This window comes from Mustela lutreola, chromosome 7 (genome assembly GCF_030435805.1).
Source record: "Mustela lutreola isolate mMusLut2 chromosome 7, mMusLut2.pri, whole genome shotgun sequence".
Lineage (NCBI taxonomy): Eukaryota > Metazoa > Chordata > Mammalia > Carnivora > Mustelidae > Mustela > Mustela lutreola.
Window position 1 is genome coordinate 56,064,026 of NC_081296.1, and position 144,179 is coordinate 56,208,204.

The window sequence follows — 144,179 nt, forward strand, 5'->3', positions numbered from 1 at the left end:
AAGAGAAAGGACCCAAATAAATAAAATCATGAATGAAAGAGGAGAGATCACAACTAACACCAAAGAAATACAAACTATTATAAGAACATACTATGAGCAACTCTATGGCAATAAATTTGACAATCTAGAAGAAATGGATGCATTCCTAGAAACATATAAACTACCACAACTGAACCAGGAAGAAATAGAAAGCCTGAACAGACCCATAACCAGTAAGGAGATTGAAACAGTCATTAAAAATCTCCAAACAAACAAAAGCCCAGGGCCAGACGGCTTCCCGGGGGAATTCTACCAAACATTTAAAGAAGAACTAATTCCTATTCTCCTGAAACTGTTCCAAAAAATAGAAATGGAAGGAAAACTTCCAAACTCATTTTATGAAGCCAGCATCACCTTGATCCCAAAACCAGACAAGGATCCCACCAAAAAAGAGAGCTATAGACCGATATCCTTGATGAACACAGATGCGAAAATACTCAACAAAATACTAGCCAATAGGATTCAACAGTACATTAAAAAGATTATTCACCACAACCAAGTGGGATTTATTCCAGGGCTGCAAGGTTGGTTCAACATCCGCAAATCAGTCAATGTGATACAACACATCAATAAAAGAAAGAACAAGAACCATATGATACTCTCAATAGATGCTGAAAAAGCATTTGACAAAGTACAACATCCCTTCCTGATCAAAACTCTTCAAAGTGTAGGGATAGAGGGCACATACCTCAATATCATCAAAGCCATCTATGAAAAAACCACCGCAAATATCATTCTCAATGGAGAAAAACTGAAAGCTTTTCCGCTAAGGTCAGGAACACGGCAGGGATGTCCATTATCACCACTGCTATTCAACATCGTACTAGAGGTCCTAGCCTCAGCAATCAGACAACAAAAGGAAATTAAAGGCATCCAAATCGGCAAAGAAGAAGTCAAATTATCACTCTTCGCAGATGATATGATACTATATGTGGAAAACCCAAAAGACTCCACTCCAAAACTGCTAGAACTTATACAGGAATTCAGTAAAGTGTCAGGATATAAAATCAATGCACAGAAATCAGTTGCATTTCTCTACACCAACAGCAAGACAGAAGAAAGAGATATTAAGGAGTCAATCCCATTTACAATTGCATCCAAAACCATAAGATACCTAGGAATAAACCTAACCAAAGAGACACAGAATCTATACTCAGAAAACTATAAAGTACTCATGAAAGAAATTGAGGAAGACACAAAGAAATGGAAAAATGTTCCATGCTCCTGGATTGGAAGAATAAATATTGTGAAAATGTCTATGCTACCTAAAGCAATCTACACATTTAATGCAATTCCTATCAAAGTACCATCCATCTTTTTCAAAGAAATGGAACAAATAATGCTAAAATTTATATGGAACCAGAAAAGACCTCGAATAGCCAAAGGGATATTGAAAAAGAAAGCCAACGTTGGTGGCATCACAATTCCGGACTTCAAGCTCTATTACAAAGCTGTCATCATCAAGACAGCATGGTACTGGCACAAAAACAGACACATAGATCAATGGAACAGAATAGAGAGCCCAGAAATAGACCCTCAAATCTATGGTCAACTAATCTTCGACAAAGCAGGAAAGAATGTCCAATGGAAAAAAGACAGCCTTTTCAATAAATGGTGCTGGGAAAATTGGACAGCCACATGCAGAAAAATGAAATTGGACCATTTCCTTACACCACACACAAAAATAGACTCAAAATGGATGAAGGACCTCAATGTACGAAAGGAATCCATCAAAATCCTTGAGGAGAACACGGGCAGCAACCTCTTCGACCTCTGCCGCAGCAACATCTTCCTAGGAACAACGCAAAAGGCAAGGGAAGCAAGGGAAAAAATGAACTATTGGGATTTCATCAAGATCAAAAGCTTTTGCACAGCAAAGGAAACAGTTAACAAAATCAAAAGACAACTGACAGAATGGGAGAAGATATTTGCAAACGACATATCAGATAAAGGACTAGTGTCCAGAATCTATAAAGAACTTAGCAAACTCAACACCCAAAGAACAAATAATCCAATCAAGAAATGGGCAGAGGACATGAACAGACATTTCTGCAAAGAAGACATCCAGATGGCCAACAGACACATGAAAAAGTGCTCCATATCACTCAGCATCAGGGAAATACAAATCAAAACCACAATGAGATCTCACCTCACACCAGTCAGAATGGCTAAAATCAACAAGTCAGGAAATGACAGATGCTGGCGAGGATGCGGAGAAAGGGGAACCCTCCTACACTGTTGGTGGGAATGCAAGCTGGTGCAGCCACTCTGGAAAACGGCATGGAGGTTCCTCAAAATGTTGAAAATAGAACTGCCCTATGACCCAGCAATTGCACTATTGGGTATTTACCCTAAAGATACAAATGTAGTGATCCAAAGGGGCACATGCACCCGAATGTTTATAGCAGCAATGTCCACAATAGCCAAACTATGGAAAGAACCTAGATGTCCATCAACAGATGAATGGATCAAGAAGATGTGGTATATATACACAATGGAATACTATGCAGCCATCAAAAGAAATGAAATCTTGCCATTTGCAACAACATGGATGGAACTAGAGCGTATCATGCTTAGCGAAATAAGTCAAGCAGAGAAAGACAACTATCATATGATCTCCCTGATATGAGGAAGTGGTGATGCAACATGGAGGCTTAAGTGGGTAGAAGAAGAATAAATGAAACAAGATGGGATTGGGAGGGAGACAAACCATAAGTGACTCTTAATCTCACAAAACAAACTGAGGGTTGCCGGGGGGAGGGGGTTTGGGAGAAGGGGTTGGGATTATGGACATTGGGGAGGGCATGTGATTTGGTGAGTGCTGTGAAGTGTGTAAACCTGGTGATTCACAGACCTGTACCCCTGGGGATAAAAATATATGTTTATAAAAAATAAAAAAATTAAAATTTAAAAAAAAATGTTTTATACATGAAAAACATAATAATGGGAACAGAATTTCATATTTGCATGATGAAATATTCTCAAGACATGTTTCACAGCAGTGTGAATATTTAACACTACCGGACTTTATACTGAAAATGTTTAAAATGCCAAAATCAATGTTGGGATTTTTTTCAATTTTTTAAAAGTACATTCTGTATTATTCCATTTTTATAAATATTTTATTAATTCATTTTAGAGAGAGTACGGCAAAAGAGGGGTGGGAGAGGCAAGAGGTGGAGGAGAGAATCGTGAGTCCACACTGCACTTAACACAGAGTGGGAGTGGGACTCGACCCCACACCATGTGATAACATCCTGAGCCAAAATCAAGAGTCGGCAGTTTAAACAACTGAGTCACAATCCATCTCCTTGTGCACTAGTATTGGTGCATTCCCTGCTCTCTTCACCACTCCTGAAAATACATCTATGAAAAATCATCAGGGTTTCCTGGGATGAGTCTGAGTACGAGCACTGCTAGGTGATGGGTTCACCTGCGGTCTGGGATGGGTGTTGCTCACTGTTTTCTCAGATAGGTGTGCCTGTCACCCTTCTCTCCAGGAGACCCCTATGTTCTCCAGGCATCCGAGGACCACCCAGCCCAGGAATTCACCTTCTCTATTAGAGGGCAGATGGGACTTCTTTCTCTTACCAGGACTATGAACCCTGATCCTGGGAAAGGAGAGCTCTCCTGGGACTCCTGGCCCAGCCAGGCAGCTGTGGCCACTGTGTCTGTGACAGAGCCAGAGTGGCTGAGCCTTGGAGGCAATGAGTGCCTTAAGCAAGCCTTGCATGGGGTATGTAGGAGCAGCAGTCCCGGCTTCTTGGGGAGCAGTGATGTGTGCAGAAGGAGGGAGACAGGGGTGGAGCCCTCTAAGTCATACCACAGACTCTCCCTTGGTCCTAAAACCAGCAGGAAGGAAGCTCTGAGGACAGACTCCAGAAGGATTCCCATCCAGGAAAGGGGGGCCTGCTGGAGGGCACTAAAGCTGCCAGCCCCCACTGGACACAGGCCATTTGCACAGGATCACCTCTGGCACTTCTTTAGCATGTTGTCTGTGTTTGTGTGTGGACAGTGATTGGCCCACTCAGTGCTGGTGCAGTTCCAGGAGCAGACTAGTACTCTTCCAGGGTCTGCTCATGGGTCAGAGGACCCCCGCCCAGAGAAGCAGAGGATATCCCTCTTCCTCTGGAGCGGGGGAAGGCAGCCACCATCCTGGGGCAGGATGTGGGACAGGCATGTGTTCTTTCTGAAGCCCCCATGTTCAGTGGGCATTGCTCTGTCTGAGAAAGGTCCCCTCAGCCCCAGAGTCGGGAGCCATGGGGGGCTGTCTCCCATCCTGGCCCAGGATCATGCCCTGAAATGATCCTATCTTTAAGAGGACAGGTCTCCTTCATGATCCAGAGAAGAGACAGGCCCCTCTCCCCTCCCCAGTCCAGATCACCCAGGACCCTACAAGAGCTCTTCATTTGAGGAGGAGTCATGGAGAATGTGTGTGTCTCATCCACCCAGCAAGTGAAAGAACCAAAGCCCAATGCTCAGGTTCTAACAGAAGCAGAATTTCAATGTCCTGTTTGGGGGCAGATACCTCCCCTCTTACATGGCCTTTGGGGACTCCAGGAAAAATCTTCCTTGTTCTTGTGCCCTCAGAGAGAGGAGCTGGCCCCATGTTCTAGGGTCCCTACCCTGTCCCACTGCTGAGGAAGAGCCACACACAGGAACCTGATGTCAGGAGTGTGGTCTCCCAGGGGCCTGGAAGCTGCATGGAAGGGCTGGATTGCTTTTGGGGGGAGGGGAGCTCAATTGTGACACTGCTCACCATCCTCCACTGCACTCTGCAGTCCAGGCTCTGTGCCCAGCTTAGGTAAATCACAAATACCCCACATGCTCCTGCCATGGAAGCAATCATTCAGCATCACCGCATTGCACAGAAGTGGAGAGCGAGGACCATAGAGGGGAGGCAAATGGCTCTAGTCCCAGGACCGGTCAGCAGAGGGGCTGGAAGGCCAGCCCTCCTGAGCCCCCATTAGCCCAGCCAGAGACTCCCTGAACCCAGAGCAAGCCCTCCCCTGCCTGTCCAGCCACACACTGGCCCCTGAGATGGATGACAAACTGTTCTTCTTGGCCCTGAGGGTGTTACCGGCTGACTAGGAGGAGGAGTGCAGCTGGAGGGATAGGCTATAGCTACAGGACAGAGTGACACGTCTGAGCTAGCTGGAGCCACACTCTGGTCTCCATCCCGGAGCCTGCCTGGGAGCTGGAGTCTGGGTGCCCTAGGGGCCAGCACACAACAGGGTCTGTGGTGACCAGGGAGCCACGGCCTCCATGGAGAGTCCACTCTGCCCTCTCCCAGCTCCTGCGCCGCATCACTTCTCCTCACTGTGGGGTTCCAGGCCCCAGAATCAGGCCCCATAGGGTTGACTTGGCTCCAGCTTGTAATGAGTTTGCAGCCCCTGGAGCAGCTGGATTTCCTGGGGCTGGTGGGAGGACTGGCTGCAGACAAGGACTGGGCTAGGGGAGATGTGAGGCCCCATGGAGGGTGAAGGATGGGGCAGGGGCCGAGTCCTGGGGCCACTGTTCATGTCAAAAAAGGGCTGAAATCCCTGAGGGCCCATAGGGTCCCTCATTACAGTAAAAATACCCTCACACTTGGGCATCCTGGTGGTGGGCCCCTCCACCCCGGCCTCCTTCCCACACCTCTGACTATAGCCAGGGCTGCTGCCAAGGACAGGCTGGACCTCTGTCCCAGGGTCCTACCAGGAAGACAAAGAAGGAGGAGGAGAAGAGAAGGGGAATGGGGGACTGCTCTTCTCTCTGCCCTGAGTCAGCCTCCACTGCTGCCTCCAGGTCCTCTGGCCCAGCCCTATACTTAGCTGGACCCTGAGAGGCAGTCTGCATTCCCAGCCAGCTGGGTGGGGGGGGGGGTATTCAGTGACCTTTGTGTCCCCAGATGTCCAACCCACCTGGCCTTGCACCCTGAGGCTTGCTGCCCAGGATGAGCACAGTTCAGGACTAAGCAGACTTTGGGGCCACAGAGCCCTTGGCAGTGTTGAGGAAACATGGGAGACAGGTCAGATGCAGAGCCATGGGTGTCATGCACGTCTGCTACGGGACTGGGTCATGGTACAGGTGCTGTGTACAGGTCCCCTATGCACACCGGGCCCTCTCATGAGGGAGGCCTGTGGCCTGGTGCACCTGTCCTCCACCTATCCCTGGAGGACTGGACAAGTTCAAGCATTTTCATGTCCAACCCTTAGGGACAATTGGGAACCTGGAGTAAAGAGGTAGGGACTCACCCAGGACAAATGAGGGGTACAGAGCCCAAGGAACGGGGCTGCTCTCCAGTCCCAGTCCAGTCCAAACCCTCCCATGGGGCTCGCTTTGGGGATGAGAGCCCCTCAGATTCTCAGGAATGAAGCCTCAGGGGTTCAAGGCATGCATCTCGTCCCTTGTGGGGACATGACCCTGGGCATCCCCAGACAAGTAGAGGCATGTGTGCCTACACACACACACCACTATGACTGCCCAGCTTGGGGTCAGAAGGGGCAGACACACTGGGAGCGAGGTGACAAGGGGGGAAGAAGAAAGAGGTCAGAGACAGTTGGGCCATGGCGCAGGGGTGTCAGGACCCCTGGCAAGAACCCAGATCCATAGCATGGGGTCGGGAGACAGGCCAGGCTGATGGTCAGGGGTTCCCCAAGGGGCCCAGGGGGGTTGCCAGGGAACTGGGAGAGGACAGGGTCTGGGGTCTGGGGTCCATCACCACCCTGGGCTACTGAAAGTAGGAAGAGATTATGCCCCCAAATCCAGATGGGGCTAAAGCACAAAATGCCTCAGCTTACTCTTCTGTCCATTGGGCTATAGAGATAGGGTGTCCCTAGGGTCCCAAAGACTTGCAGAAACGTCTGTTGGTCTTGGATCTTCATCCCTGACTACTGTGCTCCCAGCCCTGGGAAATGCTTTGTAATCCCTCGAGGTCCTTCTGAGCAGAGGACAGCCTAGGGGCTTGGGGGGCTGAAGACCTGGGTTTGCAGAACGTGGCAGAGCATTGGACCACTGGTCTGGGGACCAAGGTCAGGACCCTCCTTGTTGCAGCTTCAGTGTCCCCATTTGGAAGAGGTTCCATAGTCAGCGCTCTGGTCAGGGTGAGGCGGCCTTAGGAAGGAACCAAGCTCCAGGACAGGAGAGGGAAATGGGGAGAAGGTAGGCTTCTGAGGTTTCTCACATCCCCAGAGCCCCCAGGTCCTGCTCCTGGGAGAGACACAGAGACACACAGAGAAGACAGAGACAAAGAATGAACACATGAGAGAGAACCAGGAGAAGTCACAGACTTTCTTCAATCAGGCTGGAAACAACATCCCTTCATTTTACTCCATTCTATTCCTTAGAGCACAGTCACACAGGCCATCCACTCTGGAGGGGAGAGAATTCCCCTGGGATGTGTGACCAGGATTTGGGAATTCCAGAAACCACTGTGGGGATTGCCCACCACATGGGTGCAGACGAGGCCCTGGGACTGGGCCTAAACCTAATGGGAGCCCCCGGAAGTCTGTGTCATGAGAGGACAAGGTCGGAATCAGTTCACTGCAACCTTCCCATGAGAGCTTGGAGACAGACAGGAGGAGGGTGGTTTTGCCTGGACCCCTTCTGAGCTGTGTTCTATGACTGCCCAGCCCCCCACTCATTCTTGTATTGCCACGTGCATGTCCCAGCCTCCTGTGATAGCAGGAACGTAAGTAGAGGTCCTACCCCTGATGGCGTCCCTAGAAGCCAGAAGACCCCACTGTGCAGATGGGGAGCCTGGAAAGGCTGTCCAGAATCACAGTCCTGAGCATGAGCAGGGGCCTCATCTGAACCCAGCTCTGTGTCCTCACAGCAGGGACATCATCTGCACCCAGGCCTCACTGAGGCAATAGGTAGGTTCTGTGGGTGTCACTGTATGGACGGCATGAGGTAGAGGGTGAGCATTGAGCAGCTGGGGGAGGGGGCCCTCAGGGGGCTCTGAGGAGGAAGTCAGGTAAGGGGTCCCCAGGAAGTGGTGATCTCACTTCCCTAACAGAGCCCAACAGAATTTGGAACCCAGTAACCAGGCACTCACATTCCAGAGACAGCCCCTGTCCAGCTCATTTTGTTGGAGATCCTCAAAAGAAGAACATGTTTACCTGTTGCATCTCAAAGTCTGGAGGCTGCAGAAAGAGGAAAGCACACCCTGCAAACAATTTACCTCGCTGGGGATGTCATATCAGGGCTTCGCAACATCTCTGGCCATTTGGCCGGAAGTACAGAAAGGTGACACCATGAGGCCCAGAGCCAGCCCCAAGCCCCATATGCTCTGATCTGACCTGTGTAGGCCCAGGTCTCCTCCCCATGTGTACATGCGTGCATGCGTGTGTGTGTGTGTGTGTGTGTGTGTGTGTGTGTGTGTGTGTTTGTAAAGAAGGCTCATGTGGGGTGCACCCATTACATTCAAAAGCAGGTTGACAAGGGCTCAGATGCCCGGTGGGCAGGTCATGTACACACCATAGGTCAAGGCTGACTGGGTGCGACAGGGTGTGGGAGGCTGTGAGCTTCTCCCAGGGGTTTATCCTATAGGACTATAGGTAGGGGTCCCTGTCCCAGGTGTGGGGCTGTGCACACATAGGTCTGTGTCTGATCTGGGAGCAGCAGGGGGACTGGGCACGAGGAGAGTGAGGACAGCCATGAAAGGCTCTGATGTATTTGGACCAGCTACTGGTCACTGTCTTTGCAGAACACCAGGGAGAATGAAGCAGGGAGGAGGCTGGCAAACACCTGCTCCATCTCCCTCACACAGGGAGTGACCACAGGGGGCTCTCCAGGAGCAGGGACTGGGGACTGACTGAAGGCCTCTGACACTGCCCAGGCCACTGTCCCTGCTGGTACCACACCAGACTGTGGTCCAGGACCTGGAACCCATGGAGGCCGAGCCCAAGGGTGAGAAGGCCTGGGCTAGGTGTATGTGGGTGTCTAGGGATGGGACAGTCCTAGGTCCCACAGGCAAGAGATCCCAGAAGCTGGTGTGAGGCCAGGAGCAAGGACTGGGCTCAGAGCACCGAGCCAGTGGACTGCAGCTGGGGAGATGTCCCGGTGAGGGTTCCTTCCTGGCTGTAGCTTCTCTGGGACGCCCCGGGCTGAGCACTATCTCTGCAAAGGCATGTAAACATGTTCTTAGTTCCGGGATCTCCAACAAAATGAACTGGGCAGGGGGTTGTCTGGAATGTGGGGGCCTAGATACCTGGGTCTAACTCTATCTCTGAAGAGCTAGAGCTGGCCCCAACTTCATCCACAGCTCCGGGGGTTGGAGGGGTGGTGCCTGGAGAGATTTCAGCAGGAGACCAGGAGCCAGCAGGTGACCAGGCACCTGGCCACAGAGAGCCTGACGCTGTCCCAGAAGAGCTAGCACCTGCCCTTGCCCCTGCCAGAGCCGCTCCCTCTTCCCCTACCTGGCCTGTGCTCCTGCTCTTGCATCTGTCCCTGCTCCTGTCCCTGCACCGTCTCAACCCCTGCCCCTACTCCTGCTCCTGTGGGGCTCCCAGAGCCACATCCAGATCCTGCAGCCCTGTTCCTCATACAGTTACCCCTTGTTCTATCCCCTGAACCTGACGGCCTGCAGGAATGTTTCATCCCCTACCTGTATATTCTTTCTCTATGGTACATACTGTTATTTTATCTTTCCATGTTTTGCATATTGTTTATTGTTTTAAGTAGAATTACTTGTTTTCACTTAAACACATCACAAGCATTAAGTACATGCCCAACACCGTGCCACCACACCACAGAACATCGCTGCAGGATATCTCCTTCCCCAAAGGAGACCCTGAACCCAAAGCCCTCCCTGCCCATTTCTCCTCCAGCCCGGCCTCTTGCAACACCTAAGCTGCTTTCTCTCTCTGTTCGTTTACCTGTTCTGGATGTTTCTGTATGCGGAATCACACAATATGTGTTTTTGTGTCTGCCCACCTATTTTCAAAGGGGACTCATTTTTTTCTGAGTTTATGTGACATAGAATTTCCCTTATTTGATACTGAAACCCCTGAAGGATTACAGATGAGATGTAATCATAGAGGCCCCTTTAGGAATTATGGGCACAATCTCGGGGTCAAGTTCCCTGTTCCTGCTGGGTCACCACAGCCTGACCCCAGACAGGACACGGCTGGTTCCTCCTGTGGCCCACACAGAAACCAGAGAAATGCAGAAAGCTGAAAGATACACTACAGAGGGCAAACACATTGCTTACAACCCAAGGCCAGAGAAAAGTTTCACTTGACTCTGCTCCAAACCAGGCTCTAAGTCACAGGGTTCCACAGGGACAGAGACCAAACGCATGCAAGTCCAGGTGGGGGGATAGGCACATGGGGAGTATGTGTCAGAGATGCAGGAGCTCCTGGGGAAGGGCATTGACAAGGGAAACCCTATGGAAGTGGTTCTGGTCACCCTCAGAGTGGCAAGTGTCTGGTCTGGGGACTGGCAGCCCGGGGGAAAATGTGAAGAACCAGAGGTCCAATGCAGTCCCCCTGGAGAGAAGGGTACCCCTATCCAGGAGAACAGTGAGCAGCACTCATCCCAGGCCACAGGTGCACCCATCACCTAGCAGTGCTCGGCCTCAGACTCAGCCCCAGAAACTCCAGCATGATTTTTCACAGATGTATTGTCAGGAGTGTTCAGCACAGCAGCATTGGAGAGAGCAGGGAATGAAACAATGCTAATGTTCAAGATGGATAGGATCCACAGTCCCAGTCCTCATGACAGAATGTCCTGTAGCTACTGTCCCAGTGTCATTCGGGCACAGGATCCGGGAAGCCCCTCCTGAGACCACCCCCTCCTGCCACCCTGCTCTTGGAAACATTAGGAATTGTTTGAGGAGGTGGAGAGGATCCAGGGTGACAGCAGGGCCAAGGAGAAGGAAGCTCAGCACTGGGAGGGCAGATGGATGTGCCCTGAGCCACCATCCAGGGCCCAGGCTGTGATGCCCTGAAATCTCACCCCACTAATGGCTCCTGATGTATGGACCAGACTTCTGCTCTTTCACTCCCTCCTTCCCTACCTCATTTATTCACGGTCTCATTCATTACCCCCTCTCTCCTCCCCTCCACCACTCCCTTCCCACCCCAACTCCATCACCCTCCCTCCCTCCTCCCCCTCCCTTCCTCCTTTCCTTCCTTCCCTCCTTTTCCTCTTTACCTTCCCTCCCTCATGCCCTCCTTCATTCAGCGGAATATCTGGGGTCCCTGCTCTGTACTGAGCACTGGGGCTTCATCAGTGAGCACCCCCCCCAAAACCACATGGTCATGTCCACTGTGGGAGGTGACAGGGGCAGTCCCTGTGGGTAGCAGTGGTGATGAGCACCAGGAATCTCCTCCTGAAAACAGAGGCTGGTTGCACAAAGAATGGGGACACCCATGCTTCGCACTTCATCTAGAAAAATCTAGTCCTAAAAAGTGATGAAAAGTAAATATATCCTAGACTTCCTGCAATGTAAGTGCTAATGGCCCATAGGCCCTGATTTCTAGAAGCAACAAAAAGTAAGTCACCAGTGTGGACTGGGGTTTGTGACACAACTTTTCTGATCAAATGACAGCGTTTCAGCCAATATCTCCAGGGCCTCCAAGTTTTCCCAAGGGTCTCTGTGATCCTCTGACTCTTCCATCGACCTCCTTGGAAAGCCCTGTCCTGTCGTCTTCCTTGTCTCTGCCTTTTCTGTGGCCCTTCTGTGGTCTCCCCTCCCCCCACCAGGGCCACCCTCACCAGGATTCCCCATGCCCCATGGTTTGCTGCCCACATCCCACACAAGGCTCCATAAGCTCTGTGTTTTGTGCAAGGCCTGGGTTCTCCCTCTGGGGTCACCTGACATCTCCCTTGAAGCGGCCTGCTTCTTACTGCACTGGGTCTCCTCTGATGAGTCTGTGAGGCCAGCCTATGCCCATGTCATGGGCATGGAAGCAGGAGTCCAGAAGATCCGGATGACCTGCTCCCAGTCACAGTGTGTGGAGCCTGGGCCATGCGTGGTTCCTGAGCAGAGGAGGAGTTGGGCCCAGAGAGCCTGAGGGAGGACATGGCACAGTGAGCCCCCAGGAGACCAGTGAGCACCTTGGGGGCCTGGTGCTCAGGTCTGCTGGGAGACCACATCCCACCCGCACTGGATCTGTCCCCAGGGCTGGAGGTCATCAGGGAATCCATCCTCCCAGGCTGCAGGCTGGCAGTGACTGGCATGGGAGGAGCACGGCTGGTGCAGGAGAGAGCCCTTAGGTAGAGAGGACAGGCAGGTGCTCTCCCAGCAGCAGGTACTCTGGGGTGGACTAAGGGGACATCAGCAGATAGCAGTGTCTACAGCTGGGGTCTCCACACAGGCCACCTCCTGAGGCTCAGCACAAGCTTGTCTGGATGGTCTGTGTCCCCAAACACAATGTCTGGCCCAGGACCTCCCCTCAAGCTCCTACTCCCAATCCTTTGTACTCAGCTCAAGGGCAAGAAATGCCAATAGTTTAGGTGGTGTTGGGCGCACAGAGACATGTGATTTTCTGGTCCATGCTGTAACATTTCTGGCAATTTAAAGATCACAGGGCTTTGATTCAAAAATGGTAAAATGCCAGGGACCCCAGATAGCTTTCTGGAAACCTGCCTCTGTGCCTTGGAGCCCTCCCGTTCCACCAGCTCTGCTTAGGACCCCTCCAGACATGGTCTTGGGTCCTCAGACAGCCCAAACAATGTGGCCTTCAAAAAATGATCCAGATGGGGCAGCAGGACACACCGCAGATTCCAGTAAATCCCCCTCCCAGAAAGTGAGGGTACTGCTGGATGAGCTGTCCAAAAACAGCCAGGTCAGGGATCCAGAAAGACAGCAGAGGCACAGAAGTAACTGAGAAGCATGTGAAGGTTGGGTAGGGACAGTGGAAATCTCAGGTGGTTTTGCCTAGGGGCAGCTCCCATCACCTAAACCCTCAGTGTGATGGCTCCAATTGGGGATGGGGGAGGGAACATGCCTGGAGGACCCGTGGCTTCACTGTCAGAGGTTGCCAACTTGATCTGTGAACAGGTCAGGAAACCCGGCCACAGTCCAAAGAATTTCTAGAAATAGTAGTCATGTCAGTGGCAGCCAACCTGGGAGGTCAACCTTCCAGCTGCCTGAGGTGGGATCAAGCCACAGACCAGTACACTAGCCAGGAATGTAAGAAGGAGAACTAGTTCTTCATTTCAATAATTTCTGAGTTACTGGGTTGTTTCTATGATTAGTATACTTTGCAAGGCCTTGAAAATGTTCTCATGTTCTCTGCAGGAGAGGATCTTGAAAAATCTCTGGTTTATCGGTAAAATCATCTGGAATTGACCTTGGTTGGCATAGCCATGCTTGGAAAAGTATGGAGTTTCCCCCAAATACTAAAAACAGAACTCCTATATGATCCCAGTACTGGGTAGACATTTGCAGGAAATTAAGTCAGTTTCTCTAAGTAAGATCTGCACACTCTCACCCAATCTCCCCAAGGAGGAGTGGCCACCCTTAGCAATAGGGAACCCATGTGGGAAGTCATAGGGAACCCTTCCTTGGAGGCAGGTGCCTCTCTGGACAAGGGGCTGCTCCAGGGCTGGGAGGTCTCCACAGCAGTGCATTCAATGTCCTGGATACTAGGAGGAGATGGAGTATACCACCAGACCAGTAAGGGTCAGGACACACTACCCCAAATATTGGCACCTTGACAAGTTAAATATAGAAACTGAAAGAATTTTCCATAGAGCAGAAGCAGGAAGTTCCCTCTGATCCCCAGCAATCAGCCCTTCATCCCTGAAGCAGGTCAGAATACTCCCATGGGGCACTTTCTCTCCCCAGACTGCAGGGAGGACATGCTTATCACCAGAGTCAAGGGATTTAGGGCCACAAAGGCTATAGGAACAAACCTGGTTAAACTAGCCTCTATCTTCCTAGTTACTTTTTTTACCATTTACCAGCCCTAGCTCAAACCCGTGTCTCTCAATTCTTTATATGTTGCTTCTTTGCCTAAAACATAGAACTGTCTACTCTAGTTGCCCCTGCTGGCCTCCTTGTTCTTGTAAGGCTACCACCAAAAAAATCAATACACTTGATCAGCTTTTTTCCTGTTCATCTGTCTTCATCAATTTCTAAACCAGCCAGGGACCTTAAGAGGAGTTGAAGAAAACTTTCCTCTCTTGCAGCCCTGGAAAATCCATCTTGTCCTCCCCACCTTGGTTAAAACCACCCTCTGCTGGGAAGCAGCACAGGGCTGTGCATGGCTGGAGAAGCCAGGGAGAGGCAGATGGAACATGTAGGCAGCTACCTAACCCCCAGCCAGGGGACTTGGCTCCACTGACAGATGCAGGGTGTGATGATGAATATTATAATGGAAGCATCCTGAATATCAGACCTCCCCCTGTCCCAGGCTTCCTTATTCCTGCTTATCGTGGTTGCTACTGTTGGCTTAGTGACTTTTCTCAACGAACTTTGTCAAGTCTGTGTTCTTTGCTGTGTGTGGCCACTGAATTCCTGTGCTGTTAACTGAGTGGTCAGCCAGTGGCTGGGCAGAGAGTTCACCCGTGAGCTATGGCTACAGATTGGAGGGCCCCACAACCTCCTCCTCAGGTTTGAATAGTTTGCTCATGTGGCTCATGAAACTCAGAGAAACATGTTACTTACTAGATGACCAGATCAGTAAAAGGACAGAACTCAGGACCAGGCAGCTGGAAGTGATGAGCAGGGCAAGGTGTGGGGCAGAGTCTCAGAGCTCCCCACTCTTGGAGTGAAAGAGGCCTTTACCCACCTCCACTCTGACCTTCATCTGTACTTCCTGATGACATCCCTCCTTCAGGATTGTCTGTTAAGTCAAAGACCCAGTGGGCATGAAAACCACCCCTCAAGCAATAACCACTGCCCAACACCAGCAAGACCCTGCATGATGGACCCCAAGACAATGATTGGAACTTTGCTGACCCCCTGCACCTGCCCACCAACCCCTATCCTAGATTTTCCTCATATAAAAGCCCAGGAGTGTTCTCAACACCTTGAGACCATACCAGTCCTCAGTCTTCTGGTGTCAGCTGCACTGAAATACAGTCCTTTCCCGTGTCACCACCACTCATCTCTCTGCCTTTGGATCAGGGACACTGTGAATAGTGCAATGTAGCAAGACAAATACTAGTTCTTCCCCTCCACAGGGTTCACTGCTGCTGCTCCTCTCCCTGCAGTTCTGCTGTTGGCACAGACATTTCTGAACTGATTTTGTCAAATCTGTATCCCTTTTCATGTGTGGCCACAGAAATGTCTTGTCTATGAATGTAGTGGTAACTGTTGACTGGGTGAGATTTCCTTAAACATCTGGAAACTGCCCTCCTTCTGGAGAAAAAAAAAAAAAAAACCCTCCAGTCTTTACAGATGGGAAGGAGGGCTCTGGGTGTGTGGGTGTCGAGAGACACCTTCAGCACCAGCCACGCCTCTTAGCACTCTGCCTTGGCCTTCACTTCCCACTTTCCAAGTCTGAAAACCACCAGAGGGCAGAACCTCGGGCTTTCTCAAGTCAGCCCTGAGTAGGCACCCAGCGCATGCATGCAGTATCCCAGGGGCTTGGGACTAGATCAGAGCTTCCAGGCCCTTCTTCCCTAAAGCTCCTCCTCACTCAGCCTTTCTTCCAGTGATTCTGCTTGGTTTCTATTTGCCCCAACTCTTTATCCATTGCCCTAGGCAGCAGAGATTCACATATGCCTTTAAATGGTTTGGACATCAAATGTCCTCCAGCAGCCACTCACTACTGGGAGAGTCACAGAGGAATCCAAGGGTCTGGACTTGGTGTTTCCCTCTCCTGATATGGGGACATCTGTGAGAGGAGCAGGTGGCCTGCTGGTTGGGGGGTGGGTACAGGCACCTGATGTGGACAGGACAGATGGGGTAGGTGAGGCTGAGCCCCCGGGGTATGTTCCTGGCATCTGGACTGAACTGGTTGTCAAAGCTGCAGATTAGTTGGGACCATCTTCAGGCTGAGGAGCAAAATGAGGCGAGAAGAGGAGACCGAGGAGGCTCGTAACAGACACATAAAAAATTGCTCAACAAAACAAAAAACAAACAAAAAAAATTGCTCAACATCCCTTGACATGAGGGAAATACAAATCAAAACTATAATAAGATACCACTTTACACCGGTTAGAATGGCTAAAATTAACAAGACAGGAAACAACAAGTGTTGGCGAGGTTGTGGAGAAAAGAAACCTTTTTACACTGTTGGTGGGAATGCAAACTGGTGCAGTCACTCTGGAAAACAGCATGGAGGTTCCTCAAGAAGTTGAAAATAGAATGACCCTACAACCCAGCAACTGAACTCCTGAGTATTTACCCCAATGATACAGATGTAGTGGGAAAAAAAGGGCCACCTGCACCCCAATATTCATAGCAGCAATGTTCACAATAGCCAAATAGCCTAGATTTCCTTTGACAGATGAATGGATAAAGAAGATGTGGTCCACATGTACAGAATGGAATATTACTCAGCTGTCAGAAAGGATAAATACTCACCATTTGCATCAACATGGATGGAACTGGAGGGGATTATGCTGAGTGAAATAAGTCAAGTAGAGAAAGACAGTTATCACATGATTTCACTCATACATGGAACATAAGGAATAGAGCTGAGGACCACAGGGGAAGGGAGGGAAAACTGAATGGGAAGCAATCAGAGAGGGAGACAAACCATGAAGAGACTCTGGACGCTGGGAACCAAACTGAGGGTAACAGAAGGGAGGGGGGTGGGGGGATGGGGTAGCTGGGTGACAGGTATTTGGTTTTGTTTTGTTTTTTAAATAGCTTTATTGATGTGATGATAAACTGCACATATTTAAAGAGTAAAACTTGATGTTTTGACACATGTAAACACCAGTGAAATCATTACTACAATCAAGGTAATAAACATATGCATCAGCTCCAAAAGTTTCTTCCCACACCTTAATCCTTCCCTTTCATTCCTCCTCACTCCCATCCCCAAGAAACCACTGATTTGCTTTTTGCCATTGTAAATAATTTGCATTGGGTGACAGGTATTAAGGAGCGCACATGTTGTGATGAGCACCAATTAATGAATCACTGAACGCTATATTAAAATCTACTGATGTACTATATGTTGGCTAATGAATTTAAATTTTAAAAATTAAAGAAATAAAAAATAAAACCAAGGCAGAAACCGTACATAACTCAGAGGGCTCCATGCTCCTGGAGGCTGAGCTAGCAGCCACAGCCAAGGCCTCTGGCAGTCAGGGGACTGAAGGTCTGAGAGGTGGCTTGGTGCAGCCCTGCCCCTGAAGCCCCATGGCCATGGCAAAGTGCAGGGACTGGGAGGGAAGACCCGACCAGAGGCCATTCTGGCTCCACAGCTGTTGCAGGACCACTCCCAGCCCCATTGGCTGGTGTCTGTCTAGAACCAGGAAGAAAACCTTTTTCTTTGATTGTTCTTTTTCACATGGTTGCTCAGCATTGACACAGAAAAACATCCGACATAAAACTGGAGCCATTCACAGCTGCAAATGAGTCAGAAATTATCAAACTGTTAGTTACCACAAAGAGAGGACTTTGTGTTTCCAGGTAGGACTCCTGTGTGCGGGTGCAGCTGGGGACCCTGGACATGCCAGTGTAGGCAGGGCTGGGCTCCAGGTTCTCCTCAGGGGGACAGAAGTAGGATCCTCTGACATCTCTGCTCAGGACAGCACCCCCCGGATGGAGATGGGGACAGCCCCTTATGAGTCCCGGATGTCCTGGTGATTCTTGGGCATGGCCTGAATCTCACCTTCTTCCTGAAGGCCAGAGAGGGCAGCCCAGCCACCATGGGCCCCACAGGTCCTTCAGGGGACAGCCCACATGCCGCAGCTCCCACAGATCCTCTGGGGATAACACCTTGGTGGGCTTGTGGTCCAGCAGGTACCTGTTTAAGTGGCTCTTGTCAGGCCACACAACCTCAATCCCATTGGCCAGGTCGACCTGCATCACCTGGTGACAGGCCAAGGTCAGTCAGTGAACCTCCACCACCAAACCCCCACAAAAAGGCCCCCATGTAGTAAACATCACCCTGGTCCCTGGGGATGTGGGCCTGGGACTGTGTCTGGCGCTAGTACCTGAAGTCTTCATGGGACACCTGGTAGAAAATGGGGTGCAGGGTGCCAAAGTGTGGGGACAGGATCTCCATGCCCACATGGCCGCAGAACTTCATGTCCACATCCACACACACCAGGTCATCCTCCTCACGGAGAAAGTGCTGCTCACAGAAGCAGCAGATTATTGCCATGTGCTGCATGAACATATCCTGCCACTGTGGGGCACTGGGGACCTGGAGGATCACCACCCTCCAGCCCTCCCAGGGGGTCACACAGGCCCAGCAGCCTGCTGGTCGGTGACAACCTAGTAGGTGACCCTGTGTCCCACCATGTTGGGGCTCTCTGCCCTCTGCAGGGACAGCTCCAGGAAGACCACATGTCTACAGGGACGAGGGACAAGGCAGGAGGAGGGTTACTGTCAGAGCCTGGCGGCAGGATCCCAGAGCTGGAGGCCATGGACGTGTGCACCTTCTTCAAGGGGGCAGGCCCTGAGCTGCTTTAAGCTACAGCCACTCTCCCATCCTGTCCCAAGCAAGTCTGCTTGTGGGGCCTCCCTACCTTCCGCTTCCAGAGATGGGGGCTATCAGCAACCCATCATACAAAGGGGAGCCTGAGGCTTCAGAGGTAGGAAACCAACCCCACCGTCAGCATGCTAGAGCCGGGAACACTTTCCCTGTGCTGAGCTCCCAGGCAAACCCTGCATGTGCCCTCCCCTGGCCGACCCGCTGCAAGGTCCTGTCCCCACCTGCCAGGAATGGAGCACCTTTGGGCACAGCCCTCCTTTCTATGGCCTACAGACTGGCTAGAATTAGCAGGGCTGGCCTTTTGCCCCACTTTGCTTTGAGGGGGCTGTCACTGGCCCCCACAGAGCTGTCTCCACTCCCATAGGATCCTCCCTTGAAGACTTCTGGGCTTCTTGCTGACAAGGTCCATCAGTCAACCACTGCTATTCCTAGGAGCGGTCACCCTCAAACTCCCCCAGATCAGGAATCAGGTCCAGCCCGTGGGCAGGGAAGGGGAAAGAGGACCGCTAGTAGAGGGGGCTTGCTTAGACCACAGCCGTGAGTCCAAGAGTGGAAGCTTCCAGGTCTAGGTCTACATCTCCTAAGCTCCAAGAAGTCGGAAGTCCCCTCTCTCTGAGGGGACTACCTGTGGGGACAGCAGCTCCCCCATTGTCAGCAAGGGTGGTGAGACCCTCTGAGATTGATTTTTCTTAAGGTTTTATTTATTTATTTGACAGAGAGAGAGAGACAGCTAGAGAGGGAACACAAGCAGGGGGAGTGGGAGAGGGAGAAGCATGTTATCTGCTGAGCAGGGAGCTCAAGATGGCAGGTTTCAATCCCAGGACCCCGGGATCATGACCTGAGCTGAAGGCAGATGCTTAACGACTGAGTCACCCAGGTGCCCTGAGACTTATTTTTTCACACAGGCACTAAGGTTACTTCCCTGTGCCTAACCTCATACCCGGCAGCTTAGTAAATCACTCACACAGGGAAAGTGGGCACTATATTTAAATAGGGGACAAGGCCACACACATCTGGCAGACACGAGTCAGATCACTGGGGGGCAAGTCCAGGTACAGCCAACAGGGGAACAAGGCAGACATGAATCAGGGGGAGAGGAGTGCTCCTGGCAGAGGGCAAGGAGAATGTAAAAGCCTGGAGTCAGGCCCAAGCCACATGTGGGAGGACCACACACCAGGGAGGCCCACAGGGTTGGAAGGATACAGTGGGAGAGGAAAGGCTGGAGAGGACAGGCAGATAGGGAGTGGATCACAGAGAGGCTCAAAGGTTATGTTCTGAGAAGATCATTCTGCTGGTTACTGGGAAAGAATGGGTTCTGTACAACAAAGGACAGGGAGACCCTAACCCTAAGCCCTAACCTTAACCCCACCCTAACAAACACCATGCTCCTGGAGCTATTTGGAAGTAAAGGGGATTGCTGTCAAGCCATAACTCCCCAATCAAATATGGGCCTAAGTTACAAAACCCTCCTTATCGTTCTACTGAGGATGGCATATATCAAATCTGGGACACATATTTGTGGCTCACACCCACTATTGGACAGCTCAGTCAGTTTTATGCTTTGAACAAAGAAATCATACATATGATATTTGGGCAAATAACACACAACATCTAGGGTGGCTATCATTAGAAATGTGTTCCCAAATAATAGTACTCCAGGCTACTGACTGGTTTGCTACTGATTGGGTAAGGTGACCTGGCATTAAATGGTCAGCTTCAAATGGAACCCACTGGATATGTGGAACTAACCTGTGGCCCTGGCTTCCTCCAGGGTGGATAGATCGCTGTACCTTAGGATTTGCCTGGATTCATGGGCTCGTTCCTAAAACCATCATCACTCCAGATAATCTCCCTGATTTAAAGCAAAGATGGACACGATCTGTTTTTAAATGGTATGATCACTTAACATCCATTTTTGCTCAATCTGTGGGACTAGAGGATGTCATTTGGCATGTAGAAGCCCTTAATAAACATACTGCAAAGGCACTCAATGATTCACTAAATAGCATCTCCCTACTTAATATCGAAGTCTCACAGATGAGCAAGGCAGTCCTACAAAATAGGATGGCCTTAGATGTCCTGACAGCAGCACGGGGTGGCACATGTGCAATTATCAAACAGAATGTTGTGTGTACATCCCAGAATACCACAAAAATTTCTCAGGATTAATAAAAGATATGAATATCCAGATTGAGTCTCTACAGGATCCTTCTCTCTCTCAGTGATGGGTTAAGTTCCTGGTTTAAAGGAGGACTGTGGCCTGCAATTAAAATCTTCTTTTTGGGCTTCTCATTCTTATAGCCTTATTAATCTTAATGTGTTGCTTTGTTCAGTGTTTCTCTACTTGGTGCCAAGACTCCATTGCTGCAATGACTTCACCATGACAGATAATCCTTACCACGCACAGAGATATTTCGTCACTGTCAGCACTGGATTCAGCTGCCTCTGTCTTTTGTAACTCCCCTACACATTCCTCAACTGATCAATGTGGCCCAAATAGGTAGGGACAACTCTATGCCCCTTTACAGCAAGAAGATGTTACAGAAGATGAGACCTTCCACCTTCAACTACCTTAAAGATTTAAGGGTCAAAATTGTTCAGGGAGGAATCATGAGGGAGCAAAAGGCTGATGGAGAACAAAGAAAAAGCTGGCACCTTATACTCCCTCTCCCCCAACTTCAGTGACATGTGTGACATCCCTCAGGCACTCCTGTCTGCTCTAAAAAGAAAAACAAATAGTTAAATTGCAGAGATCACAATCCTGCAAGGCAGGAGTCTCCCTTGGTTTACAAATGTCCTAGTGATTTACAACAAAGAAGCTATCTTATCAACAGCCTAACTTCCAGAGCCAAGCAACTCAGTTCCAAAAGCCCTAACATCGCCCTCCCCTCCATAAAACTTAAGGAGGCTGAGATGAAAGTAAATAGAAATAAAGTTAAATTTCTTCTAAACCTAAAGCTCATTGAGAAGGACACTTGATAGGAGAAATGTAACATTCCACCAGGAAACTCCCAACTGAACTGTCTTCCTGTTAGTGCCTCATTGGAGGTAAAAACAGCCTTGGCTTGACGATAACCAGGCCTCCAGTATCCTGACAGTCTTCTGAACACCCCTTTTGTCCTCACCTACCCAACTCCGGTGTACATAATCAGCCACTCCGCAGGATAGCAGAGCAGCAGCTCTTTCTGCCCACGGGTCCTGTCCCCGTGCTTTAATAGACCACCATTTTGCACCAAAAATGTCTCAAGAATTCTTTCTTGGTCATCCGCTCCAGACCTCACCCCACAGAACCTCACCTAGATTCTAGAACTTCATCAAATAATGCTTCATGGCCTACATCAGATGATGAAGTCTTAAGTTTGAATATGAAGACTACCTCAAAACCAAACTTAAAAAAACTAATGAATGTTTCTCAGCATTTCAAGAATTTGAAAACAAAACTTGGCCTTGTATCACCAGGAGATAAAACTTTATTTGAGGATGATAGCTCTGACAACAAATGTGAAGATGTGGTTGGCATTCCTTCCAAACCATCAGTTGAAGTCTGTGACTCTTCTCCTCCTGCTTTGCCATCACCTGATTCTCTTCTAAGACCTCCTTTCACATTGTTAGGCTTTGGTCTTACAAAGGAAGGAGAGGAGCAGCCAGAAATTGGAACAAAGGACTTTGGTATTATTGAAAGTGTTCCAAAAGAGCAAACAGTTAATGACTGACTTCTGCTGACAGGGCAGATAAAAATGATAGACATGTTATGCTGTCAGCATTACGATTTGCAGAACAAAATGAAGAATCACCTTGGGATTCTGAGAGTAATTCTGAGAGTCTTCCAGAGAAATACATTGATCATTTACCTGGAAATGCAGATCAGAAAGGGACAAGTACATTAAATGAACAAGTAGAAGACTCTCTGGGAAAATATTCTTTCTTGAAGCCTACTGTTGAGGAGAAAGATTCTGTTCCTAAGAAAGGAGGAGAAATGGAGGAAAAACAAGCATCCCAATCAGATTCTCCAGGAAAATGTTTTTTCTTGAAGCCTAGTGTTGAAGTAAATGATTCTCTTCCTAATAAACCAGGAGAAATGGAGGACAAAGAAACATCTGAATCCAATTTGTCCAATTGGAAGTCTACTCATTTGAACCAAAAAAGTGCAATTTGTCAAAGATCCAGGTATTTGAAAGTTAATGATAAATACCCATCTGTTTTACAGTCAGTGACCAAAAAGTGGTTGGCATCCACAGAGTTTAAACAGATGACCTTAATAGATAAAAAAAAATCTTTATGGGGGCACCTGGGTGGCTCAGTGGGTTAAGCCTCTGCCTTCATCTCAGGTCATGATGCCAGGGGCCTGGGATCGAGTCCCGCATGGGGCTCTCTGCTCAGCAGGGAGCCTGCTTCTCCTCATCTCTCTCTCTGTCTGTCTCTCTGCCTATTTGTGATCTCTCTCTCTGTCAAATAAATAAATAAAACCTTTAAAAAAAAAGTCTTTATGGAAATGAAGATATAAACCAATTAGATGTCCTTTTACACAAGTAGAATCGCTATGATCAAGAAAATGAAAAATAACAAAAACATGTTGAGAAACTGAAACCCTAAACCTTGCTTGTAAAAAATGGGGCAGTCTACCTATAAAATAGTTTGGCATTTACTCAAATAGATCAAAGCAGAATTACCATATGGTTCACAGTTGTACTCCTAGATATATACACCCCAAATTGAAAATGCTGGCTTAAACAAACAAAAATGTACAGGACTATACATAGCATCTGTGTTCACAATAAAGAAAAACCACAAACTATGCAAATGTCCATCCATAGGGAAAAGGATAAACAAAATGAAGTAGATACATAAATGGCTATCTTGTTCTGCCCTATGAAGGAATGAAGTAAAATGGCTCATTTGTGGTGGTGGTGGGGAGGGAATATGGTGGTTCCTTAAACTATTAAATACAGAATTCCACTGCAGCCTATATGCCCACAAAAATGGAAAGTAGAAGTACCCATATTCAGAGCAGCATTTCTCACAAAAGCCAAAGTGTCCACTGACAGATCAATGGATAAACAAAATCTGGTTTATACACCATGGAACATGATTCAGCCTTAAAAACAAAGGGAGTTCTGACACAGACTACCACACGGGTTGAACATGGAAGTCATTACCTGAGTGAAATCAGCCAGTCACGGAAGGACAGAGACTGTATGATCCCACTTGGATGAGGCATCCGGTACACAAAGCTGGGTGTGGCTGCAGGGGGCCAAGGGAAAGAACAATGGGGAATTGGTGTTTCATGCATACAGGTTCCCTCAAGGAGAATGAGGAAGTTCTGGAGAATGATGTACAACCGTGGGAACTCAGCTAAGGCCCGAGAATTGTGTACCTGAAATGTTTTAAGGGATCAATGCTCTTATGTTCAGTCACTGTGAAAAGTGAATGAAGGACTGATGCATGTCACAGTGTGGATAGTCACTGAAAACAGCCCCAGTGACATAAGTCAGATAGAAATACCACTCAGATGGGAGCCATCTGTGCCCCTTAAGTCCATCGAGGTTACCCAAATAAGGGAAAGTCCTAGAAGAAATTCCAGAAGAAGAAAACTGCATCCGAATGCAGAAGACATTTCAGACTGTCGGGCAGGTGGTGATAGCTGAAGCGGGCCTGTGGTCTGGGTTCAAATGTGGGAACCATCATGATTTCCTCACTTGAGGTTATGTGGTGGTTCTGTGGGACACTGTCCCTGTTTGGGGTAAAATGCACCAAAGTAGCCTGTTTGAAGTGGTAAACGTGGCAAAGAAACAATAGCTGGGGAGTCTGAGTGTGGAGATAAAGCATATTTGTGCTGCTGTAACAAGTTACTGCAGATTTGAAATCACTGTGGAGTAAATGACTCTTCCAAACACCCACATCAGCAACACATCACAGAAGCAGGGAGGACATCAGACTTTGGGATGGAGGCCAAGCCCTCCCAGATCCAGTTCACCCACCATGGAGAGGCCACTCGCCCTTGGAGGAGGCCACATGTTAGCAAGAGACTTGTGGGAGGATTAAATCAAGCACCGCTGTGTGTTGGGTGCAGTAGAAGCAGTGGGATTTGGAATTCCAATTCTCTACAACGCTCCACCACAATCTGGTTAGAACTGTGAAAAAGCATGAAGGGAAGCCTCAGAAAAGTGGACTGGGGTGCCAGAAGGGGAGGCTGGAAGGGGGCACCTGGCGCTCAGTGCCCGTTACAGACCCCACATTACAATCCCCCGTGGGAGAGCCAGGGGAAGCTGAAGGGTTCATTTCCTACAAGAAATCCTCCATCCCTGCAGCTCGGCCAGTGAGAATCCTCCATCCCCCTGAACCCATGCCTTTCTCCAGTGGACTTTCCTTCCAAGCAACCCTCCCAAATTCTTCTTCCTCCTCCATGGAATAATGTTCCTCTCCTTTGTTTCTTGCACTTGCCTGTGATGTGACCGTAGCTTGCTCATCCCAGATCGCCATTCTCTGCTATTCCTAAATTAATTTTGCTGGTCAAATAACTGGCAGTTTGAGTTTAAGGCAAACAGAACCAATAAATTCAGGAAACTTGCCAGGAACAAAATCAATATACACAAATCAAGTGCATTTCTATGTGCTCCAAAGAAACCATCAGAAAGAGACTATGGAGAACCATCTCATTTACTACTGCATCCAAAAGAACACGATATCTAGGAGTCCCCTGAACCAAGGAGGTGACAGACCTGTCCTCTGACAGCTGTGAGACACTGATGACAGACAGGGAGGGAGACACACAGAGATGGTAAGACCCTCTGTGCTCAGGGAAGAACTGACACTGGGAAAATAGCTACTCTCCCCAAAGCCGTCTACAGAGTCCGCGCTGTCAGTCCCAAACTTCCAGACTCCAGACCAACCCTGAATCAGGTATGGACATGGGAAGGACCCCACACAGCCAAGACGTGGTGCCTGCTCCTTGACTGCAGACTGTCTCAGGAGCCCCAGGAACTGAATCCGCATGCACACAAACACAGATGCGGGACACAGGGCACGCATCTGAGCCCAGAAAGGGGAGACCCCAGAGCCTCAAGCACAGCACCCTGGGAGGCCACATCACCACACACAAAACCACAGAAGCCCCAGTATCTACACAGCGCGCCCTTCCTCCGTGGGGTTCTGAGACCATGCACCCCTCACCAGTCCCAGCTCAGGCGGTTTTTCTCACCTTCTCCTCCAGCGGCAGGTCCTGAGGGGGCGGGAGTGCTATCAGTGTGGACGTGGCCCCACGCCCTCCACAGTGGGTCCTGTCAGTGTGGATGTGGACCCACATCCTCCCCAGCTTGTCCTGTCAGTGTAGGAGCAGCCCCACATCCTCCAGAACACTCCACAATGGGTCTTGAGGAGGTCAGGCTCCTGCTCCAGCTGGGGCTGTGCAGCCCAGGCTCAGGGCAGGAGCTGGGATCCTGTGCCCTCTGTAGGCCATGGAGGCAGTGCAGGACTAGGGGAGCTCACCCTTCAATGGAAGCACCTGCTCCCTCCCAAGGTCCAGCTGAAGCCATTTCATTCTGGATATTCAAACTGCATGGAGCCCAATATCCCCCCAACTTCTCAAAAAATAGCTAAGGAACAATGAATTGGAAACAATATGGAATGACAGCAGTCCCTGACCCAAACGGTGGCACCGAACATGACCTTGGCTCCGACGCAGACCCACACTCTGACCTGAACTTGCTCTCAATCCTGGCCCTGGCCCTAATCCAAGACCCTAACCCTAGCCCCCAACCCAGTGTTCGCAAGAATTAAAAGGTAGAAACTGCAAATATCCATCAGTGGAGAATGCATAAAGTGTGGTGAAGGGTTTGAATTTGGGTTCAGGTTCAGGTTTCAGTCAGAGTTCTAGATCAGGCTTTGGGTTTAGAGTCAGGGTGAGGGGCAAGGGAACAGAGTTTAGGGCTTTAGGTTTATGATTTAGGGTTTAAGACTCAGGGCTTATAGGATAAAGTTCAAGGTCAAATTTGAGGTTTGGGTTCATGCTGGGATTTGGGTTCAGGTTTCATGGCTCAGAGTTCTGGTTTAGAGTTTGGGTTCGTGGTTCAGGGCTTGGATCCAGGGCTCAGGTTCAGAGTTCAGGATTCAGTGTTCCAGTTTGGGCTTTAAGGTCAGGTTATGTTTCACCGTTAAAGTTAGGAGTTAACATTAGGTTTAGGGATGACACATTTTCTTCAGTTGTCATCACAGAAACAAAATTTCTATCTGAACTTTCTAAATCTGAAATGCATTTCATCTGGGTGTCAAGAGAGGGTTTAGAATTTAAGATGTCAGTAACTTCCTACCGACAGCATTCTGATCCTAGGATCTCACAGTCACCCAGAATTCACTTTTGTCTTGGCTCAAACATACCCTTGGCAGAGAAGGGTGAGCTGCTGCCAAAGCTAGGGTGATTTGACAATGGTAGAGGTGTTAATCCAAATATTGTGGAAGTGCTCACGGAAAATGAAACAGGAAGCAAATAATTCGTTGACTTCTGATTCATCCGCAATGACAAAGACCAAGTTTCCAACAGAATCTGATAATGTTCCCAGGGAAGGCCTATGGTACTCATTACCAGTACCAAAAGAGGGTCCCCTCCCCTACTTTAAGAATCACAGCAGGATACTTCCTACTTTGGGTCAAAAATAAAATTTTATTATTTGGCTGTTCCAGTGTACAATTTGTGGAACCACTGACAACATTTTCCTTTCTCAAATCCCCATCAACACACGGGTAAAATGCAGGTAACGTTGTAATGCACTGCTCATTGGAATACCAAGTACAAGGAGGGCTATTAGAAGCAATAAAAAAAAGTTGAATATGAAACTCAGAAAAAGCACCCTTGATGGGCGCTCAGTGAGGATCCCTAACCATAAGATCTAACATCTCATCCTATGGAATTCCCCCATAACAATCATCAATAATAATAGCCTGTTGACCACCATAACCACCTCACTATTGATGTCTAGGCTGGTAATACACACTCCAACCGCTGGAGACACACTTCTCAGCAGCAGAATGGGACTTGCCCACTCCCAGTGGACCAACTCTTATGGTGAAGCTAAAAACTCCCAGTCCTTGGAAATCCCAGCTATTAGGACACAGTCACAGAAACCACACCCAGAACTCAATAAAGGACAGACATCTCATGAAGCGGATGCTGCAGATCACCACCACTCCCACAAAGTAACTCTACAGTGGACTCCAGGTCTGCCCCCTGCCTGGGATTACATGGGGCACTGCATTCTTCCAGTACTCCAACCTCAGAACAAAACCGTGAACTGTCCTCGTCAGTCCTGTGTGCAGGCTCACAGTGAGCCCTGCCAAAGCCACACACCTTCTTGAGAGCACTCAGCCTCTCATGCCTATCCTAGCAAATGGAGGATGCTGTCTCCCCGACTTCCATACCAACTAGAGAATACTTGGAACAAGTTTTGCCGTACTTCATGCAAAAGGCATATTCTTCACCTGCAAAATGATGGACGGTGAGACACCATGGATTCCCCGCACCTTTTTGAAACTAGATCAGTTGGAGATAGTTTGGCCAGAGCTATTATCCCCAAACCCCTACCCACACACACCATTCCCTTATGCACTCCAGACCTGTTTCCATCCACCTTGCTCATTTTCAGCCATTGTCTCTGCAGAGTAGTACACTAGTACTGAGGTGCTGGGACTGAGGTGCTAGGTGCTAAGCCAGCACCTTGGACCCACTTTCTATCAGAAATTAATATTTGTTTTATTAACAGATGCATCCCAGAAGATCTTGCCACCATGGCCATTAAAAAAGTCATTACAACAGAGGTCCTAACAACCTGTGCTAGTCTCCACAACTCCACTCCCTGGCTCCAGGGATTGGCTCACTCATGGGCATGTGACCTGGTTCCAGCCAAAGAGGTGGGAGGAACCTCAGGTCTCAGCCTACAGAGCCAAGCATGGGGAAGACCACCCAGGCCAGGGGCTTTTCCATCGTGACTGCAGAAGTGCCCTAGGCCAGGCCTGTCCCAGTTCCACAGAGGGCCCAAGAGGCAGGCGCTCCATAACATCGCTGAGGGCTGAATCAGACTCATCCTGAAGCCCACACATGCTAGATCCTCCACTAACTAGGAGAACCCCGAATGTGCTCATGGTCTTGGCCTGAACAAGACGAGCATCTGTGTGGTATATAACCCACAAGATATATCTGCCAGGCAATGGGAACATACTCAGCCAAACAATACCTATGTGGAATTCAACCACAGACAAATGTATTATGGGAAGCTAGGGGCCTAGAGAGAAAGGCGGGAAAGTTCCTGAGGCCTTAATTATTGACCAATCTCACTATCATCTTTTTTTCCTTTCAAGTGGAGGGGCCAGTGTCAGGCAGGATAGATCCCAGTGTACTCCCACTCTGCCACTGGAAAATTGTACCCCCACTCTGTTATTGGAAAAGAAGAGCCCTCTCCCCATCATCATGTTGCAAATCTGGGGTGTGGGAAACTACCTCCCATGGGCCAAATGGGACCTCCCGCTGTATTTTCTGAATCAAGTGTGTCTGGAACATTAGTTATGGACTGTCTGTGGCTGCTTTCAAGCCACAATGCAAGACTGGGGTCATTGTCCAAGACACCACCTGGATTGCAACACCTAACGGAAAATCCTTATGGAAGACTTTCCAGAAAATTCTGAGTCGAGGGCACCTGGGTGGCTCAGTGGGTTAAGCCACTGCCTTCGGCTCAGGTCATGATCTCAGGGTCCTGGGATCGAGTCCCGCATCGAGCTCTCTGCTCAGCAGGGAGCCTGCTTCCCTTCCTCTCTCTCTGCCTGCCTCTCTGCTTACTTGTGATCTCTCTCTGTCAAATGAATAAATAAAATCTTAAAAAAAAAAAATTCTGAGTCGATCCCTGGTCTCAAAGATCCTAGGATCATGTCATGTCTTTGAGTAGAACATAGCACCTTCTGGGTAAAATCTAATTTCTTCACCCCCAGAGGCAAGGACTTCCACCCTTTAAGCCAGAACTCCATCTCCATCCTCCTCTACTGACACCTTGGATGGCACGTCTACAAGTCAGCAGCCTAACGGGAATTCACTGTCGTTTACATGGTAGTGATGCTCAGAAACGGAGGTGTAAGTGTGAACTTGTGAGGGTGAGCATGTGTTTCCTTTTTGTTAGCCACAGTGTGCAAGAAGAATACTATACAGTAGCATGCTTTCTGTCCCACAGGAATGGCCACACAATGTGGTTTCGCAATGATCTTGGAAGGAATCCACCTTCATAGAACAAACTTAATCTGGGAGGACTCCCAAGTCCCTTGTCTTGGATACTAGGTTCCACTGAGGCTGGAGGCACAAAGAGGGGCAGAGACTCCCCCTGCCCATCAGGGTTTTGAGGGGTGCCTGCTGTTCCAGGACCAAAGATCCCCAAACCATTCATCCACTTATCATCCAACCAGGCATCTGTGAGAGAGATCTACTCTAAGCAGAAAAGACAGACTGAGAGACAACAAATGACAGCTTGTGTGACAAGTGCTGTGACAGGTGACACCCAGGATTGGGGGTGTGCAGGCCAGCCCCGGGGACAGGAAATGCTCCAGGAGGATGATCACAGCTGTGTCACTATGGGGGATGCTCAGGAGGAGGACTGGGGGTGTCGAGTTGGCCAGTCCGGGGGGCAGGGGGACCAGGAGTGGTCCAGGAGGATGTCATAGTTGTGCCCTTGTGTGGCTACACATGTCATTGTGATTGGGCATTGGCCAGACTAGAAATAACAGGGCAGGTGAGGGGCAGTATCCCTAAACTGTCTTCTGCGAGGCAGAAGTTCGGTAATGAGATTTCTTTCAGTACAGTTTCATTTCATATGCATCTGTGAGTCCCTAAAGCTGATTGTGTAGAACATGAAGTACATAGCTGGCCATTGCTTTCAAATCTCAGGTGCTGGGGGCAGAGCATACTTGATATTTCTTTTTTTTTTTCTTTTTTTTCTTTTTTTAAGATTTTATTTATTTATTTGACAGACAGAGATCACAAGGAGACAGAGAGGCAGGCAAAGAGAGAGGAGGAAGCAGGCTCCCTGCTGAGCAGAGAGCCCGATGTGGGGCTTAATCCCAGAACCCTGGGATCATGACCTGAGCCGAAGGCAGAGGCTTTAACCCACTGAGCCACCCAGGCGCCCCTTGATATTTCTTTTTGCTGCTTTCAGAGTATGATGACTTTTCCTGCTTTCCTCTCTGACCCAAGGACAGGGAACAAAGGCAATACAGATCTGCACTTCGAAATGTCAACAGAAATCTGCAAACCCAAATTCTCACAGGAGCTAAAGGTTCAGGACCAGGGTGACAGAAAGAGAGGCCGAGGCAAGGAACCAAAAGAACAAGTCATGTGTATGTGAGCTGGCCCACTTTTATACCTGTCAGAAGTGCGCCATGCCTGACAGGAGAGAGTCCCACCTGCCCCTGGTCTGTCTGTTTGCTCCCCTTGAGCAGAGCAGAGAAAGTGCTGAGCTGGGTGTGGGTGTTGGTGGGGAGATGGCCCGCTGGCCACAGAGGCTACCTGCCTAGAACCTGTAGGATCAGCTCCTGGTCCTCAGCTATGATGAAACAATAACTATGTTTAGTGACCTATTTCCCAGGACAGGTAATGTGCTCAGTGTTTTGGTGACTAAATCCTCTCCCATTTTATTTTTTAAAAACACCTTAGGCAGGTAAGATTGACATACAAAAAAGATGTCCATAGTTAATGTATGCAACTTGACCCTGACCTTAACCCTAATATCTAGGTAAGATGTACTCGATTTAGAATATTACTCATAAATTAGAGGATGGTTTTTAGGAGCTAAGGAATTCAGGGACCAACCTTCTTGGTCTTACTCTCCCTTGAATCTGGTTAATGGAAACATTGGGCCACGTGCTACCTGGAGAGTGGCCACATGGGGGCAACAATGAGTAAGCACTGCCCCAAATCTCACTGCAAAGCCAATACTTCCTTCATCCCATCAAACCTAATTTTTTAAAGATTATTTTTTTATTTATTTGACAAACAGAGATTACATGTGGGCAGAAAGGCAGGCAGAGAGAGAGGAAGGGAGAGAGGAAGGGAAGCAGGCTCCCTGCTGAGCAGAGAGCCCGACGCGGCACTTGATCCCAGGTTCCTGGGATCATTACCTGAGCAGAAGGCAGAGGCTTTAACCCACTGGGCCACCCAGGCGCCCCATCCCATCAAACCTTGTTCATTCAGTGTTTACAGATCATTGTATAGATTATGAAAAGTGTGACTTCATTGAATTTTTTAAAAAACAAACTGATTCTTTCAACCTACTAAAAATAGAAGATGTTTTTAAAACCTTGGAGTTGAAAAAAAAAAAATAAAAAATCTTGGAGTTGATGAGCAGATGAAGGCCCAGGAGCCTGGGAAGAGGCTATTACTATTGAGTCTACTTAGGAAACAAGGATGACTTCTATTCCACTTCTTTTCAGGAAGAATTTGTGTCAACTAACAGCACTGAATCCACACAAAATAGAATCAACAGTCTCCAAAAGCAGAGGAAGAGCCACACCCAGGAACACAGAAGACCTACCAGGAGGCTCTGCTCAGGCCAATTTGCAGTCTGTAGATCCTCTGGAGCTAGAATGCCCCCAGTGCCCCTGGGGGTCATGTGTCAGACACAGCACACACCCTGATGCTGCACTGTTGTAACCCGTGACAAGAGGCCTGGTCCCTTCCTCCACAAGATACTTCCTACCCCCTGACGACTCCAGCCTGCTTCTTGGTACTCCCATTTCCCTTTCTGATCCAATCGTTCACTTTTCCCATCACTCTAATAGTATAAAGTATGTTTAACTACATACTCTTCTGTCATTTTAAGTGTCTTTTGTCATGTTTGCTGTGAAACCGTACCTTGTATCATCTACCCTGATACAGAATCACCTGTTGCACTGCATGACTTAACTGTGGACTCTGAGTACCCTCACACTGTCACAGGGCTAGTGTCCCGGGCAAGGCCCTCACTAAGCCCGCTCAGCGGTTGCAGTGAAGACCTGACCCAGGCACTGCTATTTTTATGCAAGGAAGGCAGCACAGCCAAAACCTTGGTTTGGATTCAGAATTGCTCATGGTCCCTCAGCCACATCAGATGGCTTGGGGGCATACCCTAAAGAAACTTGCTAGTCCAGTGTGGCCCTGGGAATCTCCATGGAACAGCCATTGTGTCCATTGGGGGAACTCCATGGGAGCGGGGACGATGGGAGTCAGAACTCCTGAGATAGAATCCATCTTGGAGACTGCCCAGAACTTCACAGGAGTTCATTCTGTAGTCTTGAATGAATCAATTCATCTAAGAACATTTCCTCTTTTTAGAAAGCATGAGCCTCAAGCCCTGATGAAGGGACTCTCCTAGGTTGTATTGGCAATCAGCGGAAGAGCCAGAGTGAGATGGGAGATGGCCTCCAGCATGATTCCCCAAGAGTGGCTTCAGCTAAAGCTGCAATCACCCATTGATCTTTCCTGGACTCCCAGACTCTCAGGGGACTCTTCATGGGGTATATTCTGGGAGCAAACGTCATGTTACTGCCACAGAAACCTCTGAAACTGGTTATAACAAGACTCTGTCATGTCAATGGCATCCAAAGCCATAGGTCATCTCAGAGCTTGTCTGCAAAGATATAGTTAGTGGGAAACCCAGATGCTGACAGAGAGTAGAGGAAGATGGGAAAAGCTAGAGAAAGAGGAAATGCTCATGTCACATATGGCCCCAGATGATGTGGTGTCCAGCAGGACAAGCCCCCTCAAATGTCCCCCAGTGCCTTCACAGAACTCACCCCTATAGACTGAAGCTGAGCTTCAGACATGGGTAAAGAGCACTATGGTTAGCTCAGGGAAGCATGAAAAGGACATAATAAGGCCACAGCCTTGACAGATGTATATTCATGGAGCAATAGATTTCTCCATATATATTCTGAAATGGTTAAAAAAATCACTGATAAAACATGCATATTTTTATTAAAAAGAAAGTCCTACTTTTCAATTAATAAATATTTATGGAGTATCTACTCAGTGCAAAAGTATATCTCTAGTCCCACCTAGGAGCTTGCAAAGAGGGTGGGATATAATCAACGGATCAATGATAGGAAGGAATGCAGGCTAAGGGCTCAGAGAGCCATTCTATTCAGAGAGGCACATTAAGGAAGCCCACTGAGAAGAAGCTAGCCAAGACCAGAAAGACAGGGCCAGCAAATTCATCTCAGAGAAGAGTCACAGAGCAACTCAATTTTTAACTATTTTGACCATAAAACATAAATGTCAGGAAACATTAAGTGTTGCTTTGGAACATTTGGTTCTTCTCTGTAACTATTTGGGTTACATGCTAACCTTTACTTACTGTAAAATACTCTAAGAAAATGTCTTATTTAAGCACGGACATCTTGTATTAAACACAAATAAATTAACCCTAGCAAACCCCTCAACCCTAACCTTAACCCCTGCCCCTAACCCGTGACCCTAAACCTAACCCTAACCCTAACCTTAGCAAGCCCCTAAACCCTACCCTAACCTGTACCCCTAAACTTGACCACAAGCCTGACCCTAGGTTGGGCTCTGAGACCAGAGACCTCATGCCAAAAGCCCCAGAGACTGGGGACACTGAAGCAATTTGAGAGGACTCTGCCTCCCACCCAGAAAGAAACCATGGCCTTTGGAACTCTGGGAACATTCAGAGCAGGAGAAATCTACATGGCCCCCTGAGGCCACACACACACACACACACACACACACACACACACACACACCACTGTAGGCGGCCACCCTAGCCACAAACCTGTAGTCTGATGTGCCACCTGACAACCGCCCTCAACTAAAACCCTGGGTCGTCTGCCCCAGAGCCTGGAGATAAGACCTGTCATGACCCTAGGTTCTAACGTTAACCCTAGGTTGGGTTCTCAGGCTTCTGTCTCCAGAGGTCTGGCACCCAAGGCCATCAGATTGAGGATCTCTGAGTCACACCCCAGGATTCTATCACCCAGGTGGAAACTGTGCTGTTTGGAGCTGCGCAGAACCCTCAGAGTGGGAGATACCTGCATTCCACCCTAAGACTATCCCCACTATTAGCAGCCACCTGGCCACAAACCTGGAATCTGATGCACTGCCTGATCTCCACCCTAAACTAAGCCCCCCGGGAACCTGACTCAGAGCACGCAGATCAGACTAGCCATGCCCTTAGGCCCTAACCCTAACCCTAGGTTGGGTTTTCACACTTCTGTCCCTGAAGCCTGACCCCCAAGCCCTCCAGATTGGGGACCCCTAAACAACACCCCAGGACTCCTTCTGACACCCAGGAGGAAACCGTGCCATTTGGAGCTGCAGAAAGCCCTTGGAATGGAGGAAACTGCATGCCCCTGGAGGCCACACTGACATTCATTGTCCCCTGGGTCACAAACCTGGAGTATGAAGCACAGCCTGATGTACGTCCTCAACTCAGGCCTCCTGGGATCCTACCTCAGCGCTGGCAGATCAGGCCTGCCATGCCTCTACACCCTAACTCTAATCCTAGACTGGGTTTTCAGGCTTCTGTCCCTAGAGGTCTGGTCCCCAATACTTCCAGATTGGGGACAACTGAGCCACATCCCAGGACTCCACCTACCAACCAGGAGGAAACCGAGTTGCACAGAACCCTCAGAGCAGGAGAAACCTGCATGCCCCCCTGAGGTCATTTCCACCTTCTGCGTCCCCCTTGGCCATAAACCCAGAAACTGATGCACTACCTGACCCCTGCCCTCAGCTCAGCTCTCAAGGGATCCCGACTCAGCACAGGCAGATGGGGCCTGCCATGCCCCTAGGCCCTAACCCTAACCCTAACCCTAGGTTGGGTTTTTAAGCTTCCAGCCCAGAGGCCTGGCCCTGAAACTCTCCAGTTTGGGGACCCCTGAGCCACACCCCAGCACTCCTTCACCACCCAGGAGGAAATCATGCCATTTGGAACTGCCCAGAACCCTCAGACTAGGAGAAACCTGCATGTTCCCCTGAGACAACCCCCACCTTCTGCATCACCCCTGGCTGCAAATCCAGTTCCTGATGCACCACACCTGATCCTACCCTCAGCTCAGGTGTCCAGGGACCTTGACTCTGCCTGCAGATTGGGCCTGCCATGCCCCTAGACCCTAACACTAACCTTGGTTGTGGTTTCATGCTTCTATCCCCAGAGACCTGGCCCTCAAGCCTCCAAATTAGGGACCCCTGAGTCACACTGCAGGATTTTGCCTCCCACCCAGAAGGAAACCATGCCATTTGAGGCTGCAGAGAACCCTCCGAGTGGGAGAAACCAGCAGGCCCCCCTGAGACCACCCAGATATTCGGAGGCACCCCTGGCCACAAACCTGGGGTCTGACACTCCACCTAACGCCCCACAACTCAGCCCCCGTGGGAGCCCACCTCAGCACCAGCATATTGGGTCTCCCATGCCCCTAGGCCCTAACTCTAACACTAGGTTGGGTTTTCAGGCTTCTGTCCACAGAGGCCTGACCTCCAAGCCCTTCAGTTGGGGATCCCTGAGCCACAGCCCACACTCCGCCTGTGACCAAGGAGGAAACCATGCCATTTGGAGCTAAGCAGAACCCTCAGAGCAGGAGAAACCTGCATGCCCCCAAGTGGGTACTCCCATATCCCTGGCCACAAACACGGAGTCTGATGCACCACCTGATGCACACCCTCTGCTCAGCACCTGGGGAGCCCACCTTAGTGCAGGCAGAACGGGCCTGCCAGGCCTCCAGGCCATAACCCTAACCCTAGGTTGAGTTTTCATTCTCCCATCCCCAGATTTGGCCCCCAAATCCTCCAGTTCAGGGACAAGTGAGTCATACTGTAGGATTCTGCCTGTCACCCAGGAGGAAACTGTGTTATTTGGAGCCACACAGAACCATCAGGGCAGGATAAACCAGCATGCTCCCCTGAGGCCACCCCAACTTTTGGGGCCACCCTGGCCAGAAATCCAGAGCCTATTGGCCACCTGACACCTGCCCTCAGCTCAGCCCCCAAGGGAGCCCGCCTCAGCATCAGCAGTTTGGGTCTGCCATGCCTCTAGGCCCTAACCCTAACCCTAGTTCAGGTTGCTAGGCTTTTGTCCCAAGAAGCTTGGCCCCCAGCCCTCCAGACTGGGGACAACTGAACCACACCCTGGGATTCCGCCTGCCATCCAGGAGGAAATCTTGCCGTTTGGAGCTGCACAGAACCCTCAGAGCAGAATAAACCTGCCTACTTCCCTGAGGCCACACCACCTTTTCCGTCCCCTAGGCCAGAAATCCGTAGACTGATGTGCCACTTGACCCCTGCCCTCAGCTCATCCGTCCAAGGATCCCGACTCAGTGCAGGCAGATTAGGCCTGTCATGCCCCTAGGCTCTAACCCTAACCCTAGGTTGGGTTTAAGACTTCCACCTCCAGAGAACTGGCCCCCAATCCCTCCAGATTGGGGACCACTGAGCAACACCACAGGAATTTGCTTGCCACCCAGGAGGAATCCATGCCATTTGGAGCTGCACAGAACCCTCAGAGTGGGAGATACGTTCATGGCACTCTGAGGGCACCCCCCCCCACCACAGTCGATAGCCACCCTGGCCACAAACCCAGAGTCTGACGTACTACCTGAACCCCACTGTCAACTAATCCCCCAGGGGCACCCTCCTCAGCGTCAGTAGATCAGGCCTGCCATGCCCCTAGGCCCTAACCCTAATCCTAGGTTTGGTTTTCAGGCTTCTGTCCCATTGGTCTGGCCCCCAAGCCCTCCAGATTGGGGACCTCTGAGCCACACCCCAAGACTCTGCCTGCCCCCCAGGAGGAAACTGTGCCATTTGGAGCTGTGCAACATCCTCAGAATGGGAGAAACACGCATGCCCTCCTCAGGCCACCCCCAACTTTGGCGCCCCTCTCCCTGGCCTGCAAACATGAAGCCTGACAGTCAGTCTCACCCCTCCTTGAACTCTGCCCCTGGGAAGCTCACCTCCCTGGGGGCTCTCAGGGGAGCTTTGTGGTTCTGGCCCATGGTCCTGCATGGCCGCCATATGCACCTAGCTGAGAAAGTGCGCCAAACACCAGGCAGGTGCGCGGCCAGGTTGATATTGATCTGGGCAGAAAGTTCATGAGAATTTGCCAGAAGCCCCCAGCAAATTTGCTTCCAGCGGTGGGGAGAGCTGCCTGGGCCTGGCCTGGGGTTCCCAGTGATCAGGGTGGGAACTGTGGAAGAAAGCACTCCAAGCACCAAGCGCATTCGCAGCCTGGATCACCTCCAAATGCTGGCCAAGCCTGCCCTCTACTCAGCCCCCTGGGGAGCCCCTCTCAGCGCTGGCAGATGGAGCCTGCCATGTCCCTAGGCCCTAGCTCTCAGCTCGGGGTTACTTTAAACAATGATCCAAGGCACAATCAGGCCACTGCTCTTAGAGCAGGGACTCCACAAGTGGCAGATCCGGAGAGAACCCCTTCCTTTCCCCTTCAGGAGGAGTGGTGCAGGAATGCACAGCAGGAATCTGCTGGGTTTGGAGACTCCAAATAGAGCTGTGTGCCAGAGATAGAAATGCTCAGTCACAGGCTGGGTGAACACAGAGCTGTCAACTAAGCCCCACAGAGGATGGCTGCAAGACCAGGGAGACAGGAGTGATTGATTGTTCTCTGAGGGCGCACTGAGGAGTGGGGCCCGAGCTCTTGGCTCCTCCAGGCTGGAGACTGGGAGGCTGCAATCTTCATTCCCGTCCTCCAAAGCTGTATGGAAAGCATTCAGGGAACAAAAGCTCCAGAGAGTGAACCCAAGCAGAATACTTAGCCTGGCCTCTGGCAAGGGTGATGCAATTCTGTCTCAGGCAAAGACATTTGGGAATCACTGCAACAGGCTCCTCCTCCAGAAGATCAGCAAGACCAAGTTCATCAATCAAGGAGAACAATAGAACTCCAGATCTAGGGGAAAGCAACACATAGAATTCATGGCTTTTTCCCCATGATCTTTTAGTCTTGCAAAGTTAAATTTTTTTAAATTTTATTTTTTTCTTATTCTCTTTTTAAAAAAAGATTTCCTCTTTCCTCTTTTAACATTTTTTAACTAGTTTATCTTAACAATACCTTTTAAAAAAAAATCTTTTTAAACCTTCATTGTTATAGTCATATTTTAATCCCTTCATTGTATTTAACCTTATTTGTTGTATACACATAGGTTTCTTTTCTTTTCCTTTTAAAATTTTGGGATTTAATTTCTCCTAATAGATCAAAATTTCTTCTAATAGATCAAATAGATCTTCTAATATATCAATAGATTCAATTTCTTCTAATAGATCAAAATATATCTAATAAATCAATTTCTTCTAATAGATCAAAAATATACCCTAAATCTAGCACATGGCTTGTTTTAGTCTCCAGCCTGAACACATTCTGTACTTTTTTTTCTTTTTCCAGCCAACTTATCAATTCCTTTTTCAGAATTTTTAAAAATTTTCATCTTTACTGTCATATTCCATCCCTTCATTGTATTTACTCTTATTTTTGTATATATATTTTTTTCTTTCTTTAAAATTTTGGTAGGTAGTTTTTTCTAAGAGTATAGAATACACCCAACGTCAAGTGGGTGGCTTTGTTCTATTCACCAGTCATATATATATATATATATATATATATATATATATATTAAATTTTATTTCTTTTTTCCCCTTTCTTCTCCTCCTGGTTTTAGGTCTCTTCTGATTTAGTTAGCATACATTTTCTGGGGTCTTTGCCACCCTCTTAGCATTTTATTCTCCCGTTCATATATTCTTATCTGGATAAAATAAAAAGGCATAAAAACTCAACACACACACACACACAAAACCCAAAAAACAAAAAACTCACCACAAAAAAAAGAACAAGAGACAGTACTGATGGCTGGGGACCTACTCAATATGGACATTGGTATATGTCAGAACTAGAGTTCAGAATGATGATTCTCAAGGTGCTGGTTGGCCTCAAAAAAGGCATGGAAAAATAAAATCCCTTTCAAAAAAAATAAAAGAACTGAAATCTAACCAAGTTGAAATTTAAAAAGCTACTAATGAGGTACAATAAAAAATGGAGGCTCCTGGGGTGCCTGGGTGGCTCAGTGGGTTACAGCCTCTGCCTTCAGCTCAGGTCATGATCCCTGGGTCCTAGGATCGAACCCCACATTGGGCTCTCTGCTCAACAGGGGGCCTGCTTCCTCCTCTCTCTCTGTCTCCCTCTCTGTCTACTTGTGATCTCTGTCTGTCAAATAAATAAATAAAATCTTTTTAAAAATGGAGGCTCTTACTGCTAGGATAAATGAGGCAGAAGAATTAGTGATATAGAAGACCAAATGACAGAGAATAAAGCTGAGCAAAAGAGGCACCTGGGTGGCTTAGTGGGTTAAGCCTCTGCCTTCAGCTCAGGTCATGCTCTCAGGGTCCTGGGATCAAGCCCCGCATGGGACTCTCTGCTCAGCAGGGAGTCTGCTTCTTCCTGCCTCTCTGCCTACTTGTGATCCCAGTCAAATAAATAAATAAAATCTAAAAAAAAAAAAAAAGAGAGAGAGAGAGAGACAAACAACTAATGGACCACGAGGGGAGAATTCAAGAGATAAGTGATACCATAAGATGAAACAATATTGGAATAACTGGGATTCCAGAAGAAGAAGAAGGGGTGGGGGGGCAGAAGATATATTGGAGTGAATTATAGTAGAGAATTTCCCTAATACGGCAAAGGGAACAAGCATCAAAATCCAGGAGGCACAAAGAATTCCCCTCAAAATCAATAAAAATAGGTCCACAGCCCATCATCTAATAGTAAAACTTACAAGTCTTAGTGACAAAGAGAAAATCCTGAAAGCAGCATGGGACAAGAAGTCTGTAACATACAATGGTAGAAATATTAGATTGGCAGCAGACTTATTCACAGATAAGTGGCAGGCCAGGAAGAACTGGTATGATATATTCAGAGCACTAAACGAGAAAAATATGCAGCCAAGAATACTATATCCAGCTAGGTTATCATTGAAAATAGATGGCTATCATTGGAAAAATAAAAAGCGTCCAGGACAAACAAAAATTAAAAGAATTTGCAAACACCGAACCAGCCCTACAGGAAATATTGAAAGGGGTCCTTTAAGCAAAGAGAGAGCCTAAAAGTAGTAGACCAGAAAGGAATAGAGACAATATACAGTAACAATCACCTTACAGGCAATCAATGGCATCTAAATTCATATCTTTCAATAGTTACTCTGAATGTAAATGGGCTAAATGCCCCCAATCAAAAGACACAGGGTATCAGAATGGATTTTTTAAAAAATCAAAATGCTGCCCACAAGAAACTCATTTTAGACCTAAAGACCCCTCCAGATTTAAAGTGAACGGGTGGAAAATAGTTTATCATGCTAATGGACATCAAAAGAAAGCTGGGGTGGCAATCCCTATAACAGATAAATTAGACTTTAAGCCAAAGACTATAATAAGAGATGAGGAAGGACATTATATCATGCTTAAAGGGTCTGTCCAACAAGAAGATCTAACAATTTTAAATATCTAACATGCCCCTAACAGGGGAGCAGCCAAATATATAAACCAATTTTAATAACAAAAGCAAAGAAACACATCAACAATAATACAATAACAATAGGGGACTTTAACACCCCCTCAGTGAAATGGACAGATCATCCAAGCAAAAGATCAATAAGGAAATAAAGGCCTTAAATGACACACTGGACCATATGGACATCACAGACCACAATGCTCTGAAGCTAGAAAAAGGAATGTTGGAAAGAACTCAAATACATGGAGACTAAAAAGCATCCTACTAAAGAATGAATGGGTCAACCAGGAAATTAAAGAAGAATTGAAAAAATTCATGGAAACAAATGATGATGAAAACACAACGGTTCAAAATCTGTGGGAAACAGTAAAGGCAATCCTGAAAGCAAAGTATGTAGTGATATAAGCCTTTCTCACAAAACAAGAAAGGTCTCAAGTACACAACCTAACCCTACAGTTAAAGGAGCTGGAGAAAGAACAGCAAAGAAAGCCTAAACCCAGCAGGAGAAGAAAAATAATAAAGATCAAAGCAGCAATCAATGAAATAGAAACCAAAAGAACAGTAAAACAAATGAATGAAACTAGGAGCTGGTTCATTGAAAGAATGAATAAAATTGATGAACTCCTGCCCAGACTTATCAAAAAGAAAAGAGAAAGGACTCAAATAAATAAAACCATGAATGAAAGAGGAGAGATCACAACAAAAACCAAAGAAATACAATTATAAGAACACACACGAGCAACTATACACCTGCCAATTTGACAATCTGGAAGAAATGGATGCATTCCTAAAGATGTATAAACTACCAAAACTGAAACAGGAAGAAATAGAAAAACTGAACAGACCCATAACCAGCAAGGAGGTTGAAGCAGTCATCAAAGATCTTCCAACAAACAAGAGCCCAGGGCCAGATGGCTTCCCAGGGGAATTCTACCAAACATTTAAAGAATATCTCTTCTCCTGAAACTGTTCAAAAAAAGGGGGGGGGGAGTTCCAAACTCATTTTGAGACCAGCATTACCTTGAGGCCAAAACCAGACAAAGACCCCACCAAAAAGGAGAATTACAGACCAATATCCTTGATGAACATGGATGCAAAAATTCTCACCAAAACCTAACAATAGGATCCAATAGGATCCAACAGTACATTAAAATGATTATTTGCTATGACCAAGTAGGATTTATTCCTGGGCTGTAAGGTTAGTTCAACATCTGCAAATCAATCAATGTGATAAACCACATTAATAAAGGAAAAAACAAGAACCATTTGATAATCTCAATAGATGATGAAAAAAGCATTTGACAAAGTAAAGCATCCTTTCTTGATCAAAACTCTCCAAAGTGTATGGATAGAAGTTACATACCTCAATATCATCAAAGCCATCTATGAAGAACCCACAGCCAATATAATGCTCAATAGGAAAAAACTGAGAGCTTTTCCCCTAAGGTCAGGAACATGGCAGGGACAGCTATTCAAAATAGTGCTAACTGCAGCAGTCATACAGCAAAAAGAAATTAAAGGCATCCAAGTAGGCAAAGAAGAATTCAAACTCTCATTCTTTGCAGATGATATGATACTTTATGTGGAAAACCCAAAAGATTCCACTCCAAAACACAGGAATTCAGAAATGTGTCACAATATAAAATCAATGCACAGAAATCAGTTGCATTTCTATACAACAACAGCAAGACAGAAGAAAGAGAAATTAAGGACTCGATCCCATTTATAATTGCATCCAAAACCCTAAGATACCTAGGAATAAACCTAACCAAAGAGGCAAAGAAACTGCACTCAGAAAACTATAAAGTATTCATGAAAGAAATTGAGGATGACACAAAGAAATGGGAAAACGTTCCATGCTCATGGATTGGAAGAACAAATATTTAAAGCAATACACATTTAATGCAATCCCTACCAAAATACCATCCATTCTTTTTCCGAAGAAATAGAACAAATAATTCTAAAATATATATGGAGCCAGAAAATACCCCAAATATCCAGAGGAATGTTGAAAAAGAAAGCCAAAGTTGGTGGCTTCACAATTCCAGACTTTAAGCTCTATTACAAAGCTGTCATCATCAAGACAGTATGGTACTGGTACAAAAGTAGACATAGATCAGTGGAACAGAATAGAGAGCCCAGAAATGGACCCTCAACTCTATGGTCAACTAATCTTCTACAAAGTAGGAAAAAATGTCCAATGGAAAAAAGACAGTCTCTTCAAATGATGTTGGAAAAATTGGGCCATTCCCTAACACCACACTCAAATACAAACTTGAAATGGATGAAAGACCTCAATGTGAGATAGAAACCCATCAAAATCCTTGAGGAGAACCCAGACAGCAACCTCTTTGACCTCAGCTTCAGCAACTTCTTCCTAGAAACATCCCCAAAGGCAAGGGAAGCAAGGGCAAAAATGAACTATTGGGACTTCATCAAAATCAAAAGCTTTTGCACAGCAAAGGAAACAGTCAACAAAACCAAAAGACAACTGACAGAATGGAAGAAGATATCTGTAAATGACATATTAGATAAAGGGCTAGTATCCAAAATCTATAAAGAACTTATTAAACTCAACACCCAAAAAACCCCAAATAATCCAATCCAGAAATGGAAAGAAGACATGAACAGACATTTCTGCAAAGAAGACATCCAGATGGCCAATAGACACATGAAAAAGTGCTCCACATCAGTTGGCATCAGGGAAATACAAATCAAAATTACAATGAGATACCACCTCATACCACTGACAATGGCTAAAATTAACAAGTAAAATTAACAAGAATCACAGACGTTGGCAAGGATACAGAGAAAGGGGAACCCTCCTACACTGTTGGTGGGAATGCAAGCTGGTGCAGCCACTCTGGAAAACAGATGGAGGTTCCTCCAAAAGTTGAAAATAGACCTACCCTATGACCCAACAATTACACTACTGGGTATTTACCCTAAAGATACAAATGTAGGGATTCGAAGGGGCATGTGTACCTGAATGTTTATAGCAGCAATGACCACAATAGTAAACTATGGAAAGAACTGAGATATTCATCAATAGATGAATGGATAAAGAATATGTGGTGTATATATATATATACACAATGGAATACTATGCAGCCATCATAAGAAATGAAATCTTGTCATTTGCAATGACGTGGATGGAACTAGAGAGTATTACGCTGAGCAAAATAAGTCAATCAGGGAAAGACAATTATCAAATGATCTCTCTGATATGAGGAATTTGAGAGGCAGAGTGGAGTGTTGTGGAGGGTAAGGAAGGAAAAAAATGAAACAAGATGGGATAGGGAAGGAGACAACCCACAAGAGACTCTTAATCTGACAAAACAAACTGAGGGTTGCTGCAAGGAATGGGGGTAGAGAGAGGGTGGTTAGGTTGTGGACATTGCAGAGGGTATGTGCTATGGTGAATGCTGTGAGATGTTTAATTCTGATGATTCATAGACCTATACCCCTGGGGCAAATAATACATTATATTTTAATAAAAATATTTTTTTAAAAAATAGAAAAAAGGGGATAAGACACCAAAATAAAATGTAAAATTATAGTATAAATTCAACAAAGTGAAATAAGAAATTTTTGAGAGGCAGTATTAAAAGAAATAATAAAAATTTTCTAGAACTTTTGAAAAATATTAATCCTCACATTAAGGAAGCTTAAGTTATTCTCTCCATAAATATATAGATAGGGAGATACATGTATCTCTCTCTCACTCTCTCTATATACATATGTGCGTGCGCATGCACACACACACACACAGGTAAATTCCTTATATGTGTACATTATAGTAAAAAGAGGAAAAAATTGAAGCAAAGAATAATAAAGCAGAGATAAAGGGTAATAATTCTAAACATGACATGATAAAAATTTAGATCAATGTGAGGATTCATATTTACAATACAGACCAGACCCTAGAGAACATTTTCCATGTGCTCAGTGACAACAGTTTAGGTGTTCATATGCCACTAAGGTATCATTCAAGACTAAGGAAAAAAAGAACATTTCCAGACAAAAGAATGCACAAGATGCTACTACTGGTAGACTATGGTAAAAAATATTACACATGGTTTACAATAAGACAAAACTAAGCCTAGAATGAAAACAAGAGATTTAAGAAAAAAATGGTGACAGAACAAGTAATACATTTTTAAAAATTAAAATTAAATTTAACTTAATTGAAAATTACTGTGCTATTTCTAAATAGGCAGTAGCTTCAAAATAATTAAGTTCATTAAAAACTAGAAAATGAAAATTGCAAAGAGGAATGGATAAAATAGAAACAAAGATACTTGTTGAAGAGGGGTCTGAGCACATATATTGACCTATGTCCATCTTCAGACCCATTTAAAAATAAGGTTCATTAAATGTACATGTCACAGCCAAGAAATCAGGGATGTATGAGTAAGCTGGGGATGGAGAGCACAGTGGGTAACAGAATTAAATCTATTTATGGGATAAAAAGAGATGATGGACATTTTTCTACTGATGAAGCAGAGGAGGAAGTGGCAGGCAGGTAATCTGGAAAGGCTCTTGTATCCAGCTCTGGAAAAAAGCAGGACAGACAGAAAGCTTGGGGTGGGGAGGAGCAGGGATTGAGTGGTTTATAGGGGGGTGCCTGGGTGGCTCAGTAGGTTAAAGCCTCTACCTTTGGCTCGGGCCATGATCCCAGGGTCTTGGGATGGAACCCCAGCCACACATCGGGCTCTCTGCTCAGCAGGGAGCCTGCTTCCCTTCCTCTCTCTCTCTACCAGCCTCTCTGACTACTTGTGATCTCTGTCTATCAAATAAAGAAAGAAAGAAAGAAATCTTAAAAAAAAAAAAAAGAGTGGTTTATAGGAAGTCCATATATGGAACAAGTGGAATAGGTGACAACCCTCCACTCACACTCTTGGTCCTGTATCTGGCCATTTTAGATTACAGAGAGGACAGAGATTAAGTGGCACAGACTTTACCCAGGTCAGTGGAGAGCTACACACATCAACAGAAATTTATCACAATTCCTGAAAGAATTAGAGATCCTATGGTGGATGCTGGTTCCAGAATCTAAATTATCTTCTTAATGCCACATGCATGATGCAAATCAGCAGCAGACTAAGAAATGACCAAGAAGAACTAATAACATGAAAGGAATGAAAACAATCAGATTTGCAGGCTTCAAAAGAAAATTTAAACATTTCAAATTCATATTTTCAGAATGACTCAAAAATGTACTGGTTACATAAAGCCAGAATATTATACAAAATGAACTACAAAAAAAGTAGGATGGGGTGGGGAAGAAAGTTTTAAAATTGTACACTCATTATGTAAATTAAAATTTTTAGAACAACTGGAGAAAGTGGTTGGGTTATGGACATTGGGGAGGGTGTGTGATATAGTGAGTGCTGTAAAGTGTGTAAGTCTAACAGTTCACAAACCTGTACCCCCGGGGTATATAGTACATTACTATATAATTAATAATAAATAATAATTAATAATTATAATAAATAATATAATTATAATTATAAATTATAATTTTATATAATTATATAATTATAAATAAATAATTATAATAAATAATAATTAATAATAAAATTTTTTTTAAATTTTAACATTAAAAATGCAAAAAAAGAAGGAAATTCTATTCAGAGCTTAAAAAAGACTAAAAGAGATTGATTTTGAGAGAAAAGTAGCCTAATGTAGCATTCCAATAGTGTCCATATATGAATGATATGAATTTGAGCTGCAGAAAAGAGGGGGGAAAAATGGAGAAGGAGAAATACCTACAGCAGGAAGAGAAGTCATTTGTAAAAGCTGAGGGGAAATAAAACCCCATGAATTTCACAATAAAAGGGACTTCTCAGTGCCCTTGAGAATAGGTGGAAAATATAACTAAATAAATCTTCTCCTTGATACACCAAGACAGCATGGTACTGGCATAAAAACAGACACATAGACCAGTGGAACAGAGTAGAGAGCCCAGATATGGACCCTCAACTCTATGGTCAAATAATCTTTGACAAAACAGGAAAGAATATACAGTGGGAGCATTGGGTGTGGTGCAAAAATAATGAATACTGTTGTGCTGAAAATAAATAAAAATAAATTTTAAAAAATATACAGTGGAAAAAAGACAGTCTCTTCAATAAATGGTGCTGGGAAAACTGGACAGCTATATGCAGAAGAATGAAACATGACCATTCTCTTACACCATACACAAAGATAAACTCAAAATGGATAAAAGACCTCAACATGAGACAGGAATCCATCAGAATCCTAGAGGAGAACATAGGCAGTAATCTCTTCGATATCAACCACAGCAACTTCTTTCAAGATATGTCTCCAAAGGCAAAGGAAACAAAAGTGAAGATGAACTTTTGGGACTTCATCAAGATCAAAAGCTTCTGCACAGCAAAGGAAACAGTCAATAAAACAAAGAGGAAACCCACGGAATGGGAGAAGATATTTGCAAATGACAGTACAGACGAAAGGTTGATATCCAGGATCTATAAAGAACTCCTGAAACTCAACACACACAAAACAGACAATCATATAAAAAAAATGGGCAGAAGATATGAACACACACTTCTCCAAGACATACAAATGGCTAACAGACACATGGAAAAATGTTCATCATTACTAGCCATCAGGGAGATTCAAATTAAAATCACATTGAGGAGGGTATGTGCTTTGGTGAGTGCTGTGAAGTGTGTAAACCTGGTGATTCACAGACCTGTACCCCTGGGGATAAAAATATATGTTTATAAAAAATAAAAAAAAATTTTAAATAAATAAATAAATAATCACATTGAGAGGGGCGCCTGGGTGGCTCAGTGGGTTAAAGCCTCTGCCTTTGGCTCCGGTCATCATCCCAGAGTCCTGGGATGGAGCCCCACATCAGGCTCTCTGCTCAGCGGGGGGCCTGCTTCCTTCTCTCTCTCTCTTTGCCTGCCTCTCTGCCTACTTGTGATCTCTGTCAAATAAATAAATAAAATCTTTAAAAAAAATAAAAAATAAAATTACATTGAGATACCACTTTATACCAGTTAGAATGGCCAAAATTAGCAAGACAGGAAACAACATGTGTTGGAGAGGATGTGGGGAAAGGGGAACCCTCTTACACTGTTGGTGGGAATGTAAGATGGGGCAGCCACTTTGGAAAACAGTGTGGAGTTACATAACTTTGAAATGCAGAGCATGAAATTTCGAGAGAGTACCAGAGAACTGCATCAGATTTTCATCAGAGTGGAATCTACAAATAAAATTGTGGTGTATCTTTAATATTTTGATTGTAAAATATGATTTGGAACCTAAAATTCTCTGTCTACGAAGACCACCAGACAGAAATTTTATCTCCTGTTTTCTCTCCTCCTGTGTCTGCCATGCTCTGTGTATCTTCCTGCCTGCCTGCCTCTTTTCCTATCTTCATTTCTTTTTAAGGATGTTTTCTGGACATATTAATAAAAGAAATATAAGTTAAAGGGAAAATAAAGGAAGGCTATACCCACAATAGTGAAGTTCACCTAGAGTTCCAGCAAAACGGAAAAGGTTAACTTGGTATGTGCACTAAGAAGACCTTGAAATACAACATTAAAGTAAGAACATAAGTTGAGTGAAATCTAAAGGAAAAATAGGGGGCACTTGGGTGCCTCAGTGGGTTAAAGCCTCTGCCTTCAGCTCAGGTCATGATCCCAGGGTTCTGGGATCGAGTCCCGCATCAAGCTTTCTGCTCAGCAGATAGTCTGCTTCCTTTCCTGCCTCTCTGCCTACCTGTTATCTCTGTCTGTCAAATAAATAAATACAATTTTAAAAAATAAAATAAAATAAAATAAAATAGAGGAAAAATAGTCTTGAAAAGGAACTGATTAGATACCAAAAAATATGTATGGAATAAATAGTCCACGCTAAAGAAAGCTCACATTAAAAAAAGAAGAAGAAAAGAAAGCTCACATTACTTCAGTCAATAAGGACAGCATAAAAGTGAAATAGAAATTCTGGAAAAATACAAACAAGACAAACCTGATTTGAATATAAAATAACTGTAACAAATCACCCTTTTGAGTCCTTGATGATGAGTAAGAAGACAGAATCCATTCCAACAAGATGTGAGTTCCATTCTTGAGCAGCTCAGAGCTAGGACACTGACCCACAGAAAAACAAGTTTGGCATCAATATACTAATCGTAGCATGGTTCTAAGTCATAGAATTTTAACATTTATTGTTTTTCATATTGGCTGAAACCTTTAATATTCAGCAGTGTAAATTTTAATCAATCTAGACAATATGAGAGCAAAGATTTTAACTGCCAGAAAAGGATTGATGGGAAGGAGAAAGAACTGTAGACAGAGGAAATTTTTTCATCTGAGAGGCAAATCAAGAGGCAGCATGTAAACCAGTTAGGTCAAAAAATAGAAGTTACAATATATCTTTTAAATATCACAGAAATAAAAAAAATTAAAATGATACTAGTAGGGACAGGATGGTGAATTTGATCTGCTCTCTTAGCCATCCTAGCAGCAATTCATGAGAAAATTTCTTACGATAAACAAAGAACACAGACCATGTTATTCAGTGATAAGGAGGTAACAGTCAGATTCATGAGAAGTAATCATGTACTGGACTACGACTCCGGCTTTCATTTATGATCCCTCATTTTTGTGTATGTCATTCATATACCCATTGTATATTAAATATGAAAAGACAAATCAATGCACTGTATACATGTCTGGTTTTGAAATTTTAATTATGAAATTAATAACTTATTACAGATATACATCAAATATAGGTGAAATTGATTTTTATGGGCCATAAAGTGATACTTTTCCTATGTTAATTTAAAATAAATCTAACATCATTTTCAGTAGTAACCTTTACTCACTTTCAATTTACTCACATGTTCTGCCTGTAATCAAATTTAACAATTTTCATATAAATATTATAGTATTCACTTCTTTTTACATTTAGTTGATCTCAACTTGTCAGTGGGTACTTAACAAAACTTAGTCCACATTGCAGTGACATTATATAAAATACTGTCTTAAGTGTAATAGACAAGGGCTAAATGATTTTATCTAAATAAATCAATTACAGAGCAACTGATATCAAATTAACTAGTAAGTTCATCATTGGCTTTACTTCAGCCAGTATTTATAAAGAATTAACCAAGGATAATTTTCTTGAATATATCTGCCAACCAATAAACTCACCAAATGCATTATAACATTATTCTTATTTCACATCAAAAATTATGAACATGTTTAGTGTTTTTAATCAATATTCATCTACTTTCTAATAAGGGCTAGTGTGGTTTTAAAATGGAAGAAGGCAAAGAATTGACAAGCCATTTTATAATCAGAAACAATTACATGGAAAATACCCAAGTAGTAGGTTTCATGGGTGTGCAACTCAGGCATCACACAGGGCCCCAAGCTGAGGAGAACCTCACACTTGGCTTCATGCTCTGCTATGCTTGTCTTGTAAATGTTAGTTATTTAACACAAGGCCCTACATTTTCATTTTCTATTGGGTCCTGTAAATTATGCAGTTGGGCTTTCAACAAATGGTGTGCTTAGAGAAAGAACACAAGTACTCCTTTCTGGAAGAAAAATCTGAATTACTCTATTCTTATCCTCCTAAAGTCTTGACTTTTTCTCTTATTTTTTTTTTTTTCCTACAGTTTTTACTTCTTGGGTCCCTAGAAACCAAAAACAAAATTAATATTAATAATGACTGAGTTTAATACTTAAAATACAAAGTTTAGAAAAGGGAAGGTTATATAAAGGTGCATTTTTTTTCTAGAGTTTTAAATATTTTTTCTCTTTTATTTTAATAAGTCATTATTTAACATTTTCTTTAGCCCAGATATGGGTGTAAGGTCTAGAAGACATGCAGATACAAATAGTTTCCTCTGATGTTAAAAATGGAGATTTTTTGTGTGTCTGTGTCATGTTTTAGCTCGGTTAAAAAAGACTTTTGAAAACCAATTTAAAATTTAAACTTAGATTTATTATGTCATACCTCTGGCCATGTAGGCTTTAGAAATAATGTATTAAAATTAATTCGCTATATTATTCCTTTGTTCTTAGGAAAGAAGAATCTTAGCTTATCCAGACTATAATTATTATCTAGACTATAATTATTTTTCTAAACTAATATAGTCCTAGTGTCCAAAGGCCAGGGTGTGTACAAGAGGTAATTGCTATCTCCCCCAATGGGTAGGAGAGAGAAAATTATCCACCTGTGACTTCAGACTTTCAAGGATCTTGGTTAAAAAAAAAAAAAAAAAGGAGGAGATTAGTTATTCAAGAGTAATTGATTATTTGATCATGGTATCCACTGAAAAATTACCAACACCAAAGCTCACACTTTAATTACATTCAGTAATTGGGATTTGAGGACTTTAAGGTTACCTCATCTACATTTCTCTGAAGATCAGAACTCTGATTACTGTTGAAACACATAGAGGGAACAAAAGTTCCAGACACGGTGGTCTGTGCTAAATATGGGCTATCTTATTTTACCGAAGAGTAAGGTTTTTTTCCCTAAAATTGGACAGCTACAAATAGAAGAAGGAAACTCGACCAATCTCTTCCACCATACACAAAGATAAACTCGAAATGGATTAAAAAAACTCAACATGAGGCAGGAATTTATCAAAATTTGAGAGGCAAATATAGTCAGTAACCTCTTCAACAACAGCCACAGCAACTTCTTTCAAGATGTGTCTCCAAAGGCAAAGGAAAAAAAAGCAAAAAATGAACTTTTGGGACTTCACCAAGATCAAAAGCTTCTGCACAGCAAAGGAAACAGTCAACAAAACAAGGAGGCAATCCATGGAATAGGAGAAGATATTCCCAAATGACACTATAGACAAAGGGCTGATATCTAAGATCTAGAAAGAACTCCTCAAACTCAACACTCAAAAAACAGATAATCACGTCAAAAAATGGGCAGATGACATGAACAGACACTTCTCCAAAGAAGATAAAAATGGCTCACAGACACGTGAAAAAATGTTCATCACTAGCCATCAGGGAGATTCAAATCAAAACCACACTGAGCTACCACCTTACACCAGTTAGAATGGCCAAAATTAACAAGACAGCAAGTAAACAAGTGTTGGAGAAGATGTGGAGAAAGGGGAACCCTCCTACACTGTTGGTGGGAATACAAGTTGGTTCAGCCACTTTGGAAAACAGTATGGAGATTCCTTAAGAAATTAAAAATAGAGGGGCTCCTGCGTGACTCAGTGGGTTAAAGCCTCTGCCTTCGGCTCAGGTCATGATCCCAGGGTTCTGGGATCAAGCCCCACATCGGGCTCTCTCCTCTGCAGGGAGCCTGCTTCCTCCTCTCTCTCTCTGCCTGACTCTCTGCGTACTTGTGATCTCTGTCTGTCAAGTAAGTAAATAAAAAATCTTAAAAGAAAAGAATCGCATCTTGTTTTGTGAGGAAATTCAGTATCTTTTTTTAATTAAAAGGGAAACTACATTTGCTCCCATTTATTTTTCTGCCAAACATTTTTGGCTTTATTTCTGCAATAATATTTTATAATTAGAGGTTTTATGTTTTAATTTAATGCTTCTTTATAAGCTACAATCTCATTTTAACTAAAACGTGTGTTTTGAAAGGTTTGTATTTTTATTCTAGTTACTACCTTTGTACTTCTAACTCATGAATGCCCTTAGTTGCCAGTTTCCATATTCAAAGTTTGAATACCTGGTTTTTCAGGGTTTTTTTTAATCTTTAATTTTCAATTTTTATTTTTTTAAACATATATTTTTATCCCCAGGGGTACAGGTCTGTGAATCGCCAGGTTTACACACTTCACAGCACTCACCAAAGCACATACCCTCCCCAATGTCCATAACCCCACCCCCCTTCTCCCAACCCCCCTACCCCCAGCAACCCTCAGTTTGTTTTGCGAGATTAAGAGTCACTTATGGTTTGTCTCCCTCCCAATCCCATCTTGTTTCATTGATTCTTCTCCTACCCACTTAAGCCCGCATGTTGCATCACCACTTCCTCATATCAGGGAGATCATATGATAGTTGTCTTTCTCTGCTTAACTTATTTCACTAAGCATGATATGCTCTAGTTCCTTCCACGTTGTCGCAAATGGCAAGATTTCATTTCTTTTGATGGCTGCATAGTATTCCATTGTGTATATATACCACATCTTCTTGATCCATTCATCTGTTGATGGACATCTAGGTTCTTTCCATAGCTTGACTATTGTGGACATTGCTGCTATAAACATTCGGGTGCACGTGCCCCTTCGGATCACTACGTTTGTATCTTTAGGGTGAATACCCAGTAGTGCAATTGCTGGGTCATAGGGCAGTTCTATTTTCAACATTTTGAGGAATCTCCATGCTGTTTTCCAGAGTGGTTGCACCAGCTTGCATTCCCACCAACAGTGTAGGAGGGTTCCCCTTTCTCCGCATCCTCACCAACATCTGTCATTTCCTGACTTGTTAATTTTAGCCATTCTGACTGCTGTGAGGTGATATCTCATTGTGGTTTTGATTTGTATTTCCCTGATGCCGAGTGATATGGAGCACTTTCTCATGTGTCTGTTGGCCATCTGGATGTCTTCTTTGCAGAAATGTCTGTTCATGTCCTTTGTCCATTTCTTGATTGGATTATTTGTTCTTTGGGTGTTGAGTTTGCTAAGTTCTGTATAGATTTTGGACACTAGTCCTTTATCTGATATATCATTTGCAAATATCTTCTTCCATTCTGTCAGTTGTCTTTTGGTTTTGTTAACTGTTTCCTTTGCTGTGCAAAAGTTTTTGATTTTGATGAAGTCCCAATAGTTCATTTTTGCCCTTGCTTCCCTTGTCTTTGGCAATGTTCCTAGGAAGATGTTGCTGCGGCTGAGGTCGAAGAGGTTGCTGCCTGTGTTCTCCTCAAGGATTTTGATGGAGTCCTTTCTCACATTGAGGTCCTTCATCCATTTTGAGTCTATTTTCGTGTGTGGTATAAAGAAATGGTCCAATTTCATTTTTCTGCATGTGGCTGTCCAATTTTCCCAACACCATTTATTGAAGAGGCTTTCTTTTTTCCATTGGAAATTCTTTCTTGCTTTGTTGAAGATTAGTTGACCATAGAGCTGAGTCTCTATTTCTGGGCTTTCTATTCTGTTCCATTGATCTATGTGTCTGTTTTTGTGTCAGTACCATGCTGTCTTTATGATGACAGCTTTGTAATAGAGCTTGAAGTTCAGAATTGTGATGCCACCAACTTTGGCTTTCTTTTTCAATATTCCTTTGGCTATTTGAGGTCTTTTCTGGTTCAAATGGTTTGTCAGTTTTTAATGGGATTCTTTATTTCCTACCTTTGGCCTATACATGTGTCAAGGACTAATATAATATTATACATCAATTAAAAAAAATCAATGAACTCATCCAAATTCCTTCTATCTCCTTTTCCCCCCATTAAAAAAGTTGTACTGTGTCACCATCTATGGATTTTGTACATTAGTAGTCCATCCTCATCTCCATTTTTGAGAATTAAATTTAAATTGCATACATTAAAATGTTCAGTATCTTTTAAAGCTTCCCAAGGCATCTCTTGTTGTAATGGAGCTCATTCTAGTTTCCCCAAGAAGGTCTCATTAGTAAAGAGTTCCCTAAATGCATCTATGTTTAAAACTTTTTCTGTAACTTTTTCATTTAGGTAATGTTTAACTAGATATAAAATACTTGGTTCACACTTTCTTTTAATGATATTTTGTGGATCCTGCTCCATTATGGTCTTGTTTGGAATGTTGCATTTCAAAAATTAAATGTCAGTCTAATTCCTTTTTGCCCTGTATGTTATTTGATCTTTTTTGCTAAGGAACTCAATTATTTTTTTCATCTCTCTCTTCAACGTTTAATAGTTTTACTAGGATACTTCTAAGTCCTAATCATTTTGAGATAATTTTTTCCTGTTTGCCTTCTAATTTGTAAACTCAGATCTTCATTTATTTTCAAAAGGATACTTGATATTCTAGCTTAATATCTTAGTTATATTCCATTATTTTTCCCCCCAAGAGTTACCTCTCTTTTTCCTTTTTTTTTTTTTTTTGTCTCAGATGCTCTGTGTCTCAAAGACAGCCATTTCATATTGTAAGAACCTAAGTTATTTCTGTGAAAATCATGCTGTGATAATTCTGAAAGCTTTATTTTAAAAAGTATTTTCATTATACTTGTCATACTTTTACTGGCAGTTGTTTTAGGTTATTTTTAGATTTTTTTTTTTTAGATCTATCACTAGCTCCTCTGTTCTCTCCTCACAGCACTTCCTCCTCCACCCCTTTCTCCCTTTCATCCTTTCCTTTTTTCCTCCTCTTCTCTCTCTTCCTCTTTGCTCTTCTCAACACAAAACCTTGCAGCAGGATTAATATATAGTGTACACCAGAATCTAGCGACTTCTCTATTTTTCCTACTCTTAATTTTACAGTTTGGACATTCTCTGTTTTCAACTTGTGAAAGCTGAAGGCATGATTTTTAGTACATTCTCTTTTCTTTTTATTTTTCGTTTTAGGAAAAAATATTGGGAAATACAGACCTAGATAGCTACCATTGTATTATCCACCTGGAAACCTTTTAAATATATTTTGTGATACAAGAGCAAATCTATGTATAATTTCATTTTTTCTTCCTTCATACCAAAATGCAATCACCCTATGCATACTATGATGTATTCTCTTTAAAAGTCTACATGTGGGGCACCTGGGTGGCTCAGTGGGTTAGGCCACTGCCTTCAGCTCAGGTCATGATCTCAGGGTCCTGGGATCGAGCCTCGCATCGGGCTCTCTGCTCAGCAAGGAGCCTGCTTCCCTCTCTCTCTCTCTGACTGCCTCTCAGTCTACTTGTGATTTCTCTCTGTCAAATAAATAAATAAAATCTTAAAAAAAAAAAAAAAGGTCTACATGTATCTTGAAAATCTTTCCATAGCAGTTTAGACCTATTTATCAGGTATAATGTATACATTGCTAAAAATTTTTACACGGTGCTAAATGGAACAGTTGGGAGAAAAAACAGAATTAGGAACAGTTTGCTCAGTATCAGTGGAACTTACAGCTGGAATACCAACAACGATTCCTAAGGAAAAATACTAGCATAGATAAGCATGGGAGATTATCAAATAGTGGAGCACTGTAATAAATATATGACCTTACCTAAAAAAAATTGTGAAGATAGCTCGACAGAGGGGATGTAAGGAAGAGCTGAAGGTACTGATCTATGGGCAGATTAGGGAAGACCAACCAGTAGCACTTGTTAGTCAACACCTGTGGCAAAAATGAATGTGAAAGAGATTTGTGTCATTTATGTATAGCACCCTGTTGCTTTCAGGGGACACTTTCTGTTGCATGCAACTGCTGGTACCTGTTAGCACAAAATATTAAAATGCTGGGAAGATTCTTATATCAACATACATTCCATCTGAAAATGATATTCCTCTATTTACTAATCACATATGAACTTATTTGTATTTCATCAATAGATTGTATTTAGTTGCATTTCACTCCCCCTTACATACAACTGAAATCTTAAATAGAATTTCAAAAAAATATACCATGTCAGATATTTTCAACCTCATTTATAGAGGTGATGGATGTCATGAATTTCTAAGGTTCTTGTGTATACTCCAAATTATTCATTTGTTTGGATTTTTTATTTCCGACCCTGGATTCAGTTTTCTCATTCCATTAATGACATGCTTTCCATCTTCTTAAACTGCATGGTCATCATCTCCCCCCATTTTCTTTGGTTTTTTAGGTTTTTACTTTTTGGTTGAAGCCAGTGACATTTTTATTGATATAAACCACCTATTGATTGTGAAAATCTCCTTAAATAGTCCATGCGCAATTATTTTTTTAATTTACATAACTATCAATAAAAAGGAAAACACTCTCTTCCTTTTAAGGCCACTAGCTTATACACTCTGCTGAAAAGAAACAATTTTAAACCACCAAGACAGAACTCTCAATGTAACATTTTGGCTAACAATGTGAGAGTGGAACAACCTAGATTTGAATTTTGGTTTTGGCCTTTACTAGGTGTGCAACTTTCAAAACATAGCTAAACTTCTTTGATCTTCAAATTTTATATGTATAGATTAGGCACATTAAATGTGTACAGAGAGCTTGACAAGACTTCATAAATGCTACATTTATAAATGCACTGCAGAGGATACATCCAATAATTTAGTTTATTTCCTCTTTTCAAACTTTATAGGATGTGTATTAGCATGACTCAACAGTTGGGTAGAAAATAACCCTAAGGAGATAAATGGGGCAAGTTTGACCCTAGCATGGGTCATTGCTCAAAAATGTACTCATTTTAATTTTTGCTGTGTAGAGTTTAAACTTTGGAGAAAAGGGGAACTATGTTCAAGCATGTCTACCATCTTGCAAAGAGTCAATTACAGCTGTCTTGAATGGTGATGAATGCCTTCTATTAGATAGTAAAAAGCAGAGTGTGAATATAACTTATGAATGTGACTCCACAATTTCATGGAAGAATTTTATAAACCTTTCTCATGTGCTTCTGAATAATATATATATATTATTATATATAATATATATATGACCTAGAATTGTACTGTTAATAATTTTAGCCAATCACAAACCTAAAATCATATTTAGGAAATTGGAGACAATTGTGACAGTCAAGGATTTCTTGAGTCAGCAACACTCAGTCACTTCAATGGATTGTTTTTCTCTTGAGACTAATATAGATCTTAGTGATTTTGTTTAGTCATCCTTGTGGTTCAAGGTTTCTTCTTTATCAGCACACTTTCATGTGATCCTTGAACAAAGGAATAAGGATTACAGAATACTACCTACTTACTTTTCTAAAAAGATATTTCAACGAGATGCTGACTTTAGTCTTTTGGGTAAAGATTGAAATTTCCTACAACTTTATCATCAGTAGTAATGGACAAACTTCAAAAACCTTAAATAGGTCTTAAACTGCTTTCACATCACTATCCATCTGCCCAAAGGATCTTTTTTTTTAAATTTATTTAAACCTTATTTTTTTCATTGTTCCAAGATTCATTGTTTATGCATCACACCCAGTGCTCCATGCAATACGTGCCCTCCTTAATACCCACCATCAGGTTCACCCAACTCCCCACCACCCTCCCCTCCAAAACCCTCAGATTGTTTCTCAGAGTCCACAGTCTCTTGTGGTTCGTCTCCCCCTCTGATTTCCACCAACTCCTTTCTCCTCTCCTTCTCCCAGTGTCCTCCATGTTATTCCTCATATTCCACAAGTAAGTGAGATCATATAATTGACTCTCTGCTTGACTAATTTCACTCAGCATAATCTCCTCCAGTCCCATCCATGTTGATAAAAAAGCTGGGTATTCATCCTTTCTGATAGAGGCATAATATTCCATTGTATATATGAACCATATCTTCTTTATCCATTCATCCACTGAAGGGCATCTTGGCTCTTTCCACAGTTTGGTGACTGTGGCCATTGCTGCTATGAACATTGGGATACAGATGGCCCTTCTTCTCACTTCATCTGTATCTTTGGGGTAAATACCCGGTAGTGCAATTGCTGGGTCATAGGGAAACTCTATTTTTAATTTCTTAAGGAATCTCTGCACTGTTTTCCAAAGTGGCTGCACCAACTTGCATTCCCACCAACAGTGGAGGAGGGTTCCCCTTTCTCCACATCTTCTCCAGCACTTGTTGTTTGTTTCCTGTCTTGTTAATTTTGGCCATTCTAACTGGTGTAAGGTGGTATAGCTCAATGTGGTTTTGATTTGAATCTCCCTGATGGTTAGTAATGATGAATATTTTTTCATGTGTCTGTTAGTAACTTGTATGTCTTCTTTGGAGAAGTGTCTGTTCATGTCATCTGCCCATTTTTTGATGTGATTATCTGTTTTTTGATTATTGAGTTTGAGGAGCTCTTTATAGATCTTGGATATCTGCCCTTTGCCTGTACTGTCATTTGCGAATATCTTCTCCCATTCCATGGGTTGCCTTTTTGTTTTGCTGACTGTTTCCTTTGCTGTGCAGAAGCTTTTGATCTTGGTGAAGTCCCAAAAGTTAATTTTTGCTTTTATTTCCTTTGCCTTTGGAGACATATCTTGAAAGAAATTGCTGTGGCTGTTGTTGAAGAGGTTACTGCCTATATTTGCCTCTAGAATTTTGATAGATTCCTGCCTCATGTTGAGGTCTTTTATCCATTTTGAATTTGTTTTTGTGTATGGTGTAAGAGAATGGTTGAGTTTCATTCTTCTATACATAGCTGTCTAATTTTCCCAGTACCATTTATTGAAGAGACTGTATTTTTTCCACTGGATATTTTTTCCAAAGGATCTTTATTTTTGAATATGGATTTTGCAAGTGAACTATTTCTCAGTGCCTTCTACAAAAAGTTTCTTTACACCCTAAGTGATAAAAGACCCTTACTTCAAAATGTTAAGCCTAAAGTTGTGAGCCTGTAAATTTTATTTATAATAAACTTCTTCTCAGAATGATTGGATTAGTTAGTTGTGTATGTTTGTCTTCATAAAATCCCAATATACATATTTGATAATGTAACTATTTTAATGTTAATAAAACCCTTATAAATTTAGCAATTTTTCTTAATGGCTAGCATTTTAGATTGATATAAAATATGTACCTTTTAAAATAGTTTAGTCAAATTTTATCCTTTTCCAGTATAATATGCAAATATTGTGCTGGCTTTCCTGCAAATATAGGTCTTTGGATTAGACACATATTTAATTCTATGTAAGACATACTTTCATATCTCATAAGTAGGTCAGGATTTGAGATACTTTTGAGATATGGATTGCTAATATAGGTAAGTCATTTGAATTCATCTTTCATTCGTTCAACATATGTTTTCTATGTGCTTCCTATATACCAGGCATGTTTTTAGGGTCTGTGGATACAGCAAAAGAAAATAAATGAAGAAACTTCCAACAGATGTGGAGCTTGCATCTTAGGAGTGGTGGGAGAAAAACAGTAAGTTATCACATATGCACATATAAACATGTGTGCACTTAAACAATCTCACACACACACACACACACACATGCTGTAATGAAAAAACTGGAATAGATTAACAATGTAAAAGACAGGAAACTAACAAATACTTGCTGGGCCTTGGAAATTAAGTGCAGGGTTTTGGGGCAGCTCGCTCCCAGCACATGAAGGTGCTGACTCCCAGCTCCACTTCCTCCACAGGCATTTCTTCCACAAAGAACACCTCAGCTCCACCTGTCCTTCATCCACCCATCATATGAAAACAAGGACTGCAGCAGAGGTGAAGTGTTTCCCCTGGGGCTGGCAAGGCCCTGTGGTGTGGGCAGGAGGCCTCAGATGCCGCTTGTGGGGCTCAGGAGCTGGGAGCAGCAATGCCCTAAAGAAAGGAGGGGAGCAGGCCCAGGTGAGCAGGGATCCAAATAAGGCAGCAGGGCTGGCCACAGAGTACTTCAGGAGAGCTGAGGACCACCGGCTAGCACAGTGCTGTTGGAGCCTGCAATCACCATCTGCTTCCCGGATTTGAACCCAGTTTGCAGAAGCCAGGATGGCATCCCTGGGACAACTAATGGAAGGTGTCTTTGAATTCTCTGTCTTAGAGCTAGGGAAATAGCACTGGTTCTGATGAACTAGTGCTTCTACCTCACTGCTGGGGAGAAATCTAGGTGCTGTTTTCTGGGGACCAAATCGAACAAAAGGAAGATAATCCAGATAGCCTGGTGTTCTCCCTGCAGTTCCTGCTGCTGTCCTATGATTTGTTATTTCCTTTGCAGAACTACTCTGAATGGCTCCTATCATCCTGGTGATTGCCGTTATCCAGGATACTGCCATTCTCTTCAACATCAGCATCATTTTCCTCCTCTTCTCAGCACATTTGTCTTCCAGGCTGGCCTGGGCAACTCTGTATTCCATAAATTCAAATGGACCGCCATCCTCACAGCTGTGTTCTTCACCCCCAGCATTTTGCTCTATGTCTGGGTCATGACTTAAAGCTGTAAAAATTCCCAATAGCTTTGTCAGGAGAGAGGGACTTCAAACTCTATATTTCAGAGACTAGCACGACAGTGGTACACTGTTATTCTGCAAACGGACAGCTGTGGGACTGGGTAATCCTCACTTCTACCAGGACTCTTTATGACTGCACACGTTCACCAAGGCCAAAGGTAACCAATCCCTGCCACATTGGTGGATGCCTTTCCTTCCTCATAGAGGCTACATTTGTGCCTCGGTGGGATGGGAGTTGGCCCTATGCACAGGAAACAGTTTAACTTATCTAGGACAGGCTCAGGCCACTTGTGTTGAGCAGTTAAGAAGACGGATCCTCCCTCTTGCACAGTAAAGTGTTTCCCAGCATAGATTTCAGTACATAAATGTCCCTAGCCTCAGTTCTTCCCCCTTTCCTTCCTGCTCTCCACCCCATTCCTCACACAAGGCTGAAGCTTTATCCTTGGGAAGCTGTATTTTGCCTGGTACAAGAGGGGCTCCTGGTACCTGCTTTCTTTGCACTAAATGCTAGTTAACGACTGAAGGTTGCAAAGAGTGACATTTTAAGCTCCTGAATGATCACACTGAAGACATTTAGATTTTATACCCAACCCACTTTTTTTCATTTTTACACTTTTTTTAACTTTACTTTTTTTTTCTTTTCAGTGTTCCAGAATTCACTGTTTATGCATCACACCCAGTGCTCCATGCAATACGTGCCCTCCTTAATACCCACCACCAGGTTCACCCAACCCCCTCCCCAAGACCCTCAGTTTGTGTCTCAGAGTCCATAGTCTCTCATGGTTCGTCTCTCCCTCTGATTTCTACACTTTAAAAACAGGAAATAAATTGAATTCTTGTTCCATAAAAATAATTTGCTTATTTAAAAATCAGTATTAGAACCCTGAAGCCTAAGGGTTTATGCATAAACTAATGTTAGAGTCATCTGTATATAAGTCCCAACTTTTTAAAGTGGTTTTATTTTTGATTATGTTAACTTTTAGTGACTGTAAAATTATTAGAGTTCAGATGATAATAGACTAGATGTATATATTGATAGATATATACAAAAGTACATCCCCTGTTGAATTTAACAGGCCTATGTTTTATACATTTGTATAGAATTTTAGATTATTTTAAGAAGTATCAAAAGTATGTGTACACACATATGCACATGTGTCAACATATGCATTGACATGTGTGTGTTGTATGGACAGAAGTATGTTCTGCCCATACCCTAGTATATTCATCCTGTTTCTCAAAACAAAGCTTGGGGGGCGCCTGGGTGGCTCAGTGGGTTAAGCCGCTGCCTTCAGCTCAGGTCATGATCTCAGGGTCCTGGGATCGAGTCCCGCATCGGGCTCTCTGCTCGGCAGGGAGCCTGCTTCCTCCTCTCTCTCTCTGCCTACTTGTAATCTCTCTCTGTCAAATAAATAAATAAAATCTTAAAAAAAAAAAAAAAAAAAAGCTTGGGTATAAATCTCAGCTCCTGATAGACACTTCTTCACAATCTTTTTTTTCTTATCAGTATAACATTTGTCTTGTGACTATGACCTTGGCACATTTATCAGATACTGTTTCTAACACAGTATACCATTCACCCATCAAGCACCTGTTAGATAAAACTAGATTAAAATAAATTAATCCATGGTTATTTGCATTATTTATTAATATATTACTATGTTGGGGGAACCTGGATAACAGAGTAATCATTTATTTAGAAAAACCATGCTTTTCTTCCTCACTGTTTTCAATAGTTAGTGTCTTTTTGATTTTTTAAAGCTGAATTTCTGTCTCATTTATAACAACTATGTTAATACATCATTTTATTAATAAATAATTTAAATTTTGCTTTATTCACTCACTTCCTTTTCATCTTACATTCTTTTCTCCTCATCTTTGTTCTTTCCTTATGAATTTTTGTTTGAATTTCATGAATTTCTGTTCTACCATGAACTTTAAAAAGTAACTTAAAAAATGAACTTAAGTTTTGATTTAAATTCCAGCTAGTTAATGTACAGTGTAATATTAGTTGCAGGTATACAATATAGTGATTTAACACTTCTGTAAGATACATGGGGATCATGAAAAGTGCCCTCCTTAATCCCCATCACCTATTTCACCCATCCCCACTCCTAACTATAGAGAAAAATGGATGGTTACGAGTCTGTCTCTTGGTCTCTCTATTTTTCTTTTGCTCACTTGACTTTTAAATTTTAAATTCTACACATGACTTTTCTTTTTCATATGGTATTTGTCTTATTCTAACTGGCTTATTTCATTTAGCATTTTGTATTCTAGCTCCACCCACATCACTGCAAATGGCAAGATTTTTTATTATTTAAAGGCTGAGTAATATCCCACTGTATATCACTCAGCCATAAAAATAATGAAATTACATACACACACACACACACACACACACACACACACACACACACACCACCCTGTCATCCATTTATCAGTTGACAGACACTTGGACTGTTTCCATAATTTGACCATTGTAGATAATGCTCCACATAGCCCTTTGAATTGGTATTTTTGGATTCTTTGGGTAAATACTTAGCAGTAAAATTTTTAACTCTCTGACCAAACTCCATACAGTGTTGCAGAGTGGCTTCACCATTTTACACTCCCACCAACAATGCAAGAGGGTTTCCCTTTCCCCACATCCTTGCCAACATCCGTTGTTTCATCTGTTCTTGATTTTAGTCATTCTGACAGGTTTTTGATAGCTGATCATAGTTCTGTATATCCCTAATGATCAGTGACATTGAGTATCTTTTCATGTGCCTGTTGGCCATTTGAATGTCTTCTTTGGAAGAAGGGCTATTCGTGTCTTCCGCCCATTTTTTAATTAGATTGTTCTTTTGAGGGGGAAGCTTGAGTTTCTTAGTTTTTTTATATATTTTGGATACTAACCCTTTATCAAATATGTCACTTGCAAATATCTTCTCCTATTCTGTAATTTGCCTTTAGTTTGTTGTTTCCTTCACTGTGCAGAAGTTTTTATCTTGATGAAGTACTTGATAACAACATGCAAAATAATGAAAGTGGACCATTTTCTCATACGATTCATGAAAATTAATTCAAAATGGGTTGAAGACCTAAATGTGAGACACTGAAACTCTTGGTCCTTGCCCTCTGTGGCTGCAGGAAACAAAGAGGGCTGTGACTTTTATGCTGCTCTTGGGCTTGCTGATTACCCCTTAGGGGAGGGGAGTACTAATAAATTTAGCTTTTCTGTTTTGATTTTTTTTAAGTGACCCCAAATTTTAAAACAATACCATATGTTTTCCCAAGACCAGATGGCAAAGGAACCTCCTCAGCCTTCGAGGGAGAGCTAAGGAGGAGCCCCAGCCACACTGTTTCCAGAGTGCTCTGCAAAGCCAGAGTGAAGCTGCCCTCAGGCCTCAGCTCTAAGTATGATTCTCCCCCAGGAAGCTGGTTTAAGGCTGACTGTTTTGCATTTTCTTCTTTGTGTCAGGGACATCATCAGCCAGAATCTGCCAAGTGTAGAAGAGTAACGTGGGCTGTGAGGCTGCTTACTAGGGGCTTCAACTGTGCTCTGTTCTGAAAAGCTGGTCTTTTTTTTTTTTTTTTTTTTAAGATATTTATTTATTTATTTATTTATTTGATAGAGAGAGCACAAATGGGGGGAGAAGCAAGCAGAGGGAGAGGAAGAAGCAGGATCTCCCCTGAGCAGGAAGCCAGAGGCAGGACTCCACCCTAGGACTATAGGATCATGACCTGAGCAGAAGTCAGCCACTTAACCACTGAGCCACTCAGGTGCCCCTTTTCTGAGAAGATGGCCTTAAAGGGAATGTAACCTTTCAGAGGTCACTACAATTGGTCAAGTTCATTCTAGAAGCTTGCTTTCCTTCTCTCAGAGTGTCAGAAGGAGTCCCATCATTGATGAAAGACAGCTTCATCATTCAAATTAAAGTGATGTATTCACAAAACAAGTATGCTGAATTTACCACATGAGATACAATGACATGCTAATGTGTTAAAAATAATGATCATATAATCTTTGTAACTGTGATGGATGAGAGATGAGTTTTTTAAAGGCCCAAAAATTCCTATGCAAACATAGTCATCAAAACTTGTTATGTACTCCTGCATCCAAGATTGTCTCTGGAACAAGTATGGAAAGAAACTCTCGGTTACATATTTTTGTAACCAAAAGAAATTGGGTCCAAGAAGACCCAAAAGGTGTATTTGCAGATGATCTCTTTCGGATGGTACCTATTCTCATTTTGTAGACTGACACTGTCGCCTCTGGTTTTATTTATTTTTTTTTTAAGATTTTATTTATTTACTTACTTATTTGACAGCCAGAGATTACAAGTAGGCAGAGAGGCAGTCAGAGAGAGTAGGAAGCAGGCTCCCTGCTGAGCAGAGAGCCCAACGTGGGGCTTGATTCCAGGACTCTGGGATCATAACCTGAGCCGAAGGCAGAGTATTTAACCCACTGAGCCACCCAGGTGTCCCTGTCCCCTCTGTTATTAATGCAAGGCTTAACATTTCTCCCCCTAGTTTTTATTGTTATATACATATTTTCTTGGGATTTTATTTTTAAAAGAAAAGTAAACAGTGTTTGTGGCAATACAAAGTTTATTCAGTAAAGAGTTTTATGTGCACCACCACCTAGTGGATAACATGGGAACTGATGGAACATCATTTCCCTTACATGGCCTCTCACACAGTCAGTAGTTTCTCAAGTTTTGAAGTCATTTCATGACATTTGCTTTTGTTCAAATTCTTCATCTTTATTCATTTTCCATAGAGATATGAAGGTTAACCAAAGGAAGTAGCTGTCTTCTTGGAAAGCTTTCTGGTTATTAAAGATGTTCTTTGGGGGCGCCTGGGTGGCTCAGTGGGTTAAGCCACTGCCTTCGGCTCAGGTCATGATCCCAGGGTCCTGGGATCCAGCCCCACATTGGGCTTTGCTCAGCAGGGAGCCTGCTTCCCTCTCTCTCTCTGCCTGCCTCTCTGCCTGCTTGTGATCTCTGTCAAATGAATAAATAAAAAATCTTTAAAAAAAAATAAAAAAGATGTTCTTTGGGGTGCTGGATGGCTCAGTCGTTAAGCGTCTGTCTTCAGCTCAGATCCTGGGATCGAGCCCTGCATGGGACTCCCCACTCAACGGGAAGCCTGTTTCTCCCTCTCCCACTCCCCCCTCTTGTATTCCCTCTCTCACTCTGTGTCAAATTAATAAATAAAATCTTTAAAAGAAAAAAAAAAGATGTTCTTTGTTCAGGTGAGTGGTTATTTAACACATAAAGTTCCATGCAGTGAATTATTTCTCCAAAGATGGTTGGCTTTATTCATTTCCTTTTTTTTTTAATAGTCTCCTTCTCAGGTCAGGGGAAATTCATTTCTTTTTTTCTTTTTTCTTTTTCTTTCTTTTTTTTTTTTTTAAACATATAACGTATTATTGGTTTCAGAGGTATAGGCCTGTGATTCATCAGTCTTGTATAATACCCAGTGCCCATTACATCACTTGCCCTTCTTAAGGTCCATCACCTAGTTACCCCATTCTCCACCCCTCTGCCCTCCAGCAACCCTCAGTTTGTTTCCTAGGATTAAGAGCCTCTTATGGTTTGTCTCCTTTCTGGTTTCATCTTAATTATTGTTTCATCTCTTCCCCTATGAGCCTCTGTTTTGGAGGAAAACTCACTTCTTCCCCAATATTTTCTCATTTTTTACTGGGAGTTTCCCTAATAATGATAGACAATTATTTAGGTCCAACAGAGAACTTTTATATAAATTTTCAACGCCCCAAAATTTCCAAATAAAATAAAGAATACCAATATGGCTATAAAATTAGGATAGAAAAATCAAACTTAAGAGAAAACAGATTCAGAGCACCTGTGTGGCTCAATGGATCAAGGTTCTGCCTTTGGCTTAGGTCATAATCTCAGGGTCCTGGGATCGAGCCCCATGTCAGTCTCTCTGCTCAACAGGGAGCCTGCTTCCCTCTCTCTCTCTGCCTGTCTCTCTGCCTACTTGTGATCTCTCTCTCTGTGTGTGTTAAATACATAAATAAATAAAACCTTTTAAAAAAAAATTTTTTTAAATGGCACAGATTCATTAAATGGAAGGACTAATCTAGCTACTGTGATCATTTTTTTAAAAAAAAAATAGGCTCCATGTCCAGCATGGAGCCCAACATGGGTCTTGAACTCACAACCCTAAGATCAAGACCAAATCTGAGGGGCAATTGGATGGCTCAATCAGTTAAGTGTCCAACTCTTGATTTCAGCTCAGGTCATGGTATCAAGGTCATGAGACTGAGACCTTCCTTGGGCTCTTGCTCTGGGTGTATTGAGTCTGCCTTCCCCCTCCACCCTTCTCTGTATTTTAGCCCCTCTGCTCAACAAAATTTTCTCTTCTCTCTCCAAGTGACAAAAAAAAATAAGTCTCATATTTATGAATGGAGAAAAAGGAATTTAGATGTGGAAGGGAAGGAAAAAGAAAGGAGGAAGAGGGAGACGTTATTGATTTCATGGGTAGTAGCCAGCCAGAATGCCTTGAAACAGACTGAAAAGACACTATGAGATGGTCTATATACTTCTCATCCAAAAATGAACTTAAATATAATATGTTTAACAAGACAAAATGATAGCCTGTTTGAATTCTTCCTAATAGAACTTCAATTCTTTAGGGTAGTGATTAGAGGGGAAAAAATAATACCAAGGAAAGAATATGCTTATTGTTACAGGGAGGGGCACACGATGATGAAGTGAGAGATAACTGAAGGAAAAGAAGAAAGGGAAATAAGGATGAAGTCCTCAGCTTGCAAAAGGCAGCATACATGCAAAGTGACCTTATCTGTGAATTCTTCAGATCCTTCCAACAGCCTTTTATAAAGCCTGCTGAAAACTAATGACTCATTATAATTGAATTTTTTTCATGGAAAGTGCTGAAGACTCTGCCTAAAACCCAGGTTGACTGAGACACAACAAAACAGCATGAGGGAGGTTGGTAGAAATGGCAGAGTAAAGACCTCCAAAAAGTCATGCCTTAAAAGCAATGAGAACACTGACCAAAAAATAATTATCGAATTGAATTTTTTTGAGCTCTGGAAATTAACCTAAGGCTTGCTGTTGCAGAAGGATTTATTCAAGAAAACTGGCTGAGTTTGGGTAAGAACAGGGAACACCTCTATGGCCTCTTTAACTTGTCTTGTGCTCATCCCCTTCTCCCCAGCTATGCAATAGTCCTGAAAGCCAACAACCTCTGAACATGGTAAAAACAAAACAAAACAAAACAAACAAAAACTGCCTAGAAGTCCTGGAGAAATGGAAACTGGTTTGGAACTCTCCAAAAATATATTCTCAGAGAACTGTCATTATCTGATGTGTCTCGCACATCCCTCAAACCTCCACTGCTACCATTTGCATTTATTTGACCTGACTCAGAGACCACTTGTTGCAAACAACCTTTTCCTCAGGGGCGTTTGTTGAAAACAATCAGCACCAATTATTTAATATTGCCACTGTCTGAGAAAACTAAAACAACGGAACACGGGAGAAGCTGACCAAAACACTTGAAGGGAAAAACTAAGAAATAAGATGTCCCTAGGGGGCCCTGAGAACTCCAACCTATTCCTGGGAATCTACAAGGCCACACAGAAGCATAGAGAGGCTGCATGCGTGCCAAGGGCCATTTGAAGTCCCATGAAGGATCTAAAAGGGCCCTATTCTTTCACCTAGGGTTGACCTGAAAGCAAGAAGGAAAGGCCAAGAAAGAGCTGTAAAGCCTAAATGTTGAAGGAGAGTGCCCGAACATGCACACAGAGCCCATTGGCAATGGGCAGGAGGCCTCCTGGTTCCAGGCATTTAAGAAATTTCTGTCCAGTCACGAGCTGACTATTAAGCTAATCAAACAGAAATGCCAGTTGCCACAAATGACAAAAAATACAGACATTACAGATTAGTTTTCAGGAAAGTGGACAAACGAACTCACAAGCACAAAGAACAGCGACAAAATCTGATTTCCAGTTTTGCCATATTACAGTATTTCAAATGTCCTGGTTTTTTTTTATTTAAAAAAAGATAATACATGCAAAAAAAAAAGAGAGAGAGAGAGAGATGGTTCATACAGAGAAGAAGAAGAGTCAAAAAAAAAAAGAAAGAAAAAGAAAAAAAGAAGAGCTAGAGGAGGTTACATATTAGACCTAATAGACAAAGATTTTAAATCAGCTATTTTATATATGTTCAAAAAATTAGGAAAACCATGTATAAAGAACTAAAGAAAAATGTAAGAATTATGCCACACCAAATACAATGAAGATATAGAAATTTTAACAAAAGGAAGAAAAAAACTAATAAATTTAAAAGGATTGAAATCATACAATTTTCTTTTACCATATGGAATGACATTAGAAATCAATAAAAGAAGGAAATCTGGGACATTCACAAATATGTGCAAATTAAATAAGACACTCCAAAATTAAGTAGTGAATCAGAAAAGAAATCACAAGGGAAATTAGAAACTAATTTTAGATGAATGAAAACAAAAACATAATAAAATACCACAACAAGATTTGGGAAATATAACTAAAGCAGTGTTTAGAGAAAAACTTGTATCTATAAACACCTGTACTAAAAAACACCCCCCCAAAAACAGAAAACAAAACAAAACAAAACCCTCTAAGCAATAATCTAACTTTGCACCATAAGAAACTAAAAAAGAAGAGCAAACTAACTTAAAACAAACATAAGGAGGGAAAACAAGCATAAGGAAGGAAATAATAGAGTAGACATAAATGAAAAGAGATAAAGACACAAGACATAAGAGAAAAGACATAAAACAAAAGAGATTAACAAACGAAACCAAAGTTGGTTCTTTGTCAAAATCAACAAAAGTGGCAAACTTCTAGCTAGTTTAATCAAGAAGAAAGCAAGAGAACATTAAAATGATGAAATCTTGGAGTAGACCATTATTGCCAACCTTACAAGAATAAAAAGGATTGTAAGGGAATGCTATGAGCAATTATATGCCAGCAATATAGGTAACCTGTGTGAAATAGACAAATTTCCAGGAAGACACAAACTACCAAAACCAGCTCAAGTAGAATTAGAAAATCTGGGTAGACCTATAACAAGTGAAAAGATCAAGTTAACAATTTTAAAAAAAAAAAGCATACACCAAAAAGAAAAACCCAGAACCAGTTGGCTTCATGGAAAATTATACTAAATACTTAAATAACTAATTCCAGATAACAGAAAGGAATGCTTTCCATCCTTTGATTATGAAGGAACAATGCTGAGAACTCTCATGATACTGCCCAAAACTAATTCTTCTAAAACCTCACAGACTATTCCTTCTTATTCTCCTTCCCCAACTTTCCCTCTTTGCATGGCCTTCTCCTAAGTTCCCATTTCCAGAACTTTCCCTCTTGCCTTTATCTCTTAGCAGTATCTATATCTCTGGTAGTCACTTCAAGGATAAAATTTTGGGGAAGCAGGTAAACCATTTCTTTTTAAATAACTAACCTGACAGGGCTCTGTACATGATCATGCAAGTGTGCACAGCCCAACCCCAGAAGAACTAGTCACATCACACACATATAGATGTGGATCTCCATTCCAATTTTTCACCTAATGGTAGTTAAGCAACTTTATTTCCCAAAAATCAGTAATCGTAACCACACTATAACTAATTGTAATTCACATAAAAGTGCCACATGACCCTGATTTTGATATTCTTGGTGAGTTAGGACCAAAAGGAAACTAATAATCACTTAACAGGAAAATCTGATGCTCTAGACTCAAGACACATGATTATTAAACAAGCTAAACTCTAACTTATCCCTTTTACACAAAATCTACTTCTCTTTCTGACTTTCCATTTCTGTAATTATTTCCAACATTCACATAGATTTGAAATCTCAAGCTAGTTCACTCACCCCTCCAATCTACTATTCTACATAACAGAGTAAAATTAATCTGTCTCTGAGACAAAGCAAGTGGCACAAGAAAGGGGGTTGGTGACATTTGCTGACTGCAAGTAAGATGGGTACCAGGTACACAGTGGTAGCTTGAGGACAGATTCTTGACCTCACCAGCCTCCCCTAACCCCCAGGATTTTTACTTTGGCTCAAGTAATCTATGCCAAAGCAACATGTAAAAACTCTAGAACCATCTTTTAATTGTCTGTCATTTCATGTTGAGTATTTTTGTATCAAAGACATCATTCTCAGGGTTCTTTTTTCATTTTTCTTCTGTAATTCACCTTTAAATACTACACAGTGTTCTCCTCAGTGTGGCTAGGCTTTGGGATTCTCTCTCTCCTGGATATGTTCTGTGTGCATAGCTTGGTTCATTGGCCACATTGATTCATTTACATAAGTTAATCACCTCATAGCCACAACAGTTTTAATAAGGCCCACTGGGAAATCCAATATACCTTTGTTAACTGCTTGTTCTTACCACAGAGAAACATTTAGAAACAGAGTAATCAGTGAGACAAGAGTTATAATGAATCACTAGAGGCATCCTCTGGACTTGTCTGTGATATTGGCAAGGGCCAGAGACCACAGGAGATTAATTAAAAAGTTGAATTTCCCTCTGGGCCATCTTAAGAAGTGGTCCCTATTGACCTATAATTTGTCAAAAGTAACCAAACTCTAGGCTTCTTCCTTTCCTGAACTTTGTGCACGTTTGGATTACAAACACCTAACCTCTTGAGTGCCATTTGACCTAGCAGAGCAGAAGCAAATTAGTACCCTACAACCCTATGCTTTTGTGCACAGCTCCTTCATTATGAAAACACAGTGTACACAGAGAATTTTTTATCTAGATTATAGTTAAATACATCACCAGGACCCTTACTCTTTTCATTTCCAGCTGAAATGGTCTGTCAACTTACGTCTAATTAGGGAGGAATTCAAGATAATAAATTCCTATCACATAAGAAATTTGGAGCTGGAAGAAGCCATAGTACCCGCTTTGTCCACTCATTTTACAGGAGAGAAAGCAGTTGCCACAGAAGGCTATACAACTTGCTTATGGTCACACAGAAAGTGTGTGCTTGAACCAGGTCTAGAACTCTGGTCTCCTCGAACAGTGTTCTTCCAACAAAAATCGGAAGAGCCTCTGCTACCTGAAGACAAGTTTGGAGAAGAATTAAGAGATGGCTTTCATTAAGCTGTGGTTAGAAAAATAAGATGCCATATTATTTCTTCCTTGGAAATTTTGAAATCTATTTCATAGTTTCCCCTTCTTCTCCACTCTCATTGCCATTGTTCTTATTAACTCATGTTCCTAAATGCTGCTACAGCTCCCTTGCTTTGGCTTCTATATGCCAATCATTTCCATTTCTAATCTATCCTGCATACCACTGCCAAATAATCTCCCTAAGAGAAGATCATGTCCCAATTTATTTAAGAAAATAAACTGTATAATCTTAAAGTCATTGCTCTGCTTCATTACCATGCTATATCAAGTGATGGGAGAATCTAATTTTTTGGTCCAAATTTCTTTCTTTCTTTTTTTAATTTCAATGATCCAAATTTCTGATCAATGACTCCAAAATAATGTGTTTAAATTCATCTAATCAGGGGTTTCTAGGTGGCTTAGTTGGCTAAGTATCTGCCTTTGGCTCAGGTCATGATCCTAGGGTCCCAGGTTTGAGCCCCACATCCAGCTCCCTACTCAGTGGGGAGCCTGCTTCTCCCTCACCCAATCCTGTGTGTGCTCTCTTTCTCTGTCAAATAAATAAATAAAATATTTTTAAAATTAAAAAAAATAAATTCAGCTAATTCACTGACTTATGCTTTCCATTTTAATTACATGTGAAAATCTTAGGTGTGGTATCATCTACCACAGCTCTTTGCTACTGATGTTCCATGCATCTTTCAGTTAGTTGTTCTGTTATACTTGTTCTGACAATAACATCTCTATAAACTGGAAGACAAACTGTGGTATATCCACAAAACTGAATACTACTCACTAATAAAAAGGAGTGAACCACTGATACAAGAAATGACATCAATGCATTTCCAAATAATTAGGCTGAGTGAGAGAAGCCAGACAAAAAGACCATACATACAGTCCATCTCTATAAAATTGTAGCATCTGGAAAGGACAAAAATCAAGAGTGACAGAAAGTACATCAGTGGTTGCCTAGGAAAGGGAGATAAGAGGCAGGAAGGGGCAGAAAGGGATTACCAAGGGGCACAAGAAAATTTTGGCCAGTGATGGTTATGATCATTAATTTAATTGTGGGGATAGTTTCAGGGGTGTATCTACATACACATACACACAAAATGTATTCAGCTTCTTATATGGAAGTTATTCCTCAGTAAGGCTATTATGAAAAAGAGAAAAAGCATTCTGAACTAACCATTATGAGGTCACTGATGACCTTTGAAAAAATAGAATCCACATATAGTAGGTGTTATGGACTGAATATGTCCCCTACAAAATGCATATGATGAAATCTTAAACCCAAATTTGATGGCATTTATATGTGGGGCCTTAGGAGGTAATTAGAGTTGTATTAGGGTCATGAGAGTGGGCACCTCATGATGAGATTAATGAGATTAACATCTAATTAGGGAGGAATTCCTTCCTTATAGAATCCCTTCCTTATAAAATGTTATTTTTTATCCCTTCCTTATAAAATGTTGAGGAGACACAGGATCTCCCTATCTCCTCTCCACCATGTGCCATCTGCAAACCAGAAATCAGGCTCTCACCAGACACCAAATCTGCCAGTGCTTTGGTCTTGGACTTCTCAGCTTTTAGAACTGTGAAAAATAAATGCTTCTTGTTTAAGTCACCTGTCTATAGAATGTTTGTTATGTCAGCCCAAACAAGGCTAAAGCAGATACAGAAACCCAAATGCAAGAAGAAAAGTATGAGTGGATGTTCAGGTATTGGAAGCACCTAATTTGTCAATAAAATAAAGAAATAAGATAGTAGCCCAATCAGGCAACAGGACCAACATTAGACATTTTTTACAGGGAAGTTCTAAGCATGTTTACAGGCTTAGGGGATGGATTCAGTGGGAATAAAATAAAAGATGTCAATGAGTGAGTTAGTAATTGATGGAGTTTCATCCCAAAGGAGAATGGAAGATACTTACCACAAAAATTCAGACCTCCTTCAAACAAAGAATCTTGGAGATGACCCCAGATATACAAGACAGAGATAGATATACCTCTGAAAGTCTCCTTACCAACATCAAAATCTATATGCATTTACCCAGTTGTTTTTAACACCAATTCTACCCCTGGGATGTTTTCCAAAATCATCTCCACTCACTTCTCACAAAGTTCACTTTAAACCAACATCTTTGAACACAGACTGCTTATGGATCACAAAATCATTTAAAAACTTGTCAAATTTCTCTCAGCTCTAAGTCCTACTTTGCTAACCTCACCTTGCTGTTACACTGAAGCAAAAGCTTTTGGTCTCTGAGCTCTTCTCATAGTATTTGTGACAGCACAGAAAACTGTGCCACTCTGACTCTATCCTACCCCCTCCCAAAAAGAGATTAGAATACGCAGGTGACATTCTTGTTTTGAAAAGAAAAAATCCCAATACTACATGTCCATAAGTAGAAGCCCCCAAAAAATGGATTCCTGTCCTACAACATCCCTTGGATTTCTGGTATCAAGACATGGTATCAGAGATGATGGAACCATGGCTACAGGAGATTTAGATTTTTCCCTTCTCCTGAAGGATCATCAGGACTATAGAACTTGAAAGATAGAAGGTCTGCATTCCACTGAAGAAAGACAAGAGTAAAATTGTATGGAATAATGGGAAGATAGGCACACAAATTTCATGCAAAAGAATGCTCATGAGTTCAAAGATAGCCAAACTGAATGTGAAAACTTTAGGATATTTAATTCTGCACTTAGCATCTCACCCTCATAAAAACATAATAGAGCTGGCAGTTACCATAGTGGACTCTAACATAACTCCCTGATTTATAAATGAAGGAACTGAGAGCAAAAAACGTCAAGGGCAACTGTTCAAAATCACACAGTTATAGGCTAGAATTCAGATCTCCCAACCATAACCAGACTCCACAGCCCAGCCACAGTAAGACTTGTTCACACCACAACCTTCTTTGTTATTGCTAGACTAATTTCCAAGAGTCTTGGCTAAGTCCAGGAGCTACTGAGGTGAAGACATTAGTAGAACTTCCTCACTATAATTTTCCATGTGTTCATCAACATTTCACACAGTAAACTCTTCTAAACATGGTCTTTTGAATATCTACTCATTAAAGAGGAAGATTCACGTTTAACTATATTGATTTAATTATTTAAGTAACTAAATTATTTCCATTTTAATGCATCCATTTAAACTATATACACAACTTACACATAGGGTTTCATTAATGTATTTATTTTATATCAATCCTATAAAAGAGAAATATTACCATTTCCAATTTTCATTAAGAAAAATAAAGTTTGGAAGAGTGAAGCAAATTTTCCAATATCACTCAATTAGTAAGTGGCAGAGTCAGGATTTGAAGCCAGATCTTTGTGGCATCAATTTCTAGATTCTTCCCTCTTCTACACTGCCATTCTCTCCCATGGAAGTATCATTATAATTTTTGCCTGTAAACATATTATTTATATTGGAATGACTATTTGTGTCCACAATTCTGTATAGGTTGGTCAGAATCCAGGTGGTGAAGCCAATGAAAGCAATTTTTAAAAAAAAAATTCTAATGATTTTGTTTTCAAATCAGTTGGACAACCTATCTTGGGATGGGAGTGGGAGTAGACTGGCATAATATCTTAATTTGCTTTTGTTTCCATGGTTGCCACAAGTAAGCCCTTCACAGATATTTTCAAGAATGTAGATGTTGATAAAAATATATGATACAGGGGCACCTGAGTGGCACAGTTGGCTAAGTGTGTGACTCTTGGTTTTGGCTCAGGTCGTGAACTCAGGGTCACGAGATTGAGCCCCATGTCAAATTCCACACAAAGTATGGAGTCTGCTTGGGACTATCCTACTCCCTGCCCCACTGTCTCTCTCTCTCTCTCTCTCAAATAAATAAATAAATATTTAATATATATATAGCACATATTATGTGTATATATTCAGTAATGGATATAATTTTCAGAATGTCTCCTCTGGATGCATCTGTTGTCTCTAATAAGGGGATATTAGCCAGCTTAGCTACCTCCTGAACTAGGATCAAAAACATTGAGCACATCGGTCATTGCTTATCTGTTACCACTCCCCACTTTATTTGCATTTCTGGGTGCAATTATATCTTTCTCAATAGAGTAACTGCCACAATGACAAGAAAGAGAACATCTAACAAGCAACTCTTTTGCCACCAGCCCCCTCCACCCTCCAGAGAAAGCCATATCACACTGTCTTCTCCCAAATCTGACTCTCATATATCTCACTCTGGAGTGAGGCAGACTCTTTCATCATGGGAAACCAACTATAGTGATTCCACAGAGACACAAGGCTTTTTTATTTTTGCTACAAAAGGAGATAAAATTGTCTCTCCCCCATGGCTCACCAGTTCATGCTATCCATCAGTGGGTGAGCAAAATTCCAAATGGACCAGTTCCTTCAGAGCTAGGACAAACATGTTTCTAAGTAGTAAGTCTGTAGTTTTGAAATTAGTGCTGCTTTTGTATTAGAGGCTATTCCCACTGCTATGAAAGGAAAAGAGAGAAAACAGAGATAGATTTAAGCAAGTCTGCATTGTTACTGAGTCCTTTTTTTTTTTTTAAAGCAGATCAGAATGCAATCTTCAGAACGAAATCAAACTAAAATCATAGGATATTGCTAAAAGTTGAAAAACTCTAATCCATTCCTTTTTTTTTTTTTCCTCTTTAGAGAGAGAGTGGAGAGAGTGATCACAGGAGAGGGGGCTGTACAGGAAGAGGGAAAGAGAGAATCTTGGGCAGGCTCAACACCCAGTACAGAGCCAGCGGCAAGACTCAATCTATCTCATAACCCTGAGATCATGACTTGGGCCAAAATCCAGAGTTGGACACTTAAGTGACTGAGCCACCCAGGCACCCCTAATCCATTCCTTTTTCTTCCTCATGTTACTCCTGCAAAAGCAAGATTTAATCTGGTGGATTTTTATAGTAATATTGGCTGTGTGGTGTGCCACGGAATAGGGTGTGTGTGTAAAAAAGAGAAAGAGAATAAAGGAAAGGAAGCTATCAAAACTACACTTATGAATGGGAGGCATAGTCTGTACATAACTACCCTGAAACTTGTGAAGCCTCTAAAGAATACATTCTCATTTCTATCACAACAAATGAGATGAATGATTTGGCCTTTGAACTGTAGATAAGGCAATAACATTCTATGTCCCATAAAATAATATGAAGTTTTTCTTTTTCAAAACATCTGACATTATGTTTTTATCTTGTCATTGTTCTACAAAATGTCAAGCAAATTCCAATTACATATTAAGCTTTCAATAATAATATTCATTAAGATTGGCCCATGTGTGAACTAAATCAGGAAGAAAAGTAATATAAAAATATAACTTCTTGGGCGCCTGGGTGGCTCAGTGGGTTGGGCCTTTGCCTTCGGCTCAGGTCATGATCCCAGGGTCCTGGGATCAAGCCCCATGTCCGGCTCTCTGCTCAGCAGGGAGCCTGCTTTCCCCCTCCCCCCTCTGCCTGCCTCTCTGCCTACTTGTGATCTCTGTCAAATAAATAAAATCTTTAAATATATGTATATATATAATTTCTTGCATTGTCCATATTATACCATTAAGGATCAAGTTTTTAAAATCAGCTTCAGTGAGGATGTGATGGCTGGAGCTCTAGCAGGCATTCTGGGCAACATGGGCACGGTCCACAGCCTATAAAGGGAGAACCAGAGACCTAGAAGTTGTTTGGGTAGGTCCCTGATTTCATAATCATCATACCATTCCTGGAATGTCTACCCCCTAGACTTATTTCAGATAAGAAAAATATATCTCATTTTTTAAATTAAATCCCCATTATGCAGGCCTTCATTTGCTAATGTGTTGTCTAAGATTTCTGATTTTCTGCTTTTTTTAAATTACCTATCCATTTAACACCAACTTCACCTACAAGCAAGAAGTAAAGATGAAGTGAAAAACCATAGTTAATAAATCAAGGTAATCTTCATGTGGTTCAAACTCCAAAAGGATAAAAAGATATAGATTCTCCCTTCTACCCTTGTGTCCCAGACAACCAATTTCTACCCTTCATATCAGTACATAAAGGTCTAAAATAGGTGCTCTGATCATCATTCCCAGAGAGTGTTTGGAGTAGGGGGAGTGGATGTCCTCAATAAGCAATGTTCAGGACACCGACTGAGTGGCCTACCATTCAGCTCAATTCTGACACTATGTACCAGAAGAGTTCAGTCCTACAAGACTGCATCCCCCACCCCACACCACGTCAGACACCAACCACAGGTGATCTCCTGATCCCCTGTGCTTCTGACCAAAAACTACAGCTTGGGGGTTCCAAAAGTCCCCTTCCTTGGACTCATATGCCCATTAATTTTTTTAAAGGTTTTTTATTTACTTGAGAGAGAGGGAGAGAGAGAAACAGCAAGAGAGGAAACACAAGCAGGGGGAGTGGGAGAGGAAGAAGCAGGTTTCCTATTGAGCAGAGAGCCCAATGCAAGGCTAGATCCCAGGACCCCAGGATCAAGACCTAAACTGAAGGCAGCCACTTAACAACTGAGCCACCCAGGCGCCCCTCAGATGCCACTTACAAGTCCAGGTTTTTACCTATACTTCTGGCTTAACTGGCTATAAGTCAGACGTTCCCAAACACCCTCCTTCCTTGAGTAAGATTAATTTGCTACAGTGACTCACAGAACTCACAAAACATTTTACTTACTAGATCCTTGGTTTATTAAAGGATGATATAACTCAGGAACAGCCAAATGGAAGAAATGCTCATGGAAAAATATGTGGGAAGGGGCGCAGAGCTTCCATGCCCTCTTGTAGGCACACTACTCTCCCCTCATTTCCACGTGCTCACCAGCCAAAAAGCTCTCTAAAGCGCCAGACATCGGAAGTTTTATGAAGGCTTCATTCCAGTCACAACTGATCATTATCATTGACCACTGGAAGTTGATTCAACCTCCAGCCCCTCCTTCTCTCTTTCCTGGAGGTCAGGAAAGTGGGACTAAAAGTCCAATCTCTCTTTTTTTTTTTTCTAATAGAAAACCTAGATCTCTTTGTTAAACTGTTACAAAGACATAACAGTTATCATTGAAGTACTCGGAGGACTTCATCTCGTTTTACTTGTTATGGAAACTGGCCAAAGAGGTTACAAATTAGAAGATTACAAATTAGAGGGTTACCATTACAGCCGAGGAACTGGGCAAGCTTGATCTGCTGTCTCTGGTCCCAAGTTCCAAGTGATCTGAGTTGATGGAAGTTCTCAGTCTTACGGGCCCCAAAGCTGCTTCGTATCCAGGGAGACCTTAGACTATGGAAGAGGCCCTGGGGCCATGCAGGATTCTCCTATCCTAAGGTTTAGACCCAGTTCCCAGGAGAAAGGTTTCCTTCTCGGGACAGGAGGGGATCTCTTGTATGGCTCACGGACCACATGTTGAACCATATATTGGTTTTCCAGAACAGGCCTCTAAGGACAGAAGCCTGAAAACCTAAGCTAACCTAAGAGGTTTGAACAAAACAGACTGGTGACACATGGTGAAAGGAGTAAGAGCTAGCCAGAAGCATCCGTGTTAGTGGTATTTCATGTGGCTAGGATGTTTCCCAAGAGGCTCCCTAAAGATGCCTGAATGAATTCATCTTGGTTCTAAATTAGTAAAAGACCCTTATTACCCCTGTGAAGAAGCAGCAGAGGCCAGGATTTCCCTGAGATCTCTTTGTTTTCTTCTTAAGGGGTCAGGGGTTCTTTAGGCTCTAAAAGGGTATAACTTAGATTCAGCCTCCCTCCCTCCCATCCAGTCTACCTAGGCCTTCAAGTGCCTGCACATTCTCAGCACATAGGCATACCAGATTAGATAAGATGCATAGAATGAAGGTGGGAACTAAAGGCCTACTCAGAGGGGACTCATACACAGAAAGTTTTAGGGTAGATGAAAAACTACAAATACCCTCTTGGTTGAATTAATTCACCTTTGTTATTAATAAAGGTCATAGTTTCTACTGCTGGTGACAACTTTTTATCTCAGTATATTCTGTCTGATTCAGGTAAATTTTGGAGAAGGAAAAAAACTTTCATCAACACCCACTCCACAGTAGAAGAGACACCAAATTCTTTCCTAGTTATGAGCAGAATCTGACAGCAGCATAAATCATTCTCAGTGATCACCATCTACATCCTCAAACTGCCCAACAACTGTTGGTGTGGTGTCTGCCTCCATCCCATCTTCATAATCTCTTACTGAATCTTCTGTCCAGAATTCAGCCATGTTATATTGGCTGCGCGCAGACTGAGAAAGCATTTCTTCTAACCTCTCCAATGTGGCTTGGCCTTCTGCTGTTGAATGGGATGGACAATCCTTCTTCAAAGGTATAAAATGTAGGGATGTCTCCCTGTCCCTGTTCATTAGCTCCCACAACATATTCTTCTCCAACATAATCATCTGAATCTTTGTCCCCAGGATCAGGATGCAAAGGCTGGCATTCACACATTTCAGGGAACATTGCCTCCAAATCTGATTTATCACTAGGCACAAATCTAAATTCGGCAACAGATTCTTTGGATTCTTCTCCAAATTTGGCATTCACCATCACATACAAACATTCTCGGGGATAGGTATTTAGGTCGCTGGACAACAAATGCAAGCCAATGGTGGGGTATTCTAGTGAGAATCCCAATCCAGAGCCATCTAATCAGGACAGGTGGCTCTCAGCAATGTAAAGGGTGCCTGTGCTGAAGCCCTGGCCTTTCAGCACAGCGTAGGTCTCTGGCAGCTGCCGCCGACCCCCTCAACCTACCCAGGTGGCTACAAACTTTAGAGGAAACTTGTTGCAGCAGGGAGCATGGAGGCACAGGCACGGTAGTTCCAACCCCTCTTCTCAAGGGGTTGGCTGCCCTGGCAACCAGCCTACAAACTCCGAGGGTGGGGCGGTGGGGGTCTAAAATTCGTCTCATTAGCATAACAAAAGTCACACACACACACACACACACACACACAGGTCACCACTAAAAATTTTAGGAATTCCAATAAACTCCAAACACTCTACGCCAAAAATGAGAATAAAAACCAATATATATTTTTATTATAAATCACATTATATCATAGGTCTTCATTTTTATGGCTATAGTGTGTTCTTTTGTATGGATATTCACTAATTTTTTTAATCTGTCTTACTGAGGCATATTTAGGTTATTGCCAATTCTTTGCCACCACAAAAATTCCACAATAAATGACCTTGTACTTGTTAAATGTATGCATGTAGCTAAAGAATAAATTCTTAGAAATAGGGAAGCTGGTTCAAAGGATATAGACATTTGTACTTCTCATAGATATTGTGAAACTGCCCTTCAAAGGCAATAGAAAAATTTGTATTTTCACCAGTACCCGAGAGGCATGCCTGAATTTTTTATTCTCCAAAGTATTAACCAATTTCTAGATCTTTAGAAATCTGACAGGTGAGGGGCACTGGTTGACTTGGTCAGTGGAGCATATACCTCTTGAACTTAGGGCTATGAGTTCTAGCTCTATGTTGGGTGAAGAGATTACTTAAATACATAAATTGGACCTCTCCTGACAAGTATCCATCCTCTCCACTACTCCTTGCCTGCAGTCACCGCTTACCTTACTAAATACCACAAGTCCTCATCTACTGTGTCCATTATAGAAATGCAGAAGCGGGGTGCCTGGGTGGCTCAGTGGGTTAAAGCCTCTGCCTTTGGCTCAGGTCATAGTCTCAGGGTCCTGGGATGGAGCCCCTCATCGGGCTCTCTGCTCCGCAGGGAGCCTCCTTCCTCCCTCTCCCTCTGCCTGCCTCTCTGCCTACTTGTGATCTCTCACTGACAAATAAATAAAATCTTAAAAAGAAAAAAAAAAAGAAATGCAGAAGAGATTGATGTCAAACATTGGTTAAAACTAACTTTTTTGAACTTTAAGATATTTTCCCTATTCTAATCTTCTCATATCTCTCTTATTCTCCAGAATTTTTCAAAAATTTCAAATTAAAAAAAAAATCAGTGTCTCCTCAGCCTCCAGCAGCATGATCACCTAGCTCAGAAAGCTACAAGGAAGCTGACCCACCACCAGCCAGGCCAGCAGCCAAGCAAACTCGATGCCAAATCCTATCCCGAGTGGGCACAGCAAGCACCACACTTCCAAAGGCACTCAGCTCAGCATTTTCTATGTTTTGTGGGAAATGATTTTTCATAATCACTACTTACAAATCCTTGCCTTTAAAACAAAGAATGAAAAAATGAATGAGCGTAAATCTAAGCATTTTAGGCCTTCTAGATCTGGCTGGAAACACCCACCCACCAGCATTTCTTTATCCTCTCTCCCCTCCTACCAATGGCTACAGAGGTGCATGACCTCCTAGGGAGGGAGAAGGCCCATGGTGGAGAAACTGCCGGGTCCTGAATGACCACGGAGAAGAGTTCAACTTCCGAACAGCCACTCAGCACTATCCTTTGGGGAGATCTTCAATGATACGCTACTAAAATTACGGCAGTAATTTGTAACATAATGTAACATAGCTGTCAAATGCTGAAATCACTGAGTTAACTTAAATAGTTATCACTCAGTACATTTAAAACTCCAAAGAGGTGCCCTGCTGGCTTAGTCAGTAGGGCATGTGGCTGTTCATCTCAGGGTCTGAATTTGAGTCCCACAACAGGCATGGACTTTACTTATAAAACAAAAGTATTTACAATCAATCAAATTCAGTTAGGCTCTAACAATTGAGCTGATCAGTGGTGGGATAGATCCTCTCACCTGTTTATTCAGCCACTTTGCCCTGAGCACTCAGCGCCAATGCTGCTAAGCCAAACAGGTCCTCCCTCTAGGGGCTCAGGGTCTAGAGGGGAAGATGGACAAAACATGAAAACAAAAATGTGAATGAAAAGAGCTATTGCTCCACAGAAAAAGAACAAGGTGCTACAACTGGGTCCTGAACTCCCAACAGATGAGGGGTCTGAAAAGACTGTGTTGAGGCCACAGGGAGATTTCCTGCAGCACGAGAGAGAGGAGCCAGCCCTGCACCAATCCCAGTCTATGTAGCTCTGCAGAGAGCACCAAGGTGCAAATGATTGTTGGAGACTGAACTTGATGTTGCCAGAGTTGCCAGAGGGGCAGACTCAGGGGTTAGACAGGGGCCAGGGTGGTTGGAGGAAGCTGAGGAGAACAGGGTAGGGGGGAAGGGACAGGGTTGGGGCAGCTCAATTGTCTTAGTGCCCTACTCCTCCTGCTGTGAGACCCCATCTTCCCACACTCAGTGGCTTAACACACAAACACTGTCTCACCGTCTCAAGGAACCAGGAATCCAGCAGGGCTTAGCTGGGGGATCCTGCAAGAGCCTCTCAAGACATTGGGGCAGTTGTCAATCCCAAACTAGGGCCTGCTTCATAGAGAACCTCAGCTCAGGAGTGTTGGCAGGCTCCTATCGAAAGCCTGAGTTCCTCTCTGTCTGTCGTTGTCCCTCAAGGGCCAGGCCACATGCACATGTCTGTGTCATGGTTCCACACAGGGCTTGTTCTCCAGTGTGGGGATCTGACAGAGGACACGGATCAGAGTGAACATGTGGCTGGGCAATGAGTTATTCAAACCAAATCTCAGAAGGGCCTGGGGAAATACTACCATCTTTTGTGGCATGAAGTGAATCACTAAGTCCAGGCCACACTCCAGGGGAGGGAGTTACACAAGGATGTGTCCATGTGAGTTGGGAATCACAGGGAGAAACAGGGGAGAAGGGGAAGACCCCAGCAGGGTCAGTGCTTTGTCCAGAATCACAGACTGGTAAGAAGGCAGAACCAGGAATGAACCTCAGAGCTGGGGCCATGGCTGCACCTAGCTATTCACTGGGAGCTCTGGAAAAGGTGGTGGTTTATAACTGGCTATAGACATGGAGGTGGTATGGGGGCGAGGATAAGCATCGACATCCTAGACAGTGTGGAGGCCAAGAAAAACAAGGCTGAACCCACCTCAGCACTAGCCAGGTCTAGCCTCTACATAAGTGCAGCCATCTTGGCCCCAGCAGCCATCTTAGGTCTCCATGACCAGTAAATGACCTCTGGTTCCAGAAAGACTGACCTAAGGTTTTGCAAACAAGACGCCATACCAAAAACCTTAGGAATAGGATAGCTTATGGGATAATAAAAATCATGTCAGAAATAGGATAGCTTAACACTAATAAATCACAAGAACATAGGGATGGCGATCGTGGCCCAATCACCTACTGCCAAGTCCACCCCTACTCTGTCTTTAAAAACTCTGACTGTAATCTGGTTCAGGGTCCAAGTCCCTACTCCACTGTGTCGGGTACACTTGGGCCCAAGCTTAAGCTTGCCAATAAATCCTTGTGTGATTACATCGGTGTTGGCTCCTTGGTGGTCTCACAGACGCGAAAACTCAGGCATAAAAGACAGGAGACATTCCAGCATATTCCTGTCTCAGGAGGAGCCAGGGCAAGGCAAACCACTGAGTGCACCCCTATCCAACACATCACCCAGAGGAAAGGAGGGAATGGCTCATGACTCATGACTGGCAGAGTCAAGGGGTAATGGTGGGCTCGGCCCTTGTAGGCCGAGGCTCCAGTACCTTCTGTAGGGTTTGCCTTGGAAATTAGTATCCCAGGACCTTGGGAAGTTATTTCCTATCCATCCCTAGGTGGAATACTCATCTTCTGGGCCTGCAGAATGTGAACGCTAGTACACACACGTGTGCACTCAGGTCCATTTGTGCGCCCTTGGGCACACACACACACACACACACACACACATCCCATTAGGGACTCTGGGGTGGGATATGAGGAGGTACAGACTCAGACAAGGTGAGAAAGGAAGAAAATGGGGTGGTAGGTGTAAAGTTTTGCAGGCAAGGTAAACACAACAACAGGCGAGGTAGGTGCAAGGCAAGATTTATTAAAGGTACTCTCTGGCGAAGTTTCAGGACTCAGGAGAAGGGGAGCCAGGAAAGTCATGCCGGGAGGAGGTTCCGCAACTCTGGAGGGCCAGGTTCTGCAACTCTGGAGAGGGGAGTTGGGAAGTCGCACTGGGAGGGATTCGGCGGGGTCTTTTACCTGGCCAAGGCAGGGCATGGCTTCACATCCATACATGGTAAGCTATTTGCTGATCGGAGGGTATTGGGGGGGGGGGGGTGGTTCCTGATACTTCTGTTTCCTGCATAGGTATCAGGTTACCTATGGAGATGTGACCTGGGCATACATCCTTTTGGCAAGAGAATCAAGGGTTGGGGGGTGGGGTGCTGGAAGATGGCGGCCCCGGCGGTCATTTCTATTGTTCCTCCTGCATTCCCGGAGCCACCGACCCAACATTCCGACCTTTTTGGTGTAATAGGGGCGGTGATTCAGATCTGGCTACTTCCTGCTGGCAAAGGGGCGTCGTTATAGGGTCCTTCGGATGTGGGTAGGTGGATATAGGGATGCAGGAGGAATTGGTTGACAGTGACCTTGGAAACCTTGCAGATGTGATCCTGAATGAAGCAAAGAACACAAGGGGCAATTAGTGCTAATATGCAGAGGAGAATAAGGGGACTTAGTATCAGAAGGAGCCAGGTCTTTAAGGGGGAGAGCCACCATTGAGAGGGGTTTATTTCAGGGTGATGCTGGCCATGAAGGGAGTTGCGAATTTTTGCCAGGGCATCGATATTGGTTTTGACTATACTGGATTCGCTGATATAATAGCAGCATTCTTCACTTAGGAATACATACGTTCCTCCCTTGCCCAGGGCTCATTGATTCTGTAGGGCTACCTGGGCCACTGAGGTAATCTGTCCTTGTAGGGATGCCAAGGACTTGGCTGAGGCCTCCACAGAGGTTCAGAGCCAGGAATTGGGGGTGATAGGGGATATGGAGTTTCCAGGTGATGTTGAGACTCTTGGAAATCTGTTGTGTGATGCTGGAGATGGCCAGTCTGTTGTCTGATTGTAGGGTTCGAGGGAGTCCAAATCCGGGATGATGTGTTCAATGAGAACTGCGGCAACCACGTCTGCTGTTTCCCTAGCAGTGGGGAATGCCTTGATCCAGCCTGTGAAGGTGTCCACGAGAGTTAACAGGTATCTGAACGTTTTGTGTTGAGGCCTGTGAGTGAAGTCAAGTTGCCAGTCCTTGTCTGGCTGATGCCTGCAGAGCTGGTGGGTGGGTCCCGGTCTGCAGAGGCCGCCCTGGGCATTGACCCCCCTTCTCTTTTGGAGAAGGGGGTAGTGGAAGAGAGGTTGGAGAAATTGGTATAGGGCCTTTGGACCAATGTGGAGAGACTGGTGGATGTCAGTAATGAGGGTATGGATTAGGCTGTTCAGGAGGGCAATTTTGTCCTGGACATAATACCATCCCTTGTCACCCAACCTGCCACCTAACGTTTTGAAGGCCCGAGTCTCCTCAGCAGTTTCTGAGGGACTGTGGGGAGTGTTGAGAAAAAGGAGAGGTGCTGGGGAGGAGTTTAAGGCCATCTGTTGGGCAACAGTCAGCCTTGTTGTTCCCTAAAGAGATGGGGTCCTTGGAGGCCTGATGGCCATGGCAGTGGACAATAGCCACCTCGGTAAGGTAATTGAGAGCCTCAAGGAGTTTGGCAATAAGAGGCCAATAAGGGTTCCCTTGGTCATGAGAAATCCCCTTTCTCGCCAGAGGACAGAGTGAGTGTGGGTAATAAGGAAAGCATATTTGGAGTCAGAACAAATAGTGACCCACTGGCCCTCAGGTAAGTGAAGGACCCTGGTGAGAGTCACGAGTTCTGCCTTTTGAGAAGTAGTCCCGATGGGAAGGGGGGCTGCTTCTATGACAGCGTCCAGGGTGACCACTGCATAGACCACATGTTGCCATCCACTGGCGCTATGAAGGAGCTCCCATCCATGAACAGAGTGCAATCGGAGTCAGGCAGCAGCCGGTTCAAAAGTACTGGATGGGAGGGAGAGAGTTCTTCCAGGAGATGAGAGCAGGAGTGGGAAGGAGTGGGGGTAGATGAAGGTGTTGGCAAGAAAGGGGCGGGATTTAGGTGAGGGGAGACAGAGTGTGTGACCTGGGGGCTTTCTATAAATAGCAGGTGGTAGAGTTGGAGACCGGAAGGAGTTGTGCCAAGGATTTGTGGCTAAGTCCATCAATGGGGGAAGAAGACTGTGAGGTGCTGTCCTAAGGTAAGTTTGAGGGCCTCCTTTGTAAGAGAAGCAGCTGCCGCTAGGTCCCTGAGTCAGGGCTGCCATCCCTGGGTGGTGACATCTAGTTGCTTGGAGAGATAGGCCACCGCCCCATTGGTGGGACCCGTTGGTTGGGCCAGGAGGCCCGTGGCCAGCCCAGATCATTCGTCAGTGAAAAGGTGAAAAGGCTTTGATAGGTCAGGCAAGGCCAGACTTAATCCTGAAATGAGGTGGCTCTTGAGCTGGTAGAACAGACACCTGATGGAGCCTGGGTCAGTTAGAAGTCCCTGTGGTGTGTCTTTGGTGGCCCTGTATAAGGGCCGGGCTAGAATGGCAAAATTGGGGATCCAGTGTCTAAAAAAGCCCACCAGTCCTAGAAATGACAATGTATCATCCACGTTCTGAGGGGGTTGTAGGTCTTGTAGAAGGCGGGTACGGTCTCCTGTGAGGGATTTAGAAGTGAGAGTTAGTAATATTCCCAAGTAGGTGACTGAGGGAGTACAGAGTTGGGCCTTGGCAGGTGTCACTTGATATCCCTTGGAGCCAAGGAAATTGAGCAGAGTGGCAGTATCCTCCTGAGAGGAAGGGAGGGAGGGGCTGCAGAGGAGGAGATCATCTACATATTGGAGGAGAGTACTGGCCGCAAGGGTGCACTGTTGGAGATCTTTGGTCAGGGCCTGACCAAAGATGTGAGGGCTATCTCGGAAGCCCTGGAGCAAAACCGTCCAGGTTAGCTGTCCAGAAACACGCGTTTCTGGGTCCTCCCAGGTGAAAGCGAAGAGAAAATAGGAGTCTGGATGAAGGGGGATAGTGAAGAATGCGTCCTTGAGATCCAGGACAGAGAAGTGGGTAGTGTGTGGGGGAACATTGGAGAGTGTAGGGATTGTGAACCACTGGATGGAGTGGGACTACTGCCTCGTTAATAAGTCTCAGGTCCTGTACCAGACGATAGGTTCCTGAGGGCTTTTGAATGGGGAGGATGGGGGTGTTGCATGGAGAGTTAATGGGGATAAGGAGACCCTGCTGCTGGAGGTGGTCGATGATGGGCTTAAGTCCTCGCCAGTGGATCATCAAGATAGGGAACTGTGGGCAGGATGGAAATGTACACTTGTCCTTGAGTCGCATCCTGACTGGGGTGTGGTGGGTTGCTATTATAGGTCTGGAAATGTCCCATACCTGTGGGTCTACGGAGGGGAGACAGTCTGAGATAGGGGATGAGTCAGAGGGGAGTAGAGGGAGGATGAAGTGAGCATAAGTCGAGGGAGAGGGAGAGAGAAAAATGGTGGCCTGAAGTTTGTGGAGGATGTCCCTGCCTAGTACGGGAACAGGGAAGGAAGGGATAATGAGGAAGGAATGTGAGAAGGGGAACCCATCCAGGCTGCATGTAAGGGGTGGGGTGACCTTTGGAGTGGAGGAAGTACCATCAATTCCCATAACTGCAACTGGGGAGGGACTAGTAGGACCCGAGTAGGAAGGCAGGACAGACTAGGTAGCCCCCATGTCCAACAGAAAGGAAATGGACTTATCCGCTACCGGGAGTAAGACCCTGGGCTCGTCATGGGTGAGAGGGGTGTCTGAGTCTGGGCTCCGTCAATCATCCTCTAATCCGAGAAGTTGGAAGGCAGGACTTACCCATCTCAGGGTTTCCCCCTCGTGGAGGCGCCAGGAATCCCCCAAGGCTGGGGCAGTCCAATTTCCAGTGGCCCATCAGGCTGCATTGAGGGCACGGCCTAGTAGGCACTTTTGGATTGGGGCACTGATGGGCCCAGTATCCCTCAGCTCCACACTTGAAACAGGCCCCCAGAGGGACGCGGTTAGGTGCTCCCTTCTGTTGACCCCCAGAACCTGCCGGCCTCAGGGCTGCTATCAGGACTTGGGTCTGCAGTTGGATCTTCTGTTGGAGTCTGGCTTGGCACTTAAGTTCTGCTGCCTCCTCTCAGGAGTTAAAGACTTTAAATGCCATTTTCACCAGATCAGAAATGGGAGTTTGAGGGCCATCCTTTGCTTTAATTTTTTCCACATGTCGGCGGCCGACTGAGAAATAAAATAGGTAGCTAAAACAGTCGCCCCTGCCAGAGAGGCCAGGTCTAGGCAAGTGTATTGAGTCAGAGCCTCAGTAAGTCAGTTAAGAAATATGGCTGGGTTCTCTTTTGGTTCCTGAATGACCTCCCTAAATTTATCATAGTTGACTGCTTTATTAGAGGCAGCCCGCATGCCAGCGATAAGGCACGGACCATTCAGTTACGGCACCAGCGGCCATCTTGGCCATCTTGGTAGTCCCATTCAGGCTCCGTGGCTGGGACCGCCTGAGGTCCGACTGGCATTGTGGCACAGTAAGATGGACCTGATCAGCATGTTCTTGGGCTGCAGCCTGAATGCGCTCCCTTCTCCTCTGTGGTGAGCGTGGTAGTTTGGACCACATGTAGGTCATGCCAGGTGAGGTCATAGGCCTGGGCCAAATACTGGAATTCCTTTATGTAGTTATCAGGGTTGGCCAAAAAAGAGCCCAAATGTTTCTCAATTTAGGAAAGGTCTTGTAAAGAGAAGGGCACATGAACCCGGACAACTCCCTCAACTCTGGCAACCTCCCTTAGTGGGGGAAAACTAAATCAAGGGAGGGTTTTCGAGGGGCGCCTGGGTGGCTCAGTGGGTTGAGCCGCTGCCTTCGGCTCGGGTCATGATCTCAGGGTCCTGGGATCGAGTCCCACATCGGGCTCTCTGCTCGGCAGGGAGCCTGTTTCCTCCTCTCTCTCTCTGCCTGCCTCTCTGCCTACTTGTGATCTCTCTCTGTCAAATAAATAAATAAAATCTTTAAAAAAAAAAAAAAAAAAAAAAAAAAAAAAAAAAGGGAGGGTTTTCGAGCCCTCGTGCAGGTGGAGATGGGAGGGGAGGCTGGAGGAAATGTGAGGGGGGGGCTCAGTGGGGAAGGGACCAAAATGGGGGTTATAGGAGCAGGGGGGTTACCGGGCATAGGGAGAGAGGGACCTTGGGGAGGAGGAGGAGGAGGAACCAGAGGCCCTCTTATCAGTGGATGGGTGAAGTTCTCCAGGGGTTCAGAGAAGGAAGACAGGGAGGAGAGGTCTGGGTCTTTGGGAGCAGTGGGTGGCAGGGTAGGGGGAGGGGAGTGGGCCAAGAGGACCTGTGAAGTGGAGCAGTGAGAGCAGAGGGAGGAGTGAGAGCATAGAGTCCAGAAAGCCTGGACATAAGGGACCTCGGCCCATTTGCCTTGGTGTCTGCCAAGGTTATTTAGGTCCATGAGAATCTGATAATTAAACGTGCCTTCTGCAGGTCATTGGGACTGATTGTCTAATCGGTATTGTGGCCAAGCGACAGTACAGTAACATCGCTTTCGCAGGTCCTGGTCCAGTTCCAGGGTTTTAAGATTGGCCAACAGGCCTAAAACACCAGGGTGTTTTAGGGTCGAATTTGGATTAGGAGGTCCCCCATGATTCGTTGCCAGGCAATCTGAGGGCTGGAGGAAGGTGTCCCTTCATCCACCACTGGGTTGTGGAAAAACCATGTTGGCTGCTTTAGAGGTTAAGACGTCTCCCAGCCTCTCAGAGTCACAGAGGTCACCTAGTGACCAGCAGGGTCCACCCTGACACGGCCACAATTAGGGCAGGGCTTTCCAGAGGGAGGCACGGAATCAGGGGAAATTCACCATGGCTTCAGAAGTGGCGTTCGGAAAGGCAGGTCCAGCTCTGGCTAGGGAGAGGAGAGGGCCTCCCCAACAGGGTGGGGGCTCAATCTTCTCCCAGGTTTTGGCACCAAATGTAAAGTTTCCCAGGAGAGGCAAACACAACACCAGGGGAGGTAGGGGCAAGGCAAGATTTCTTAAAGGCACTCTCCGGCGAAGTTTCAGGGCTCAGGAGAAGGGGAGCCAGGAAAGTCGCGCCAGAAGGAGGTGGGCACTCTTGGGAGAGGTTCCGAGACTCCAGAGAGGGGGGTCGGGGAAGTCGCGCTGGGAGGGAGTCGGTGGGGTCTTTTACCTGGCCAAGGCAGGGCATGGCTTCACAACCATACATGGTAAGGTATTTGGTGATCGGAGGGTATGGGGCGGGGGGGTTCCTGATACTTCTGTTTCCTGCATAGGTATCAGGTTACCTATGGAGACATGACCTGGGCATACATCCTTTTGGCCGGAGAGTCAAGGGTTAAGGAAGGGGGATGCTGGAAGATGGCGGCCTCGGCGGTCATTTCTATTGTTCCTCCTGCATTCCTGGATCCATTGCCCAACAGTAGGTATTTCCTAAATGGGACACTAGTCCTCGAATTTCATAGATATTATCCCACCTCTGCCTGTGCACTTCTGGAGGAAGTACATGTTAGAATAATCCCTATTGCACAGGCAAGACACAGGGCATTCCTGACAGGCACAATGGCTTATCCAGGGTCAAAAACAGGTATGAATGGAGGAGAGTTGTGTCAGAGCCCAGTGCATTTCCAGGCTGGGGTGCTAGCTACACCCACATCTTCCCAGGGGCATGTAGAGAGGGCTGTGTTGGTGTCACTGGGTACAGATGTAGCATGGCAAGCAGAAAGGGGATGAACAGCTGGCAGCCCAGAACACTATTTGTGTAGGGCCTATCTCAGGAGTGGATTCAGGTAGGAGATCCCAGGCAGTGAAGTCACTTGCTTGATAATAGCCTCCAACAGAACTTGGAACCCTCATCACCAGGTACCCACATTGTAGTGCAGTCCCGTATCAGGCTCACTTGGCTAGAGACATCTGATTATGAAAGATGTTTTCCTGCTGTATGCCTACTTCCCAGGGATCTGGATTCCAGAAACCACAGGGAGAAGGATTCTTCCCATGTTACAGACAATGGATGAAGCCTCCGCTCCAATGCATCAGGACATTTGCCAGGAAGTGCCAAAACGTAATACCCAGCGACCTAGGCCAGACCAGGCCACCTCTCTGAGCCATCCCTGGGCAGTCCCATTCCCTCCTCTTCAGTTTCTGGAGAAGAGGCATATGTGGGGAGGTCCCACCCTGGGCTGGACAGTGGATGCCCTGGCGACCCCTTCATGTTCACACCAATGGCATGGTGGGAAGGGTGGAAAGAGGATTCCTAAGGTGCCTCTCACCTATGCCAGAGTGAATCCAAGGCCCTCAAGCTGGTCCCTTTCATCTCCATGGTGGAGAAGGGTGCATCCTGGCGTGTGGTATGTCTGGAAGGGAGTCCCCTGGGTCTGAGGACCAGCCAAGGCTGCCAGACAGGGCTCTGAGGCCTCCTGTCTGGATGCCCGGCACTGTCCTTACAGAGCTCCACACAGGAGATGGGCAGGAGCTGAACGATGGGATCCCCAGTCCCACCTCCTTGAAGGACAGGAAGGTGCCCCCTACTGCCAACAATAAGAGTCCAAAGCTGGCTCAGGGTGAGGGCAGGTGTTGGGCAGACCCAACACCCAGGGCCCCGATGCGACAAAAAGGGCCCAGGTCCCAGAAGCCAACCTGCTACTCCCCCGGGCTCCCTCCTAGACTCCTGCTTCCCCATGAATCTGGATCCCCGTCTCCACCCCAAATTTGCCCTCAGGACCCTGCCGTGGTCTTGGCCATATGCACAGTCATTGTCCACATATTTGTAGGAATATCAGAAAAGAGACTTTAAACCATGTCTCATCCCATTCAGTCTAGAGTCCTTTTGCACTATGCTATGCATTTTCCGAACTAGTGCTCCCTGCTGGCCCTGTAGGCCTGACCGCCCCTCCCCACCTTCTCCAAGTCTTACACACAATCATGGTTAACTGGGAGACACTTTTCCAAAGGGACATGGGGCTCCTGGTACTATGTCTGTTGCTCTGCCATTCAGTTGTGAAGAATACATCCCTAGAGTCCCTCCAGGGTCAGGAACAGAGGCCTCAGGGCACAACATTCCAGAAGGATGATCAGGCACAGCCATTGAGCACCACTCTGACACAGGACTCTGATATGTTTCCCTTCTGTTGCCAACTCACAGTGCTGCCCTAAACATCCTACATGCCCTAAAACCTGAGCACTCCCACCCCAGAGACAGGCTCTGTGTTCTCCTCTCAGGACTGAGGTATGTTGTCAGAAATCCCAGGGACGATGTCAGTAACGTAGGGAGCTGCTATAAATATACAGCTGGCAATCTAACCTGAGATGCCAACATGTTCAGACATCCCCCACCTCACATCCTTATATTGTTGCCAAGAATCTTTTTCCTTACAGATTTATTTATTTACCTGAGAGACAGAGACAGACACAGAGGGACGGTGGAGAGACAGAGGGGGAGACAGAATCCCCAAGCCAACTCTGCCCTAAGTGCAGAGCCTGACGAAGGGCTCCATCTCATTACGCTCATAGCATGACCTGAGCCAAAACCAATAGCAGGACCCTTAATCAACTAAACCACAAGCAAGTGCTTGTAGACAAGCACCTTGCTCCTTTTGTCTACTGTGGGCCCTCCTGTCGCACCTCTTTCTATACGTCACGAAGACCTTTGGAGTCTGCTCTGGGCTCCACCCCCAACCCTCCTGATGGCTGCAGTGCTGACTGCATGTCTCCCCAATCTCACCTCAGGGTAAAAGGCCTCAGCTGTGAAGAGCAATGAGACCTGCGTGGTGTGGACCCATCAGGCACACCTGATGAGGGAGCAGGAGGCTGACTGAGGACAAAGCAAAAGCTGGCACCTTGCACCCCCTTTCCACCCGCTCCCCTCGGTAATATGTGTAACATTCCTCAGGCACCCCTGACTGCCATAAACGAGAAACAAATAGTTAACTTGCAGAGATCACAATCCTGCAAGACAGGAGTCTCCCAACTATCTTGATGTGAAAGGCTTGCCAAAAGACAACAGTGGTCAAGCCAAGGAGACCTGGTATCCAGGCACCTTGTAGACTCTCTTTAGCATATGAAAGCTCCATTGAAACCTCCTTTTCTCTCACCTTCCAACCACAGGGTCCATAGCCTGCCATCCCTCACAACCCGGGGCAGCAGCTCTTTCTGCCCATAGGTCCTGTCCCTGTGCTTTAATAAACCACCATTTTACACAAAAGATGTCTCAAGAATTCTTTCTTGGTCATCGGCTCCGGACCTCACCCACCAAACCTCACCTAGGTTCTAGAACTAGAACACCTGCTGGAGAAGCAAGTAGAACAACTGGTGCCCGCCTTCCTAGACAGAGACCTCGGCTCCGTCTTCATGTTTCTGGACATATACCGAACTTTTGCCACCACCCAAGAGGTGCTGGACCAGCTGTTTACAAGGCGAGCACCCTGTCCCTCCACAGCCTGGTGGGATCTGGCCACCACCTCACTGGCAGTCTTGGAATATCACCATACTTCCCTGAGCCTCTGTTTGCTCTGTGACAGGGGCAGTCCATTCTAGGGACTCAGTGGGGTCCTGTAGGAAAAGTACACCTGGGTGCCTGGCCCTGTGGAAAGGTCCGCTAGAGGGGCTGTGGTCGTCCTGCTCATTTATCATCGTCCTGCTCCCCATGATGAAGCCTCTGCCTCATTCCCCCCTGTCACCATGGTCTTGAGCTGGGCTCTTTTCCCATTAGAAAAGAGACTCCATCTAGGCCTGTGGCCGGGCTAAAACCAGAGCACGGATGCCCGGGGATGAACAGGGGGCCCAGGCCCACTCAGATATCTACCATGGGGCAGGTTGGGCCCCGTTCGTTCATCAAGCATAAAGGATGCCCTCCTAGGGGCAGTCATGCAGACGCTTCTCTGGGAGCTGACGGTGATCCCGTCAATGGAGCAGACAGCACTCTGGAGCACCCCAGGGCTCCATACGAGTCGGGAGTCAGATAGTGACACTAGACGTGATGAGGAGTAGCGTCCAAAGGGCATTTCCTGTGATGCCCTGCTGGCCTCCTCCAGCTATGGATGCATCCTCTCTCACTGTGACAGGATCAGGGGATCCCAGGAACAGTGGAACATGTGAGTGAGCCTTGGCTAAGGCAGAAGGGCTTTTCCTCTCCAAGAGGGCAGTGAAGGGACTGTGATTTGGAGGGGCTGCTGGACCTTCATCCCACACACCTGCAATTCCTGTGAGAGGGTCAAGGTCTGAGGGCTTCTTCTGCTGAAGAGGAAAAGGGTCCTGGAGAGCTGTGTGTGCAGTGTGGGCACTGTGGGAGAGAACAGGAGGCTGGACGACAGCTTCAGCCCCTAAGAGAGTCATTCCCAACCCCGGCCACTTCCCCGCCCTGTCTCTACCCGAATCCTGGGACCCAGAACAAAGGGTCACCCATCTGCTGGAACCTGGACACTGGGTCCTCAGCAGGTACCCAGGAGACCCAGTGAGGGCTCTGGGACTGGACGTCCCCCATCCTATGGGAGATTCATGCCCATGGAAGGAGACACACTCGTGGCACATTGTGAATGAGGCAGCACAGAGGCACAGGAGGAAAGGTTTGAGGTATTGGGAGGTTCCCGGGAAGGCCGGGGAAGTGACAGACTCCCTGTATTCCCACCTTGTTTGGATAGTCACAGAGCACTAGTGTGGGCAGTGACAGCAGTGAACATGCCAGACACCACCCCTCCCTGCCCACATGCAGTTGAAGTCAAGTGGCGAGTAGGCAGGGAGACAGACTGAGGAAAAGGTCACACCATTGGTCAAGGGCTTCCACTCACAGAGGCTTTTCGCCAGCCCCTCCTCTGTGACCGGGCCTGTCTCAGGCGGGACTGCCAGATCACAGGCAGACATGGAGTAGGAATGGTCTCTGACAGCCAGGAGCCAAGAGACCCAGGGGCCCATGTTCCCACAGGGGGTCCCTGACGCATTGATGTGGGAGGGTGCCCTGTCCTCTGACTCCTCTGCCCACTTGTCTGCCCCAAGGCCATCTACTCCATCCTAAGCACGTGGCAGGACCACTACCCTGAAGATTTTTTCCATCCCCCAGAATTTCCTTTCCTAAAGATGCTGCTGGCATACTTAGGGCTCAACATGCCAGGCTCAGACCTAGAGCAACGTGCCCATTTCCTCCTCTCACAGCTGCAACACCTTGTGTCCACTGAGCCAGAGGCTTGGGATGAGGAGGACTGTGGCTGACTGATGGGAGGCCTGTTGGCAGGGGGAGGAGGCACACAGAGCATGGCTCCATAGACTGCAGTTTGTTCAGGAACAATGAGTAGTCTCAGATCACTGTCCACTTGGGCTAGTCTGGGGAGACCACCCAGGGACCGGTTCTTGGACTCAGACAATATTGAGTCATGAGCAAAGTTTCCTTAATTTTGAAGGGACATGGAGACACAATCACGGTGATGATACTTTCTCTTCTTGGAGCTACAGCACCAGACCCAGAGCAAGATCCTGAACCACCCCTAGAGCTAGCCCCAGCTCCCACTCTGGTGCCTGCTGCAGTTTCAGAGCCTGACCTGATGAAACTCATCACTGCAGCTGTATCTCAGCAATTAGGAAGACCAATGATGCCATCTGACGTGTTGGGGCCAGTGCAAGTGGTAGTCACAGCTCTGATTCACTGTCACGAGCAAGAAGTGCCATCTGTACATACAGCAGTCCTGGAATCCTAGCTGGAACCAACCAAGTGATGGAGGTTGCTGAAGGGCCTTTGACACCACCAGTTGAGTTAGAACCAGCTCAGGCCATCATCACAGCTCTGACCCACTGTCACAAGAAGAAAGCCACCTGCCCCTTTGGCAGCTCAGGAGCAAGAGCAGTCTCCAGCACCAGCTATGGCAGTCACTGAAGGTAACTGAACTGTGGTACCACCTGTCATGTGAGAGCATGTTCAGATCATAGTCACATCTCTGATCTACTGTCACAAGCAGGAAGAGCCACCAGCACTTTTGGCAGCCCCAGAGAACAATCTCCAGCACCATGTATGGAGGTCACTGAATGGCCCGTGATGCCACCTGTTGAGTCATAGCCAGCACAGGCGGTAGTCACATCTCTGATCCACCGCTCAAGCAGGAAGAGCCACCTCTGGCTGCCAAGGAGGAGGAGCAGGCTCTAACAGCAGCTATGGAGATCCCTGAAGGTCCCATGATGCCATCTGTCCAGTCAGACATCAGGACAGCTATGATCCACTGTCAAGAAAAGAAAAGCCCCCAGCACCTCTGGCAGCCCAGGAGCCAGAGCAGGATCCAGCACCAGCTATGTAAGTCCCTGAAGGGCCCGAGATGCCACCGATCATGTCAGAGCCAGGTCAGGTAATAGATACAGCCCTAATCTACTTTCACAAACAGGAAGTGCCACCTGCACCTTTGAGAGCCCTAGAGGCTAAGCAGGATCCAATACCAGCTTTGGAAGTCCCTGAAGAGCCAGTGATGCCAAATGACAAGTCATACTCAGTTCAGGTGTGAGTCACATCTCTGATCCACTGTCATAAGCAGAAAGAGCCATCTAAACCTTTGGCAGTCCCAGAGCACCAGCAGGCTCCAGCACCAGCTATGGAGGTCGCTTAAGGGCCTGGGGTTCCACCTGCGGGGTCAGAGCCAATGCATGTGGTAGTCACCTCTCTGATCCCCTGTCATGAGCAAAAAGAGCCACCAGCACCTTTGACAGCCACAGAGCACAAGCAGTGTCCAGTACCACCTATGAAGGTCCTGAAGGGCCCATGATGCCATCTGCTGGGTCAGAGCCAGCACAGGCAATAGTCATATCTCTGATCCACTGTCAAGGGCAGGAAAGCCACTTGCACCTTTGGCAGCCCCAGAGCCAGAGTAGGTTGCAGCACCAGCTATGTAGGTTCCTGAAGGGCCCATATGCCACCTGTCAAGTCAGAACCAGTTTAGTTGGTAGTCACAAATCTGATCCACTATTACGAGCCAGAGTAAACACCTTGACCTTTAGAAGCCCTGGAGCTCAAGCAGCCTCTAGCACCAGCATTGGAGGTCGCTGAAGGGCCCATGATGCCACCTGTCAAGTGAGAGCATGTGCACATCATGGTCAAAGCTCTGATCCACCGGCATAAGGAGGAAGAGCCACCTGGACCTTTGGCAGCCTCAAAGACTGAGCAGACTCCAGCACCATCTCTGGAGGTCCCTGAAGGATACCTAATGCCACCTGCAGAATTAGAGCCAGCTGAGGTGGTAGTCACAGCTCCAGTGCACTGTCCCAGGCAGGAAAAGCACCATACATGGCAGTCTCTGAATGGCTGGTGATGACACATGCCAAGTCCGAGACACTGCAGGTAGTAGTCACATCTCCAGTCTACTGTCACAAGCAGGAAGAGCCACCTGCACCTTTGAGAGTCCCAGAGCAAAAGCCTTTTCCAGAACCTGCTATTGAGGTCACTGAAGGGCCAGTGATGCTACAAGCTGAAACCAAGACAGCTCAGTTGATAGTCATAGCTCAATTCTCTATCTCAAGCATGAAGTGCACCTGCACCTTTGGCAACACCAGAGCACGATCATTCTCCAGCACCAGCTATGGATATAGTAGTCTGAATGCCCAGGATGCCACCTGCTGAATCAGAGCCAGCGAAGGTGATAGTCACATCTCTGACCCACTGTCACAAGTAGGAAGAGCCACCTGCACCTACAGCAGAAACCGTATCAGAGCCAGCACAGGTGGTAGTCATAGCTCCAATACACTGTCTCATGCAGTATAAGAGAGCCACTTGCACCTTGGGAATCCCCAGAGCAGGAGCAGTTTCCAGCAGCAGCTACCAAAGTCACTGAAGGACCCAAGATGCCACCTGCCAAGTCAGAGCCAGTTCAGGTGGTAGTCACAGCTCTGGTCCATTGTCATGAGCAGGAAGAGCCACCTGCACCTTTGGCAGCCCAGGAGCAAGAGCAGTTTCCAGCACCATCTATGGAGGTCACTGATGGGACAGTGATGCCATCCCTGGAGTTAGAGCCAACACTGGCTGTAGTCACAGCTCTGATCCACTGTCAAGAGCAGGAAGAGCCACCTGAACCTTTGGCAGCCCAATAGCAAGAGCAGTTTCCAGCACCAGCTATTGAGGTCGCTGAATGTCCAGCGATGCCACATGCCATGTTGAAGTAACCACAGGTGGTAGTGAAATCTCTGATCCACTGTCACAAGCAGAAAGAGCCACCTGCACCTTTGGCAGCCCAGGAGCAAAAGCAGTTTCTAGCACCATCTATGGAGGTCACTGATGGGACAGTAATGCCATCTTTGGAGTCAGAGCCAGAGCTGGCAGTAGTCACAGCTCTGATCCACTGTCAGGAGCAGGAAGAGATACCAGCACCTTTGGCTTCCCCAGAGCCTGAGCAGGCTTCAGCACCAGCTACGGGAAGACCCTGAAGGGCCCATGATGTCCACTGTTGGGTCTGAGCCAGTTCAGACGCTAGTCACAGCTCTAATCCTTTGTCAAGAGCAGGAAGAGCCACCTGCATCTTTCGGAGCCAGGAGCAAGAGCAGTTTCCAGCAGTAGCTGTGGACATCCTGAAGGGCCCAAGATGTCCAGTGCCAAGTCAGAGACAATGCAGGCAGTACTCAGAACTCTAATCCACTGTCATGAGCAGGTAAATTCACCTGTACCTTTGGCCGCCCCGGAGAGGGAGGAGGCTCCAGCATCAGCTATGAGGTCGCTGAAGGGCCAGTGATGCTACCTGCTTAATCAGAGCTGCCACAGACCCTAGTCATATCTCTGATTGTCTGTCACAAGCAGGAAGAGCCAACAGCACATTTGGCAGCCCCACAGCACAGGCAGTCTCCAGCACCACTTCAAGAGGTCGCTGAATTGCTCTTGGTGCCACCTGCCAAGTCAGAGCCAGTTCAAGTCACGGTCACAGCTCTGATCAACTGTCATGAACAGAAAGAGCCACCTGTACCTTTGGTAGCCTAGGAGCAAGAGCAATCTCCAGCACCAGGTATGGACGTCACTGAGGAGCCCGTTATACAACGTGCCGAATCAGAGCCGGCACAGGTGGTAGTCATAGCTCAATCCACTGCCACTGGCAGGGAGAGCCACCTGCACCTTTGGCAGCCCCGGAGCATGATCATTCTCCAGCAGCAGCTATGGAGGTTACTGAAGGGTGGTTGAAACCACCTGATGAGTCAGAGCCAGCACAGGCAGTATCACTGTGACGAGCAGAAAGAGACAAGTGAACCTCTGGCAGCCCGGGATCCCAAGCAGGCTCCAGCACCAGCTATGGCAGTCCCTGAATGGTCCATGATGTTACCTGCTGAGTCAGAGCCACAGCAGGCTGTAGTCACATCTCCGATATACTGTCACAAGCAGGAAGAGACAACTGTACCTTTGGTAGCCACAGAACCCAAGTAGTCTCCAGCAGCAGCTACAGAGCTTCCTGACAGGTCCATGATGCCACCTGTTGAGTCAAGAGACAGTTCTGGTGATAGTCTCAGCTCTGATCCACTGTCACTAGCAAGAAGAGCCACCTGCATCTTTAGCAGCCCTGGAGCACAAGCAATCTCCAGCACCAGCTATGAGGGTCACTTAAGTGCCTGTGGTTCCAATTGTGGAGTAAGAGCCATCGCATGTGGCAGTCAGATCTCTGATCCACTGTCACAAGCAGGAAAATCCACCTGAACCTTTGGCAGCCACAGAGCCTGAGCAGGCTCCAGCACCAGCTATGGAGGTCCTTCAAGGGCCCATGATGTCACCTGCCAACTCAGGTGGTAGTCAGTGCTTTGATCCATTGTCATGAGCACAAAGAGCCACCTGCACCTTTGGCAGCCACGGAGTACAAGCAGTGTCCAGCACCATTTATAGAGGCTGCTAATGGGCCAGTGATGACATCTTTGGAGTCAGAACCAGTGCAGGAGGTAATCACATCTCTGATCCTCTATCAGGAGCAGGAAGAGCCCCCTGCACTTTTGGCATCCCTGGAGCCTGAGCAGCCTCCAGCAAAAGGTATGGAGGTTGCTGAAGAGCCCATGACGCCACCTGCCAAGTCAGAGCCAGTTCACGTAGTAGTCACAGCTCTGATCCAATGTAACAAGCAGGAAGAACTACCTGCTTCTTTGGCAACCCATATGCAAGAGCATTCTCCAGCACCTGCTATGGAGGTTGCTGAAGGGCCGGTAATGTCATCTGCCAAGTCAGAGCTAGCACACATGGTAGTCACATATTTGATCCACTGTTACAAGCAGGAAGAAATACCTGCACCCATGGGAGCCCCAGAGCCCAGGGATCCAGCACCAGGTATTCAAGTCCCTGAAGAGACAGTGATACCAAATGACAAATCAGACCCAGTTCAGGTGTTAATCAAATCTCTGATCCACTATCAAGCAGGAAGAGCCACCTGGGTCTTTGGTAGCCCCGGGGCTACCGAAGCATGAGCAGGCTCCCTCACCAGCTATCAGGGTCACTGAATGGCTCCAGCAACCACCTCTCAGTGGCGCAACTAGCCTTGCCCCTGCGCCACAGCTCCTGTTGTCTACAGCCCCAAAGGATGGCTTCCCTCCCCTGTCATTCCAGTGTTTGTAGTTTTTGTGTTGTTCATGCACCTATTTAATGCTTTAATATATTTTGTCCTATAAATAAATTATGGCTTGAGTTCACATGAAATTTACTCTGATCCTTTTAAACTGTACATCCAGGTGCAATGAGGGCATGCAGAGGGTTGTACAACCTTGTACTTCTACAACATTTCCCTCCCAGAGACCCCTGTGCCACAAATGAGTCATTGCTCATTCCCTTAGCCCAGTGATGGGTATTAAGGAGGGCACATGTTGTAATGAGCACGGGGTATAATATGCAAATAATGAATCATTCAACAGTATGTCAAAAACTAATGATTTACTCAATGGTGACTAACATAACATAATAAAAAGGAAGAGAGAAAAGAAGACTATCTGGCACCTTTGTTGAAAATTAGCTCACTGTGGATGAATGGGTTTATTTCTGGACTCTCAATTCTATTCCACTAATCTTCATATCTATCCTAATGCCACTACCCCAGCCCACAGTTTAAATGACTGGAGCTGTATAGTAAGTTTTGAAATCTAATAGTGTGAGTCTTCCAACTTTATTTTTCTTTCTCAAAGTTTTTTCGCTATTCTGGGTCCCTTACAATTCCATTAAATTTTAGGATGAGTTTTTCCATTTCTATATAAAAAGTTGTCAGGATATTAACAAAGATAGCATTCAGTCTGTGAATAACATGGCCATCTTAAGAATATTAACTATTTCCTTTACTACAAAGCTGTATTCACCAAGACAGCATAGTACTAGAACAAGAACAGACACATAGACCAGTGGAACAGAGTAGACAGTCCAAATATAGACCGGCAACTCTATGGTCAAATAATCTTTGACAAAGCAGGAAAAATATCCAGTGGAAAAAAGTCTCTTCAATAAATGGTGCTGGGAAAGTGGGGACAGCTATGTATAGAAGAATGAAACTCTACCATTCTCTTACACCATACACAAAGATAAACTCGAAATGGATAAAAGACCTCAACATGAGGCAAGAATCTATCAAAATTCTAAAGGCGAATATAGGCAGTAACCTCTTTGACATCGGCCACAGCAACTTCTTTCAAGATATGTCTTCAAAGGCAAAGGAAACAAAAGTGAAAAATGAACTTTTGGGACTTCATCAAGATCAAAAGCTTCTGCACAGCAAAGGAAAGAGTCAACAAAACAAAGTGGCAACCCACAGAATGGAAGAAGATATTCGCAAATGACACTATAGACAAAGGGCTGATATCCAAGATCTATAAAGAACTCCTCAGGGGCACCTGGGTGGCTCAGTGGGTTAAAGCCTCTGCCTTTGGCTCAGGTCATGATCCCAGGATCCTGGGATCGAGCCCCTCACCCGGTTCTCTGAGAGGTGGGAAGCCTGCATCCCCCCGCCCCCCGCTCAACTCTCTGCCTACTTGTGATCTCTCCCTATAAAATAAATAAATAAAATCTTAAAAAAAAAAAAAAACCTCCTCAAACTCAACACTCAAAAAACAGATAATCACGTCAAAAAATGGGCAAAAGACATGAACAGACCACTTCTCCAAAGAAGCCATGCTAACAGACACATGAAAAAATGTTCAACATCACTAGCCATCAGGGAGATTCAAATCAAAACCACATTGAGATACCACCTTACACCAGTTAGAATGGCCAAAATTAACAAGTGTTGGAGAGGATGTGGAAAAAGGGGAACCCTCCTACACTGTTGGTGGGAATGCAAGCTGGTGCAGCCACTTTGGAAAACAGTGTGGAGATTCCTTTAGAAATTAAAAATAGAGCTACCCTATGACCCAGCAATTGCACTACTGGGTATTTACTTACCCCAAAGATACAGATGTAGTGAAACAAAGGGCCATCTGGGGCGCCTGGGTGGCTTAGTGGGTTAAAGCCTCTGCCTTTGGCTTAAGTCATGATCCCAGTGTCCTGGGATTGAGCCCCACATCGGGCTCTCTGCTTGACAGGGAGCCTGCTTTCCTTCCTCTTTCTCTGCCTACTTGTGATCTCCGTCTGTCAAATAAATAAAATCTTTAAAAATTAAAAAAAAGGAGAGCCATCTGTACCCCAATGTTCATAGCAGCAATGGCCACAGTCACCAAACTGTGGAAAGAGCCAAGATGCCCTTCAAAAGACAAATGGATAAAGAAGATATGGTTCATATATGCAATGGAATATTACACCTCCATCAGAAAGGATGAATACCCAACTTTTGTATCAACATGGACGGGAGGAGATTATGCTGAGTTAAATAAGTCAAGCAGAGAAAGTCAATTATTATATGGTTTCACTTACTTGTGGAATATAAGGAATAACATGGAGGACATTAGGAGAAGGAGAAGAAAAGTGAGCTGGGGGAAATCGGAGGGGGAGACAAACCATGAGAGACTGGAATCTGAGAAACAATCTGAGGGTTTTGGAAGGGAGTGGGGGTGGGGGGATGGGTGAGTCTAGTGGTGGGTATTAAGGAGGGCACATACTGCATGGAGCATGGGTGTGATGCGTCAACAGTGAATCCTGGAATACTGAGAAAATAAAATTTAAAAAAAGAATATTAACTCTTTCAATCCAAAAAGACAAGATGTCTTCACATTTATTAATTGTTGTCTAATTTCCTTCAGCAATGTTTTGTAATGTTCAGTGTATAAGCCTTATACCTGCTGGGTTAAATATTTTCCCAAGTAATTTTTATGCTATTATAAATGGAATTATTTTCACTTTCAGATCAAAGTGTTTTGTTTTGTTGCTGTTTTTTTTTTTTTTCAAAGAAGATTGTGTTTATTTATCTGAGAGAGAGAGAGAACAAGAGCAGGGAGAGGGATAGAGGGAGCTGGAGAAGCACACGCCCCTCTGAGCAGAGGTTTAACATAGACCTCAATCCCAGGACACCAAAATCATTACCTGAGTTGAAGACAGACACTAACTGACACAACTACCCAAGCACCCCCAATCAAAGTGTTTTATATAAATCCTGTGTTGATTCCTTTTTAAATAATAGTCCTCTTTAAATTAAAGGAGTTCTTCTTAGTCAAGCTATTTTTCAGAAGACAGTATGAGAAAAGCCTCAAAGAAAAGTTCTAAGCCATCAAGGATTCTCACTGCTCACAGTGAAGTCAGAGCATATATTTTCTGTGAGATACAGGGTGATCTGAGTTTCCTTCGGATCAGTTAACAAAAGAATAGCTGTGGAGTTGCTTGCCACACACACACTTTCCTCTACAGGCTACATTGTTGCAAAGATAGTATTTTCAGTCTTCTCATTCAACCCTGACTCTTCTGCCACACAGTGATGCCAGTCAGGTTAGACAGCCTCTCACAGCCATTTCTAATTATGTTCCAAAAGAGCAGCCAATTGTTGGCCTCTGTGGAGAAATCTCTGCTTTGCTCCCTCTGCCCAAACTCTGTAATACCATCATCCTCCTGGCATCCTCCCTTAACCTGATCCAATTTCAAATGCCCTGATTAGCATTCCTTTGTATATTTTTGCATTTTAAGTGTTCCCTCTTTAATTAAAGCAGATGAAGTTACCCCTTCTTTCCAATTGTCCTTGTACTCAGTTGATCTCAGAAAGACAATGAGCAAATCAGTCTTTATTCTGCATCTGCCATTTCTAATTTTTCAAACTAACATTCCTTGAATGTTTAATATGTGCTATGGCTGTGCTAAGATTTTACATGCATTCTTTAATTATCCTAATTACAATTCCATGATGGGGGCACTGTTATTATACCCAATTTTCAGACAAAAAACTAAAGCTGAAAGACATTAAGTAACTTGATCAAGGCCACACGGATAATAAATAGTGGCGTCAGGGTTGACCCTGGATGCATTGGACTCCAGAGCCACTCTTAATAATCATGCTATTTTTTACTCTCACATCTTATTATAGTCTCCCTCCTCTGTCTGCCTTCTGGAGTTATCACTGAATAAATTTAAATCCCAGGTAGCAAGCTATAAGACCCAAGCCTGAACTGAAACTGCATATGTATACTGCTTTTCCCAAATAATGGATTTTATATGTTTTTAATCAGTGGGGTACCTGGGTGGCTTAGTAGGTTATGTCTCCCACTCATGACTATGGCTCAGGTCATGATCTCGGAGGTGGTGGGATCAAGCCACACATTGGGCTCTCTTCTCAGCGGGGTGTCTGCTTGAGATTCTCTCTCTTCCTCTGCCCCTCCCACCATGTCCACATACTCCAGCTACCTCTCTATCTCTAAAATTAAAAAAAATATATTTTAATAATTTTAATCAATTAACTATTTTTAAATTGGGTTTTCAAGGAACCCAAGATTTCCACTTCCTCTGAAAACTCACAAGGTGTAGCAGTACCAGGTCTCCATACTCATACAACAACAGTTAGTTTCTCCTATGCAGTAGCCACCCATTTTGGAAGATGCATTCAATCTCTGCTTAACCATAGCTTTACCCAGTTCCCCTGATTCATGTATACCATCTGTCTGGTCCCTGGCACATCTGAGCATGTGACTCTTGTCTGATCCCCCTTCCATGAGAGGAACTTCAAAATGTTTTTGAATCCTTCTCATCTTTGTAGGCAAAATCCCCTCTTCCTGTGATCATTTTTCACATGGCCTCATTTCCAGACCCCTCCTTCATCCTCCTGGTTTCCCTCTACTAGAATTTTAGAATTTGTGATTATAGCAGAAGTAAACTCATAGGGATAGAGCACCACAATTTCTCTCTCTCTGGACTGAGAAAGAGGAACTCATGACAAGACAAACTGGCTTGGACTATGCACATTCTACATATGAATTAAGGCAAACTATGCCAAAACACCTTCCTAAGGATATTTCCAAAAAATGTTGAAAAATTGAAATTCTGGGGCGCCTGGGTGGCTCAGTGGGTTAAGCCGCTGCCTTCGGCTCAGGTCATGATCTCAGGCTCCTGGGATCGAGTCCCGCATCGGGCTCTCTGCTCGGCAGGGAGCCTGCTTCCCTCTCTCTCTCTCTCTGCCTGCCTCTCCGTCTACTTGTGATTTCTCTCTGTCAAATAAATAAATAAAATCTTTAAAAAAAAAAAAAAAAAAAAAAAGAAAAGAAAAATTGAAATTCTAATCCTATATTCTAACAAAATTGTTCTGAACCAGTTGTTCTTCAAGGGTGGCCCCCAGACTAGCATGACGTTACTTGGGAACTTGTAGATACATAAATTCTCTGGCCCCACCTTAGACCTACTGAATCAGAACTTGGTGTTTTAACAAGTCCTGCAAGTGAAATCCAATGCATGCTACCTTTTGGGAGCCACTGTTCTAGACTGCTGTTGTTTGAAAAAGCTGGTTAGGAACAAAGCAAAGATTGGAAATGAGCTGCAGTGCAAACCCTGACAACAAGCATACCTCCTCCTCCTCTTTTCCACTACTCCCTGCCTGCAGTCACTGCTTACTTTACTAAATACCACAAGTCCTCATCTAGTGTATCCACTACAGAAATGCAAAAGGGACTGATGCCAAACTTTCTGGTTAAAACTCCTAACTTGTCTGTGTTTTAAGATATTTTCCCAAATCTAATCTTCTCATATCTCTCTTATTCTCCAGGATTTTTCAAAGATTTAAAAAAAAAACAAACAAAAAAAAAAAAAAAAGGAAAAAACCTCAGTATCTCCCCAGGCATCAAGTGGTAGGATCACCTATGACCTGGCTCAAGAAGCTACAAGGAAGCTGACAGCCACCAGCCAGGCCAGCAGCCCAGCAAAGTCAATGCCAGATCCCATCCTGAGTGGCCACCACACTTCCAAAGGCACTCAGCTCCTCAGTGCCCACTCCCTCCCTGCCATACCCCATCCTATTCCTTGGACTAGCCAGGCTGCAAGAAGCAGAAGCACTTGGGTGACTTGATGTTAAAACAGTAAACCACCAAAAAGGAAGTTGAAAGAACCTCACTCTTCACTATCCAACCCAAAAATGAGCTTTCCTGATAACCTGGTTAACTGTGCATCAAGTGGAAAACAAACTCTAGGCAGCCAGCAAAACAAAACCAAAAACAAACAAAAAAAGCCAAAGAAAGAAATGCATTTCTCTACAAACAAGCCCAATTTCAGCCAAATGCTGAAATCACTGACTTAACTTAGATAGTTGTAAGTCTAGTACATTTAAAAATATCCAAAAATGGGCTGCTCTGGCTCCATTAGTAGGGCATGTGACTATTCATCTCCAGGTATGAGTTGGAGTCCCACCACAGGCAGAGTTTACTTGGAAAAAAAAAAAAAAAAAAAGAAGGAAAGAAAACAAGATTATTTACAAATGATCAAAGTCAGTTAGGCTCTAACAATTGAGCTGATCAGTGGTGGGATAGATCCTCTCACCTGTTTATTCAGCCACTTTGCCCTGAGCACTCAGCGCCAATGCTGCTAAGCCAAACAGGTCCTCCCTCTAGGGGCTCAGGGTCTAGAGGGGAAGATGGACAAAACATGAAAACAAAAACGTGAATGAAAAGAGCTATTGCTCCACAGAAAAAGAACAAGGTGCTACAACTGGGTCCTGAACTCCCAACAGATGAGGGGTCTGAAAAGACTGTGTTGAGGCCACAGGGAGATTTCCTGCAGCACGAGAGAGAGGAGCCAGCCCTGCACCAATCCCAGTCTATGTAGTCCTGCAGAGGCCACCAAAGTGCAAAAGACTGTTGGGAGACTAAACCTGATGTTGCCAGATGAGAGGTTAGACAGGGGGCCAGGGTGGTTGGAGGAAGCTGAGAAGGAGAACAGGGTGGGAGGAAAGGGACAGAGTCAGGGCAGCTTGACAATCCCAATGCCCTGCTCCTCCTGCTGTGGGACCCCATTTCCCCACATTCAGTGGCTTAACCGAAAAACACTGTCTCACCGTCTCAAGGAACCAGGAATCCAGCAGGGCTCAGCTGGGGGCTCCTGCAAGAGCCTCTCAAGACACTGGGCCTGTTGTCGATCCCAAACTAGGACCTGCTTCACAGAGAACCTCGGCTCACTCAGGAGTGTTGGCAGGATTCAGTCCCTATTGAAAACCTGAGTACTCTACTGTTGCTCCTCAAGGGCCAGGCCACATGCATATGTCTGTGTCATGGTTCCACACAAGGGCTTGTTCTCCAGTGTGGGGATCTGACAGAGGACACGGATCAGAGTGAACACGTGGCTGGGCAATGAGTTATTCAAACCAAATCTCAGAAGGGGCCTGGGGAAATACTACCATCTTTTGTGGCATGAAGTGAATCACTAAGTCCAGGCCACACTCCAGGGGAGGGAGTTACACAAGGATGTGTCCATGTGAGTTGGGAATCACAGGGAGAAACAGGGGAGAAGGGGAAGACCCCAGCAGGGTCAGTGCTTTGTCCAGAATCACAGACTGGTAAGAAGGCAGAACCAGGAATGAACCTCAGAGCTGGGGCCATGGCTGCGCCTAGCTATTCACTGGGAGCTCTGGAAAAGGTGGTGGTTTATAACTGGTTGTAGACATGGAGGTGGTATGGGGGCAAGGATAAGCATCGACATCCTAGACAGGAAACATTTCAGCACATTCCTGTCTGAGGAGGAGCCAGGGCAAGGCAAACCACTGAGTGCACCCGTGTCCACACATCACCCAGAGGAAAGGAGGGAATGGCTCGTGACACAGGACTGGCAGAGTCAAGGGGTAACGGTGGGCTCAGCCCTTGTAGGCCAAAGCTCCAATACCTTCTGTAGGGTTTGCCTTGGAAATTAGTAGCTCAGGACCTTGGGAAGCTACTTCCGATCCATCCCTAAGTGGAACTCTCATCTTCTGGGCCTGCAGAATGTGAACGCTAGTACACACACGTGTGCACACAGGTCCATGTGTGCGTCCTTGGGCACACACACACACACCATTAGGGACACTGGTGTGGGATTTGAGGAGATGCAGACTCAGAGAAGGTGAGAAAGAAAATGTGGTGGTACGTATTTCCTAGATGGGACACCACTCCTCCAATTTCTTAGATATTATCCGACCTCTGCCTGCGCACTTCTGGAGGAAGTACATGTTAGAATAATCCCTATTGCACGGGCAAACACAGGGCATTCCTGACAGGCACAATGGCTTATCCAGGGTCAAAACCAGGTATGAATGGAGGAGAGTTGTGTCAGAGCCCAGGTACATTTCCAGGCTGGGGCGCTGGCTACATAAATCTGCTTTCAGCAGATGGAATAGCCACCTGGGCCCTTAGTAGCCCCAGAGCACAAGTATGCTCCCATAACAGCTATCAGCATCGCTTAAGGGCTCCAGCAACCATCTCTCAGTGGAGCAACCAACCTCAGCCTCTAAGCCACAGCTCCTGTTGGCTACAGCCCCAAAGGATAGCTTCCCCTCCCCTGTCTTTCCAGTGTTTGTAGTTTTTGTGTTGTTCATGCACCTATTTAATGGCATTGTTCTATAAATAAACTATGGTTTGGGTTCACATGAAATTTTACTCTGATCCTTTCAAACTGCACTACCAGGAGCCATGGGGTACTTTCAGAGTGTTGCACAATCTTGTACTTCTACAGCATTTCCCTCCCAGAGACACCTCCGCTCATCAGTTACTACTCCCTCCCTCAGCACAGTCCCAGCAGCCACTGCTCTTTGCCTGGGCTTGTTGCTTTACGTCTTCTGGGTTTTCATGTGTGTGAAATCATACAATGTGGCCTTTTGTGTCTGGCTACATAACATACGAGCGATTCATTATTTTAACAGGTTTAAAAAAGTGACATTTTACTACAAAGGAATATTCCTAATAGAATAAAGATTATGTGAATCTCCAAAAGGGATTGTTTTCATTACCTGGGACAGGGTTCCCTTTTGGATTTTTTTTTCAAGATTTTATTTTATTTATCTGACAGACAGAAATGGCCAGAGAGATAATACAAGCAGAGAGAGTGGGAGAGGGAGAAGCAGGCTTCCCTCTGAGCAGAGAGCCTGATTCAGGGCTTGATCCCAGGACCCTGGGATCATGCCCTGTGCCGAAGGCAGATGCTTAACAACTGAGCCACCCAGGCACCCCAGAGTTCCCTTTGTAAGTATGACTCAGGAGCAGAAATATCTAAGTCCATGAGACACCTTTAAAATCTTTCATTTTCCTGGATAGGCCAGGTTCCAACTACTCTAAGATTCATATTATAAAAATAACAAAAGTGCATATTAAATCTTCCCATTTATTACAAACATATCAGGTAATAAAGTAAATAGTTCTCTAAGGTTTTAGCCATATTATGTTTTGTTAGTAAAATAATGATTTAAATATGAAGAAAAGAAGACACATTCCTTCTACCCAGAAATGATTGCCCATAACACATTGTGTCCCTCTTCTAGTCCTTTCCCTCCAAGTGCAGTGTGTGGGTAGGTGTGTGTGTGTGTGACAGGGTAGGGAAGGGAGGGCTCCATAGCTGGGTTCTTGTTCTGCCTGAAGTACCCACAGTGGACATGCACTGCTGCTCCTGTCCCCTTGGGTATGTTCAGTGACCACACATCATTTATTCAGCAGCACCACCTATTAAACAACTGAACCGCTTTTAATTATTTGAGCCTCATAATTAAATTGAAGAGTCATATGTGCCATAAATCTTTTTCTTTAGGACTGATTCCTACAAGCACAATTTCTGGAACACACTTTACTCACATTGTTGGGAGTATCGGCTGTAGGGTCCCCTTATCTACTAGTCTCCTTATTAAAGTAGAGTCTTGTTAGGGAAAGGAGGGACCCCAGAGACTAAAGTTGAGCCCTGAAATCACGAGGAAGACAAGCGAGCAGTGAGGCCATCAGAGTAACTGGGAGTGACCCATGGGGCAGGGAAGAGCCTGCCCATACCCTCCTCATGGGTCCTCCTGCACAAGCATCCCTGCCCTTAGTCCTGGAACACACTTCATTTGGGTCACATCCTGGGACATGCTCCAGCCACTCTAGCCCCTCCTGCTTCATAATTCGGCTTCTAACTAAGCAACCAGGCCCTGCTTCCAGGACACAGAGGGGTGTCAGCCGGGCCACCCTGTCTGCTTGCTCCCTGTCCATCCTGGTTGGGCCCCTTCCTCTCAGGAAGGAACCTCTAATGACAGCACAGGTCAGTAAGTTACAGATGTGACCTGAATGTGTTCATCCTGATATACATTTAGTGGCAACGGCAAGAGCCACTTGAACCTCTGTGAGTAGGAGAGACATTTACAAAGCACATTTGGGCTCATGGAAGCTGCAGGATGGACAGAGCCAAAACCAAGGGCTTTGGTGCTGGGCATAGCCCCTCCACAGCCCTCAGGCTACTCTAGCAGTGACCCCCTGTGCCTGCCAGCCCCAAACTTGTTATCCCTCAAGTTCAGTTTTTGTGAGAGAGGGGGCTATGCTTCCTGCTCAAAACACAAGTGAGGAGAAGGGAGAAATCCTTCTCCCACAAAGTCAGCTGACAGGGAGTCCACTTTATCTGAAGCTCTCCATCTGAGGGCCCTGCAAAGATCACAAATGCTGTGACCTTCTGCCTTCCTGAGGGAAGTGTGAGTGAGCACTGCAGGAGTCTGCAGAATTTAACACACAACATGATCTCAGCTCGAACGCTAGAGATCTGGGCGGCCATTTTAATTTTCACTCTCTAAACAGGAGAGCAAGGCCTTCTAGGAACAGAAGCCACACATAGCAACCAGTTTATCCTGAGCCCTGCCCAACCCTCTGGCAAGGGTCAGTGCATCTCTGCCCAGGCAGTGCATCTCTCCCAGAAAATCAGCATGGTAGGCCCCTGCCCCCCAGAAAACTAGGTGGAAGAACAGGTGAACAGCAATTTTATGGACCACACAGGACTGCAAAACTCCAGCACCAGGTGAAAACAGTATATAGAACTCCAGGGTTTTTTCCTCATGATTCATTTACCTTTCCATTTAAAATTTTCCATTTCTTTTTTTTTTCCACTTCTTTTTTTTCCCTTTTCAACTTGTTTTTTTAATTTATCAACTCTCTATTTTTAACTTTTTTATCTTTCATTTTTTATATTGACATTTTATAGATAAATTCTTCATTTTTTTATTCCTTTCACTGTATTCAATTTTATTTTTCTATATATGTGTAAGATTTGCTTTCTTTACAATTTTGGGATTTAGTGTCTTCTAACACACAGACCAAAAGATGTTCAAGACCAAGAAGATCACCCTGTTTCATCCATTGTGTGAGATCATATTCTCTCTTTCCCCCTATATTTTTCTCTGGGAAAAATTACTAGAAGGAGGAATTCACAACAAAAGAAAAAATCAAAGGTAATCTCTACCACAGATCTAATCCATATGTGTATAAGATGTCAGAGCTAGGATTCAGGATAAAAATTATTAAATTACTAGCTGGGCTTGAAAAAAGCATGAAAGACACTAGAAAATCTCTTAGTGCAGAAATGAAATCGAATCAAGCCAACATTAAAATGCTTTAACTCGGGTGCCTGGGTGGGTCAGTGGGTTAAAGCCTCTGCATTCAGCTCAGGTCATGATTCCAGGGTCCTGGGATCAAAGCCCCACATCGGGCTCTCTGCTCAGCAGGGAGCCTGCTTCCTCCTCTCTCTCTGCCTGCCTTTCTGCCTACTTGTGATCTGTCAAATAAATAAAATAAAATCTTAAAAACTAAATAAATAAAATAAAATAAAAATAAAAATGCTTTAACTGTGATGCAGTCTAAATTGGATGCTCTAACAGCTAGGATAAATGAGGCAGAAGACAGAGTCAGTAACAGAGAAGACAAGTTGATGGAAAGGAAGTAAGCTGAGGAAAAGAGAGAAAGCCAACTATTGGACCATGAGGGGAGGCACCAAAAAATCAGCTATGTCATAAAACTACATAAAATTACACAAAAAAACAATATTTGAATTACTGCAGTCCTGAGAAGAAAGAGAGAGGGACAGAAGGTATATTTGTGCAAATCACAGGTGAGTAGGGAAGGAAACAGGCATTCAAGTCCAAGAGGTAGAGAGGACACCTCCCCAAATCAGTAAGAATAGATCAACACCCCAACATATAATAGTGATAGCCTGCAAATTTCAGAGATAAAGAGAAAATCCTGAAAGCAATTCGAGACAAGTGGTTCTAAAACCTACAAGGGAAAGAACATTAGACTACCAACATACCTATCCACAAATATCTGGCAGGCCAGAAAAGGCTGGCATGATCTATTCAGGGTACTAAATGAGAAAAACATGCAGCCAAGAACACTTTATCCAGCAAGGCTGTCATTCAGAAGGGAAGAAAAGATAACGAGCTTCCAGGACAGAAAGAAACTAAAAGAATATGTGATCACTAAACCACCTGCAAGAAATATTAAGGGGGACCCTGCAAGAGAAAAGAGAGCCCAAAAGGAACATAGACCAGAAGAATCCGACACAATCTACAGAAACAAAGACTTTATAGGGAATACAATGGTATTAATCTCCGTCTGCTTTTAAGATTTTTCTCTTTATCTTTGGTCTTACAATAAAAATAATTTTATTAGGATTTATGTTGATATGGTTTTTTTCACAATCCCTATGCTTAGGGTTTGGTTTGCTTTATTTCTATATTCTTGAATCTATGGCTATAGAGTGTTGAAAATTTTTGGATAATAATCAGGCATTACTTCTTAAGTATTTTTTTCTGCACCTCAGCCAAATTCTTATCTACTAGTCTGCTTGAAATTGTTCCAAAGTTTACACATAGTCTAACATTTGTGTGTAGAGAGTGGTTTACACCCTTCTTTTTCTGTGCTTTATTTTGGAGAACTGTTATGGTCACATGCTAATTTTTTTTTCTTCTTTAGTGTCAAATCTGATAGTAAGCCCATCTACTATATTTTTCATCTTAGACATGGTATTCTTCAGCTCCAGAAGTTTGGTTTTTCTTGTTTTTATATCTTCCATGTCTCTACTTAACTTAATCCTTTGTGTGCATTCTTATTTATATGAACTCTCTTCTCATAGCTGTTCAAATGCACATATGCAGAACTTCCATCATCTTTTCCATTTCTGAATCTGTTTCTATTGTTTCATCCTTCTCCTCATTACAGGTTGAATGTTCCTGCATCTTTGCATCCTGGTAATCTTTTCTTTGAAGGTAGGTATTGTGAATTTTAGTTGTTAGATAATAACTATTGCTTATATTCCTACACATATTCTTGAATTTTGTTCTCATGGTTAGGTTACTTGGTAACTATTTTATTTTCCCAGACTAGCTTTCAAAACGTTTGAAAGTTTTGAAAAGTTTGAAAGCTTGTTCGGTGATATCAGAGTGTCTTCTATGTATTTTGTTATTGTTCTGATGGTATTCTGAATTCTCTTTGCAATGTGTCATGAATTATGACGTTTTCCACTCTGGCTCCTGGTAGCACAGACATTGCCTGATTGTGTGAAGTCTAGTGACATTTTTCTTTCTGCTTCTCCTGGGCTATTATTTTCCCCACACCAGATACTTGCCTCACACACATGCCCTACTTAGAAATTCTATGAAAATTCAAAAGTGATCCTGTATGGGTTTCTCAAGTTCTCTTTCTCTGTGCAGCTCTCTTCAGTATTTTGTACTGTCAAAAATAGCCATATATTGACCTCTCCGAACTTCTACCTTGCTGTCTCAAACTCATGGAAATTGCTGGGCTTTGCCTGTATTCCTCATCCCTGACTAGAAGACTAGAAAATAAATCCTTAAGCAGTAAGTCAGGAAAATCCAGAGTCCCATGTTTGTTTCCCCTCCTGCAGAAGTCATTTTCCTGCACTGCCTGGAAATATACAGAAAGTATTGTTTCAGAGCACCTGGGTGGCTCAGATGGTTAAGCCTCCGACTCATGATTTGGACTCAGGTCATTAACTCAGGGTTGTGGTATCAAGCCCAGCATTGGGCATTGCACTCAATGCAGAGTCTGCTTGAGAGTCTCTCTCCCCTCTCCCTCAGCATACCCCCCTGCCACTCACTCTCTCTCTAATAAATACGTAATATCTTCAAATTAATAAAATAAGTTACTTAAGAGACAGCCTATGCAAGAAGGACATTCAAACCCTCTTCTGTTCCCCTGAAAGCAGGAAATAAACCCCTCATGTGAAAGATACCCTCCCCATTTCAGGAAGTGAAGAAATACCCTTATCACAAGAGATAGGAAATTAAGAGCCAAGAAAACTCTCTAAACACTCCGGTTCTTTTTTACTAATTTACTATCCCAGCCCAAATTCTATTTAGAATTCGTTACTAAGTGAAGCTCCCAAAGTTAAGTTTTCTATGTCCTGTCAATTCTCTCAGATTTATTGTCCCTTTGTCTAAAAAGTATAAAAATTGCCTGCTTTGGTTATTTTTTTTTCTAAGATTTTTATTTATTTGACAGAGAGAGAGACAGTGAGACAGGGAACACAAGCAGTGGGAATGGGAGAGAGAGAAGCAGGCTTTCCATCCAGCAGAGGGTTCCAAACCAGGACCTTGGGATCATGACCTGAGCTAAAGGCAGACACTTAACAACTGAGCCACTCAGGTATCCCAGCTTTGGTTATTTCTTAGGTCTGAATTTCCCATGCACTAGTAATAAAACTTTGGGCTTTTTCTCCTGTATATTTCATTCTTAGACCAGCCAGAAGACCCTGGGTATAGAGGGAAAATTTTTCCTTCCTTTCAACATATAATCTCTTCTAAGTTTCTGACAGTTTCCATAATGTGTTAGTTTCTGATTGCTGCTGTAATGAATGACCTCAAATTCAATGCCTTAAAGCAACACAAATTTAATATCTTACAATTCTGTAAATCAGAAGTCTGAAATGGGTTTCATGAGGCTAAAACCAAGATGGCGATAGGGCTACATCCTTCTGGAAACTCTTTTTCTTTTTTTTTTTTTAATGTTTTATTTATTCAACAGAGAGATCTCAAGTAGGCAGAGAAGCAGGGAGAGAGAGAGGGGGAATCAGGCTCCCCGCTGAGCAGAAAGTCCGATGTGGGGCTCCATCCCAGGACCCTGAGATCATGACCTGAGCCAAAGGCAGAGGCTTAATCCACTGAGCCATCCACGTGCCTTCTGGAAACTCTTGAAGAAAATCTGTTTGCTTGACTTTTCTAACTTCTGGAATGAATGTAGCCTACAATTCTTGGCCTGTGACCCCTAACCAGCAATCTCATCATTCTTATCTCTGCCTCTATGGTCACCGATCCTTCTTGAACTCTGCTTCTCCTGCCTCCCTGTTTCACTCAGGAAGACCCCTGTGATTATTTTGGACCCACCCAGATATTCCAGGAGAATTTCCCCACCTCCAGGTCTATAACCTAATCACATCAGCAAAGTCTCTTTTGCCATGCAATCTAGCATATTCAGTTTCCCCAGATTCCAGCATGAGTATCTTTGTGGGTGATTATTCTGCCCACCATACATGACATTAACAAGTTCTTTCTTATCAATCAGAATAAAACCCAAAGTAACAGTTTTATTCACTGTCTCCAAAACATTCTTTACAATAAAACTCAGTGAGTCAAAATTGGTCAAATGTCTTCTCAGTCAGGATGGTTTCAGTTATAGGGAACAGAAATCTCAACTCAAATGGAGGGGGATTTATTGACACACAAAACTTAAATATGGCTGGAAGAGAAGCAGGTTTCAGGGAAAGTTGAATACAATAAAGGTCAATGACTAGACTTACTGCTTTAGGTCAATCAGGCCTATAACTGGAGTTGGGGAATGGGACCAATCAATCTGTCCATCTATCCCAAGCTTCGTGATGAAGCACAATAGAGAGGAGTAATTGGAAGGGGTCCTGATTCAAATGCAAGGGAATTGTCAGAGATCTCTTATTTCAGTCTGTCTTTTGATTCAATAGCCAAGAAAGAGGTGACCTGTGGGTCTAAAAGCTTGTCTCAAAGCTATAGCATCAATATAAAACTCCAGTTAATTTAGTTCTGGGGTTTTAATTAAACTTAATGGTTCACCACATTGTGTAAATTCTAAAAGACAAAAATCACTCAACATTTCACAGCTAGTAGCCAAACTGCCTATGAATTATTATTTCCTTTACACATCATTATCCATTCATGCAACACCAGCCCTACTCACCTTCCATCCTTCATCCAAAGGAGAAACCTATGACTGCTTATCACTATTAGGGAACAAACTAGCCATACCTTCACAAAACTAGTGACTCCCTTGGTTATCCTAATTCAAAATTATTTGTTACTATTTCATATTGTTTTTAAAATACTGTTAAGGTTATACTATCTCAGTCTGGACTTCCTCATAAAATATCAACTTCTCCCAGAAATCAAATCATTTTTGATGACTAGACTTATTGCCATTGCCTGGACCTGCCTGATAACAAATGATAAAAGAATAAATATTTATATTGTGAGTAGGGATGATTTGGGGTTAGTGTATGATTTCAAAATAATTTTATTTTAGTTTAATTTTTTTTTTAATTTGACAGACAGACATCACAAGTAGGCAGAGAGGCCAGCAGAGAGAAAGGGGGAAGCAGGCTACCCGCCGAGCAGAGAGCCTGATGCAAGGCTCAATCCCAAGACCCCAGGATCATGACCTGAGCCGAAGGCAGAGGCTTTAACCCACTGAGCCACCCAGGTGCCCCTCAAAATAATTTTTAAAAAAAGAGCTTTCTTGACCTCTTTAGGGAACACTCTCAGATGGACAAAGAAGTAAAGAACTTTTAGGTATATTGCTATTGTATAAGAAGACTGCCACAATAAAAGTGCATTTCACCAAAATGCTTCACAATATTATCCAAAATATCAGATAAATTGGCAAAGATATTTAATATGATGGAATAAGTTAAAAGGTATATCCAAGGATGTTTCCTATGCATGTTCTATATTCCAATGACATCATTCTCATAAGATTTTCAAGGTAGTATAGGCACAGGGTATGAACTAAGGCCTCAAATTCCCTTTTGATCACCTCCAAATTGATTTCATATAAATGCCTACCAGTGGCCCATAACTATATTCTACTTATTGTTGTTTGTCTTCATGATAAGTTGATGCTTTTCTTGTCAAAGATTTGTGGCCAAAATTTGCTTGATTTATTTTTCTCCTATCTGGAAAATTCCAATTCATTTTTCTAGTAACAGGGTCACAAATTTCACTTGCTGCATTATCAAAAAATTACAAAGCTTTAACTTTTACTCAAAATTCCATGATCTTTATCACACACAAACTTCAGGAAAAGGAAAGAGAACCAAAAAAAAATTCTAAAACTAAAATTTATACAACTCTCAAAAAACAGTGGTTGCCAGACTGTGGAAAGAACCAAGATGCCCTTCAACGGATGAATAGATAAGGAAGATGTGGTCCATATACACTATGGAGTATTATGCCTCCATCAGAAAGGATGAATACCCAACGTTTGTAGCAACATGGATGGGACTGGAAGAGATTATGCTGAGTGAAATAAGTCAAGCAGAGAGAGTCAATTATCATATGGTTTCACTTATTTGTGGAGCATAACAAATAGCATGGAGGACATGGGGAGATAGAGAGGAGAAGGAAGTTGGGGGAAATTGGAAGGGGAGGTGAACCATGAGAGACTATGGACTCTGAAAAACAATCTGAGGGTTTTGAAGGGGCAGGGCCACCGTGGGAGGTTGGGGGAACCAGGTGGTGGGTATTAGAGAGGGCACAGATTGCATGGAGCACTGGATGTGTGCAAAAAACAAGGAATACTGTTATGCTGAAAATTTAAAAAAATAAAAATAAAAATAAATCTGCTTTGTACATTCATGCACAGCAAAACAAAACAAACAAACAAAAAACAGTGGTACTTCCATTAGCCTTGACAGCAATGTGATCTACCTTCCCTGGGACCCACAGGCCACCTCCTTCTGACCTAATAACAGGCTACTCCATTCATTTGAAAAATCTTACTTCTACACCTAGATCTTACCCTATTTCAGATTTGTGTAACTAAATAGAAAATATTCATTCAACAGGTTCAAGCTACATTTCCAAAACACGCACTCTATGATCTGAAATCTAGAGATACTGTCTTCGGCAAAAAATGTCAGAGAAAACTCTCCTGGAGCTTCACTGAAAAAACCTTGCCAGAGAATGTTAACTGACACAATAGTAAAATCTTAAGCTGTTGATCCTTGGAGTCACACTTCCTATCTAAAAAAGACACATCCATTTTTTCATGGTCCTGGAAATCTATTCAACTGGGTGACCTCAGATTAAGAATTCTTATAGATTGACCAGAAGCTGATGACTGCAAAAGAGAAAAAGCCAGAATTAAACAGTTTCCAACAGCACACAGCAAAATCAGATTAATTTCTGATTCTTCACTCTTTTTCTTTCCCTTATCTGAATCAGCAATTATAAGCAAAAAAAAAAAAAGGGGGGGGGTATCAACTAAAACTTGAGGCCTGGCATAGAAGAAAAAATATGTACTACTAAAGAAGTCTACAGGAGGGGTGGCTGAGTGGCTTAGTCAGTTAGGCATCTTGATCTCAGCTCAGGTCTGGATCTCAGGGGTGAGTTTGAGCCCTGTATTAGACTCCACACTGGCTGTGGGTCCTACTTTAAAAAAAAAAAAAGTGTAGGAGACAGCCACTTAGAGCAGGAATGCAAAGGTAATATATAGAAAAGAGGCCCAGGATTCTACTTGCAAAATGCTAACTACAGGACATAATAAAGAGTTTGCAGGGTCAGAAAAGGATAAGCGCTTGACTCAAAAGTACCACATCTTAAAAAGATAAAGGGTCTGTAGGGTTGAACAAAAGGCTCCAAAAGGTTGTGGACTGAAATGAACAGGCAGTGTTCAGGGTGATGAGATTAGACTGGCTGGTCTCTGTTGAGAGTTGTGGGTAGGTAATGAGGGCTTCCTCTTGGAGTCTGATTTCTGCAATTTTGTGAGGGCAGAATGATGGTCTCATTAGAAGCATGCAGGTTCTGTGGGTGTGAAGACTGGGACAGAAGGTCACTTTACATCATCAGATCTTTTTTTTCAGATGTTAACTTAGCCACCATACAGTACATCATTAGTTCTTGATGTAGTGTTCAGTGATTCTTTAGTTGCATGTAACAGCCAGTGTTCATCACAACACATGCCCTCCTTGATACCCATCACCTGTCCACCCCATCCCACCCCCCCTTCCTCTCTGAAAGCCTCAGTTTGTTTCCCAGAGTCCATAGTCTCTCATGGTTTGTCTCCCTCACTGATTTCCACCCCTTCAGTTTTCCCTTTCTTCCCCTATGGTCTCCCGTGCTATTCCTTATGTTCCACATATGAGTGAAACCATATGATGTGTCCTTCTCGACTTGACTTACTTCACTCAGCCTAATTCCCTCCAGTTCTATCCATGTCTACGCAAATGATGGGTATTTATCCTTTCTGATGGCTGAGTAATATTCCACTGTATATATGAACCACATTTTAACCATTCATCCATTGAAGGACATCTCATCTTCTTCCATAGTTTGGCTATTGTGGGCACTGCTGCTATGAACATTGGGGTGCGTGTGCCCACTCCTTTTCACTATCTGTATCTTTGTGGTAAATACATAGTAGTGCAATTGTTGGATCATAGGGTAGCTCTATTTTTAAATTTTTGAGGAAATTAAATTTTGTTTTCCAAAGTGGCTGCACCAGCTTACATTCCCACCAACAATGTTAAGAGGGTTCCCCCTTTTCCACACTCTCGCTAACATTTGTTGTTTCTTGTCTTGTTAATTTTTACCATTCTAACTGGTATAAGGTGGTATCTCAATGTGGTTTTGATTTGAATTTCCCTGATGGCTAATGATGTTGAACATTTTTTCATGTGTCTGTTAGCCATTTGTATGTCTTCTTTGAATAAATGTCTGTTCATGTCGTCTGTCCATTTTTTGACTTGATTATTTTTGGGGGTGTGGATTTAGAGGAGGTCTTTATAGATTTTGGATACCAGCCCTTTATCTATAATGTCATTTGCAAATATCTTCTCCCATTCTGTGTGTTGCCTATTAACTAGCCTTGCTGACTATTTCCTTTGTAGCACCACTTCAAAGATTTTCCAGTGGGTTTCTTCAAATTCTTAAAGTAGAAGTCATCTTAATTCACTGTACTGTAAATTCTTTATAGAAACAAATCGTGATTCTCATGGATCTTTTTATCTGATACTACAGTAAGTATGATATTGAACACGCCCTAGATTTAGACCATTTATTGATTGCTTTTAACAGAGAGTCAGTGACCTTTCATAAGGGAGGAGCATGGCACTTTGATCTTTTGGAATGGAGAGAATGAAACTGGAAGAAGCAAAGAGTCAGGAGAACCAAAAGATAACAAAATATGGGGCCCCTCAGTGGTTCAGTTGATTAAGCATCTGCCTTTGGTTCAGGTCACGATCCCAGGGTTCTGGGATCCAGCCCCCTGACAAGCCCTGAGTCAGGGGCTCCCTGCTCAGTGAGGGGTCTGCTTGTCCCTCTCCATATCTCTTTACTCCTCTCCCCCCTCATGCTCACTTGTACACTCTCTCCCCAAAAAACTAAATAATTTTTTTGATAAAAACACCAGAAATTGGCGCCTGGGTGGCTCAGTGGGTTAAGCCGCTGCCTTCGGCTCGGGTCATGATCTCGGGGTCCTGGGATCGAGTCCCGCATCGGGCTCTCTGCTTGGCGGGGAGCCTGCTTCGCTCTCTCTCTGCCTGCCTCTCCATCTACTTGTGATTTCTCTCTGTCAAATAAATAAATAAAATCTTTAAAAAAAAAAAAAAAACACCAGAAATTTACCTATCCCAACACCGGTGAAAAATTTCTATGTGATTCAACAAGCAAGTCTTTTAAGTGTTGCTTCTCCCTGAAGCACAGCATCCAAGTGAAGTAATAGACTAAATATCAGAATCAGTAGCAAAAGATCTAGTTCAATTGCTCACCTAACATATAAACTCTGTGAAAATCATTCAATGCCAAGTCCAATTTTTCTATAATGCTCCCACCTCACAGGGATATTGTAAAGATCAAATAAATTAATGAGTGAGAGACAGCTTTGCAAGCTCTCAAGTGCCAGTGTAAACAATTGTTCTCATTTATTCTGCAGAGAAAAGGGGAACACACAATTTCAGTGCATGAGGGATTTCTGGGGAGGAAGAGGCTGAATGGGACATTTAAGTGGCAGTCTATATATAGTCAGAGAGGAAAGCAGTGGCCCAGTGAGAGAGGGTTACCAAGAAGAAGGGGGAAAATACAAAAACTGTAGGTTAGGTCAAAAATTAATTTAACCACCTTCATCTAATCAGTGACAGTGGCAATAGTAATTGCCCTATAATCAACTGAACATCCTTTTCTTTATTATCCTTGGTATATTATGCCCATGATAAAGGATCTCAATTCCAAAAATACCTGAGAATGACTACAGTCAGTATATCCCTCTTCTTGACGCATACCCTCATTGCCAACGTGACTATATAACACAAGCTCCACAATGACCAAGTAGCAATATCTGTAAGTTCTGGAAGCTCTGAGTTTTTCAATGCTATCAAGTCTCCCCTCTTATCAATGGTAATAAATGCAACAAGAAAACTGGGGGAAAGGAGCCCAAGCCACAAGTCCTTAGAAGTAAGACTTTTTCGTAATTTCTGATACTTTCCCCTACTACCATCTTCTCTTCTGCACACTCTTTCATGAAGAGTCAGCTACAAGGCTTCCTTCTAACTCCATATCCTTGATTTCATATATCCCAATCATCCCACAAAACTATTCAATCTTGAAAGTTAAACTCAAAGTATAGGGGCACCTGACTAGCCCAATAGGAGGAGTGTGTAGTTCTTGATCTCAGGGAGGTGAGTTTGAGCCCCATGTTAGGTGTAGAGTTTACTTGAAGAAATAAAACTTAAAAGAAAAACTCAAAGAATGATCTGTATTCTTCTACTTTGGGTTCTTCTTTCACCAGTTCAAACTACCAAGCTCTTATATCTAAACAGAGAAAGCCAAAGGGTAACTAGAGAAAGAGGTTCTAGATTTTCACTGTATACAAAACAATGAATATTGATCCCAAAGAGCTGGTTGTTACTGGGTGGGGGGGTGGCTTTTTTGTTTGATTGCTTGAATTGCATATTGCATAACTATATTAACTTTTTCTTTATTTCTTTTCAGCATAACAGTATTTATTGTTTTTGCACCACACACAGTGCTCCATGCAATCGTGCCCTCTCTAATACCCACCACCTGGCTCCCCCAACCTCCCATTTCCTGCCCTTTCAAAACCCTCAGGCTGTTTTTCAGAGTCCATAGTCTCTCATGGTTCACCTCCCCTTCCAATTTCCCTCAACTCCAATAACTATATTAACTTAAGCAACATATTCACCAAGTGCCACATGCTTGGCAAAGATTCCAAGAGTTGTAAGAAAAAAAATACCATTGTTATCTATGGCTTATGGATGAAAGGTTAGGGCCAAGAGAGGCTAAATAACTTGTCCAAATTTACACATCCAGGATGTTGGAATTTGCACTCAGACAATCTGACTCAAAAGTCCAAACACTTGACGCCTCTGGCAGAGAGCTGATTAAAATCTTAAGTCCATGGCTAATCCCTCATCTCTGTGTTTTTACATGGATTAAATAAGAAAACATGAAAGCCCCTCACCTAATAACCTAATACTTAGCACAGAACAAGCAATCACTAAGTGGTAGTTCATTTAATCATGTATAAATACATCGTAGAGATTTACATTTGGAAGACCTGCTTTCCCATTAAATTCCCTTAGTGACGATTTCAAAGTCTGTAACTTTAGTCCCTACAGAACTGACTTTTTCTAACTAATGACTAAGGCAAGCTGATGTCATTACTTAAAAGTCCCAAGGACATAAAACCTATATAATCCAGGTTTAAAAAACACCAACACTACAGCTGCCAGGCCCAGCTGCTTTCTTTTTGTACAGATTTCCTTTCAGCACTTGGTAGAATAATCCTTCTGAAGCTAGCAATATAAAACTTACACCTAGACAGTGTGCTGCCAAGGAAAGAGAATGCCTCCATCACACTGGTTCTGAACCATCAAGTCAAGTCTGTTTACAAGTCTCCTGGTAAAACTAGCATGGCCTGCAAAAGTGGTTGGTAGCAACTTTGAATCATTCTTTGCCAATACTATCCAAAAAAGTACAAAAAATATACCATTCTTACACCTCATAGACTGGAAACCAGTTGACTGGAAACCAATTACAGAAAACCTCAGGGCAGAGTTACATGCTCTACTTATTGAAAACTATGATAATAATATAGGTGCTAAGGTGTAATATTTTTGCAGAAATCCTGAATCACTTCTGGTAAAACATCACCAAATATATTTACTGTGACTTATCACCAAAAACCGAACAAGCCCAAAGAAACTTTGAGTACTCTGGCCATCCTGATGGAAAAATCAAGGTAAATAGGGTTATTTGCTTTGTCCAACATTAAATTTGTCTGATTAGTTAGTTCTACTGGAAATCATTTCACTATCAAACTTAACATTGAAACTACCAGACCGTGACAATTCAATTCTCTTTGGAGGGGCTGGGAGCATCGGAAACAACCCAGGGTGAGTTTTATAGACATTTTGTTTTATTCTGTTTTTGCTCTTAATTATTTTCCTCCATCTTTCTGAAATGTATGCCACAGACATTAGATTTTCTTTTTGTGCACAGTATTCTCAACATAAACTGACATAAAATTTCTACTGCAGTTGGGCACATCTCCATTTCTCAAAAGATTTTTTCCTGCAGCTCCAAAGAAACAGGGAAAAAAAAGTGATGATGATGGAACACAAGTCTTCATTTCAGACATAGTTCTCCATCTGCACAGCCTTTCCTGTGTGCGCAGGTGAAAATCTGCAGATTGATTTCCCCCCTTTTTTATTATTTTTTTTTAATTTAGTTATTTTATTTTATTGTGTTATGTTAGTCACTATAAAATGTGTATTAAGGATATTAAGGTGCATGGAGCACTGGGTGTGGTACATAAACAATGAACCTTGGAACACAGCATTGATTTAAAATAAACCCCTGGCTCCATTCTTGCTCAGTTCCTCAGTTTTCAATTTTGTAATCACCATTTTGGAACTTACTAAATTGAAAAGATAACAGATATAAATCATTCAACATTCAAAATAGATTTCTGGAGGGACGCCTGGGTGGTTTAGTTAGTTAAGCCTCTGCCTTCAGCTCAGGTCATGATCTCAGAGTCCTGGGATGAAGTCTCACATCAAGCTCCCTGCTCAGTAGGGAGCCTGTTTCTTCCTCTGCCTACCACTCCACCTGCTTGCGCTCTCTCACCTTCTCTCTCTCTTGCTCTCTCTCTGGCAAACAAATGAATATAAAAAAATAGATTTCTGGGTAGCTCCATTGGTTGAGCATCCAACTCTCGGTTTCAGCTCAGTTCTTGATCTCAGGATCGTGAGATCAAGTCCCATTTCAGGTTCTGTGCTAGGTGTGGAGACTGCTTAAGATTTGCTCTCCTCCTCCCTCTGTCTCTCCCCTCCCCCCCACACTCTCTCTCTAAAATTAAACAAATCTTGAAAAACATAAAATTAGTTTTCTAGAATAGAAGCTTTAAGTGAATAAGAAAAATTTCTAAATAATAAAGATAATCTATAACTATATTAAGATACTACAATAAATACTAATCTAAGTTCTAGACACCATGAGTTTAATTCAAATGTTCACTGAAAGACTTCTGCAACAGAAATACCTTCTTTTCACATGACTCTACTTTGCTAGTTTCCTAATTTGACACTACCTTAGTCTTCCCTCTATTGATTCAGACTGTCAAAAGGGCCACTGTCAGCAGAAGACCAGCATGATGAGTAATAGGAAATACTAGAGAAGAATGAGGTAACTAGAAGCAGAAGGGAAAGAGTTCTCTATTTCCTTTTCATAAGCAATGTGGAGTCGATTCTTTTGTCTGCAAGACAGCCTGACCTTGAAGAATGAGGGAAAGCTCTAGTAGTGATCTGTGATGGGAAGAAAGTAGCACAGGATGATAGGACCCAAGAAACCAAGAGGGCGGCTTATATGGGTGGGCACCCCTAGAAGACTGTGCATCCAGGCAGTGGCATGAAGACAAGCGAGACAAGAGACACTCCCCGTAGATACCCAATCAGGCTGGCAGGGAAACCTAGCAGAGGAAGAGACAGGTCACCAAGACACATTCCACTTAGCCCTTATTATGCCTATCATCACATAAATGATTCAGGTCAAAGTGGTGGCAGAGAGAGCATGGGCCAGGAATCACAAGGCCTGAGCTTCCAGATACAGCTATTATTGCAATTCTCTGGGAACTTGGGCCTGTTGCTTTACTTCTCTGTTCCTCATTTTCTCTACTTATAAAATGAAAAAAAAAAAAAAAAAAAAAAGATGAGGATAGCTCTCAGATCTTTCTAAGAGCTAAGATCTTGTGGGGCACCTGGGTGGTTCAGTCAGGTAAGCATCTGCCTTCAGCTCAGGATCCTGGAATCAAGTCCCAGTCGGTCCTGAGTCTGCTTCTCCTTCTGCCCCTTCTCGCACTCACTCTCTCAATCTCTCTCTCTCTAATAAATAAATAAAATCTAAAAAAATATGATGATAATAATAAATACATTTCTTATAAAAAATAGTGAGAACCCTCTTGCATTGTGGCAACTGGTATAGCCACTATGGAAAACAGTATGGAAGTTCCTCAGAAAACTAAAAAGAGGACTGCCCTACAATCCAGTAATTACATAACTGAGCATTTACCCAAAGAAGACAAAAGCACAAATTCAAAGGGATATACGCACCCCTAGGTTTGTTGTAGCATTATTTACAACAGACAAGATACAAAAGCAGCCCAAGCATGCACTGACTGATGAATGGATAAAGAAGATATGGTGCATATATACACGATGGAATGTTACTCTGCCATGAAAAAGAATGAAATCTTGCCATATGCAACAACATGGATGGAGCTAGTAAGTCAGTCAGAGAAAGAAAGCACCAAATGATTTTACTCATACATGGAATTTAAGAAACAAAACAAATGAACACAGTGGGAAAAGAGGAGGTGGGGGGAGACAAACGAAGAAACAGATTTAACTATAGAGAATATACTGATGGTCACCAGAGGAGAGGTGGGGAGGATGGGAGAAACAGGTGATGGGGATTTAGGAGTGCACCTGTCATGATGACCACCTGGTGAATAAAATAAAATAAAATAATTTTTTTAAACAGTGGGGCCTGGGTCAAAGGGAAGCTAATTTAAAAGAAATGGACCACTCTTGTTTGACTTGTGGGCAAGACAACAGAATTGGACTTTACGAAGAGCTGAGGATAACCCAGTCAGGACAGGGAGGTTCTTTGGCCTGGATCTTGATCTGCACCAGCAGGATGAGCGGGAGCAGAAGCCAGTTTCCCTTGCCAGATCTAAAGAAATGTTTCAAACATACCCCAGCCACACTGCCTGTTCCCGGCAGCTTGGGGAAAGGCCTCTGCTTTTCACTGCAGGGGTGGAAGTGGTTTAGCCAAGTGAAAAATGCAATCAACAGGCAATAGAGAAAAGTGTGCTCAAGGCCAGGATTTGTACAACTTGGAAACTGTTACTGGCTTGGAGTAGAAAAATCTTCATTTTTTTCTCCCCTAAAGATTTATGACTAAATATAAGCACTCCCCTCTCCAAGGCTGCCTTAGATCTCTTAGTGAATCATGGTTCCTGCACTATTATTCCAAAAATGTGTGTGTGGTGCCTACTGTGTGTCCAGCATGATTTAAGATGCTCAGTGGGTTTTTTTTTTTTTAAGATTTTACTTATCTATTTATTTATTTGTCAGAGAGAGAGAGAGCACAAGCAGGCAAAGTGGCAGAGAGAGGCAGAGAGAAAAGTAGGCTCCCTGCTGAGCAAGAAGCTCGATGCAGGACTCAATCACCAGATCCTGGGACCATGACCCAAGCCAAAGACAGCGCTCAACCAACTGACCCACCCAGGTGTCCCCTGAATGGGGTATTTATTTATTTATTTGACAGACAGAGATCACAGGCAGAGGCAAGCAGAGAGAGAAAAAGGGAAACAGGCTCCCCTCTGAGCAGAGAGCCCAATGTGGGGCTCGATCCAGGACCCTGAGATCATGACCTGAGCCTAAGGTGGAGGCTTTAACCCACTGAGCCACCCAGGTGCCCCTGAATGGGGTTTTTAAAATAAGATACTGGATCATAAGTTCTAGATGGAAGGAAAAGCAAAAACAGGAGAAATTAAGTGACCAAATGATTGATGCAGGTGCTAAGTGTTATTTTTTTCCTAACTCTTGACATAGTGTCCAACAAAGAGAATGGAAGAGGCAGATCTACTCAATCAAACCACTTCTGTGACATACATTCGGCTTAGAGGTTTATCTGTAAATCAGAAGGTGCAGATGGCTGTGTTTGCCGTGTTCCTCACTTTCTACATCCTGACACTGATTGGGAACATCCTCATTGTCATAACTATTATCTATGACCGCCGGCTCCATACTCCTATGTATTTTTTCCTCAGTAACCTGTCTTTTATTGATGTCTGTCACTCCACGGTCACTGTCCCCAAGATGCTGATAGATACATGGTCAGAAGAGAAGCTCATCTCCTTTGAGGCCTGTGTCACCCAGATGTTTTTCCTGCACCTCTTTGCCTGCACCGAGATCTTTCTCCTCACTGTCATGGCCTATGATCGGTACGTGGCCATTTGCAAACCCCTGCAGTACATGACAGTGATGAACTGGAAAGTATGTGTGTTACTGGCTGTGGCCCTCTGGACAGGAGGCACCATCCACTCCATATCACTAACCTCCCTCACCATCAAGCTGCCCTACTGTGGTCCTGATGAGATTGACAGCTTCTTCTGCGATGTGCCTCAGGTGATAAAACTGGCCTGCACAGATACCCACATTATTGAAATCCTCATTGTCTCTAACAGTGGGCTCATCTCTGTGGTCTGTTTCGTGGTCCTCGTGGTGTCCTATGCGGTCATCCTGGTAAGCCTGAGGCAGCAGATCTCCGAAGGCAGGCGGAAAGCCTTATCCACCTGTGCAGCCCACCTCACCGTCGTCACACTCTTCCTGGGACACTGCATCTTTATATATTCCCGTCCATCCACCAGCCTCCCAGAGGACAAGGTGGTGTCTGTGTTTTTCACTGCAGTTACACCCCTGCTAAATCCCATCATCTATACTCTTAGGAATGAAGACATGAAGAATGCCTTGAACAAGTTCATGGGGAGGGTGGAGAGGAGAGGTAAAAAATGACAATGTCTAAGCTCTTAGAGTCCTGGTGCTCCACATCCAAGAAATGTCTTGCAAAGAACAAGTTACCTAACATTTATCAGGATATACACCTTATAAATTGTCTTCTGGTCCAATATTTGACAATCATATCAGTAGCTATGATTTTTAGGATCTTCCATATGCTAGAAACCGTTCTAGGCACTCTACCTTTACTCCACTCTCACAGCCACTTGTGAGCTAGGTATTATGCTTATCAGCAATGATGGAACCAAAGCTCAAAGAGAGCCAACAGCATGCCCAAGGTCACCTAGCTAGGAAATACTGGAAGCAGGCTATTAAGCCAAGTGTATCAACACGAACTCATGCTACTTTCTAACAGGTATTTTTTTTTTAAGATTTTATTTATTTATTTGACAGACAGAGATTGCAAGTAGGTAAAGAGGCAGGCGGGGGTGGGGGGCGGGTAATGCGAAGAGAAGCAGGGTCCCTGCTGAGCAGAGAGCCCGATGCAGGGATCCATCCCAGGACCTTGGGATCATGACCCGAGCTGAAGGCAGAGGCTTAACCCACTGAGCCACCCAGGTGCCCCCTCATGCTATTTTCATTACACCATGCCGCATCTCCCTGCTGTTGTCTTAGGGTGATAACTAACGTTTAAATCAATCTTCTGATTGCTGGGCAGCACTTGACTACATCAGTCACTCAGATGCTTGCCTAAATGGCTCAGCAAACACTGGTGACTCAGACCAATTGAGTTGGCTTATGACTTCAGTGATGTAGAAAGAAGACTTTGAGTCATTGAAAACACTGATATCCTTGTCCAGGAAAATCTGCCACCAGAGCAATGAAATGGGGGTATCTTATTATTCATTTGACCAGTTTTTACCAAGCACCTATTATGTGCTAAGGACCAGGCTTACAATCACCAAAAAAAAAAAAAAAAGGTCCCCCCTTCATGCAGTTGAGTCTAGTGAAAATAGGAAACAAAAATATAAGCAAATACATTTTAATTACAGATCATAACAAAATCTGTGGGAAAAAAACGCATTGAATGCTAATAGAGAGTTTTGGAAAAGACTGTCTTCAGAGTGGGTAGGCAAGAAGGGTCTCTCTGACAAATGACACTGAAGCTAAGATCTGAAAGATGAAAAGGAGACACACATGAGAAAGGAAGGGTGATGAAGATTCTAGGCAGAGGAAATAGCAGGTATTGGGAAAGACCTTGGCTTGGTCCAAGGAGAGAAAGTGTAGTGTGGTTACAGCTTAGACCCTAAGGCAGAGAATGATGAGAGGTGACAGTGAAGAGGTAAAATGAATACTTTCACATTCTCTCAAGGGTCAACGGACTTTAAAAAGGTGTCAAGATAACACAAAGGGAAGAAAGTCTTTTTAAATGGTACTGAATCATCTAGGTAGATGGGAAACATTAATCTCCATATATCAAACTAAATTTAAAATGGATCATGAACTTAAAATTTAAAGCTGAACTGTAAAATTTCTAAAACAGGAAAAAAATCTTTGAGACTTCAGGGTAGGTGAAGATCTCTTACAACACAAAGGCATCAATCTTAAAAGAATGATAAATAAGACTTAATCAAAATACAAACTTTTTTTCTTCAAAATATGTAATTCAGAAAATAAAACTACAAGCCCCCCCACGAGGAGAAATATTGCCAAGCCATCTGTCCAATTTTGTATCCAGAATATACAAAGAATACTTTGTTTACTCTTACTACACAGTGACAAGAAGACAAAAACCAATCATAATAAATGAGCAAAACACTTGGACACATCACAACACAAGCTCTATGAAAGGATAATAAACTAATTAAAAGATTCTCAGCATCATCACTAATTAGGAAAATGAAGAGTAAACCACACACTCACTAGAAGACCTAAAATTAAGTACTGACAATACCAATTATTGGATGTTAAACTCATACTACTGATGAGAGTATAAAATCATACAACCACTTTGGGGGGCGCCTGGCTGGTTCAATCAGGGAAGCATGAGACTCTGTATCTCAGGGTCATGAGTTTAAACCCCAGAGTTTACATAAATATAAATAACTTCAAAAAAAAATCATACAACCACTTTGAAAACCAGTCTTTTAGTTTTACAAGCTAAACATACACTTGCTATGTAATCCAAAAATTCTACTCCTAGATATTTACCCAGGAGAAATGAAGTCATGTAGTCAAAATAACCTATTAGTAAGCATTTATATCTACTTTATTCATAACTGTCAAAAATAGAAAACACCCAAATACCCATCAGTAAATGACTGAATCAGCAAGTGTGGTATACCCATACCATGAGATAGTTTCAACAATACGAAGAAACAAACTGCTCATACCCACAAAAGACATTGGTTCATATCAGAAATAGCATGCAGAACTAAAGAAGTCAGGTACTGAAAAGTTCATATTGTATGATTCAATTTATAAGAAGCTCTAAGAAAGACAATCTAATTCATGATGACAAAAATCAGATCCATGAATGCTTGGGTGAAGATAGAGGAATTGGCTGGGAAAGGACCAAAGAAACTCCCTGGGGTGATGGAAATGTCCTATATCTTGCTGAAGAAATGGTTACGTGGGTGTATATATACCTTCGTCAAAATTTCTCAGATTGTCTAATTAAAACACATGCATTTTATGTAACTAAATTTTACATCAATAACGTTTATTTTAAAGTAAGTTCTTTATATATCTCTACCTTGATTTTATCAAAGTATTATGAAACATACAAAATAGATCCAGGAATAAGGAGAGAATCACTTTCAAAGTAACAATTTAATTCACTATAAATCAGTGATGGCTTAAGTAAACACCTTGAATCTATATTTGAAAGCAAGATTAAAAGCACTTTAATTTATAGAATATAAGTGTGATACATTGCCTCCCAGAGGCAATAACCCACAGAATCCACAAATAAAGAAAATATGTTCTCTCACAACTAACTGTTCTTGAAACTCAGTCCATGCCCCAAATTATGTTCTCTTACTAGAGAAACCAGAATCCTTCTTTAAAGTTTCCTAGATTCTTTATTTTTTAAGATTTTATTTATTTATTTGAAAGAGTGAGAGACAGCATGAGCAGGGGAAGGGGTAGAGGGAGAAGGAGACTCTCCTCTGAACAGGGAGCTGGACTCGGGGCTCCATTCCAAGACTTCAGGATCATGACTTGAACTGAAGGCAGACACTTAACCAACTGAGCCACCCAAAAACCCCCAGATTCTTTTTCCTTTAGGTTCCATCATGATTGTTTCCCTTACAGAAGTAATACTCATTAAGTCCTCTTTATAAAGAAGCGTGCCTTGCACAGTGCCATTCTACCTACTGACTTTGTTTTTTACTTCTACTGACTCATTAAATATATGGCCATAATTACACTTGTGATTCCGAATCAATCATGTACCTGACTTCATGAAAAAATCTGTTTCTGTCTGAGATGCTTGATGGCATTTTTTACCTCCTCATTCCTCAAGGTGTAAATGAGGGGATTTAGCAAAGGGGTGACCACCGTGTAGAAGACAGATACCACCTTGTCCACAGAGAAGCTGCTGTCTGGCCGAGTGTAGAGAAAGATACACGGTCCAAAGAAGAAGGCAACCACCATGAAGTGGGCTGAGCAGGTAGACAGGGCTTTCCGGCGTCCTTCAGCTGACTGTTTTCTAAGAGAAACCAGGATGACTATGTAAGAGGTAACCAAAGCCAGGAAACAGGTGAGGGAGATGGTTCCACTATTAGACACAATGAGCATTCCTGTGAGGTATGTATCTGTACACGCCAGCTTGATGACAGGTGGCACATCGCAGAAGTAGCTATCAATAATGTTGGGGCCGCAGTAAGGTAGACGAGTGGTCAGGAAGGTCTGCACCAGAGAGTGAACAGTACCCCCCAACCAGAGAGCAAAGACAAGCTGTACACAGACCCTGATGTTCATCACACTGGAATAGTGCAGCGGAGCACAGATGGCTACGTAACGATCATAAGCCATTATGGTCAGTAGAAAGATCTCAGCACAAGCAAACAGATGTAGAAAGAAGAGCTGTGCAATGCAATTATCAAAGGAAATCGTCTTTCTCTCCAAAAGCAAGCCCTCTAGCATCTTGGGCACCGTGACGGACGAGTGGCAGAGGTCAATAAAGGACAGATTGCTCAGGAAGAAGTACATGGGGGTATGAAGATGCAGAGTAAAAACTATAGTAACTATGATGAGAGCGTTCCCCAAAAGGGTTAGTACATATGCAATGGAGAATGTCACAAAAAGTAGTATCTCCAGCACCCAGTTCTCAGTGAGTCCCAAGAAGACAAATTCAGTCACTCTTGTTTGATTTAGAGCATCCATCCAATGAGTATCTAAAGGACCTTTTAGGGAAGGAAAAAAACCATGAAAGCTAATTTAGCTTTAATATTACAAGACTAGAACTTGTTGAAGTGACTCTACATTCCTATATAAATTGTTTGTTTATTATCGGGGCATATGAAATAGAAGAACCACCTAATAGTGATTGGTACAATATACCCATTATGTATCAGGAGCCATTCCCAGTACTTTATATACACCATTCTATTAAAAACAACTGCACCATGGCATAGGCATTATTGTTCCTGGCTTACAGATGAGCTACATGAATCTCACAAGAATTAATAAGTTGCCGAAACTCTTAGCCACTAGTTAACTGGCTTTTTTCATTTCAGTCTAACCCACAGATAACACCAAATTAATCTTCCCCAATTGACTCCCAACTAAAGTCATTCACCATTTCTTTTATTTTCCCCCAAGATTGATTGATTGATTGATTGATTGATTTGACAGACAGAGATCACAAGTAGGTGGAGATAGGCAGAGAGAGGAGAAAGCAGACTCCCTGCTGAGCAGAGAGCCTGATGCAGGGCTTGATCCCAGGACCCTGAGATCATGACCTGAGCCAAAGGCAGAGGCTTAACACACTGAGCCACCCAGGTGCCCCAGTCATTCACCATTTCACTCTTCTTTCTAACAAATTAAATGTACATCCAAAGCCTGCAACAGACTAATCCATGTTTATTTTTCCAGTCTGGAATCCTCCTTTTTCCATACATATTCTTTTCTTCAGGCAAGCCGGTTACTATATTTCTGCCATGTTACCCCACCTTTAAGAAAACTTTGCTGAGGAGCACCTGGGTGGTTCAGTGGGTTAAGCCTCTGCCTTCAGTTCAGGTCATGACAGGGGTCAAATCCTATTACTATTCTTTCATAACTATTTTATGGTACTGAACTACAAAAAAAAAGACATTTCTTCCTGTTTTTCATTAAATCACAATCTTCTTAAAAAGTAGTAACTACAGGAGGTGCCTGGGTGTCTCCGTCGGTTAAGTGTATGACTCTTGGTTTTGGCTCACATCGTGATCTCAGGGTGGTGATATCAAGCCTAGAGTAGGGCTCCATGCTCAGCGGAGATTCTGCCTGAAGATTCTCTCCCTCTGCCTCTCCCCCTCCCCAACTAGAGCATGTGCATGCACTCTCTCTCTCTCTCAAAAAATAAATAAATATTTTTTTTAAAAAAGAAATTTAACTTTTAAAATTCTATACTATGATTTGTCCTCTAAGAAATATTATTGTATAAATACTAATTATTTTGTCCCTAATATTTTTTAAGATTTGCAAACGAGAGAGAGAGAAAAAAAAAACATGAGTGGGGGGAGATGCAGAGGGAGAATGAGAAAGAATCTTCAAGCTGATTCCCCACGATGGCAGAGCCCGATACAGGGCTTGATCCTAAAACCTGGACGTCATGACCTGAGCAAAATCCAGAGTCAGCAACTTCACCACCTGAGACACCCAGGTACCCCTGTCCCTGAATTTCTATACTGATTCATTAGCCTACAACTCTAACAAGAGTTTAGGAAATAATTACCACAACCACAAAAATTATTTATATTCTTGATCCAACTATTCGCTTGCAGGAGTCTCCTAAGCATCTAAACTATCAAAAAGCTAAATGCAAGAAAATACTAATTACAGCATTATTTAAGACAACAGTCATGGGATTTTTTTTTTTTTTTTTTTGAAGCTTGAATGAATATAGTGGAAGCTGAAAAGAATTACATGCACCCTTTAGGAATGGAGGTGACAAAGGATTGCCAATATGAAAAAATATTCAAATCTCATGAAGAATAAAAGAGGAGATAAAACTTGTTTACGCATTCTCAACAATTTAAAATATATATGGTGCCATACAGATTATCAAAATGCAAATAGAACACTAGAAAAAAAATATTGAAACATATATGATCAAAAAAAGGATAATATTCTTATTACTTAAAGGGCTCTTAAGATACAATAAGAAAGGACAGATGACCATTAAATATGGACAAGAAAGTATGAAAGGGCAAGTCGCAGAAAAAGAAACAAAAATGACAAGTAAGTATGAATAAAAAGACTCTCGGCTTCAGTAGTGGGTTAAAAAAATGTTTTTGTCTCTCTTCAGATTGACAAAGGTATAAGAAACTGAGCATTTTATAGACTGCTACTGGAGGTAGATATTATTAAGACCTTTTTGGAAAATGATCTGGTAGCACCTATCATAATTCTAATGCCCCAACTCTAACCAGGAAGCCCACTTCTAGGGCTGTATTTCATAGAAATAAAGGAATCCATAATTAAGGATAAATGTTTACTGAAGCATTTTTAGCAAAACAAGGAACTGGAAATAAATTGGGGTGTTTATTAATAGAGAAATAATACATTTTAATACAGTCATGACTTAGAACATTATGCAGCCATGAATAAGAATGAATTGCATCTGTGCATACAAATTTAAAGCAGTGGTTGTCAATAAGGCTGCACATTAGAACCGTCTAGTGAGGGGAGGCATAAATTCTGCTGCCCAGCTTCACCTAAGACAATTAACTCAGAATCTTTGGGGGTTGGACCCATCAGTACTTTTAAAGCTCTTTGGCATTTCCAACATAGAGCCAACATAGCAAACTATTAACTTCAAGGAATGTCAACCATATATTGGTAAGTACATTATGAATATATTATGAACCAGGAAGGAGGGGAGGGAGAGAGAGGAAGGAAGGAAAGGAATCAGGAAATAAATAACAAACAAAACAACAGAGGAAGGAGGAAATCAAAAGAGATTTCTCTGTGTGTGTGCGCTTATGTTCAAACATACGTATATACATATTCATGAATTATGTGTGTGGTATTTATTCCTGAGCGACAGAAGTTAAGTGTGGAAGAATACACAGTATTTCAATATTAGTTACCTGTGGAAGTATAAAATTGAAAAAAATTGCAAGGTTGTATTAATTTTTACATTATACTTCATAATTGTTTAAGTTTAATAAGCATGGGTTACTTTGTTTTAAAAAACAAAGCATTAAAAGCATGCATATGGGGGGGAAAAGGAAAGAAAATGAAAATGCTGACTTCATGGGACTAGGAGTACATTTTTTCTTCCCCACATCTAACAGTGTATAATCTGGTTAAATGCTTTATAAGGCAGTATTGTTAAAATGGGAAGGATCTTTACCAGAAACTGTTGGTCAGCAATGCATTGGTAGCAGAGAATCAAGAGCTATTTTGCTTTCAGCTAGGAAGAAGAGGGCAGAGGCTCTTCATAAGAGTACATGCAGTAAATTCAAACAACTATGTCCTTTAGTCTTCACCTTCTAAAGCCTCAGTTTTCTGAGCTATAAAAAAGGAACTAGATGCATCTCTTATACATGATTCGATGTAGCAAATATTCAGGTTCTTTTCCTGTTGAAAAGATTAAGAGAGACACAAGAGGATGGGAAGAATGTCTGGCTTTGTTAGGGGTTCTGGGGCACAGAAGATTGTTGTTAAATCTGAAACTCATATACACATTTTACTTGAGAAGAATCTATTGAGTAGCACTGAATCTTGGGCCTAGCTGAAATTCACAAAGCCAGGATAATTCCCTTGAGGTCCTTAGGCTGTTTCCAGGGGCAACAGATAGTAGCTGGTACATTTTCAGTACCAGAGGAATCTACACTGTGTTAGGGAAAACAGTTTTTGACCTGGTTTTTTAAAGAGGTGGGTTAATGGGGTGCCTAGCTGGCTCAGTTGGTAGAGCATGTGATTCTTGATCTTGGGATCATGAGTTTTGAGCCCTGTGTTAGGTGCGGAGATTAATTAAAAACAAAATCTTTTTAAAAAAATAAAATAGGGGCACCTGGGTGGCTCAGTCAGTTAAGCTTCTGCCTTTGGCTCAGGTTGTGATCCCAGATCATCACTCAGTGAGTGGTGAGGCTGCTTCTCCCTCTACCTCTGCTCCTCCTCCCTGTTCATTCTCTCTCTCTCTCTCTCTCATAAATACATAAAAATCTTTTAAACAAATAAAATAAAATAAATAAAAAGAAGTTGGTTGAGATTTTAACTCCATGATTGGGTCTTGCCTCAAATACCACCTCAGCATGGATGTCCTCCTGGTGATTATACCAAGAACACTCCCCAATAGCACTGTAGCTTAGGTACATCTTCTTTGTAGCACTTAGAAACACCTGCAATCTTCTGAATGATTAACATCTATGTTTATCGGCTGCCTTTCCAAATATTAATCCTTTGAGGGCAAGGACTAGATCTGCATGTTTACTGCTACACACCCAAAACTTGGGTTCAGCTGTGAATGAGATCCCCAAACCCAGCCCATGCTATGTTGAGCACTGGGACTAAGACTTCCACACTCCAAAACTATGAAGCCCCTCAAGGAATGGACTCTGAAAAACAATCTGAGGGGTTTGAAGCGGCGGGGGTGGGAGGTTGGGGGAACCAGGCGGTGGGTATTAGAGAGGACATGGATTGCATGGAGCACTGGTGTGGTACAAAAACAATGAATACTGTTATGCTGAAAATAAATAAAAAATAAATTTAAAAAAAAAGAAATGCAAGGCAGTTTCTGTTCTAAAGAAACCATAAAAACAAAAACATTTGTATCTAAAACTAGTAAGTATGTTTAAAATAATTATAAATAATAATGATTAACTTTCTCTAAGAAAAAAAAAGAAACTAACAAATATACAGTGCCTGTTGGAAGTAAGAGGCTTAGCACTCTCCTGATTTTCATAAGATTTCATTCTATTCTCCTTCTGAAAAAAGGAGAATAGAATTCATTCTATTCTCCTTCTGAAAAAAGGAGAATAGAATTCATTCTATTCTCCTTCAACCTGTCCATCACATCTTATCTCTATTCCTCTTGAGACTTTCCCACTACTTACCCACCACCACACTGAACTATTTTGTCAAATCTTTTTTTCTTCCCTCTTTCCCATCCCCTGAGAGTAAAGAGAAAAAAATCTGGAGGGCTTAGCAAGCTTCATAAACCATGTGGACAAGTGAGGCATACTGGAGTGGCCCAATAAGCCTAGACGAAAGAAATGTACACACAAAGTTCTTGTTAGCGACACCTATGCAGTACTCGCTCACTGTAAACCTTTTAGATTTCACTCATTCCTTGAGTCATCCAATAAATTCACAGATGGATTGATCCATGAATAATTGGGCAAATGGGGACTTTCAAGTGTAGAAAAAAATACTCAGGGCTTACAAACCAATGATGTCAAATAGAAAATACTGAATTCAAATTATTGAGGTCAAACAAACATTGGTTGTTAAATATCTCTTTTATTGACTAAATAGTGGGCTTTTTAAAAACGAAAATGTCTTAGAAAAGAGCATCCTTTTTAAACTCACAACTGAATGTATCAAGATTTAAGCCATGAATTAAACTTTTATTTCTCATTTGGGCTTTTATCTTATGCTTTTTTTTTTTTAAGTGGGCTCCGTGCCCCATGTGGGGCTTGAACTTGGGACCCTGAGATCATGACCTGAGCCAAGACCAAAAGTCAGACATTCAACTGACTACACCACCCCAGGTGCCCTGGCAAAAAAATATTTTTAAAGTAACATTGTATGTGATGAGCATGAAAAGTCTCAAAATTTGGAGGGAAGGTGATTTGTGCATTAAAATAATTACCCAGGTATTTAAGGAAATGAGTAGAATCTTATCTACTATGGGGTAATTGAACAAGGGAGCAGAATCCCTACTAGACATCAATATCGTGTATATTAATGTGTACTGTGTACCTGAAATTCTTCATAAAGGACTGAAGAACCTTGAGAATCTGTCTCTTTCTGCCATTTGCCCTTTCCTTTCACCTTTCACCCAAGGGCTCTGTAATCCCTGCAGCAGCTTCACAAAAGAGACAGTAACAATTTTCCCCTTTTGGAAATCACTGCTCTGAAGAGTAGAGCAATTTTCTGGGGATCACATGTGATGAGCAGCAGAGTTTAAAACTTTACCACCTGACTCCCCAGTTTCAACCTCGTCATCCCTGCCATTTCCTCTGAGATATCCCAAACCCCGTCTTTCTCTGTCTCTTCTCTGTCTCCATCTGACTGCTGTTTCAGCACTGCAGGCTCAGACCTTGGCACAGACACACAGCGAAGCCTTCTTCTGCCAAGAGGAACCTGAGTTTTTATCCTACATTCTTATTGTATGATCCTTACATCTTCATTTCAGCCTTAAGTCAATTTGATCTTGAGCTGCCAAGATCTTATAAGAGAGAACTGCCTGATTGTGTCAAGGGAATGCCAGGGGCTTCATCCCGAAAGAGCAGACGAGGGAGAAGCTCCTGGGGGCACATGAACTCTGCCAGCTTTATTTATCAGAAAGAGAGACTATGGTTAAGTTTCAGAGATTCTTTATGGCTTGTCCTGCCTTTGCACTGCAAGACTGGAGTTCCGCTCCAGGTCTCCTGCCCTCAGATTTTTCCACTACTCGGCAGTGGCCTCTAGAGGGCTCAGGTAGAGTAACTTCTAAATCTCTTTATATTGTATTTAGTTTCTTTTTTCAAGATTCTGCTCTTCACAGTAAGTCGTTTTGTTTTGTTTTGTTTTTTTAAGATTTTATTCTTCAGGGTTGCCTGGATGATGCATTTCAACTCTTCATTTCGGCTCAGGTTGTGATCTCAGGATTGTGAGATCGAGACCTCCTCCCCTTTCTCTCTCTCAGTTGAATAATTTAAAAAAAAAAAAAGATTTAATTCTTCATTGTATATTATGGTATTATCTACCTGACTGCCAACCAAAACAGATGGAGAAAGAAAGCTTCTCTGAGGCTCTTAAGTTTTGTTTTGTTTTTTTTTTAAGGGTGGTGGGGCAGAGGGTCAGAGGGAGAGAGCGAGAATCCTTTCTTTTTTTTTTTTTTTAAGATTTTGTTTATTTAGTTGACAGAGAGAGACAGAGTGAGAGAAGGAACAAAAGCAGATGGAGTAGGGGGAGGGAGAAGCTGGGCTCCCACCAAGTAGGGATCCCGATGCAGGGCTTGATCCCAAGACCCTGCGATCACAACCTGAGCAGAAGGCAGACGCTTAACAGCTGAGCCACCCAGACACCCTGAGAGAGAGAATCTTAAGTAAACTCCACACCCAGGGTGGAGCCTGATGTGGGGCTAAATCTCACAACCCTGAGAACCAGACATGAGTTGAGATCAAGAGTCAGATGCTGAACCAACTGAATCACCCGGCCACTCCTACTCTGAGGATTTTAAAGGTGAGGATTATTTAAAGTAAGAACCAAATGATATCCTCTTCTCTTCATCCAGAGAAAGCACTCAACAGCACCTCCTGCATATATTGCAGGGATGCAGTCCTGGTGAATTATGTCTTAGAGAGTTACACTAGATCGGGAAGCTCCAGGCAGCAGCTGTACTCTTCCATGTACTCTTTCATTTCTTCTCCAGAATTTAAGCTCCATGTTGACTTTCAAGGCATAAGACAGGCTTTCTCTGATGGTCATAAAGACTCCCTTGCTTCCACAAACAAGCAAAGACTGAATGATCATCTGCCACTAGAAGAGACTTCTTTCTTTGAGAGAGTATATCAACATTCATTCTGCAAACATTTGTGAATGCCTAGCAGGCATTGTGCTAGTGATGGTCTTGATCCCTTCCAACCCCAGAACTCCATAATTCTAAAACTTTTTTGGTGACTAGAAAGAAGGAACAGGTGCTGTGGCAAAACCTAAAAGGTGATAAGTAATAATCCTAGACATTTTGAGCAATCTTAGAGGGTGTGTCTATTTGTAGCATGTTGGGAGTATGGGGGTGCAGAAAGCAACACACTGAAAAAGTATACTGAGTTCTGAGACAGAAGACAGGTTAGAATTATTCTTATAAATTAAAAGGCCTTCTATTGAATGCATAAATACTACACACTTAAGCAACCTATCAGATAAGTGGTTGAGAATGGGTCTTGTTCGGTAAGTACCATGAACACGTATACAGATGGATGCATACCCCACAGATGGCATAGCAGGCAATGCAAGTAAAAAGGTGGTAACTCACCAATGTTCTCCAGTGACACAGGGGTGATGTAACTAACTGTTACAATGTTCTTTCTTCCACTTCTTCATTAATCCATTCTGAAATGAAACAGAGAGAAAGCAAAATATTTTAAAACACTGTGATTTGGACATTAGTAACTGGTTTTCCATTAAATTATTTTCACCCTTGGGGTGCCTGGGTAGCTCAACTGGATGAGCATCTTCCTTCAGTCTGGGTCCTGGTCCCAGGACCCTGGTCCCCCCTTTGGACTCCCTCCTCAGCGGGAAGCCTACTTCTCCCTCTCCCTCTGCCACTCCCCCTCCTTGTGCTCTCTTCTCTTGCTCTCTGTCAAATGAATAAATAAAATCTTTAGGAAAAACAAATAGCTTCACCTGTTAAATTTTGTCTCTGGATTTTTTTATCTCCTTCCCTCTCTGTTAATTTTGCATTTGTTCTTTTCAATACTTCTGCCTTCTTCTAGCCAAGGAAGGTAGAAGTAAGCCTACTTGCCTTTTCCACTTTAATCAGTAATTACTATGGGTACTATTAGAACTATATTTGAATAGGTTCCAAAATCTGTTCCTCAAAGCCACTCATTAATTCAACAAACATTTTGTACAGAAGGAAAGTACTCATTTTTAGTTAATATAAATAAATAGCACATTTTATGAAATATAAGCAAATACTAACTTGAAGATTTAATTTTTGTATCAAGAAAATATAAAAGTGTCTTCATAGTGGTAATCACGTCACAATGTATACATGTATCAAATCATCACACTGCCACCTTAAATACATTCAATCTTTATCCATCTGTCGATTACACCTCAATAAAGATAAAAAGAAAATGTAAAATTTTGTGACAAGTTGTACCCAATCAAAGCTGGTTAGTCTTAGTTTCTCCTGTTGTCCTGCTGAACTAATAATGAGGATCACTGAGTGAAGACTTACTTTGTCAGACAATATATCTAAAAATTTGGATTCTGGAGCACCTGGCTGACTCAGTTGGTTGAGCATGCCACTCTGGATCTCTGAGTCATGAGTTCAAGCCCCACCATGGTTGCAGAAGGAGGGAGAGAGAGAGAGAGAAACAAGTTGAGTACTAATTTTAAAAACCTTTGGATCCTACTCTTTTCATCCCTTTAGCCAACTGATCTATCCTAACTCTGGGTACACTTGTGCAGATCACTTGACTTTATTTTCATATCTGGAAAGCAGGTAGTAATTTGATCCCTGTAATTATTGTGATGGCTAGTTTTATGTGTCAGCTTGAATAGGCCATGGTACCCAGTTGTGTGGTCAAATACAGGTCTAGATGTTGTTGGGAAGATGTTTTTCAGAAGTGATTACCATTTAAATCAGTAGACTTGAAGTAGATTACCATCCATAATGTAAGTAGGCCTGAGGCAATCAGTGGAAAACTGTCAGAGAAAAGACAGGTACCCAGCATAAGGAATTCTGTTTCCAGACTGAAGACTGCAAGACTGACTCCTGGCAACGTCCAGCCTGCTGGCCTGCTCTGCAGACCTCAGACTGGCCAGATCCCAGATCTCATGAGGCAACTCAAAATTACAACCAAAAAGTAAATCTCTCTCTCTCAGTCTCTCTCTTTCTTTCTTCCTCTCTTTCTACATATACAATTTATTCTGATGATAAACAGACAGGCAGGCAGGCAGGCAGAAAGATAGCCTATCAGTTGTGTTTCTCTACAATTACCTCCCTTGCAATCATCTTAAAGATGGGAATATGGTTTAAGTTTACGAAAGTTTAGTTATATAAGACCATTATTCATTCATCACTCCCAGGTGATACACTTCCCCTGAAAATCTTATTATAGTCTCTCTCCCTCCCTCAACATCTATACCTGTAATTGACCACACAACAATAAGCAACAACAGACATTATTACGTTATAAAGGTGAGACAGAAAAAGGATAGGAAACTCAGTATCATCAAACCAAACCTATCAATCCACTAACTCTATTAAACTCTGACTCTCTTCTAAAGCCAAAGCAATATTCTTCAATGTATAATCAATAACATTTGTTTATACACTTATCTTGCTTTTTTTAAGAGAC

General features: G+C 43.7%; 3 protein-coding genes and 2 pseudogenes across 3 annotated transcripts; 2 read left to right on the top strand and 3 right to left on the bottom strand.

Annotated features, from left to right (window-relative positions):
* Positions 1-16,924: 16,924 nt before the first annotated feature.
* LOC131835235 (histo-blood group ABO system transferase-like) lies at positions 16,925-19,455 on the bottom strand (annotated as a pseudogene).
* A 1,521-nt stretch (positions 19,456-20,976) lies between these two features.
* Positions 20,977-61,094, top strand: LOC131837109 (ankyrin repeat domain-containing protein 26-like). Its single transcript, XM_059183370.1, is given in 4 exon segments — positions 20,977-21,050; positions 21,871-22,306; positions 22,309-22,763; positions 60,878-61,094. Coding segments are annotated over 4 exon segments (1,182 nt in total).
* A 19,264-nt stretch (positions 61,095-80,358) lies between these two features.
* LOC131835236 (methylosome subunit pICln-like) lies at positions 80,359-81,058 on the bottom strand (annotated as a pseudogene).
* A 47,777-nt stretch (positions 81,059-128,835) lies between these two features.
* Positions 128,836-129,783, top strand: LOC131835237 (olfactory receptor 4E1). The gene has a single exon (XM_059179597.1). It carries the CDS (start codon positions 128,836-128,838, stop codon positions 129,781-129,783), a length of 948 nt encoding a protein of 315 aa, XP_059035580.1.
* Positions 129,784-133,188: 3,405 nt separating this feature from the next.
* LOC131835238 (olfactory receptor 4E2) lies at positions 133,189-134,168 on the bottom strand. The gene has a single exon (XM_059179598.1). It carries the CDS (start codon positions 134,113-134,115, stop codon positions 133,189-133,191), a length of 927 nt encoding a protein of 308 aa, XP_059035581.1. The 5' UTR covers positions 134,116-134,168.
* Between the last annotated feature and the right edge of the window lie 10,011 nt (positions 134,169-144,179).

Coding starts and splice junctions, on each gene's coding strand:
- LOC131835237 (XM_059179597.1), top strand. CDS start 128,836: ATGGAAGAGGCAGATCTACTCAATCAAACCACTTCTGTGACATACATT.
- LOC131835238 (XM_059179598.1), bottom strand. CDS start 134,115: ATGGATGCTCTAAATCAAACAAGAGTGACTGAATTTGTCTTCTTGGGA.